Source organism: Hypomesus nipponensis, chromosome 13, assembly GCF_054491055.1.
Source record: "Hypomesus nipponensis isolate SF chromosome 13, ASM5449105v1, whole genome shotgun sequence".
NCBI classification, from domain to species: domain Eukaryota; kingdom Metazoa; phylum Chordata; class Actinopteri; order Osmeriformes; family Osmeridae; genus Hypomesus; species Hypomesus nipponensis.
This window is the reverse complement of record NC_140373.1, coordinates 3202334-3324229: the sequence shown is the minus strand read 5'-3', so window position 1 is coordinate 3324229 and position 121896 is coordinate 3202334. Positions and strand designations below refer to the sequence as shown.

The window sequence follows — 121896 nt, the reverse complement described above, 5'->3', positions numbered from 1 at the left end:
GAGGAGTGGAGGGGGGGGAGGAGGGTTTCCTGCCATAGCTCTCTGGCTCTGGAGTTGGGTTTCCTCTGAGGTAAGGTGTGTGTGTGTGTCTGTGTGTCCTGGGGGGTGCTGCCCCAGTGTTTATTTGCAGAGCTCCAACTCCTGCTTCGCTCTGGGCGAGGGAATACACGCGCCCACCCCCCATCTCCACCCCCCAGTCTAGGCTATGTCTGTGGTTGGAGTAAAAACACCCCTATCCAGAGGCTCATGGTCTGTGTAGCGCTCACTCACAGTGAAACACACCCCATGCAAACACACACACACACACACACACACACACACACACACACACACACAATGCAGACACACGCCATGTTGCCCATCCACCACTCTTACTGAGTGTGGGCACAGCACCAGACACAAGGCGCCCGGTCACCGGTCATCATCAGAAATGGTTCGGTAAGATACAGACCAGACACTGCAGTCATTAACTAATAATTTATTTTTCATTTACGATTAAAAAGTCAGTGGTCATTGCATCAGAGGAACATTTACAAGGAAGACTCGATCGTAACAGGAGAGGTTGACAGGATGACATGGTGTCCGTGGCAACGGCATCGTCCACTGGGTTGCAGAGCAGTGTCGCATCTCATTGGCCAGTGGGTCATAGTGTCGTCGGAAACAGAACTAGGTTTGATTAAAAGGAGAACTTAATGCAAGTACTTTATTTCAGTCATGTTCTGATCAATGTCGTGTTTCCACTTGTTAGCCAAGCTTTACTTTAGATACACATTGGTAGAAGGAGTACCGGATGTTACCACAGTAGTAGGTTCAATAGTAGCTCACCGCATCTGGGCAGGCCAGGCAGCAACACAGCTGAAAGAATGAACAACACAAGCAAAGAGGGAGAGGTCACTCTGCCAAAAGAACCGCCTGAGGTGGTAACTGTATCATCTGTTTGTTTTTTTCATTCTTCTTAAGTAGATGCACAAATGGCACATAAATGGAGTGAATTATCTTTCTACATCCACTTTGAATGTGGACTCCAGTGCTTTCCATTCTCTCATAGGGTCACCTGCATCGTATCAGGCTTTTATTTAGCTACTTTAATGAGACACGTACATGACGAGACAAAAACACACACTGACACACCTACACACACACACTCACACACCTACACACGCACACAAACACACACCTACACGCACACAAACACACATACACCTGTGAGCGTTATAAATACAGAGGAGAGGAACAAAGACTGGGTGTTAGAACCTCAGTTCCTTTGCCAAGCTGCTGGGCTTGTTGACGTCACTTTGAGGTAACTCCAGGGGAGACACTCCCTATGAAGATTACTAAACAGCTTTCATTCCCTTCAGTCCCTAAACAACATCTGCTGAATGGGTAGGCACTCCAGGAAGCACATAACAGAGAGGTGGAAAGAAACAGGCAAAGAGAGTCAGAGAGAGAGAATGAGAAGAAGACAGAAAGGAGGAAGACAAAACTGAAACGAGGGGTGAAGAGCAGTCGTTCCTCAGATGCAACTTCCTGTTTGTGCAGAAGGGGAACAGGCTGTGTCAACTGTACAGTAGCCTTTCATGAGGAAGCTGGTGACATGGTTGAGTTCGACAGAGGCCTGTTGGACACGTCATGTTCCTATCTATCACATGAGCCCACGCTAGCCACATACCAGACCAGGAAGCGGGTGCTACTGGACCACCTGTTTGACAGACTGTCATGGCAGCCGTACATCAATATTAGACCGTTTGGTTCTGCATTTTTGAGAAGTTCCATAAGTGGGAATTCCTCCGAGGGAATGTTCTGTCCTCTGCAATGTTAGCGCTTACAGATGTCTGCATACGGGTGGGAAATATTACACCGATATTTATGGCTGGATTATCTTATCTCCCTTTGGTAAATGGATTGGTTTTGGATTGGTTCAGAGGACAATGCTCTGCTAAATGTGATGGGATGTTGATTCTACAGAGACAGCCATGCCTGTTCTTACAACAGGCTACATCCTACCCCTATTCAAACACTTCATTGCAAAGAAAGTAAAACTCCATGACAAGTTTTAAATGACAGCGGTCAGATCACATTCTTATTTCAACAACATAATCTCATAGAAAGTACTGTCATACCACACAGTATGTCTGCGTGCATGCGTGTTCTTACATTTAGTCATTTAAAATATACATTCAGTCAGAAAATTAAAACGTAACCTACAGCACTGAAAAATATTTTGGGCTGCATTTTCAGCATCTGTCACGTACTGTTGTTGCAGACAAACAGGGGACTGGCACGGAGGACAAAACAGGATCCTCTGGGAAGCATGGACACAGGACAAACCAAACATACCACTGCAGCCAATGTGGCAAAACCGCTAGCATGGGGAGCTAGCATCAGATGATTGCCTGTTAGCATGCTAATGGCCAGCCAGCTAGTTGACACACGCTAGCGTTCATATTGAATTAATTTGAATGCGTTTCCAAAAGGATATAAGGATAACGACAAACACAAACCAGGGAGAGCAAACGGGCAATCTTGTGGGTTGTGTCAATCGTGATTTAACATTTTCATGATTTAATTAAAAAACTGGCATTTCTTCTTTTTTTTCTTTTTTTTTTGGCAGAGGATGAGAAGGACACAATGGGCCAGTTTGTGGTGGAGGATGACTGGAGCTTTTTGTCTGGATTGTGATGTTAACATTGGCTAATCTTAATTCACTGGGAAGTCTGCTTTTCTCAGGACGGACCGGCAAAACCACAAACATGCAAACAAGAAAAAAAAAAAAAAGAGAGAAAACATGAAGGTTGAAATATATTCTTGCGTTGTAATACAATCACGGAGCACATGTACGATATAAGTTTTCATCCTCATTCATTTTGTCAACCTAAACTGCAGTGGAAAAGTATAGCATGTATCCAAGATATCTTTTAACATGAATAGGAAGCCACATTCATAATCTCTAATTTTGGCAAGCGATTACTTGCCATCAAAAGTAGCAATTAAGAACAAAAACCTAAGAAAAGACACAAAAATAAAAGAGTACTTGACAAACTCTGGTCACATAGGAATACACATGTATGGACATTTTTATAACCTTTCAACAGAAGGCTGTCTTATAACTTTACAATGGAAGGCTGTCTGCAGTTCACAAAAAACGTGGGTACTGCTTTGCTTGAGTCTTGCTTGAAGGAAAAAAAAACAAAGGAAAAACAATGAGTCTTAACTGTGATGCATGACTACATTTGCCATCATGAGAGCTATTGAGGTTTGAGCCTTCACTTACATATGAAAGTGGGGTCTACGCAGCCTGAGTGGGAATGTCTTAATTCTGGGGAACAGCGGTGCGAGGTGGTGTGCAGATAGCAAGGGCTACTAAGAAGCTAACCCAATGGAACTGCAATCAGAGGCATTTGACTCGGGGGGTCAAACACATCTGCAGTCTTCTATGCAGAAGGCTGTTTAGTGGCTGTGGTGGTCAGATTGAGGTTTGCGGTGGAAAATACCCCTGTTGGGAGTAGCCCTTGGAACATCAAGAGGTTGCAGTGGTGAGGTTGTGATAATGTGCTAAGAGGTGAATGACGCAATGTTTGCTTACTCATGTGGTCTACAGTTCCCATAGCCGAGGCAGAACTGCCAGTGTTTCAGCCCAGGCTGTGCTGATGAAGTTTGGGTTTAGCCTGTGGAACAGACAGGTGGAGGCAGGCAAGCTGAGTTTGTGCGGTGTGTCTTGTCATTGGTTTGGAGTGGCAAGTCGATGCTTTAGTTCAGTCAATCTCTCTGATTATCCCGGCTCCATCGATACTCCTCGGCAACGGGTGGGGACGTGAACGTTGCTAGGGTTACAAAGCGACGGTGTCAGGAGAGGAGGGGGGAGAGCGTGGCGGGGGAGGGAGGGCCTGGTATGGGGGAGGAGAGTGGACATTTTTGCTGTCTTTGTCGAGAGAAGGGAATGGCATCCGCTTTTGTCTACACTTCGAACCCTTTTTAACGGTCCCTTTTCAAGGCAGACCAATTGAAAACAGACAGTCACACTCCGACAATGAAACTGAAGAAATAATTATACAATATACACAAGAGTGGTCCTTAAAACAGGCAAGATACATGCAGTCTTTTTACTGTGCATTGTCCCCACGCTACGGGGAAAAGAGGGAGGAGGCGGGGCCGATACAAAGTCGTATTCTATCCAGCAGTAACTAGCTGAGAGCCAGGAAGAGGGTGGTGGCATACGGATTGGAGGAACAGTAGGGCCAGGCTGAGGCGAGGGGTTGTGGAGGAGGGTCCAATGGGAAATGGATGGGCACTGTTGTCCCATCATGCTTTGCTGCACTTCCCCTTCTTCTCTTTGCGCTGGAACTTCCGGAGGCGCCGTGTCCAAACGTCCCTCCATTGGATCACCAGGCTGTTCTTGTCGGCCAGGAGACTACCAGGCGCCGCCACCGCTCCGGCTCCGCCCCCTGCCGGCACCCCGGGCCCCGCCCCCGGCCCGCCCTCGCTGGTGCCCATGACCAGGAATCTCTTGCTCATTTGGATCTTGGGGCATTTGCAGGCCAGGTCCTTCATGTGGATCCACAGGATGTTGTCACCGCGCTTCAGTGGCTCTCCGCGGCTCTTGTAGACGGACACCACGTTGACGGAGAACTTGGCCCAGTCGCCCATCGTCTCCATGTCCAGCACGTTGACTTGCACCGCTGCAATACAGACAGAAAGAATAGTTCACTTAAACACAAATCTGTATTTATTCCTTGAACAAGATACACAAGAATACCCTATATCCTGCTGATCATAAATTCTTCCTCAATCACTCGTTTTCAAATTTGCTTTTTATATTTAATGAATATCTTGTCAGATCGTAGTCTTGACTTGACGACGGTAGTCTTACCATAGTCTTTTTTGCAGTACTTCTTCATATTGATCTTGAGATTCCCTTTCACAGGCTTGCAGTAGGATTCACAGTCTGTAAACAGAGAGAAGGCTAGGATACTTAAAACATTGCAACATTGGCGGAGCTCCTTGCTGTGGACAGTGACCCCTTCAGACACTCCCGATTTGAAGGTAGTTACATGGTCACATTTAGACTATTACAAGACCATTTTACACGCACCCTAACACCATTTTACAGCAGTCTGCAACACATAGCAGGCAGTATTTCACAGTGTTATACCACACACACACAAACATTTATTCACACCAGCAAACAGCAAAACACATGCTCAGCACATGGGCCTGAGACAAATGGAATTGGATGGAAGAAATGTTGGGTTTGTTCTGTCTTTTTGGCATAAAATACAACCTACAAATTGCACATAAGCTCCCGCAATAACCGGTGGTGGAGCTAGTGAAATAAACCAGAGAAAGGGGAGGTGGGGGAGAGCGTTCAGGTTGACAAGTCCTGACTTTTTGTTGGGGCTTGAAGAAAGACAGAGCGTGGTGGAAGTGGCCGAGGCAGGGACAGTCATGAACACGCTCCGGCGGGTCCAGGGAGCTGCCAGTGTGACGAGAGAGACCACACACCGGAGTGTTGACCCCGGCCGACCGCTGCAGCACCGCAGGTGGGACTTCCACAGTGCGGTTATTGTGGCCTCCCTGTTAGAGGAAATTGGTGCAAAACCAATAGAAAGACCAAGATGTTGGGCATGTCTTTCGGCTTCCCTCGTTGACCCAAAATACCTCTTCAATCGCTGGTCATCAACAACGTTTCTGGTGCGTTCTAGTGGTTCCCAACCATGGTTCTGTTTCAATTCAAATATGCTAATGCTTACGAAGCCAAAACTGTGTCATCCGGGACAAAGGACAATAGGTCAACAGCCATCATTAAACTAGCACTACTGTACTTGTTTGGATAACACTGGGGTTGTGAAATTTGGATGGGAAGTTCGGGCATTCTGTGTCATTGGTGAAAGGTTATGCGGGTACAGTGAGATTTGTTGACTATAACTTTAAGTCAACAGAACTACAGTTCAGATTCCGGTTAGATGTTAGGCTGGAGATTCTGGAGGAGACGAATGTAAATGACAGTGAAACCTGGTGTGTTTGCCCAGCGTGAAATCAGAAAAGCTGGGCTTATTTTGCTGTGGTCTGCCCCCGTGCTGCCTTCATTCAGAAGCTGCACACGGAGGAACGGTCTCGCTCTCCAAACCAACTGACATAAAACTGATTGCTAACAGGAATGGGCCCAATTAGAAAAGAGAGGGGAAGAACAAGGGAGACATGACCGATTTCTCGGTTGCACGAGAATGAGGGAGTGATGCTGGCCGTCTTAGGGAAGGAGAGTTTTTTGGGGGGGAGAGGGATGGAGCGGGGGGTGAGGAAGTGTAGGAAGAGGGAGCCGAGTAGCCTGTAAAAATGTCAAGGAGGTTTGGCCGTATATCAGAGCGCAGGAACTTTTATTAGCTACAACCAGAGAAAGAGAGAGAGTGAAAGAGAGAGATGGAGAGAGGGGAAAGGAGAAGAAGGAAAACAGATTCAGGGAAGAAGACAGATAAAAAGAGAGTGGAGCGAAGGAAAGAAATTGAAAAAGTTTGATGGATAGAGAGTACATGAGAGATGATTAAAAAAAGATGGTCCAAGTGTTGGAAGAGCGTAAACATTTTGAAAGTATACAGCATTTGGACGTCTTATTTTATTCATCCGCGTGTGTATGCTATCCGCGTATGTGTGTGTGTATCCATCTTACTGCTGGAATTGTGGCCAGGCCAGAGGTATGAGTGTAGAGGAGTTGGCTGGAGGCCAGTGTGTGTTTTCCCATGAAGAGTCACTCACAGATGGGCATTCACCTGGAAAAGACCCCGGTGAATCGCCCATTGACCCAGAAGAGCAGTCTGCTGAAAACACACACAATCGCCTTGGTGGCTCCGGTTACCCTTGTTCACGCTAGCCTCTTTCACAGCGCGGTGACAAGGACAAATTGCGTCCACCGCCCCTCGCACAAAACAGGCCGAGATTTTCAGGTTTTTGGTTTCCGAGGGCCTTGACGGAGGTAGAGAGGTTCTATGGGGAAGTTAGAGAGGACAGAACCAGAGAGAGATTTGGGGGTCGGAGGGTTCTCTTGTATGTTCTGTTTGTGCAGAGATGAATTGACAATAAACAACTCTCGTGTTCTTCACAGTTGAAAAGACTTTCCCAGGCTGGCAGACAGAGAGTAGTGTCTGGGGTTTCAAAGACTCTACTGCTGCAGTGAAGAGAGGACTGGCTCCTTACATCCTGGGCCATTTAACTGGCCCACTCAGCTGGTTAGCGTTAGCGTTAGCATTGGTGGGTATTGAACTTTTTGTTTCTATTTCGTTTACCACGAACTGCATCACTGACCCAATCATAACCATTTAGCCGAGAAAATGAGTCCGTCTTGGCTCCCCCTTGAAGGGCGGGTACACTCACAAACTACCCCTCTGTGACCTTTTGACCTTTTCTGCACGCAACTCCCATAAGAGGGCCCAGGCAACACCTATTTTTGGCTGTGATTTCCTGAGTCCTGGCTGAACACCCTGTGCGCTTTGCAGTGAGGTGTTGGCGTGGTGGGAGGTAGGGTCCGGTGTTGAGTTCTACTGTGAAACCAATAATGAATCACTGTTTCCAAATCAACGCCACTGTTTTGGTGAAACACGAACCAGTTGAAAAACGAGAGAAGGGTAATTGAGCAAAGCTTAAATCGAGAGAGAGAGAGAGAGAGGGAGAAAGCTGCGGAAAAAAAACTTTCCCTCAAAATCGGTTGCCAACACTATTTTCACGCCTCAAAAACCTCCCTCCTTCCATGTTTCGGAGCTAAACTGCAACTGCTTACCACTGCTGCTTTTCCATTGGTGTAGTGTTGAGGTGGAGCTGGGCTCAAAGCAAAGCTAACCTGCTAAGGCTAATGGCTAACTGCCAGTGCCAAGAACTCAAGTTTAAGACAATGGAAAAACAGGCTCCATTCCAGAATGCTCGTTCTCCTAGCTCAGACATCAAAAACCAAGACCCCACCCTCCATTAATATTTATTCCCTAGCTCACCAGCTGAGCCCAGAAATATCAAAAAATATAAAAATAAATAATCTTCTCGTAAACGGGTGGCAGTTAAGGCCAGGGAAGTACTAACCTGCTGGTTCTTCTGTGCTGCTAACCATGGTGGTTGGGTTGACCACTGGGACTTCTGAAACACACAGAGAATGTAGAAGAAAAGCCATTGGAAGTAGTTTTATATACATTTTATGCAGACATGGTGTAAGTCAGTTGGCTGAATGCCTGCTGTGGGCATGTGTGGTCAAACAAATGAAGCACGTTGCCGCTGAGTGAAAATAATTGAAGGCATCGAGAGCGAGAGAGAGTTGGAACAGGTCAAAAACATATTACAGAACCTTACTTTATCCAATAAACTAGTCATGAACTATTCCAACACATAAAAACACACTAGTCTTGAACACAAGGTATTGAAAGACAGACGCACAAATGCACAGCCGCCAAGGCAACTATAAACACTTTCAATTCGAATGTCTCACAGTTTTAAGTTAAGGGAACAATTCACCCCAAATACATCATATGCTAGAGTAGTAGAGGTGGTAAATGTGTCCCAAGGAAAGGTGGCAGAGGAGGTTGACTGTTGCCCCATCCAGGGGCAGATGCAGAGGACACCAGTGAGCCTGCCTAGAAGATGCCCCACGCCTCTGAGAATTCCCTGAGGATTTCTTTATTGTATGCTCGTTCTCAAAGCAAAACCGCTGAAGATAACAACACGCTGAGATAAACAGGCTGACTGGGACGGCGGCTTAGCGTCCGCAAGCCCAAATGGACTCGCTTTTGATTGGGGGGCGAGGGGCGGAGACGCGATTGAATCCGAGGAGAGAACAGAGGGGAGGGGGATTTGGATTTTTTTTTTTTTTTTGAGGAGGCACAAGTGGCAGTTGGCCTCCTCCAAAATTATGTACACCCCCTCCAGGACAAAAACAAACAGGGTATTGAGCTCCCAAGAGGAAGGGAGCAGCTGGTCGCAGTCTCTCCAAGCTGAGGGCTTCCCCTCCAAAGATAGAGGGTGATAAAGGAGCATTCAGATGAGGGTCAGTGGTATCATGGTAATTGAGTGTTGAGCAGGCAGTTGGCTCTGTCAGGGCCAGAAGTCTTTGACCGCAGGGGGAATGACACCGACGACAAGGGGACGTCCAGGCCCACAATAGAGGGCACTGCGAATAATGAACACACACCCTCATAGACACGCATGCATTCAAGGCAGAAATACACACCCTCACAAATACACACAGACGTACACACACTCACTCTCACAGAAATACATACACACATTCACATACACGTACATGCGCGCGGAAATACACGCACTTACACTGTACAGACTCACACACACACACACACACACAAATGTATCCTCACACACGCACGCACACAAAAATACACGTTCTCACATACACACACACACACAGTTACGCTGGAATGTGTGGTTCTGTCGACCTTGGCCACAGTGGTTGTGTCCTTACTGCCTCCTTGTTCTCCATCTGCTCGACAGTGTTCAGGCTGACCTACAGCATGGCACCATGAGGGTCCGCTCAGCCTGGCTCAGCCTGGCACAGCCTGGCACAGCGCCATATGGTTCAGTTTGGTACAGGCCAGGTTACTCTAGGCTGTTGTGTATGTGTGTGTGTGTTTGTGGTGAGTCCAGTTTGCCAAACCACATGGCTCAGTGTGATGGCAAGCTGCCCTTCATTCCTCAGCCTTCATGCAATTCAGTGAGCTAGTGGTCTGTTTCACAAGCATAAGCACACGCAAGCCCTCTCACACACACACGCACACACACACACACACACACGCACACACACACACACCACAAACACACACATTCATCCTGTACTGCCCCTCCGGGTAGACGTGGGACTGAGCTGAAGTCTGAGCAACAGTCTGCTCTACCTGTCTCAGGGACAAGGTGGTACAGGGTGGTGCAGGGTGGTGCAGGGTGGTGCAGGGTAGTACTGCCTAACCCAGAATAGACCAGGGCAGAGCTGTGAAAGCCAGTCTCCTCTCAGGTAGCGCAGGAAACATCCTTTATCAGATGACATTGTTATACCTAGCTAGCCAGTGTGATGACCGTGGTACACCTAGCTAGCCAGTGTGATGACCGTGGTACACCTAGCTAGCCAGTGTGATGACCGTGGTACACCTAGCTAGCCAGTGTGATGACCGTGGTACACCTAGCTAGCCAGTGTGATGACCGTGGTACACCTAGCTAGCCAGTGTGATGACCGTGGTACGATCACCTGCAGCATCAACGTGTCACAGCATGGGATGGGCTCACTTCAGCAGGGATCCACTCCTGTTAATACTATATAATACCATATAAGACTATATAATAGAACAATCATACTGGGCCATGGGATCTGAATGTGTGTGTATGTGACAGACAGTGATGTCAGTGTGTGTGTGTGTGTGTGTGTGTGTGTGTGCGTGACCATGTCGGCATGCTATCCCTGTGTGGTCAGGCTGGGTCAGGTGATGTGGTGGAGGAGCGCTTCAACCGTCTGGGAAGAGTGATGTGGGCACTAACTCTTAAACCCTGATGGAGGGGTAGCCCTGGCAACAGAGATACAAACACTAGACGGGTGATCAGGGCAGGCTGTGTGTGTGTGTGTGTGCCACCACTTGGGCACGAAGGGGGCCTTGCCTTTGTCACGCGCGGATGAACAACACACGACTGTGTTGGTGCTTGAGTCGCTCGCTCAGACCGCAGAGGGTATTCGTGTGTGGGTTTCTGAATGTGTATTTTATACGTTTCATGTGTGTGTGGATTCCCACAGATAGACACACAGACATTTTTCCAGCACAAGTTGGGCAACATTCAGTGTGTGTGTGAGCTGTGTGAAAGTCAAGACGCAGTGTGTGTGTGTGTGTTGTGTACTCACTGATGCATGGTGCCACTGGCGAGCGGCTCTGCTGGTAGCCCTTGGCACAGCGGTTACAGGTGATGCCCGTCACCCCGTCCTTGCAGGGACACTGGCCGGTCGTCTGGTTACACGTCTTCCCTGCCGCGCCCACCGGGTGGCAGTCACAAGCTGCAGGGGGGAGGGAGGAGGGAGAAGGTGAGGGAGAGATGGGGAAAGAGGGAAGGAGCGAGTAGGCAGAGATATAGGGTAAGAGAGAGAGGAAGGCAGGAGGAAGTGGGACAGAGAGACACAGGGAGAGAGGAAGTTGTCACATGTTATCTGGACATTGATAACCGTGATGGAGAGACTGGAGGACTCTCTGGCACCTTCTGGGCTGGGGGACCAGGTAGGTCCTGGGAGCAGATGGGTTGCCAAGCCAGTGATTGTGTGTGTGCTACACGTATGTGCGTGTGTTTGACTGTGTACACTCATGTAGGTGTGTCAAGTGCAAGCGGATGCCAAGCGAATGTATTCCTGTGTGTGTGTGTGTTTGGTCATTAGTGTGTGTCCGTGACTGTGTGTGTGGACAAAGTAGGAAGGCATAAAACGACTGCTCTGCTCCTCGCTCCTGCTCTGGTCCGGTCTCCTAAGTGCTGCTCTGGTGCCCGTGACACGCACACGCACACGCACACACACACACAGTTTCATGGCTTCCCGAAAACCTATCGGGCGTGCCAGCTGCCAAGAGCAACACACGGGCCAGGTGGGAGAGAGAGGGAGAGAGGATGAGGGAGAGGGGGAGAGGGGGAGAGGGGGAGAAGGGAGAGAGGGAGAAGGGGAGAGGGAGAGAGGGGGAGAGAGGGGGAGAGAGGGGGAGAGGGAGAGGGGGAGAGGGAGAGGGGGAGAGGGAGACAGGGGGAGAGAAAGAGGCCCAGAGAGACAGCGATGTGAGAGAGACACAGTCCAAATGTTGTTGCTGGTGTGCTCATCAGTATAAACACTCCTAAATCTTCCTAACCTTGGCTCACCCCACCAATACACAGCAAACAGACGTGGTCCTTGAGCAAAGACACAACTGTTTATTACTGAAAATATACTGGATCTCTTGATAGAAGGAACTGATACAGCAGATAAATATCACGCGTTGTATTAATAAGTTCTGACAGACCTTGTTTTGAACGCAAGACATGAAAGCCGAACACCGACTCTTCCAACATCCAGGTTTGAAGGATGCTTTAGAACGATCTGACTTGGCTTCAACCAGACATTCTTGTTCCAAAGTAAACTCGAAATAATGCTTTTGAATCCTGTGCTCTCTCAATCTACTAATGAAAACATCCCATGTTATCTCGTTGATCGACTCTGGCAACGACAATCGCCTGTGGGCAAAAGAACTGCCGGCCAAAAAAACAGGAAAGACCGTTCGTCTGTCCCTTGTTGGAGCTTAATTAGCTAAAAAACAAGCAGCCCTATTGCAAAATTGCTAAAGCAAACTGCATTGCTTGGCAGTAATGCGATAGCTGTAATTGTCCCTCAAATAAAGCAACAAGAGAGGGTCCAGAGGGGTACTTCGGGGAATGCCCTGGCAACATGACGACCCCGGCAACATGGCGACCCCGGCAACACGACGACCCCGGCAACACGGCGACCCCGGCAACATGGCGACCCCGGCAACATGGCGACCCCAGCAACACGACGACCCCGACAACATGACGACCCCGGCAACAAGACGACCCCGGCATAACGACGACCCCGGCAACGTGATGACCCCGGCAACTCGACGACACAGAAGGCTGCTGGCATGATGGAGCCTCTGAAGGCCTTCCAGCTGTTGGCAGTTGGCCCTCTTTCCTCAGCTCAAACCTGCATGGTTGGAGTCTGTCCCCTCAGAGAAGGGCACCAGACTTTGTGATTGATTTTTTTATTGATTTTTTCGTTGGCAGGTGGGTGGGGGTGGGTGAGGGTAGAGGGGCTCTGATCTTAGTTTGTAGCTCTGATCTTTTGACGCACATGTGCCTTTCCAGACCGGCCCAGAGTGCTGGGTGTCAAAGTGCCTCGGGTCGTTTGAAGCTTCGCTGCGTAAATCTAGGGCCTTAGCGCCCATGCCAAATCCTTACCACCTGACCCACTGGGACTTTCTGGGAAAGACTGTGATTGGCCGGATGCTGCTGGGTAAAGAGTTAGGGATGTGCCTGAGGGATGTCAAGGACAGTTGGCCAGGAGGTCGGAGGTCGTAGTTCAAGTCAACACAACATGAACGTCTGACTCCAGTCTTCTGGAGTTAGTTACTCTCTCTTCCTCCCCTCCCCCCCTCTCTCTCTCTCTCTCTCTCTCTCTCTCTCTCTCTCTCTCTCTCTCTCTCTCTCTCTCTCTCTCTCTCTGTCTCGCTCTATGTATTTCTCTGTGTCTCTCTTTGATTCACGTTTGGCTGGTGTTGAGCAATAATCAAGACCAAAACTCCTTCTTATTTACAACACAGGAGGAAGCACCAAATGATGTCCGTGTTTTCAGGGATGTTTGGCGCCACATGTCTGTATGTTCATGTTGACTGATGGTCTCCATGATAAACCCATCGAAATCATCTTTAGGAGAGCAATAGAGTCATGGAAAGTTACATTTTTGAAGCGCTTTCTCCATGTGTCTCTCTCTCTCCCACTCTCCGTCCCCTCTCTCTCTCTCTCTCTCTCTCCGTCCCTTTCTTCCTCTCTCTCTCTCTCTCTCTCTCTCTCTCCCCCCCATCTCTCTCTCTCTCTCTCTCTCTCTCTCTCTCTCTCTCTCTCTCTCTCCCCCCCCTCCCCTCTCCCCTCTCTCTCTCTCTCTTTCTCTCTCTCTCTCCTTGCTGCAAGAGCCTAGGCCTGTTCTTGTGCCCAGGTGATACAGAGCCGCAGACCGTTTGGGAGCGGCCTGCATGCTAGGGCTTCTTGTCCTTGTTGGCGTGCTAATGCATCACAGCTGATGGGGGTGTGGAACGTGTGGCCGTCACAGGTGGAAGCACAGACAAGCAGACTAAAGAAAACCAACACTGTTCAAACAAACATCAGAGAGCAACACCCGCATGAAGACACGTTTCTGCGTTAAAAGAACGCAATGGATCCCTCTCTCGTATTTTAAAACAATCACGGTCTTTGATCTCTCTTCCAGTGAGACAGTAAATGGGTTTACTCTTCCAGTGAGACAGTAAATGGGTTTACTCTTCCAGTAACACAGTAAATGGGTTTACTCTTCCAGTGACACAGTAAATGGGTTTACTCTTCCAGTGACACAGTAAATGGGTTTACTCTTCCAGTGACACAGTAAATGGGTTTACTCTTCCAGTGACACAGTAAATGGGTTTACGGTCAGACAGACCTTGGTTCCCTGTCAGAGACAATCTCGACATCTGTGTAAACCTGCCGTCACTGGATCTCTCTCTGGCAGTGCCAGTCTGGGTGGCATATGCCAAGGCATGTAGAGAAAGAACATTCCTTTGTTTGGTTCCCAGACTAATCCATTGTTTAACTGACTGTCTGGCAACAAAAGGACAACTAGCAATCAGCCAAGTCAAGAGCTCCGGAGTTATATTCAGGTGTTTTTAACTAGTTCACCGCTGTGGAGACGCACTGAAGTCAGGGTAATGCCATAACTAACCATAGCTAACCCTAACCCGACTGTGCAGAACTCCCACAAACAGTGGTGACTGTTAATCGTACGAGGTAGTTGTAGTTGTCAGGAAAAGGATGTCTGGCTTTTGAAGACGCTTACTGAGAACAACAGAAAAGAGCTGGTCCAGACGGGTGAGTGTGCCCTACACCCCCCCCCCCTCCACCCCCCCCCCCCCCGCCTCCACCCCCCCCCCCCCCCCCCCTCCACCCCTGCTCTCTGAGCACCGTCTTTCTGAAGTTTTATGTGCTGGGGCTTGGGCCAGTTAAGAAGCTGTAAAAATGTCCTCAGATGTTGATGTCTTTTCAAGCCTGTTTGACTGAAGGCGTGACAGGCACCGCCTTGGGATTTGTAGTCCTTGGACAGGCGTTTGTTCGCTCTAAACTGATTAACAGTGCTCTTTGTGTGTGGGTGTTGCATGGCAAATGCGTGTGTGTGTGTGTGTGTGTGCGCTAGAGATTGCAGATGACCAAGCATAATTGTCTACCCTTCAAGTAATGTACATTCTCAGTACATGTTGCTGTAGGACCCCATCACCAATAAGATCAAATGAACACATATTCATTGGGTAGGATTGCGTCATCGGCTTGAGCTTTCCTCGCTAAGAATGTCCACGACCTGCTACAAAAATCAAGGAAATTCTAAGCAAATGTGGCTTGTGTTGGCAAGGTCTGCTTGGGGTGTCCTGTGGCCTCAATTAAAATTCTTTTCATTGAAGTTCATTGTGGTCGAAGGATGCCAAGACTACGACGAACACTTGGAGTGAAATAAAACTGTGTGCATGGAGGACCTCGTATACCGCGGGGCAGGATGGTTACAGCCTGGCCTGTGATGGTCCCCACCTTTCTTTCATTTGCCGGCTGTTTTTATACTCCCAGCGCCGTAAAGTGTTGGTAGAGAGTGGCAGGGGCTGCTGCCCCGGCACACGATGCCCACAGAGAGCACACTGAAACGGGGCAGGAGCCTGGGGGGGACTGGGGGTGAGAGGCTGGAGGAGGGCTGTCATACTTTGTGTGTGTGTGTGTGTGTGCAGCTGTGATAGTGTGTCAGCGCCCTGGTGTAACTGCGAGCAGATGGGATGAGGTGCTGCCACTTGACCCATCCATCAAAGCCCAGCCTGTCTATAAACTGGCAGTGCTTTAAGTGGACGTGTCTCTGTGTGCGCGCGTGTCACACTCCTTCACAGGGTTGCAATGGACACCCGTCTGAGGAGTTTGTCTAATTAGAAGCAGACATTTTTCCCTTAACCCAAAAACCCCTCCCTGTACCCCCCCCCCCCCCCCCAACCCACCCGACTACCCCTCCTTGTACCCCCCACCCCTTACTCTGGAAACACCTGTATTTTATTGCTATTTCTCAGTTTCTCAGCTATGCTCTGAACTCTGACCCCATCTCAGCACTGTCACCATCAGAGTGATATACATATCTATATCACACAGGTGTGTGTGTGACATCTACTGGATATCAGAGAGGAAAGACAGAACAATCATCAACGAGAAGAAGGATGGTGGAGGAGAGGAGAGTTGGCGGAGCGGAGGAGAGGAAATGAGGGAGGATGTGAGAAAGAGATGGGGAGCTTAAAGGGCAAGCGAGCGCTCTGATCCAAACTGAGAACACACAGGCCCTGTCTGCTGAGAGAGAGAGAGACAGAGAGAGAGAGACAGAGAGAGAGAGACAGAGAGAGAGAGACAGAGAGAGAGAGACAGAGAGAGAGAGACAGAGAGAGAGAGAGAGACAGAGAGAGAGAGAGAGACAGAGAGAGAGAGACAGAGAGAGAGAGACAGAGAGAGAGAGACAGAGAGAGAGACAGAGAGAGAGACAGAGAGAGAGACAGAGAGAGAGACAGAGAGAGAGACAGAGAGAGAGACAGAGAGAGAGACAGAGAGAGAGACAGAGAGAGAGACAGAGAGAGAGACAGAGAGAGAGACAGAGAGAGAGACAGAGAGAGAGACATAGAGAGACAGAGAGAGACAGAGAGATTAGGAGGCAGGGTGAGTGAGTGAGTGAGTGAGAGAGAGCGAGCGGGGCGAACGAAAAAGGCTGTCCGCGGAGGAGGACGAGGGAATGAGCGAGGGCCAGACAAAGAGAAAGAGACAGGTCCTAAAAGGCCTCTGGATTGCTCTGATCAATCATGTTGCCAGCCTCCCAGGTTGAAGGGCCGTTTCCACGGAAACTTTCATTTCCTTCACATCTGGGCAACACAGTCAACACAGGCAGTCCGGCCGATTGGTGGGCTTTGATAAAACCGGATCGCACACAGCCTGGGGGTGCCTGTGGGATCGGCACTCCCAGACGTCCAAGAGATGAGAGGGGGAATGTTTTATCATCTAGTCGTATATTCTAGTACCAGAGACACACATTTGCAGCAGCTGTGGCGTTCCTATGGTAGACTTACATGTCCCATAGCCACACTCTCAACATCAATAAATGGTTTGTCGACAACCCAGACGTGACCCACTGCCTATCGACTCATTCTTGCTGTATGAGTAATGACCGCTCACTCTAATTCTGTAAATGTACCTCCACCATGGACGTGTGTGGGGTACAGTGACGCCTCAGGGATCTGCCCGGGGTACAGTAACGCCTCAGGGATCTGCCCCGGGTACAGTAATGCCTCAGGGATCTGCCCTGGGGTACAGTAACGCCTCAGGGACCTGCCCAGGGTACAGTAATGCCTCAGGGATCTGCCCTGGGTACAGTAATGCCTCAGGGATCTGCCCTGGGTACAGTAACGCCTCAGGGATCTGCCCCGGGTACAGTTGCAGCCCCCATGACTTTACCTGGCAGTGCGGGGAACTCTGGTTCAAAACTAAAGGGACGTTCTCACCCTAAAATCTCCACTAAAACAAACTTATCAGGGCTTCGAGTGTTGGCAGTTCTCACCAGCTGTACTGTTGGGAGGTCTTGGTAAGTGATCCTTGACTCTCACTGGAATCCATAGAAGAAACCCCCACCAATACCCTCTCTGCAGCTGATTTGCATGTTTCCCCCGGCAACAAGGGCAGGAAACTAATGTTGTTACAATGAGTAGAGCAAGACTATGAAATAAAACTGTGGTATATCAGCCGGAAAAATATTCACAGCAAAATTGAAATATTACGCAACTCAAACCCTTTTTCAACTGCTGATTTAAAGTGACTTTAATGTGGTTGTGGGCAAATATTTGGGAGGTTTGAGAGAACGGCTTCTGTGACAGTTTCTCATTTTCTGGCGTGTGTGGTTGTGGTTTATTTTTGCCCACTAAAATGGCAGTTGATTTTTCAAGTTTCTAGACTCGAGAGGTTGAAATTTGATCTCTACTTGATATTTATTGTACTCTACAATAAATTACACTGTATTTCTGTGGGGTTTTACCACTTCAAATAAACCCCATAATATATAACTACACCGTATCAGCTACCTGTGGCACACTTTTGACTCTAAACTTCAGTACTACTCATCCCATCACGGCCACAAACCACCAGAACATGTCCCAGCAGTTCTACTCTGAGTCAACCAGACCACTTCAAGGTTACAGACAAGCTGCATCCTTCACCCCGCCCTCCACCGTGTCTCGTCTGCTTCAGCAGCGTACCTTTGCAGGCCCGGCGGTGGGTGATGGGCCGGGCCATGTCGCGGTAGAATCCCTCCTTGCAGTAGTGGCAGTGACGACCCGCCGTGTTGTGGCGGCAGTTCATGCAGACCCCTCCGCTCTTCCGCCCTGACAGCTTGTACAGCTCCATGTTGAAGCGACAGCGGCGGGCGTGCAGGTTGCAGTTACAGGCTACAGGAAGAGAAGGAGATCGACGTTAGGCTGTGTGCGGGGAAGAGAACAAGACAGAGGAATACTGCGGCGCAGCGTTTGTGAGTTGGATGCTAAAACGTTGGGTATGATTCTGTGTATGGGGCACATACAGTACTTGTATGTACACTATGTGCGGATATCTATTCCGCAGTCCACTTAGTTGACATGCGCTGCTGAAGGCAGTTCCTCTGCAGTCCTGATGACTTGGGGTTTATAATTCATGCTGCCAGTGTGTGTCCCAACTGCTATTACCCAAGTCATCAATCATATGTGATATTTGCAGAACTCATTTTTCTCAGTTTCATAATTAATGAGTTCAGCCTCGCTCTGCTCATTAGTTATTAACTGCTGGAAAAGAGAGCTCCTCGTTCCATGAATCTCTGATGAGCTGAACTACCTTCATCTATCAGAAACGCGCCGATTCAGATCGCAGACCTGTGTGGACCTCACAGTCTGGCTCCTGCAACCATCCACACAGGAGAGAGCGATGGTGATTACAAATTTGACATGGCATGTATAGAGAAACATCGTAGAAGCTTCTGTCATGTCACACATGTTCCTCAGAAAAAATACTAACCACAGCTGCGGCACAGACACTGCCACAAATGCCCCGCTATACGAACACATTCTGAAACAATTCACTATAAAGGACAGAGTTTGTCTCTTGGAGCGAATGTTTTTTTTTAAGATCGTTAGTTAGATTTCTGATCCAGACCCATCCCAGGTGAAATATAAATCAGATGCCAGACTTAACCAACATTTGGGCAAATGTTCAAAGAACGTTTCTGAGGAGATCGGTTCCAGTTAAAATTAAAATCCACGAAATGTCTTGGATTCTTTTGTTCTAATTTTCTGGAACAAAGTCTATTGATCAAAGAAAAGCCAAACATGGTTACTGAGGTATCAAAAGTGACGAAATTGCCTTAATCAAATGTAAGTGTATTAAAGTCATAACAGATTTATGTATCAATGACTGTTTAGAAAAGAACAGAGCCCAATAATACGTGATGATTAAAGACTGGAGTGTGTGCGTGTGAGTGTGTGTAAGTATGACACACTTGTGAGCACGTACTGTAGCAAATAGCCTCACAGATCATGAGTCTGTTGAGAGGCCCAAATCTCAAGGGCAAACCAATAGAAACAGGAATCTGAAACCAGTGCAGCTCTAATAGATGCCTGATATCTTAGATTCTCTTGGCAAACGGGGCGCCTGGGAGGGGTGAGGGGGTCCGAGGGGGGAGAGAGAGAGGGAGGGGGAGGGAGAAAGGGGGAGAGGGTGAGGGGGGGAGGGGGGGGAGGGGGGGGAGTGAGGAAGGGGGGAGGGGGGAGAGAGGGGGGAGGAAGAGAGGGTGAGAGGGAGAGAGGGAAGGAGTGGGGGAGGGAGGGAGGCCTGATTTTCCAGGGTCGCAGGCCCCGGGATAAAAGCACACATTCCCAGACTGTTTCCCCATTCCATCTGCCCGTTATTACACAGCCAATTTGTATGGCATGCTGCACTTAATTCAAAACTGTTTGGGTTCGAATCCCCGTCGGATTGGTCCAGTTTCTCCAGCTCTGTGGTGGACACCCTGGTGTGGTGCTTATGGTCGGAGGCCCTGAGTCAAGGCCTGACCTTTGACCCCAGGGCCGTTCTACAGGAAGGCTGTGGACACGTCTATGTGAGGTAGAACTGGGTGGGGGGGCCAGAGGAGAGAGCTGGAACACTCAGGTTCCCAAGCGTCTTTAAGACAGTATTACATTTTTGGAATAATGCAATCCAAACAGTATCCTACCAGACACTGTGACTGGCCTACGGAATGAAACACAGCTGGGAGAGAAAGGAATAATGCTGTGGATGCCTACTGGGGGGGGCTGAATGACGGGAGAGCAGCCTGTCTCACTTCTCCAAGAGGTTCATGACAAAGAACACACCAGTCTGTTGGAGGTGGTGTGTGTGTGTGTGGGAGGGGGGAGGGTGGATGTGATCAAACGTCTGAAACACACACAGCTGAGAGCACTTGTGTCCATTAACACCTTGTAGTGGGACATGAAAGCTAGCAGCCGGCTGGGTGTTAGTGTCCAGGCCCATGCAGGCCTCCTCAGCCCACAGCACCCGCAGACAGGCCTCCTCAGCCCACAGCACCCACAGACAGGCCTCCTCAGCCCACAGCACCCACAGACAGGCCCATGCAGGCCTCCTCAGTCCACAGCACCCACAGACAGGCCCATGGAGGCCTCCTCAGTCCACAGCACCCACAGACAGGCCCATGGAGGCCTCCTCAGTCCACAGCACCCACAGACAGGCCCATGGGGGCCTCCTCAGCCCACAGCACCCACAGACAGGCCCATGCAGGCCTCCTCAGCCCACAGCACCCACCGACAGGCCCATGCAGGGGGTTGAGATTGGAGGGGAGGATGAAGGAAATGGAGAGGAACAGAATGAAACAGGAGGGAGAGAAAGAGGGTTAAGGATGGAGAAAGTGAGAGTGTGAGAGTGTGGGAGAGAGGAGGAGTGTGAGAGAGACAGAGAGAGACAGAGAGAGAGAGAGGGGTAGGGGTAGGGGGAGAGGGAGAGGGAGAGAGAGTTGCCACTGCTGTAGCATGAGGATCTGTTGTGCTGCATTAGGAATGTTTATGGGTTTGTTTTGAAGTGCTGTATACATGGACACACACACACAATTAGGCTCAGCAGGGATAACTGAACACCAGCGAGGGCCATTTTTCAATTCATTAACACATCAAAGTTGCACTGCAGTTCTGTGAAAACACTCAACATCTGTGGGAAGAAGGAGCAGGAAAGGAAGACACCCTAGAGCCTTGGGAGGGGGCGTGGCCAGGGCTCTGGGAGGGGGCGTGGCCAGGGCCCTGGGAGGGGGTGTGGCCACAGCCCTGGGAGGAGGTGTGGCCTGGACCCAAACCAGTGGATTTAGATGCCCGATTCGTAGTGTTTGAGAGAAACAGATTCTGGCTGTGTGGTTTGAATGTCTCTAACAGATCAGAGACAAGGGCTTAACAAACAGGAGGCTGCAGTATGCTGTGTGCGACTGTGTGAGTGTGCATTTGGGAAGGAGAAGAGGAGAGAGAGGGGCAGAAGAGGTGAGGAGAGAGAGGGGCAGAAGAGGTGAGGAGAGAGAGGGGCAGAAGAGGTGAGGAGAGAGAGGGGCAGAAGAGGTGAGGAGAGAGAGGGGCAGAAGAGGTGAGGAGAGAGAGGGGCAGAAGAGGTGAGGAGAGAGGGGCAGAAGAGGTGAGGAGAGAGAGGGGCAGAAGAGGTGTGGAGGAGAGAGGGGCAGAAGAGGTGAGGAGAGAGAGAGAGGGGCAGAAGAGGTGAGGAGAGAGAGAGAGGGGCAGAAGAGGTGTGGAGGAGAGAGAGGGGCAGAAGAGGTGAGGAGGAGAGAGAGGGGCAGAAGAGGTGTGGAGAGAGAGGGGCAGAAGAGGTGAGGAGAGAGGGGCAGAAGAGGTGAGGAGGAGAGAGAGGGGCATAAGAGGTGAGGAGGAGAGAGAGGGGCAGAAGAGGTGTGGAGAGAGAGGGGCAGAAGAGGTGAGGAGAGAGAGGGGCAGAAGAGGTTTGGAGAGAGAGGGGCAGAAGAGGTGTGGAGAGAGGGGCAGAAGAGGTGAGGAGGAGAGAGAGGGGCAGAAGAGGTGTGGAGAGAGAGGGGCAGAAGAGGTGTGGAGAGAGAGGGGCAGAAGAGGTGAGGAGAGAGAGGGGCAGAAGAGGTGAGGAGAGAGAGGGGCAGAAGAGGTGAGGAGAGAGGGGCAGAAGAGGTGTGGAGAGAGAGGGGCAGAAGAGGTGTGGAGAGAGAGGGGCAGAAGAGGTGTGGAGAGAGAGAGAGGGGCAGAAGAGGTGTGGAGGAGAGAGAGGGGCAGAAGAGGTGTGGAGAGAGAGGGGCAGAAGAGGTGTGGAGAGAGAGAGAGGGGCAGAAGAGGTGAGGAGGAGAGAGAGGGGCAGAAGAGGTGAGGAGGAAAGAGAGGTGTTAAGAAAGCATCAAGATAATCTGATAGGCTGAATGTATTTGGATGCCCACGTGTTCAGCTTGACCCAGCAGGTGTCCGGAACAGACAAGTCTGTGCACACGTTTGTCTGACAAATGACCTCATAAAACGGCAATGCAATGCAAATAAAACGCACTAGTTAGTGCGCTCACTGAGCGCGCAAGGTCTCCAACCCCCTTCTCCATATGTGTGGCATAAATCTAACCTCATTTTCCTTTACCTCGGCCCAAGCCAAGCCAACACTGCCAATTGATTTTGGATGTGTGTCGAAAAGCCAAATCCCATGGCTAAAACTGGTCCTTGAAACTGGAGGCTGTTCTCCTGCTCTCCACCACCTTCCCCTCCAGGCCTCCCTCCAGGCCCAGGGCTCCCGGCCAAACCTGGGCCCCCCTGGGGTCCCCTTGGCCTGGCTACCACGGTCTGCTATGTGGGCCCCTGCCATCCCTTTGTGTGTGTGTGTGTGTGTGTTAAATCTGCACACTGGCTTGGCTCTAATGAGGAGATAATTAACCTGGTGCTTCCTGGTGCCCTGAGCAGGTGGCTGGACTGACCAGGCGTAACAGCCCTCTCACACACATACACACACGCACACACACACACATGCACACTCACACAGTCGCACACAGCATACTGCACCATACCAAAGAGGCAAAACATTTGACACCAAGGTATGGTTTATACTACTGAGCACGCTTGTATTGTCCTAATAAATCACACAAAACACATCCCTGAGTAACTGTCTCTCTCACACACACGCAGAAACACACACACGCAGAAACACACACACGCAGAAACACACACACACAGAAGGCTGGGTTTTGGCCCGCATCCCTCCCTCCTTGCCCCCCCCCCTCCCCTCTATTTGCGGTTAGCCACACGCCATCGTCTTAAGAGCCAGCTCTCAGGAGCCCTTTGAACTGAGAGTCCCCTAATCCCCCCCTCCCCGACCCCCGCCCATAACCCTATCTCCCTCCATCTCCCCTTTCTCTCATCTTGTCTTTCAATGACTCTATGCTCTCCCCTCTTTTATTCCCCTCCCACTTTCTCTCATCCTTTCTCTCTTCCTCCCCTTTTCGTCCTTTCTCTTTCTCCCTCTCTCCGTCTCTGTGGACGGCAGCAACAGGGGTGGTGTTTATTATGAGGTTACGCCCGGAGGTTACGCCCGGAGGTTACGCCCGGGAGTCAGACAGCTGAGTGGTGAGGGAGTCGGGCTAGTAATCAGAAGTTTGCTGGATCGATTCCCCGCCATGCAAAAAAAAAAAAAAAAAATGACGATGTGTCCTTGGGCAAGGCACTTCACCCTACTTGCCTCGGGGGGAATGTCCCTGTACTTACTGTAAGTCGCTCTGGATAAGAGCGTCTGCTAAATGACTAAATGTAAATGTAAATGCCAGGTTTGGGAGGACACGGTGGCTTGTGCTTGTGTCTGCCTAAGCTCTGGTCTCTCTGGTCGACTCTCTCTTATCACGTCCAAACACTCATATCTCTGGCCCTCCATGTTTCCCAGTCTCTGTGTATGTCTGCGTGTCTCCTAACTGGAAACAGGCACTGGCCCTGAGGCAGAAATCAACCCAAGCTGACCTGACAAACTGGCTTCGCTTTGAAAAAGGATGCATGAAAACTGATCTCAACGACCCGCTCGCACACTCCCCGCACACGCCTGCGCGCACACACAGGGACACACACCGGTCACACACACACACACACCTACAGTTCTACCACAGTGACCAGCCAGATGGCACAGCAGGAAGAGAGGTAAGGGGGAAATGGAAGAGAGAGGGAAACACTGTAGCTCGTTCATGTAACTGTTCAGAGAAACATATCTGATATAAAGCCAGCCATTTGATTCATGCATAAACAAGACCTGACATACAGTGGGAGTTACGCCGCTGATATCGATTTGTGAATGAGCAACTCATGTATTGGTAGGAAACTAGTGGTGTGATCATGATGGGTCATTCAAGACCCCAGTGAGAATTGTGTTGTGTGTCTGAGCATGCTCAGTGCAGAGGGCCGGAGGCTGGACAGGGTGTCACTCAAACAGCAGCAAGCTGGGAGTGGGACAGCTTAATGCCTTTAATTACACTGGATGATGACTCAAATGTGTGAGATAGAGCCTAGGGCCGTGATGTCACAAGTGTGTGTGTGTGTGGCTGGGACAGTGGGGTGTTAGATAGAAACTGGCTGTGTAATGTTTTGAGTCTTAAATGGACCTTTTAGGCAGCTATTATCCAGGCTGTGGAGACTTGTGTAGAGAAACTAGCAGAAGTGGGTTGGTTTGCCCCCGCGGGGCTGTTCCATAACCAGGCAGGAGGACGGAAAGGATCCTGCAGCCTGGAAAAGCCAAATCCCATACATTCTCACCAGGCTGCACGTGTAGAACTAGTCTGCATAAAACCTCACCGGGCTCCACGTGTAGAACTAGTCTGCATAGAACCTCACCGGGCTCCACGTGTAGAACTAGTCTGCATAGAACCTCACCGGGCTCCACGTGTAGAACTAGTCTGCATAGAACCTCACCGGGCTCCACGTGTAGAACTAGTCTGCATAAAACCTCACCAGGCTGCACGTGAAGAACTAGTCTGCATAGAACCTCACCGGGCTCCACGTGTAGAACTAGTCTGCATAGAACCTCACCAGGCTGCACGTGAAGAACTAGTCTGCATAGAACCTCACCGGGCTCCACGTGTAGAACTAGTCTGCATAGAACCTCACCGGGCTCCACGTGTAGAACTAGTCTGCATAGAACCTCACCGGGCTCCACGTGTAGAACTAGTCTGCATAGAACCTCACCGGGCTCCACGTGTAGAACTAGTCTGCATAGAACCTCCATGCTCTACATCTACAGCTAGTATGCTGTCAAAGAAGACCGGAAAGAAACCTAGTCTCAAGGGGTCTGGGCAGATGGTTCAGCACTGAAGGGAGACAGAGACTGGAGCAGACTTCTCTTCATGCCATGATGAACTACAGTGTGGCCCGCAGCCCAAAACCACATATTTTCACAGGCACGTTTTAAAAGGCCTACATTGCAGAGAGCTCTAATAGAAGATGGCAAACTGTTACAAAAACATAGTTGGCTTTATAACATTACAGAGAACAAAAACACACACACTTCAAAAAAAAAAAAAATATATATATATATATTACGCAAGAAAAGTTCTCTTCCCAGCAAGTAAATCTGCACAAGGGGGGGTAAGCGACTTTGACAAGATTCAATTAGTGTACGTGGAGAACCCCCACCCCCTTCCCCTCCCCGCCCCCCCACACTGCCGGTGGGCACCTCTGTTCTGCTGGTGATTGCTACCATCTGTGGGACGGAGGGGATGGGGGCACGGAGGAGCGGCAGGGCGGGTGGGCGGGGCGGCACGCTACGGCCCAGGCTGCTTGCATTGGCACAGGAATGAAAAGCAGCATCTCAGATCTCACTTCTAGATTACACGGTGTGCGCTCTCTCTGTCTCTCTCTCTCTTTCTCTCTCTCTCTCTCTCTGTCTCTCTCTCTCTCTCTCTCTGTCACTCTCTCTCTTTCTCTGTCACTCTCTCTCTTTCTCTCTCTGTCTTTCTCTCTCTCTCACACACACAGATACACCCTCACACACACACACATGCCTTGGGCTTTGGGATGCTGTTCCCAGAGATCCAACATTAACCTTGTGACACTGCTCTTGATATTTGACAGTCTGCTATCCTGAAAGTCCTGTCTATGCTGTTAAATGCTGGTTCACTGCACAGAACAAGAAACATACAGCCAACTTCTACCAAGAAACCCAATACCTCAGTAGATCATGTTGGCAAATCTACGACAATGAGCCCCTAAGCTGTCTGTCTGTCTGTCTGTCTGTCTGTCTGTCTGTCTGTCTGTCTGTCTGTCTGTCTCTGCCTGCCTGCCTGCCTGCCTGCCTGCCTGCCTGCCTGCCTGCCTGTCTGTCTGTATCTGTCTGTCTGTCTGTCTGTCTGTCTGTCTGTATCTGTCTGTCTGTCTGTCTGTCTGTGTATCTGTCTGTCTGTCTGTGTATCTGTCTGTCTGTCTGTCTGTCTGTGTATCTGTCTGTCTCTCTCCAGCTCAGGACACATTCTTCCACATCACATACTTACAGGACAGCACACACACCTACACACACACACCTACACACACACACCTACACACACACACCTACACACACACACACCTACACACACACACACACACACACACACACCTACACACACACACACCTACACACACACACACACACACACACACACCTACACACACACACACCTACACACACACACCTACACACACACACCTACACACACACACCTACACACACACACCTACACACACACACACACCTACACACACACACCTACACACACACACCTACACACACCTACACACACACACACACACACCTACACACACACACCTGCACACACACTTCCTTAGCCCCCGTGTCTCAGGCTAACTACCCCAAAGGCACCATTTCATAGGGCTGCTGATTTTAGAACAACATTCCTGGCCTGTGTAATTATTCGAAAGCACAGAATAACCCCCCCCCCCCCCCCCGTACACCCCTTGCTCATTTGGGTGTCACGCTGGAAGTAATTGAAGTGTCGGGGCACCTAGCTAGCCCCTGGGGCGGCAGCCCTGGGTGGGGTTAAGTCATCAGAGATGGCGGGAACATGGCACATACATGTAACAACAACATGGTGACGGAGACAAGTCTGTGTTTGTCTGAGCGCTGCCACGTCACGCTGCCCTCTAGAGGTGGAGGCCGGTACTGCCCTGCCTGACAGCATGGAGCTTGGCTGGTCGAGGCAGGTCCAACCAAGCAAGGTTATCCCATCCCAACCACACACTGAACTCGTTTATTATCCAGTCAGGGGGAGATGTGCTACTACCAAGTTCACTCTGCACATTATTCCACGGTGCTTAAATCCAAATGATAGTGTGACCATACGACATGTCTATATATGTGTGTGCGCGAGAAAGAGAAAGGGAGGGGAGGGAGAAAGTCATTTCTCAGTCCTGTTCCCAAAACGTGGCTTGATGGATATGTGGTGGTGCTGGAGTAGGAGAAGGGAGCTGACCTCCCTCTGCCCTTGCAGGGAGGGGAAACGCTGTGAAAAGATGGAGCGCTGCTTTGAAATTATAATCAGCAGCCATCTGCCCCATGTCAGAGAAAAGGAGAGGGGGGGTGGGGGGGTGGGAGGGGGAGAGAGCGAGCAAGAGACATAGCGGGTGAGGAGAGGGAGGCAGCGAGAGAGGGAGGCAGAAAGAGATGAAGAAAGAGAAGGAGTGAGAGGTGGAGTGTGTGCTGGGGCTCCTGTGTGTGAGGGGGTGTGCAGATCTCAACACCTCCCCACGTTCCCCCTCCTCTCTCCCTGAGGATGTGAGTCTGGCTGGGGCGGACCCCCAAACACACTCACACACATTCTGCACACACAGATCTGGGGCTCACACCGCAACCCACCACACACTCTAACACACACACACACACACACTCTAACACACACACACACACACACACACACACACAAGGACACACGCAGACACACACACCAACACACACGCATGCAAACATTACTCCTGGACCGCCCTGCCATCCCATCTGTCAAAGTCCCCCTAATTCCAGCTAATAGTTTCCAAAAAACAAGGGTTGGCCCTCCTAAAACACCGGCCTCCACCACAAAGACTGAGCTGGCTGGCGACCGAGTTCGAAGCCTCCTGTCTCGACTCTTGTTTCCCTCATTCTGGTCGCTTACATTCACCTTCAACTATGCACTCTCAGAACGGTAGACATGATCTAACACCACCTGTTACATCAGGGGTCAATAACTTCAAGAGGTATTAAAGGAACTCCCAAGCTTGTTTCCATACATGGCTAGTTGGATGCTTCGTTTGTTCTGAGCTGGTGTGTACTTGATATTGGTGATGCACTTTCTCCATTCGCGAATTTTGATGAGGGTCGTAAAAGACGACCCAACAGCCAGGTTCCAAATACAGGAACATGTACAGCCCGAGTTCTCCTGGTACTGAGCTGGAATAGACCCACCCCACACTCACTCCAGCAAGATGGAACACATGGATCACCTCAATATGGTAAATATGGTCATATCAAAGCATGGGCTCCACACTAATCCTTCCAGGTTCTCATTATGGAACCAGCAGAGCCCAGTGGAGGCCTGGTTCTGGGAGCAGCCAGGCCCTCATGCTCCATTACAGATGGATGGGCTCTGGGCCCCAGCCTCATGGGCCCAGCCTCATGGGCCCAGCCTCATGGCCCCAGCTTCGTGGCCCCAGAGGCCAGCTCCAGGCTTCCAGCAGACCTGGCCCAACACTACCCAGGACCAGGCCTGGCCTGGCATCCCTCTGCTAATGAGGGGGGGGGGGGTGCAGGCTGGCAGGCAGTGGAGCCCCTCAGAGAGGGAGGCTCTGGGGCCAAGGGCCCCCCCCTCCCCACTATATGGAGGTCTCAGTGGCACAAGCCTCATCATGGGTGGAGAACGATTCCAAGGCCCTCGTAATGAGCCAGTGAGTTCATCACTTTCTAAGTGTGAGCCAATCGAATCTGTCTTGGACCATGACCTTTGACCCCTCTAACGTCTCTGCTCTGTTACCGTGTCAGTTCCTCAGGTCCCTAGCAACGCAGGAAAACTTCCGTCACTACCAGTAACCTTCCTAACGTTTCTAATTGTCTGTTGTTGCCACATTCTTCTGGCTCAAACAAAGTTGATGTGCGGTAAATTATAGCTTCTTTTTTTTTTTCTTTTTTGTCTTCCTCAACAAAAACAGACCTGTTCCTTTACGGGGTTCTTTTTCAAAATCTTCAAGCTGGGATTTGTAAACCCGAGTCTGTGGGCAGGATTCATGGCTGCGTTCAGGGCAGCATGTGTGTGCTGGTTTGTGTCTGCAGTCGGATCCTGGGCTGCCAAAAGCCTAGACAGTAATCTCAGCGAGGCGCACGTCAAACATTAGCAGAGACCAGTGAACAATCACACAGTCCCCAAGGAGACAGCACTCCTGGCTCGCAGAACCACACAAAGGCTCAACTGACATCAGGAGAGACAAAAGAGCCCTTTAAGCCATCTGGTTTAATGCCGAGGTTAGAGTCGAGGATTGAGAAACACGTGAAGGGGCTGCGGATTCCAATGTCACTTTTTGCCTGCGTGGAGATTATTTTTCGCCCCGTGTTTATTTAAAATGGTCCGATTCGTTTCGTAAGAATGTGATGCTATATTGGGAGTGCGGTCTCTGTCAGAATAGACGGCAGAAGGGGGTAGGATTGGTGATATGGTCCACTAGGTTTTCACCAACTCTCCACATCCCCGTTCCCCCCTCCTGCTCCCCCCGCCCCTCCCCCCCAGGGGTATATACCCGTCAGTTTAACCTTGTCATCACCCCTCACAGGATCATGACCTCAGCCAGCCCCCCTAACCCCGCCGGCCCTTTGCCAGCCGCCCAGTGGCTCAGAGGGGGGGGCTCAGAGGGGGGCACGGCGGGGGCACTGAGGGGGGGCTACGGTGACACCTGAGGGACCTTCACTCTGACTCGTCGTGCTGGTCTCACACCCCTTGCCCTGTCTAAACACACACACACCTCAGCTGTACCTCAGACTGAGCCTGATGCTGCGATCGCTGCAGGCCTCACTGCCCAGGCCGCGCCCTCCCCTCAACTGAACCAGGAACAGAGAGCGAGAGCGAGAGGCTGGGGGGACTGGGGGGAACCCGACAAAGGGAGGCGGCATTTGTGTGAGCTTCAGTGTTCCTGAGGGATGCTTTTCACCGGTCCTCCAGCTCACTGTGAGGAGGCGTGAGGGACTGAGCCGTAAAGCTCCGTCCTAGAAGAAGAAACCAGGAAGGGACACGGAGCCCTGCGCCTGGCCTGTTCGGGGTCTGTGATCAGGTAGTAGCGTGCAACGCGGACTGGCTTTATACCGCCTTGTATCAGCCTTGCGATGAGGTCATCGGTGTTGGCCGGCGCAGGCCTGCTGGTCAGGACTGACGGACAGAAGGGACCTGGCAGGGCCACCGAGGACCGAGCTACGGGAAGTGGGCCGAAGGTTTCCCGAACTGCAGGAGGACGCAGGACGCAGGACAGAGGGAGGGGAGGAGGGGAGGAGAGATAAAGAGGGGGAGAGAAAGAGACCCACATTGGGGTAGAGGTAAAGAGACCAGAGAAGATGTGAGGGGGTAGTGGGACCACGAGGCTAACAACCTGAGGGGGCGACGGTGAGGCAGGGCTGAATATAGGGGATCGAATCACAAACAAGATGAGGAGTTCAGAGACCCAGGGTCTGAGAAGGAGAGGGGTTAGTGTGTGTGTGTGTACTGTACAGTGTGTGTGTGTCAGGATGTGTGTGTGTGTGTCAGGATGTGTGTGTGTGTGTGTGTGTGTGTGCAAGGTGGGATCAGGGGACCCAGTAGAAGCACAGGAACCGAGCGGCTCGTTGGGCAGAGCTGCAGCTGCCCCGCTGTGGATCGCAGGCCCTGTCACTCTCCCTCCTCAGTAAGTAGGCCTGGCACTGCTCAATGCTAAACATGGTTTGAGGCCAGCACGCTGGCAATTACAACATGTTAGAAAAATATACGCTGTTTTTCAATGTCCTGCTCCATGTTTCTTTTCCCCCTTATTCGCTTGTAATTTTATTTCGTTACAGGGAAAGGTGAAAAGGGGGACAGGGGCTTCCAGTTCGGTGTTATTTTCCTATGGCAACACATTTTTATGACAGGCAAAATGACCTGAATTTGGTTCCGCCTATTCCAGTTATTTCCAAAAAGAACCTTTTGACTAAGTGTACCACCGGCAAAACTGGCACAGCACTGTACTGTAGGAGTAAAAAATAAATGCCGGTATATTTATTGGGAATTAACATTCCTTTAAAACCTTATAAAGCCCCCATGAAAGAAATGTACCGGTTCAATATCATATATCAAAACAATGTTCACTTTATCACACTAGACTAATAATCCATTCCAAAGATAATCCTTTAACATCAACAAGAAGTCACTAAAATTGCTGTAATTTTAAGTTGGCACGTTGTCAGTGTGTGGATGTTTTTTTTTTTTTACTTGTTCTGTAGTACACATCTTGAGGTAAAGGCAATCACTGCCAAACGACATTCTTGGATGACTTTGCCTCAGCGGTGTGCCAACGACTGCAACATTTGTCTTCCGCTGTTTAGACTTGTCTGTGAGGGGGTGGTTAGGTTTGTCTTCGCCAGGCTCGGCCCAGAAAACATCTCTTTAAATGAGTGAAGAGAGAGTCCTGTTGATTACGTTGTAATGAAGACGAATTCTCAAATCCCTCCGTTAGATTTCAGGGTCAAGTCTTTGGGGATGTCTGTGGTTTGGTTTGTTGTTAGCTACCATCATACTTAATCTATATAGCCCAACCAACAACCATGTTAGAATCTAAGATACTATTGTTGTGTTGCATTGGAGTCATGGCAACGTGCATACCCGGCCTTCTAACCTCCGTACAAAGTTCACTAATGTCTCACTCTTACTTTTTTCTGTCAATGAATATCAAAGCAATGCTAGGACACAGAAGGAGCATTCCATGTATCCAGTAGGAAGCAGAAAGCATGTCTTTGTGTGATAAGGACACATAAAAACATCTGTAGAAGTAAAGATGCACTGATACCATTTTTTAGGAACTGACTACGAGTACCAATATATATATATTTTTTGTTGGTATTCGCCCATACCGATACCTGTACATATATATATATATATATATATATATTTTTTTTTTTTTTTTTTTTGGGTGATTTGGCAGTTTTCCGAGCACAACACAGTGTGACTAATGAATGTAGGACATCTTTTTTATTATTACTCGGAAAAAAAAAGTATTGCTATGTGCTTATCACAAACCAAAAGCACACATTTCAGTGTCCAATAACCTTCAAAGGGCATAATTACCATTAAGAAAGGCTGGTGGGATCAGCCAATAGGAGACCGACTACGCTTGTCAACAGTCTTTTAGCAGCTAGAGTTATTAGAAATGACGGTTGGTCTCCTGCAGTAGGCTAATACCTTTTATGCTCATCTTTAATTTAGTGAAATGGTGCGTTCATGATAAAAGTAAGTTGTTTGGTTGTTGTTCTTAGTCTTCTGTTTAAACTTATTTAATTCTGTAAAGTTTATAAAAAGTCTATGCAGCAGTCGGACCAGCGCTGTGGAACGTATAGTTTCGTTTTCGACAGTGGTCGGATTTTATTAATATAATGTTAGTAGACCGTATAATATTTGTTTAATTATGATGGCGTTGGTAACATATTATTTGTTGTATATTCTATAATATGCTGTGTTGGGAGCGTGCTGTTCTGTGTTGTTTCAGCACCACCACACCCGTTCATGTAGGTTAAGAAACGGAAAACTCGGCTCATTTCCAATTTTCACAAAGCGGCCACCTGAATCTAGACGGATCTTCCCATTGTTCGGAGGTTATTGGGAGCAGCTGAGGCGGAGTAGAAAGCCTGTCTGAGCCAGGAGGAGAGAGACAGGTGGAGAGAGAGACAGGAGGAGAGAGAGACAGGAGGAAAGAGAGACAGAACGAGAGAGAGACAGGAGGAGAGAGAGACAGGAGGAGAGAGAGACAGGAGGAGAGAGAGACAGGAGAGAGACAGGAGAGAGACAGGAGGAGAGAGACAGGAGGAGAGAGACAGGAGGAGAGAGACAGGAGGAGAGACAGGAGGAGAGAGAGACAGGAGGAGAGAGACAGGAGGAGAGAGACAGGAGGAGAGACAGGAGGAGAGACAGGAGGAGAGACAGACAGGAGGAGAGACAGACAGGAGGAGAGACAGGAGGAGAGACAGGAGGAGAGACAGGAGGAGAGACAGACAGGAGGAGAGACAGACAGGAGGAGAGACAGGAGGAGAGACAGGAGGAGAGACAGGAGGAGAGACAGGAGGAGAGACAGGAAGAGAGACAGGAGGAGAGACAGAGGGTGTTGGTCTCGCCTCACAGGCCCGTATGACTGCTGCGCTGCGAGGCTCCATCCCTCTTCCTCTCACATTCCCTCATTAGGGATTCTGAGACGCATTGAGGAGCTTGTCACTCTGCCATAGAATATCTCCTTCATTCATGAGGAGAGCAGGAGGAGGGGTGAGGGGGAGAGGGAGAGAGGGAGAGAGGGAGGGAGGGACCAAGAGAGGGTGGCCCAGACACACAGATCGACCAGAATAAACCTCTCTGCTCTCAGTCACAGGGAATTAGCATGGTCTTTTCATGGTGGCCATTGAACTAAGGAACAGACCAGACTGTGGAATGATACTTCTATGATAAGACGGTTGTTATTATTCATCCCGATAATCCTCAATGTTCTACACAGCTGCTCCGAGACCTGAAACTGATGAAAAAACGTTTCAACAGAAATGAGTTAAGTCTAACCGTTAAAGTAATACGGTCCACCTTCACAAAAAGGCCCTTCTGTCTTGATTGCTGTATCGCTGCGTTAGCAGGACAAGCTGGTACAGTCTAAACTGCAGTGGGATAGAATGGACCCTCAGTCAAAGCCAATTGAGGGTGGTGGGTTAGTGTGTGTGTGTGTGTGTGTGTGTGTGTGTGTGTGTAGGGGGGGGGTGAGACTTACGCAGACACTCGTTGGCCTCGCGAGCGCTGGCGCGTTGCCAGGGCCGGTCGTAGTGGAAAGGCTTGCAGCGGTCGCACTCCGGGCCCTCTGTGTTGTGTTTACAGTCACACACCAGCTTCCCCTCCTTGTCCTTCAGACAGCGGGAGGCGTGGCCGTTACACTTGCAGCGCCCGCCCACCTGGAAGTCGCCCACCGCATAGAAATACGCCGGCAGCGCCGCCGACACCGACAGGGGGTCCTCGTCCCGGCCTGCCCCCGCCCCTCCTCCCGCCCCCAGGCCCAGCTCTCTGGGCAGCTGCGGGCGGCTGAACACCACCCGGATGTCTGTGACCGTGACCCAGTCCTGCAGGACAGGGCTGTTGTCAAAGTCCTTCCCGGAGGGTCGTCCGTCCAGGGTGCTGAAGGCGATGAGCCCCCCGGAGAGGGGGTAGAGGTCAGTGTGGCCGTCGGTGCAAAGAGCCTCCTGCTCGTTCTGCTTGGTGATGGCCGCCTTGTTGGGCCGGCTGTACACGCGCCGGCACTGGGAGGAGTAGAACTGGTACGGCGTCCAGCTCTTGCCGTAGTCCATGCTCTTGTAGATGGCGAGCGACTCGGGCCGCGGCGAGCAGAACTGCAGGCTGACGTAGGTGATCTCGAACTTCTTGCCCAGCGAGAGGGTGAGGGTGACGTTGTGCGGCGAGGCCTGCAGGTTCTCCGACTGCCAGCAGGTGAGGTTGTGGGCGGAGTTGAGGTCGGTCAGGTAGGAGGCCGGGTGGTGGCGGCGGGGGTCGGCCGCGTCGCACACGTGGCAGGTGCGGACGGAGGGGCGCTCGTCGCTGCGCTCCACCACGCTGCAGGAGCGCGAGGGCGGGCGCCCGCACACGCTGGACACGCCCACCTCCTTGGCGAAGGCGGCGTTGATGAACTCGGGGATACAGCGGCGGGCCGCGCCCGCGTCGTCGTAGCAGGGGTCCGGGGGGGGCTGCTGCCCCACGAAGGGGTTGGCCCCGCCGTGAGGGGAGGCGGAGCTTGTCAGGAGGCACAGCCCCAGCAGCCACCTCCAGGCTTCCCTCATCCTGACGTGTGTGTGTGTGAGTGTGAGTGTGGTGGTGGTGTGTACGTGTGTGTGGGTGTGGTGTGTGTGTGTGTGTGCCCACAAATGGAAGTAGAGAGCCCAAGCACACAAAGCTTTCCTTCAGAATGGCCTCTCCTGTGTGGGTGAGAGAGAGGGATAGGGGAGAGAAAGAAATAGACAAATATGAATATCACAGTGCAACAGATCTTGCAATAAAACGAGCAATGTCATTATCTGATCTAGGAAGCCATTATAATTTCATATCCTGAAATATTTATTTCCCTTCAGGACCATGGATGGATTTTTTTATAATGAAGTGTTTTCATGAACTAAAACATGCAAAGGAGATTGTAGGCTGGAGAGGCACTGCAAAAGAGAGAAACCACATATAGAGGGACTTTAGCATGTGTAAACGACTGCATCCTGAATGAAAACATCCCCTTCTTTCACCCCTGGCAGGTCTGGCCGATGTGAGGACAGAGACGAGGGCCAAGGGGTCATCTGCACACGCTCTCAGCCCAACCACCACTCTGACAGCAATAAGGTTTCCCTCGTGGACCTTTCGAACTGCCACAGATGTGCTAGCTACTTGCCGTGGTTTGGCTGGAGGGGCAAGCGAAGGGAGGTGGATTGAGTTACACATTTGACTACACTGGAAAATTGTGTTCCATGTAGAAAATCATATCCATGAGTCTACGAAGAAAGGATCCCACAGGTACAGACCAGCACGCTCAAAACGCTCCGAGAGAGAGAGAGAGACATGACACATGGAGAAAGGAGAGAGAGAGATAGAGAGAGAGAGAAAGAGAGAGAGAGAGAGAGAGACATGACACATGGAGAAAGGAAGATGTGGGAGAGAAATAAAGATGAGAGAAAGAGCGAGAGACAAAGGAAGGAAGCAAGGGAAAAGAAATGTGACCGCCCTGCGGCTTGTCCTTCCCTAATCCCTCTTCTCTGTCGTGGGTGTCAAGCAGAGAGGGACCCTGTCTGAACCAAGGTCAGGATGACGCCTCAACCCGATTCGCCAAGAAATGTATTAAGCTACGATGAATCGCACCTCTCCTCCTCCCTCCTCTGCCTTTGCTCTCCCCTGCTCCGCCAGTTCTCCTGCTCTTTAGGAGAACAAAAGCCTGTCTCTACTGAGTCCTCTCTGGTCGGGAAGGGAGGCACAGGGGCAGAGTTAAAACGAGTCTGAAAAGTTTTGTTCTTATCCTTCAAGAGGGTCCAAAGCCAGCGACTTTCGGAATTCAGGAGAAAGAACAGTGAGATGTGATAAATAGAGCCCCTCTTCTCAAGAGCATAAGCCCCGGGCATTCGGTCACAAAGACGGGTGTGGGTGTTAAAGGAGAGGGAGAATGATGGAGAAGGAGACAGAGAAAGACATAGAGAGACAGGGTCAGGGACAAGAGAGTATTATTAATATAACATGAAATAAGGGGAAAGGGAGTGAACCCTCTGCCAGAATAGATCAGACACTGATCAATGACAAGTGTCGGAGTAGAAAAAGGAGGGGGAGTAGGAATGAGTGTGGGAGTAAGGGAGTGAGAAAGAGAGGAAGGGAGTAATTGAAGGAGTTCATCAGTGCGGGCACTCCATCAAAGCTTGGCTCTGCTGCAGTAGGTCCAGATGCCCACAGAAGGAGGAGCCTGCTGGTGGAATTAGCAACTAATTAGCATCCAGACCCAGTCTATGTAAGCACTGTGCCACTTAGAAGGGAAGGGGGGGGGGGGTGACAAGGATGGAAAATAATGCAGGAGACGATGGGGGGAGGAGTAAAGACGTGCAGCAAATAGAAGGAATGGAAAAGCAGGTCGAGGTCAGGGGAAGTAAGAGGGGAGTTTTGTGGAAGCTAAGAGAGATGGAGGAGAAATAAAACATTGGACAGGAGTCAAGTCCCCAAAATAAAAGGTAGAGAAGGGAGGGATGCTGGCACGCCAGATGGAGATTGAAAAAGAGAGGGGGATGACAGTGATGAAGCAAAAGGGAGAGCGAGAGAGGACAGAGATGGAGCGAACCAGAGCCGGGGAGAGCGGCAAAGTGACAGAGATGGAAGGAGGGGGGAGCTGGGGAGGGAGGGAAGACGTGGGAGAAAAACTAAGGTGGAGGACGAAGGCAGCGGTCTGTGGCGGGCGCTGAATGACTAAATATGGTGCGGTCCGTGCAGCTTGGACTGCAGGGAGATTTGTCTGGAGCTGTCAAGTGTGCTGGCAGAGACAGAACAGTGACACGCTGTTTTTATTCTACCACTACTATCCCCCCCACCCCCTCCCTCCCCCCCCCCCCCCTCCCTCCCCCCCCCCCCCCCCCACACGGCACACGGCAACTTAGCAGAAGCAAGATACCGATAATGGCAGAAGCTAGCGACATGCTAAGCTAATCATACAACCAGTTTGGCTCTGCGCTGTGTGGAAACTTAAGGGACTGACACTGCACATTTAAAGATAAATATGAGCCAGTTCCACATCATTCTCTGCCAAGTTGTCAGCTGAGAAATGTAGCTCCCTGACCTCTGTTCTCCTCTGCACGTTTAGAGTTTCACACAGAGATGTCTTTTGCCCTCAGCATCACAGACAGCGTTTTTAACAAGCCGCAAGTTCCCCTCAACGGAGGCAGACACTGTCTCTCATTAACTGTGGTTGAAGTAGCAACAGCTGTGTGAATGTCTGGCTGTCTGTGAAGATTACCACACTGAAATGCTAAGCTAGCTAGCTAGCTAGCTAGCACTGAGCACTGGGCTACTGAAGAGAGGGGGCCAAGGCCTGGTTGACATCCAAACTTAAAGATAACAATCGTTTGGGTCAAGAGTTGAAACTAAATACTACAACACATTTTTAAAAGTCCTAATGAGCCAAACCACTGGCCCTGTAATTATAAATGCAGCCATAGTTGTTTTAGTCATTAGAACTGCAGCAACCAATACTTACAGCATTGTACTTAAATTAATCAATTCTTTCTCTTTAGCATTCCTGCGTGATTTAATGACCAGGGGAATGTTCTTCTGCTGACAACATGGTCCACTAGCAGCAAACCCTTGTTGGCGAGACTAGAGCAGTTTCTGAGTTGATGTATGGATATGGGGCATGGTATATGGGAAGAAATTACGAGCCACACGTGGTAAGCAACTTGCATGGAAGGATCTGCAGTGCCTGAAGGGTGTAAGCTATTAATGTGATTGGAACTGATCCAGAGGGGGCTATGAACGATTGACGGGCTAATTAGCGAAGGTGGGAAATAGAGTGAGGAGACGGGCAGGAGGGGTGAGAGAGAGAGAGGGAGAGAGGGAGAGAGGGAGGGAGGGAGGGAGGGGGAGAGGGAGGGGGAGAGGGAGGGGGAGAGGGGGAGAGAAAGAAAAGGCATTTGAGAGATTATTGATGAACCGTAAGATGGAGAGAGCGGAAGACAGACAAAATGACAGCTATTGCGACAAGAAGAAGAGGTAGTGAGCAAGAAAGACAGGGAGAGAGAGAGAGACGGGGGGGGGGGGGGGGGGGGGGGGGGGGGGCAGCAAAGAAGGGTGGTCCTGACCAAGACATTCCGGGGATCGTTTTTTCAGCTTCTCCCTGTCAACAGGAGATCATCCCATGTTGAGTTGTGTCTCTTTCAAGCGTCGGCTCCTCTGTCAGAGTCCACAGATTAGGAAAACAGGAGGTGCTGAGAGGCTTTATTTCGCTTGGGCGTGGGCACCCAGGGGAGGGGGACGACCAAGGGGACAGCCGAGCTAGCTCGGACCCCAGTCGGAGGCTCCAATGCTGGGGCAGAGGGCTGGGGAGTCGGCCCCCCCCCCCCCAACACCCAGGATCTGAGCGCAGCTCCCTGGGGCTACCTCCGTCAGATGACCCCCATCGGGGGGCAGGGCCCTGGCTCCCTCTGGCCCCCGGGGTCAGCTGTATAGTTATCCCCGGGGGGGGTGATTAGCCACTGGGACTGAAAGCGTGAAAGACTTTTGAATCGGTTAACAAGAGGGTGAATTCTCTCCTAATTACACGAGTGAATCGGAGCCCTGTAGGGAAAGTGAGAGTGGACTCATAAATATCACCCTGGTCCCCCCCGAACACTGCCCTACTGTAGAAACACACACACTCACATACACACACAGTCGTACATTCATACATACGCACACACACACATACATGCACACACTCACATGATGGATAAATAAACAGGATCAATCGACATGACCGACAGTCCTCAAGTAAAAGCGTCATGACGATGGCTTTGTTGGGGTGAGGGTGGGATGGGGTCTCGGAGCACCCCTCTGGTGTTCATTATAGCGGAGGGATGAGGGGAGGGGAGGGGAGATGAGGGGAGGGGGAGGGGGAGGGGGAGGGGGAGGGGGAGGGATGAGGGCAGGAAAGGGTCAACTCTCACAGCTGAGGGTGTCATTAGCAAGGGGATCACTGACAAATTCATAAAGCCTGTTCAAGGCTGCTTTGAGTTATGTCTCAAAGCAGCTATTTCACTGTGTGTTTGTGTGTTCCTGTGTGTGTATGAGTGGGGAAAAGACAGAGAATTGGAAGAAAAATATATTTGTTCAAAAACTGAAACCTCTACAAGACAAATCCCATGAGCTTCAAGCACATCTACTAGTATTTAGTGCCTGTATCACTAAGTGCCTAGGTTACAAGCTCAACTGACCACAGTCTCAACTGTAGACTGGCACCACCATTATCACAACACACCTCTAGCGTCTCAGAGTAAGAAGGGCTGGTTTGGGAACAGCTGTAGCTATTCAATTACATCATATTGATGCTGGGATCTGATTCCAGATCTGCACTTCAACTTCGAGCCAAGGTCCAGGCCAGTGTCAATGAGGGCCTGGAGTGAGGGGAGAGGTGGGGGTGTGTGTGGGGGCTAAGGGGGCGCTAAGGGGATGGACATCTTCCTCTCCTTATTGTCCTTCTGATGGAGATGAAGAGAGAGACAGAAAGGAACAGGAACAACCTTAAGGACAGAGAGACGGGGGGAGAAAGACAGAGAGAGAGAGAGAGAGAGAGAGAGAGAGACAGGGAGAGAGACAGGGAGAGAGACAGGGAGAGAGACAGGGAGAGAGACGGGGAGAGAACGCCCCGTGGAGGAATGTAACTGCTGCAGCCCTGATCGCTCAGCTAAAGCCTTGAGCCCGGCGGTTATTAAAACAACAGAACCTAATCCAGAACCGAGCAGAGACGAGAACCAAACCGGGTAGAACCGCGGGTCATAGCGGTTCTCATAGACACAGGAAGCTGGCCTAAGCCAGAGTTCTCTGGTCTGTGTAGACACACCCAACTTCAAAGGCTCGCCAGGCTGCTGACGGAACACGTTCTTGGGGTATTTTCTAGTAATGAGGTGTTTTTGGAAGTTCCCAGTGTTTGGTCTGCAGGCAGGAGGTTTGGAAGGAGAGAAGGCTTGGTGAATTGAGGCTGAGCAATGCTTTTGCTTTGTGAAACAGCCACAACGTCACAAGGCAGGGTCACGGTTAGGTTACGTGGGTTGATGAAGACTGACAGGACAGGCAGATGGGCGGGTGGATAGGTGCAGGGGCTGCATAGAAACCTCCAGCATGAAGTAAGTTCACGATCAACAATATCTCGCCTAATCCTCGGATGTCATCAGTTGGATCCCTAGGTAGCACACACGTAGTGTGTCGAGATCCCTGGAGAACTATCAGGCATTACAAAGCATCCTGGTCGCCATTTTGGATCCAATTCATATTGGGTCTCAAACGGGTGGATGGTTTTCTGGTTGACTGAGGTGTAGCTGAGCCCAGGAGAGGCCATTTTGTGGTGTGGAGTTTCCATCCAACCACAGTGTGGCTGGTTCAGTACCATGGAGAGATCCCAGAGGCCTGACCTCCTCCATGACTGACTTACCCGGCACACACCCTGCCCACCAGCCAGGCCGGAGCCTTCTGTCACTCTCTGAAGCACGCTCCATGCAGAGAAAACCAGGAGGGGGAAACATGCATGTGGGGCACAGAAGACAAGCACAGAGGAAGAATCTCAGTGAATGTACGTTTCCGATTTAGCTTTAGTCCCTTTTCCTTGGATGGAGATTTGACCCTTCTTCGATGGGTCAAAATCTGAGATATCTTTCATTCACCATGAGAGGTTTAGAATGAAAGTATGTCGGACTATAGTTCTGCGACCCGCATACCTTTCAAATGAAAAAGTTTCTGCGCGTGCGTCATTGGAACCTAATGAGAAGAACCAAGCCCGTTCCTCGGAACCGCCCTTACGGGCTTTGGCGGAGAACATTTACAGCTTCCTGTGCGTCAAGCTGCGATCCGCTTTGATAGAAAACAAATATTTCCGCCACACATGTGCTCTCAAGATGGGTGGAGGATGACACCCACAGCCAGGAGGGCCAAAGCAGACCTTCTGGAGACGTCCTCTGAGATCAGGACGGGTGCTGAGCACGGCCCAGCAGGAACGCAGAGCTGGCAGCCTCGCTCCCCTGATGCTGCCATGACAACCCACCATCCCCTGCTGCACCTGTGGACCCTCTGACCGACGGGACCTGAGCGTGTGAGTACGGTAGGCGTGTTTCTGCGTGTGTAGTTTATGGGGTTTTATGAAGACGTGGGAATGTGCGAGCGTCTGGACCTCCCACGAGGGAGGGGAGAGAAGATGAGTGAGACCACAGTTGAGGACCGCGAGGTCGGGGGAGCCAGGCCTGCTGGGGTGCTCTGGGCTGGGAGGAAGTGGCTGTTGCATGAGGAGAGGGGGGAGGAGAGGGGGGTGGAGAGGAGGGAGGAGAGGCGGCAGCAGAGGGGGGCAGGAGAGGGGGGCAGGAGAGGGGGGAAGCAGAGGGGGGCAGGAGAGGAGAGGGGAGAGGAGAGGGGGCAGGAGAGAAGAGGGGGGCAGCAGAGGGGGCAGGAGAGGGGAAGGGGTTAGAGGTGTACACTTCTTCAAAGCCTTTTGAAGGCTGGCTGTGGTAGGCAGAGTGGTGGTTTTCCCAAAAAGCCCTTCTGACAGGAAAGCAGAGGGTTTTTTTTTCCATTGCACAAGAAGACTACTTCCCCCCCACAGTCAGAACGGCCCACTTTGATCTCAGGGGGAGAAACCGCAAATTATTTTATTAAGTGTTCAAAATACTCAAGTGCATAAGCTCACCACACCCACACAAACAGGAGAAGCACATGCGCTTTCCCTCACACTTGCTCGTTTACAAAAACAGACCAGAACATGCACTCACACACGTGGAGACACATCCAGTATTAGGGGTGCCAGGTCTAGTGAATCATCAGACACCACCCTTTGCCTTGTCCCTCTCTTTTCCCCCTCTTTCTCTCATTCTATCACTCACCCTCCCTTCCCTCACAGGACTGGCTGATGTCCATTTTCCAGACTGGAGCGCTGCTTGGTAATGGTACACTGCACTTGGTGAGTTATGGTCCGAGAGAGGTGGAGGGAGTGAGAGATAGAGTGGGAGAGAGGCACAACAGATAAAGAGACTAATAGGCAGTGAGAGAACAGACAGAGACACTAATAGGCATTGAGAGAGTGAGAAAAAGAGGCAGATTGTGTTTGCCTCTTCACCCACTGGGGTAAAGGATCTCAGCTCTCCCTGTATCATCCATTTTACAGTAGCAAGCTAGCCCCCACCAAGGATAGTAAATATCTTTCTTGTTGTTCTGTCACCTTCTATTAAGCTGTCCCCCCTCCACTGCCCTCTGTGGCTCCATGCTGACTGGCTGTCCGGGAGAGCCATGTGGGTGATCTCTGGGGACTCGTTAAAGAAGGGAAGGAGGATCACAAGGAAAACTTCTCGCTTCAACTGTAGGTTTATTGGCAGTGGGCAGATATTGTTGGGACAACGGTCAGGCTTTCACAAAGTTAGCGGCGGCGGCTTAGACAAAAAACAAAACAAAACAAAAAAACAATAAAGCCCGAAAGCGAATTCCACAAGAGCGGAAGTGACAGCAAGGCAGATGTCCAGGCAGTGACAGCAAAGCAGATGTCCAGGCAGTGACAGCTCCAGCAGGCAGCGAGGCTGGAGGCTGGTCCACATGGCGGAGCTGTCTCTGGGAGGCCCACGCAGACAGACAGACAGGCAGGCAGGCAGACAGACAGGCCCTGTCCACCAGCAGCCAATAAACAACCAGCCACAGGGGGACGGAGTCGTAAAGCGATTCAGCTGAGACACCTGAACACACACGTGGTTCAAAGACCACTTTGTAACTTTGGTTGATAAGAAAGCCTCTGAAGAAGAGCGAGTGAGTGTGTGTGTGTGTGTGTGTGTGTGTGTGTGTGTGTTGTGAGAGAGAGACCTCACACACATTGCCCTGCATCTGGAGGGAATGTGTGGAGCCTTGGCAGGGTACAGGGAGCTTATGTGAAGCCCCAGATCAGCCACAAGAGAGAGAGAGAGAGTCGCCTGAGGGGTCATGTGACAACCTGACCTAAACCCAGGCGTCCAATCAGTATGCACGGATTCTCCCTCTGTCTGTTTTGTGAGTTCACAGAGGAGAGTGTTGGCTCATCACACCACTCCATCACATCAGTGTAGAAATGTTGTGAGTGCGTCTGTGAGTGACTGTGTGTGTGTGTGTGTGCGCCAGTGTGCGTCTGTGAGTGACTGTGTGTGTGTGTGTGTGCGCCAGTGTGCGTCTGTGAGTGACTGTGTGTGTGTGTGTGTGCGCCAGTGTGCGTCTGTGAGTGACTGTGTGTGTGTGTGTGCGCCAGTGTGCGTCTGTGAGTGACTGTGTGTGTGTGTGTGTGCCAGTGTGCGTCTGTGAGTGACTGTGTGTGTGTGTGTGTGTGTGTGTGTGTGCGCCAGTGTGCGTCTGTGAGTGACTGTGTGTGTGTGTGTGTGCCAGTGTGCGTCTGTGAGTGACTGTGTGTGTGTGTGTGCCAGTGTGCGTCTGTGTGTGTGTATATGTGTGTGTGTGTGTGCGTGCCAGTGTGCGTCCGTGACTGACTTTGTTTGTGTGTGTGTGTGTGTGTGCCAGTGTGCGTCTGTGTGCGTCCGTGACTGACTGTGTGTGTGTGTGTGTGCCAGTGAGTGACTGTGTGTGTGTGTGTGTGTGTGCGCGTGCCAGTGTGCGTCCGTGAGTGACTGTGTGTGTGTGTGTGTCAGTTGGAGAAAGTGAGAAAGAAGACCCATTCAAACACCATTAAACATGTCAAGAGAAACATAAGCCTGTAAATGATCATTCAGTGGTTCCAAGTCACCCACTTAAGTAGACAGTGAGGAACACCTAGGAATTCTGGGAAGTGTAGTCAGTAATTATTTGACAGTTGTCTGAATTCATTTGAAACAAATGGCAAATGCTGACTAGGACTGGCTAACTGCTCCCCCAATAAGCCTCAACACTGAGAGGTCAAAAGACCCCAATCAGCCCATGTCATTTGTTAAGAATGACAAATGTTTATCTCCGCTAACGACAGCTGCTAGAGTCCACTGAAAACCGAAAAAACAAGAGGGGGGAAAAAAGAGGCAGCATTCCTCTCCTCTTGTCAAGCTGTTCAAACCAGAGAAGAAAAATATATTGGATGTGTTGACTTTACTCCTTCAGGTGAACGGAGCCAAGAGTCCAGAGGAATCCTGCCGTTCCGTTCAAAGCAGAGAAAACGATCTGCTTACGTTACGGCAACACACATGCACACTCCCTCCCTCACATGTGCCCACACGCATATACACAATCATAGGAATATGCGCACATGTGTACACACACACACACTCACGGGCAAGGAGTTTATAAAAGCAGCTGGAAGTTCCTCTGCATCGGCCTCCCCGCCATGTGGCTCACCTCTACCTGATGCAGCATCATTGATTAAATCAATCATAGTCATTCACTAAAACAAGGAATAAAGCCTGACGTATTTAGGAATTTTACAAAGCCCTTCACAAGCCATCGGAAATCTATTGGCAAATATTGTCACACCGCAGCTGGAATTGTAGCCTAGAATTACAATAATAAAAACATTTCGATACCTATACCCTCCCCCCTTCCCAAGTTACAACCTCTTCGTGGAGGGTTTCCAACAATTTGCCAAAAGAATAAAGATAAGTGGGTGAAGTAGCTAAAGCTCTTTCATCTGTAATACTCGCATGTTTTAAATCAGCTGAAGTGTTTCAGATAAGGAATCTATGTGCGGTGAAACTTCGTTTTAGCGTGTCGGGTTGTTGCTGCTCGAGTCTGGGCTAGGTGATGAGCTTAGGGTGGAGCTGTCAGACGAACCGTCTCATTTCACACGTTGGCCTATACACTGTCAAATTAAACTAATCAGTGGCTTAATTGTTGTTAAACGAAAGCAAGATCTCACACTCTGCGTCTGTGAACACTTATGGTCGTCTTGACCAGAATTAGGATACATAAGTATGAAAGGAGACAAACATAGCATATCCTAATCTCTCTTATACAAGATTTTTTCATAGAATCAAAGTCAAGGGAAAATATTAAAATTGACAAACGCATTGGGAGACTTGGCATCTACCCCGCCGTTGAATACGGGAACCAAGAAGTGTGTTGCTTAGTTTGGCATCGGCACTTGGCCTAGATGGCGGTGCTATTAAAACACATACAGGCTATAGCCTTCCTCTAGTAACCTATATTAAATCCACCACTTAGCCTGATTTCTCGCTCTTTTCTTCCGACCCACGGGGCAGTTGTAAACTGAGAAGAGTTCACACCGCGCTAGATCTCGCACCATGCGCGCTTTGATCGCCCACCTATCCGCTGTGCCCGTCTCCGTTTCATTGCGCCCTGGCGTTTCAGTGAAGGAGCTGGGACAATGCAGACTCTGGCTAAAGTACTGGAGCACATCATTATATGGGTAATGGTAGTAATTATCTTGATGTGAACAAATGGTTACGTGGATATAGTCATTTTCTTTCCACGTTACCCTTCTTAATAATAGACCGGCTAATCTGTGCGTAATGGACGCAATTTCGACTCAATTGATCATATCCGTAGTTCCCAAAGACAGCCTTGAATACAGTGTATCTTAAATGTAATTACCAAAAAAAAAACACAAATTGTAGCTAATTCAGGAAGGGAGGAGAGATAACAGACAAACGCACGTGGAAGTGACAGTACACATCGTTACAGACAGTAGACTTTAAATGGCGCATGTCAGGCCTTTGAGAACTTACCCAAATACCTTCTATTCGCGAATGCAACTCTTTATAAACAAGAAGTCCAATGAGCGAAATCCAAAGTAAGAAATGTATGCATCTGTCAAAAGGTAAACAGTTTCCAAAATACAACGGACACGTCCCTTCAGTAAAGACGGTTACGCGTTCGAAACATTTAAAGCCTGTCCTATCTAGAGAGAAAAATAGGCTACTCAAAAAAGCGACAGCGCGAGGGGACAAAGCACCGAGGTGAGACGCTGCACTCTCTCGCGCCGTTCAGACCAAGTGAAAATTGTCCAATACATCCATTGGTTGAAGAGCGAGCGCAGGAAAGGCTACTCCCCATTAAAATCAATTCCAGATTTTCTCAACCTTCACACAAGAGTGTCTTGGACCACAGTTGCGACCACAGACAGAGCGGTAGAGAGAGTGAGAGAGAGATTTTTAACAACCAATTTGTTTTAGTCAATCATTATTCCTTGATTGTGTCGAGCAAATGACATGCGAAGCAAAACAAACAGTTTGCTTATCTATTACTGGTGATGCCAAACGGAAATCTAAACAATGGAAAAACTACGTTTCTCATTTTACAACTAATACCTCAGTTGCTTTAGTGACTGTTACTGTGTGAGCGTATTTAAATGAATGCCTGATGGTTGGTGTTTTCACGGGCAGCCATATGGCGGTCGTAATGAGAACACACAACATTGAACTTGTTGAAACCGAGTTGAAGGGGCTCGAGGGCTAGGAGAAACTAGAGGCAGATGCGATTGTTATAATGTATTAATTATAATAGCCCAACCTCATCTTGGACATATTAGCCGACGCCAAAGCACAAAACAACCGAATAAGACGAGAGCATATTTTGACAGACAAAAAGGATTGTAGTTCTAGGTTTGCTTGATGCCTTCAAGCAACTGTTTACTTCAAGATCACAGTATTGTAATACTATTATACAGTATATTAAAGACGGTGCCTTTTCAATTCCATATAAATTCGTTTTCATCCCGTTTATTGAGTTAACCCGATTAACTCACTAATCTTTAAAACATATCAATGAATTACAAAACCCTTACTCCATCCATTTGCTGTCATTTGTTTGTTAATGGTCTATTTTTGTTGTCTCCATAAATTGTGTGCGTAAAAGAGAATACGGTTGGTTAACGACTAATATTTCTGCATTAATTTTACTACCCTCAACTTGCCTGTCATGTTGGGTTGGCTACCCTCTCAAACCTTTATTTATAGTGGACGCATATTTAGAAGTGTTTTTGCAGGTGTAGCCATCGGCACCCGTGCGGTTTGTTCAAATCCTTAGCGCCTCCTGCCTCCATATTAAGCTGATCAACATTCCTATTGTATTTACTGTACCTTCCACTGGGGGTAACAGCTCCACAACAACTGATTCATTTGTTCCTTATTTATTGGAGGGAAAAAAAAACTATCTACATATTCAGGGAAATAATTCATACTCCCCTAGAACCCTTAAGAACACACACTGTGTGCGTGCGTGTTGTGCGCGCACTGGGGTTAAATCATAGAATGGAATGCATGAAGCCTAGACCAGAGGACACCTGTCACTCTCTAATATATGGATTCCTTGTCCACTTAGGTCTGCACAGTTTCTCAACTCTTAGCGGCATTCATACACAAGCTAACAGTGTCAGGCCAAGTTAGGAGAGAGTTTGAAAAATAACCATTAGGCCCTATTGACCTACGTAGGGTCGTGAGGAATTCCTCTGATCAGACATGACAAAAATATGATAAATTGGCATGTCTTGTCCCTTCGGAATACAAAAACAAATAACTTCTGCAGCCTTGCTTCTTCCCCATCTAATACGTTTTCCTTCCCTCTATATTTAACATTAACCATGTTAAAATGGTGGTATTCATTGATTTACAGCTAAACCGTATTACATAGGCCTATAGACATCTTTGGTACATAAGTAGACAATTTCTGTTGTCTATTGTAACAATTTGGTTGAATCTTTTCGCGCCTATTCATGTCCATCGCTTTCCATTCTTCTATATTACTATTTTTCCCCCGTCATCCTACTTCCTCTCCTTATCTTTAAATCTCGTTTCTCAACCGTCTTTCCTTATCACACACCCAATTACCGTTAAGGACATGCCAACTAAATTAAAACATGTCAGTCATACGTCTCTTTCCCGAGCTGCCTCATATGTATTTGAACACCTAGAATGAACATGAGTTTAGGATCACGAAGAGGTCACTTCCCTTATACATTTTACCTTAACTTAGATTTCCTTAAAGTGCAACCTTTCCACTTCGTAAGCAGGCTAAAGTAGCCTATGCCTTTAAAATAAGGACGTCATTGGATGAAAGATCTATGTGATAGCCTAGTAGAATAGGTATTCAAGTTATTAAATTTAATATAGCCTGGATTACATATATTTCAGTATTTTGATGTAGGCTAGTAATAGGCCTATGTGATCCATTTCTGTCTGGTCACCTGTCAAAAGTGGTACTTTTTAAAATAATACATTGTATTTTGATTAAATACTATAGCCTAGGCCTATTGCATTGAAACAAGTACTGTGTCTAACCTTTATCTCAGTACACAAAACCTAGAGCGTTTATACTATCTGGATAATGGACCCACACCGGGTAGCCACTAATCTAGCTAGATTATCACTCTCATTACAAGTGGGGACAGATTAGGCTGCATTAAAGAAAGGATGAAAGACAGTAAAAGTAAGAACGGGCAGCGCACTCACTCACTTGCTGTCACAGGGAATTCAAGCGGAGAGCGCTATGTCCTCCTTTGTGTTGCGGCACTTGGATTACTGAATTTGTCTCCAAAACAAGCTCCAGGGATTTTTCCAAAGCCCTGTTCTCTCAGCGTCGGGTTCCCTGCGGCGGACACCTTTAAGAAAATGTCAGCCTCCGGCTGCTTTTGCCTCGCTTCATTTTGGCATCACTGCAAGGCAGCGCAAGAGGCAATGCTTAGCCTACCTTCCTCAGATGGGAAATTCCCAACGTTACATTTTAAATAGGCAACGGGCGCCATCTTCTGACCATATTCCGTCCTTGCATTATACAAAATCGATATGGTTATTTCCGAGTAGGCAACGATACGGTGACGGAGTCTCTCTTTTTCTATTGTAGGCTTTAGTACCGAACCTCATTATATTTGACCTATTGTTCTTGACTACTGAGCTTACATTTGAGCAAACATGAGTTGCCTACATATGGAGCAAATGTTTCTGAATTCAAGTTGACTGAGCATTGCAGTTTAGTGTGACTAACACCCATCAAAGAAACATATCAATTCCGCAGGAACCAAGGAGCCTGCTACTATCTGGCAATAATTAGGTCGGATTATAAACCCCATTCATCAGCAACAGGAAGAGTGATCCCATTTTAATAGTGTTGCTCTTGTTTGTTTGGCAGCGAGAGCAGACGCATCACCGGATCCACAGTTTATCCCTTCACAGTCCGTTCCCAATGTTGGAGTTCGGATCGGTGGAGGCCGTGGGACGGGTTTGCCCTGCGGCGTGTAGGATGAAGAAATGTGGAAACGCTTCTCATGACCCCCTCTTTGTAACTTCAGTTCGGTGTAATTATGTGAAGCCTAAAATGAATGGCTTTCTTCCCTTTCTCTCACTTAAATTCAACACAGACAGTCTTGAAGTGGCAATTGGCAGATATTTCAATTTAATAAACATAGATGGGGTCGAATAGCTTTAAAAAGTTATCTAAAGTAAAACAAAAACAAGAAAAACACTTCACATGAACTAGTTGCCACACTCTATAAGTGAAAATCCTACTGTATATCTATAGATTCATATGCCTTTTACATCTGCCATCAAAGGGGAAAGGAGGGTGAAGCAGAGAAGACCAGTAAACTTCAACAGAGTGATAATTAGACCCTCTTGGCAAACATAACACGTCTCGCGCACAGAGGGGAGAGACCCTTCTCTGGCACTTCAAACGTCACTGAGCTCCATTGTAAAATAAACTGGCTCACAGTTCCTCTCAACACATCCACTGTTTATACCCAAGCCTCTCTGGAACGAGTCCTGTTTACTTTCCTTCGGCTGACTCATCTTAAGTTAAGACAGCATGTTGGCGTTATTGTACACATCCTCTCACACACTCACTCGCTCACGGGCAAACGAGGGGCTGAGTTCAAAGGGATGCTGGTAAGTGAGAATGGAAAAGATATTAGTGGTGATAAGATGACACATTTACACACACACATACACACACACACACACACACACACACAAATACACTAACGCAAACTAACAGGCGCACCACACACACACACACACACACAAAGGTTCTCTTAGTCAACATAGACTGAGGAAAGAACAATTAGATTCCCACACAAGCCCATCTATCAATTCTTCTGCTGTATGGGAATTCTATAACCTGATTAGCGCCAGCTACGCCATGACGTCTGCTCTACCCAGACCCAGGTCCTGAAGAAGATGGTTCGGGACATGAAAGTTAATTAGTTAATTAGATGAACATTAACAGCTAGTGTCTGACCACCGCCATGGCTGCAATGTGTGTGTGTTTGTGTGTGTGTGTGTGTGTGTGTGTGTGTGTGGGGGGGGGGTGTGTGTGTGAGAACAGGGGGCACCAGCATGCTCAGGTACCTCCCTGGTGGTATTTCACCCCTTCATTTGTGAGGAATCCAGCGTCATTATTCTAAAGTGTTGCCATCTGGAAGTGCTTGGGGAGCTCCCATTTGAACTCAATGTGAGTTCTGAAGGCAGAAGGAGAGTTGCGAGAACTCTTAACGAACGCTCACGTTCTGGTTCTCATTGGCCTTTGATATTCATGAGCTCCGAATTTTGGCACAATCGTGTGATTCGTTAGTCTGATGTACGGCAAGAAGAATGCCACCCAAATAGCAGGCGAACCGGCCCAGAATGCTTTGGGGCGCGGTGAGACTGAGGAGTGGCAAGGGGGTGGGAGTAGGGGGGGGGGGGGGGGGGGGAGGATGGGGTGGGGTGATGGAATTCATGCGTTGTATGTTTGTTTCTGGTTAGCTTGGATACAATCCTTTTCAGCCCGTGTGTCATGGTGCCTAGCTGCAGTCTAAACACACGAGGCTTTGAAGAGCGGGGGCTCAGGCCCCCCTGGAGACCCCGCACACGCAGGGACACCCATCAGGCCTGATCATGGCCTGAACAGCCTTGTCAGGATCCTGGAGGCCTCGTCCCCACAAGAGGCTCATCGGAGCTGGGATCTGAAGGTGTGGAAGGGGCCTGGAATGTATGGAGGATCCTGGTGGGACTCACTAAGAAGAGGAAAGTACTTGACGGACTCCCAGGAGTGTTCACGCTGTGTGGAGCTGATAGGAGCTCAAAACACGACTGACCTTCTGACTGCAGCCTTTCCCACGCAGTCCACGCAACGTGATCTCACGGCAACATGTCCGCGTAGCGACATGTCTGACATAGAAAAGATGCACATGGGAGACGATGGCAAACAAAGACACGGCAAGCTGTGAATGTGTTTAGAAAACACCCTGATCGACAGCTGTACATCCTATATGCCCCGTGAGAGTGTTGCTAAGTGACAGGTGTGATCGGCTTTCAGGAACTGTTCTAAACATCTCGTCCTGCAGTGCAAGGTGTCGTCATCAAGTGTAGGTGTTCGTCTGGACAGCAGGGGGCAGCGTTGCTCCAGACTCTGCATGCCTTGTAGCTGTTCTGCTCTCAGTCCTTGAGAATACCTCCTCAGCCCTCAGGCCCTGTTGGTGGATCAGCTGATATTCCCCAAAGTGCTCTCTAAAAATAAACGTAAGCTCTGCAGAACCCTGTGGAACCTAACTACAGAAGAACTCACTGAAAAACTACAAACTTTGTTCGGTGGAACCCTTTTCAGGTCTGTGAGGTTCTGCACATGGAACTCTTGAGTGTTATTGCTTAAATTTGCCAGATCAGCTTTCTCCTTAACTTGCACTCCAAGAATAAGAGTTTACCTTTAATGTATCATTATAGGAAGCGAAGAGCATGGAGTGTGTTATTACTGCTGTCAACTAGCAACACAGCCTTTCTCTGAATATAAAAGACTGGTTCTTGCTTTCAGCTGAAGGGTAAAACTTCGTAGCACAATGGATGTTATGACTTTTCTCTGAAAGCCTGTGCTCAGTTCAGGCGAATAGTTATGCTCGCATGGTTTCCATTATCATTCTGAAGAGGACTTCAAATCACCATTAAAAGGGTGTTTAACACTCTACTGGCATTCATTAATGATTCATTCCAGCTTTAAAAGCCACATTTATCATTGCTATGGCCTTTCATTATTAAAGTAACATTAACTGACCACAAATGAGCCCTTGGGGCCACCATACCAGGCAGGGTCACAGCCAAGTTCCCACAGGGTCAAACCTGACCTGCACTCTGAGCTGAAAAGCATCTCTCTGGGTCTCCCTTAACATATCCTCTCTATTCAGACTCGCGCGCGCACACACACACGTACGCACAATACACACACACACACACACCTCCCCCTTCCTCCAACTCACCCTTATGGCCCTATGTGTCTACTCCCTAATTGGTGCTTTCTTCACTGTGTGTGTGTATGTGTATGTGTGTGTGTGTGTGTGTGTGGAGTCTCCCTCCCAGTGCAAGGCGTCTTACAGCAGGCCCCCCTCTCGTGTCGGAGGAGGAGGGTGGAGGGGCGCCTGCTCCTCTGTGTGGCCTGTTGACACCAATAAACCTCATGCAGCTCCTCTGTGTCGTGCTGTGGTTATGTCAGCTCCTCTGTGTCGTGCTGTGGTTATGTCAGCTCTGTGGCGTTCTGTGGTTATGTCAGCTCCTCTGTGTCGTGCTGTGGTTATGTCAGCTCCTCTGTGTCGTGCTGTGGTTATGTCAGCTCCTCTGTGTCGCGGTGTGGTTATGTCAGCTCCTCTGTGTCGTGCTGTGGTTATGTCAGCTCCTCTGTGTCGTGCTGTGGTTATGTCAGCTCCTCTGTGTCGTGCTGTGGTTATGTCAGCTCCTCTGTGTCCTGCTGTGGTTATGTCAGCTCCTCTGTGTCGTGCTGTGGTTATGTCAGCTCCTCTGTGTCGTGCTGTGGTTATGTCAGCTCCTCTGTGTCGTGCTGTGGTTATGTCAGCTCCTCTGTGTCCTGCTGTAGTTATGTCAGCTCCTCTGTGTCGTGCTGTGGTTATGTCAGCTCCTCTGTGTCGTGGTGTGGTTATGTCAGCTCCTCTGTGTCGTGCTGTGGTTATGTCAGCTCCTCTGTGTCGTGCTGTGGTTATGTCAGCTCCTCTGTGTCGTGCTGTGGTTATGTCAGCTCTGTGGCGTTCTGTGGTTATGTCAGCTCCTCTGTGTCGTGCTGTGGTTATGTCAGCTCCTCTGTGTCGTGCTGTGGTTATGTCAGCTCCTCTGTGTCGTGCTGTGGTTATGTCAGCTCCTCTGTGTCGTGCTGTGGTTATGTCAGCTCTGTGGCGTGCTGTGGTTATGTCAGCTCCTCTGTGTCGTGGTGTGGTTATGTCAGCTCCTCTGTGTCGTGCTGTGGTTATGTCAGCTCCTCTGTGTCGTGGTGTGGTTATGTCAGCTCCTCTGTGTCGTGCTGTGGTTATGTCAGCTCCTCTGTGTCGTGCTGTGGTTATGTCAGCTCCTCTGTGTCGTGCTGTGGTTATGTCAGCTCTGTGGCGTTCTGTGGTTATGTCAGCTCCTCTGTGTCGTGCTGTAGTTATGTCAGCTCCTCTGTGTCCTGCTGTGGTTATGTCAGCTCCTCTGTGTCGTGGTGTGGTTATGTCAGCTCCTCTGTGTCCTGCTGTGGTTATGTCAGCTCCTCTGTGTCGTGCTGTGGTTATGTCAGCTCCTCTGTGTCGTGCTGTGGTTATGTCAGCTCCTATGTGTCGTGCTGTGGTTATGTCAGCTCCTCTGTGTCGTGCTGTGGTTATGTCAGCTCCTCTGTGTCGTGCTGTGGTTATGTCAGCTCCTCTGTGTCGTGCTGTGGTTATGTCAGCTCCTCTGTGTCGTGCTGTGGTTATGTCAGCTCCTCTGTGTCGTGCTGTGGTTATGTCAGCTCCTCTGTGTCGTGCTGTGGTTATGTCAGCTCCTCTGTGTCGTGCTGTGGTTATGTCAGCTCCTCTGTGTCGTGCTGTGGTTATGTCAGCTCCTCTGTGTCGTGCTGTGGTTATGTCAGCTCCTCTGTGTCGTGCTGTGGTTATGTCAGCTCCTCTGTGTCGTGGTGTGGTTATGTCAGCTCCTCTGTGTCCTGCTGTGGTTATGTCAGCTCCTCTGTGTCGTGCTGTGGTTATGTCAGCTCCTCTGTGTCCTGCTGTGGTTATGTCAGCTCCTCTGTGTCGTGCTGTGGTTATGTCAGCTCCTCTGTGTCGTGCTGTGGTTATGTCAGCTCCTCTGTGGCGTGCTGTGGTTATGTCAGCTCCTCTGTGTCGTGCTGTGGTTATGTCAGCTCCTCTGTGTCGTGCTGTGGTTATGTCAGCTCCTCTGTGTCGTGCTGTGGTTATGTCAGCTCCTCTGTGGCGTGCTGTGGTTATGTCAGGAATGTCCCGGGACTATTGTCGCCCCACCACCCTGCTTTTGGTAACCCGTCACCACGCATTCTCCAGCAGTCTCCAGTGCTCACACACGCACACACACACTCTCGCAATCACTCTCGCTGAAACCTAGCGAGCCTACCCCTTCCACACACGCTGGGGCATTCACACATTGTGTATGCACACACACACACACACACACACACACTCACGCCCCCAAAACAACACACTCACAAACACACACACACTTTCAGCCTTGTATTCTCCTCGTCTCCTCGCACACACACACGCGCGCGCGCGCACACACACACACACCCCCTCCCGGCTGTGTGTCCCCTCGTCCCTTGCTTTGAATAGACCACCTCAGTTGAATGGGACAGACAGGCAGGCGTCAGAACATCAGGTTCATGCTGTGGGATAATAGAGCTGGTTATGTTCACCTGTTTGGTTCCCTCTTTGTCCACGGGAGAAAATAAAACAATGGACTGAGTGTTTTCCCCCGGCGCTACTATGCTTTCTGAGTCCTTGGGGACTTCTCCCTGCCCCCTTTAGAGATGTATGTAAGAGTGGACACACACACACACACACGGGCAAACCTGCTAAATAGACTTAATCCATGCATCGGCAAAGACTTCATGCAGACATTCAGGCCTTCCTCAAAGATCATCAGATGCAGGGAAGATGTTTCTTGCAGCATGTTGTTTACCGTTCGGCCGGTATTATTTTCCCCTCATGATCCCAGTCCCTCATGCCACAGGGGTGCACACATACCTGGTTTCAGAACTCCTCGAGCCAGAGGTTTGATTGGTCGTTTGATGGGGTTGGGGGGGCTGTACACATGTTAGGGAGAGAGGCGCCATCTCGGCCTAGAAAACTATTAGGCTCTGTAAATACACACTGTGGAGAAAGTAAACATTCCCAGCATGCCATCCTGGCTTACTGAGGGGCGCTGGAGACAGCCGAGGGACGTGGTGCAGGGAGGACTCTGTGTGTGTGTGTGTGTGTGCATTTCAATGTGTGTTTGTGAGTGTGTGTGTGTGTGTGTGTGAGAGCATTGTGTGTGTGTGGGTGCATGCATTTAAATGTGTGTTTGTGAGCGCGTGTGGTGTGTCGGGGACAGAGTCTTTCCTTCCAAGCAATCAGGACGCGCAGTGATGTATAAGGAAAATATAGAATCTAATTGGGGAAAACTCAAGTGTGTGTATATATCAACCAGGCGCAATCATGATCAACTGGAGTAGTCAAGTAAACAACTTGAGACGTTTACGAATTACCTGTGTGTGTCGTTATCATTATGAGGCAATTATGCTGGAACACCTTGTGTGTTTGTGTGGACTGGTGATGAGTGTTAGCTGAGGATGGTTGACATAAGTGTGTGTGTATTTGTGTCACAGTGTGCATGAGTATATGTGTGTGACATTGTACATGTGTGTCTTACAAATACACATATATGTGTGCATGTGTACCTTGTGCGTGAGTCTAAGGAAGCACACACCTTGTGGACCACGTCAGTTCAAAATGTTGAGAAAGTTCGCTGGAGGTGGCATGTCAGTTTTGAAACAGGGTCAATTTGTGGCTCATTTGATGGGCATTCAATGGTTCCTTTTGAGTGTATAAGGAGGTGGATGTCAATAGTGGTCAACTGCATATTTCAGTCTTTAGATTCATTTTTAGACATAAGGCTACAACACTTACACAATCGCCCGTCTGTCAGAGGGGTAATATTCAAACCCTACACATGAACCTACTTTCAGGTCCATAAACTTTAACGCTGTTTTGAATCCTGATTGGTGAGAACTTGATAAAGCCTGAATGTGGATCTTTCTAGAACCACGGAAGGCGGAAAATAAACTAGACGCTAGAGGGGTATTTATGAACACAAAAAACTCAAAGTATGGCGAGGGGGAGCGAGAGAAAAAAAAGTCAGTAACCATGGAAACAGAGGTTGGCGTGTGGTGTATTTTCAGCCTGCGTGTCTTCATGTGGCCCCTAGACCTCTAAATATAGCCCGACACTATCTGTTACATCTAACAAGAGTTAAATAGAGAAGTTACCTAGCGTGACTTGGGAAATTTGATTCTGGCTCTTAAGTATCTGATTAAAATGTTACCACATATATAAGATCCCAGCGTGTGAAGAAGCTTCAAGGGACGTTTAGAAGCCGGTTCGAACTGTACCTCTAGTACAGGCTGGCTTGGCAGGGAGCGGGGCGGGGCGGGGGGCATGTCTAAAGGGGGGGGGGGGGGTCCATTTCAAGGGCAAGGCAAAAATCTGGAAATGAAGAAGGTGTGTGACATGGATTCAACCCTGAAACGATGCTGCTGCTTCGGGCCGCGCGTTGGACACAGAGCGGACGCTGCTACTGTGTCGCCGAGCGCTGATCTGACGACAGTTTGACATGTTCTCCTGATTACGACGTTTGAAAGCAGTGACAGGGGAGCGGAGGTGGACTGCAGATACTGCATCCAGAGCGGCGTCCAGGGAGAGGGTCACCATTTCTGGCGTTTAGAGTTAGAGGAAGAAGAACTCCCTGTGAAGGACTGGGAGAGACCAACGGCTTTTACTTCACCACCAAGAGTTAAACCATGTTTATTTTGGATCCCTGGCCTAGATTTACAAGTACATTCAATGTGTGTACATTCCTTTAATGCATGTCAGCCATCTATCCTGCTCATACCATCATTAGACGGTTGGAGTTTCTAATGAACGTCTTCTGGTGGTTGAGAAAGTGACCTGATTCTGAGCATCATCTAGAGACCACCCGGAAGTCTGTAACAGATCTGTAAACCCACACCCAGACATCCACACACACACACACACATACACACACTGCCACCGGCCACACATGCACACTGTCAGAAGCCACACACACATCCACTGTCAGCGGCCACACACACGAACACACACACACCCACTGTCAGAAGCCACACACCCACCCACAACATACATAAACGTCTGCATACACTGTCATATACCTCCACATAGACCAACACACTGTCACAGCACACACACATACATACACACATACATACATACACACATACATACATACATACATACATACATACATACATACATACATACATACATACATACATACATACATACATACATACATACATATGTTCACATACAATACCTACGCACATTTCTATCAGACATAAACTCCTGCTATTGGGCACACCTCGACACACACACACACACACAATGTTCCAGACACTGTGGTTCTCAAGATGTGGTTCAGGCTTTATACCTCTCTGACTGACTGCAGTGCATTTGGTATCAGCTCTGGTGACACATCTCTCCCCCTCCTCCCCCTCCTCCTGTTTAATACCCTGTCATCATCAATAACCTCAGTCCTGCTGACTCACGCTTTTACAAGCAGCCCCTGTCTCTGTCTGCATCTGTCTCCGGCAACCATGCTCCCCACCACGGCTCTGTCTGTGGGTCTGTGTGTGTGTGTTTGCCTGTGGATGTACAGTCATTATGTGCATTCACACACACACACACACACACACACACACACACACACACACACACACACACACACACACACACACAGAGAATCATACTCGCATGAATCCCTGCATGTGTAAATGTCTGTGCGTGCTTGTATGTCTCTGTTTGTGTGTGCGTGTGTGTGTGTGTGTGTGTGACTCCATCGCTCACGAGTGTCCTGTAATTCATCATGGTAACTGACTCCATAAGAAGACTAACCCCACTATACTCCATCTCACTCAGTCTTCTGTCAGCTCCATCCGTCCCTCTCCTCAGGGCCAGATCCCTCCGCAGGGCCGGATCCCTCCGCAGGGCCGGATCCCTCCGCAGGGCCGGATCCCTCCGCAGGGCCGGATCCCTCCTCAGGGCCGGATCCCTCCTCAGGGCCGGATCCCTCCGCAGGGCCAGATCCCTCCTCAGGGCCGGATCCCTCCGCAGCCCCGAGGAGAACTACTTCCAGGCGTTCTCCTGAGTTACGACACTCAAAAGGACCGGTGTGAATTGCTATGTTCGGCCTCAGACGTAGCCATAACCTTGCTTCCAATGACGCCTGGAAGACACGACTCTAATCCACAGTGGAACCAAACCAACATGGTTCCCACTGAACGCCCATCTCCATGTTGTTCTTGTGACGCTACCTATAGGTCTAGCCTTAACACGGTTGGAGTCTACCATCACATATTGAGGGCTCAGAATCCATGATCTGCGTGCGTACTGTGTAAATAAACACCCTGACTTTACATACCAGTACTGAGGCATGGTAGTCATGGAGACCTATGACTGTATTTATCACAGCTGACTTGCACAGTGACGCCCCAGGTTCCCCCCAGGTTAAAGAGGTGGGGACGTTCCATGTACAGTTGGGTGGTATGAGAATGTCCTGGTAGGCTATCGATAGTATAGGAGATGTGAGCTCATACAGTAGGTAGTGGCACCCAAAGCACAGATATTTAATCAATGAAACATTAAGAGGATACCGTGGACCACTTACTTGCAACAGCACAGAATTAAAATGAAATCGAATGGTCTTTGCTAAACACCATAACATATAAACTTTTTGTGAATTGTGTCACAAACGGTTGGGAGATTGAGAAATTCAAGTAACGAAACATTCAATCCAATTTTTTATTTGTTCGTCTTTCCGTCGCCCATATTTTGCATTTGTGGTCGAGCTTGGTAAGGGATATTTCGAGAGGCAGATCAGCTAGCTTTAATTTGCATGGAAAAATACATATGCATGTCACACAGAGATACAAAATAACAACGCCTGAATCATGCGACTGCCTGACGGGGCTGTTTCTAAAGGTGCGCACCTAGCTGGCTGGAGCACTGCGGCGTATTGCCTTTCACACGCTTCTAAAATACTCTCCGGGCAGAGCCTGAAAGGGTTACTGTTTCCCAAAGTGCTTCATTCTGCTCAGTCGAGAGGGGGCGGCTCAGTGGCGCCGCCGAGTCAGAGGCGCAGTTTCTAAAACCCCGAGACATCATCAAGAAAGAAGCTGACAGTAAGGAAAGCAGCCCCCCTCCTCCACTGGCTGCCTGCCGCTCTCCTCTCCTTACAAAATCCCTACAGTATATCTGTCACAATAACCGGACGGCAAGTGTCAAATCCAACTCAGCCCGCAGAGTCACAAATCACTTGAACGCGCTCAAGATGGGTCGAGTGGAAACACGGGTCTGGTTTTAGGACGTTGGGAAAAAGCTCGAAACGTGTGGTAGTGGAAGCTCTGTTTAAGTCGTTGATTGTATTTAAAGAATAATATAAACACCATAAAATCCCTACTAAGAGTGAATGAGCCGTTGCTTTGATTTCATGGGGCTTAATTCCATGTGTGTCTCGGGCGCTTTAATTGGCCATATCTCTTTAACTTGCAGACAGCTTACCCGCTGTCCAATTAATAGTCTGGTAACGTCAAAAACAGTTCACCATTGTTTTATGGTCTTTGTTTTTTTCGGAGGCTGTCATGAGCTTGAATAGGCGCCGGTCTGCTTTGCCTCAATACAAACAAGCTTCAGTGGAACTTGTGCAGAGCCTTAAGGGAACGGCATGGACTGGGACATTTCTGGCTCGCGTGCCTCGCTATTTCATCAACTGACCGTGTTTGAAATGTCTGAATCATATTTTACCGTTATGTTAACACCTAAGATCCGATAAATGAGCGGTTTGCGTAGGAGGATGGATTCAAACAGCCTCTTTCCTACTCTGGCGCTAACAATGAGAGCCAGTTCTGTGAAGGCACTTGAGGTATGTGTTGCACATTACCCAACATACTAAATCACCCGTTTCTAAAATCACACTGACAGCGTGGAGCGTCAGTAACGTCGCCTTCGATTCATCTCACTCTGGACTTGCTGTGCATTTAGCAAGTTTGCTCCGCTCCAGGGCAGTGTACGCCCCCTTGGGCAGGGACAAAAACTTCGTAAAGCAACTTGCTCGACACTAATACATGTTGAAAAGATAGACTTTATTGCTAAAACGTGTAACCATAACATTTACACTGATATGTTTACTTTTTATTTTATTTTTTAGAAATATTCAAGTAGACATCTCCCATAATTTCTGGTATACTCTGCTATTTTCTTTCCTTATGTTCTATACTCACAATCGTTAAAATAATAAATAAAACATACAGATTTGTTTATTTCTACAATACTATGTATTCCAAAAGCTGAGTTCACGCCTTTATATATATCTTTTTATCCTCAACTTTCAATTTAATTATTATTGATATTAATATCATACAAAAACTCTAGGCAGCATTGCAGTGAAGTTACAGTCAGCATCAATGTTCAGTTGAAAAAAAGTTAACTTCTTGGAGAAGTGTATGCATTCCATCTTCAATTTTTCATAAAAAATAAAAGCTCTTCTTTCTGAAGTGCTCGTGTTCCCCTAAAAACACGTTTCAGGGCTGAAATAAAATATGGTCCTGTTCATTTACAAAAAAATAGCTGCATTTTTTCTTAAATATGTACAATGTTGGTATTTCAATTAAAATGCTATATAAAAAAATAGAATCGCTATGGTGCCCACCTCAGATGAGAGTTTACAGTGCAATAGAAAGCGCGTGTCCAGTCCACTCCCCCGATCCTACACTCCCAGAGAGAGACTCAGCACGAGCACTTGCACTCTGAGATGATTGGGTATTGCACCGGTATCCACGTACAATATTTCTGTCTTAAAAACCCTTGACAATACCACCGGAGGAAAGTCTTGGTGATCGACTTGACAGGTTTGCAAAACATCCCCTCGGGGAAGGAACACGAGCGCTCATTGAAACAGTTGCCCTCCTTGATCCAGCGTGGCCAGAACCTCACGCCCAGGTCCTTCCAGCTGTATACCACCGGACAGTGCGTATACGTCCATAACCACTGCAGGAATTTCCTGCGTGCTTTCTTGCCCACTTTTACCCTCTTCCCATAGGGAGTCTCCGTGAGGTCAAGCTTTTTAATATCGTTGGGCATAGGTCCTTGCAGCTTCATCTGTGTGTCATGCACGGAGAGGTTTACCAGCACGGGCGAGATGATGGACATGAAGTTAGGGTCGAAGTTGCTGCCCAGTTTTTTCCGCAGAGTCCTCTCGGACAAGTCCTGCTCGCGCGGGTCGTATTCCGGGTCAGGGTCCTCCTTTAGGTCTGGCACGGGGAGGTTATCGCTGGGCGAGGGACGAAGGCGAAGATAATGCTGGGAAACTCCAAGGTGAATGGACACCAGCACATAAATGAGTAGCGTTTGAGAGAAGCCCATATTTCACTAGTTTACGCACAGGCTCTTCTTGTGTATTGGATTCAGTTCTTTCACCGCTACTGTGCACTATGAAATGAGTTGCCTGGGGGCTTCATAAATAGTCGAAGTAGAGGCACGAGCAAGACGATACTTTTAATAGACCACGTCGGGTTTGAATGACATGGACTGGAGCGCTTTCTTTTTAGGGATCCTTAAACTTATCAAATTGCCTGCTGATGCAATCTTGTAGCGCAAAGGATGCCTCTGTTTTGTACAACAAACAAAAAAATACTCAAAGAATGACGTTTAAACAGAAACAGCACTAAACAAAATGGGAAAACTCTATTCACTCTCTCTCCCGTTTCAGTCTTTCCTCAAATTCACTTTGGGTTTCTTGTGGTTGTCATGGTTACGCCAGGGACTCAAAGCCACGACAAATTGTCTAGACTGGATGACAGTGGCTGAGGCGAGAGTTGCATGGAATGAAGTGTTTCTAAAGATCCTCGGTCCCCTCTGAGACAAAATAGATCCAGAACGCCCCGAGAGAGAACGGCGCACAAAAGAGTACTTCACCAAGTTTTAAATGTCACGGGCTGGCAATGAGGGCTGTCTTAGCCAATGTTATTTTTACGCACGGCTTTTATAAACGTGGCTTCTTTCAACGTGGCCTGACGCTCTCAGGTTTGACAAGGTCCAAGCGCAAGCGCGCAATCCATGGACTGCGAAAAGTTCTTTTCTGCCCCAGTGCGGTATTCCAACGTTCTAATCAGTGAGAAAGTCCACAATATTTAGGCTGTTTAACCTGAAAGACGACGCACCACTGATTCTAAATTCAAAAGTTATGAACACATAATCATGTGTTCAATAGGTCGTTGAGAACCCCCCAAAAATGCCTTTCCTCACAGAACTCTGTATAACATTCCTCGAGGTTTCTCTGCGAATAAAAAGTTTCTATTTGGCATACAGTTTCACAAGGTATTATGAGCTGACACGCAGAAAATGCATAGCAAATGCAAACAGTGTCATGCCAGTCAAAGTTCAGCCCAGACTACTGTCCCTTCACCGAGTTGACATTTCGTTGAAAAAAAAAAATCTAGAAGTCCCACCGCCACTGCATGACTATTCAGTCCGAGTTCGGGAGCCTTTTGCCCGGTCAAAATGTGCGGCAATCCCTGGGGGAGAATCTACTCCTTTGAAAGCTGGTACAGTAGCTCCTACTTAGTCGCTCCTACTTTAGGAGGTCTGAGACTTGGCGCAGAGCTCTTTCTTTGCTTAGGCACACTGTGTGTGAGTGTGTCTGTTGCGAGCGGTGCTCAGTCCCAAGTTAAATATCCCCTCCGACGGTAAGAAGTGTCAGCGGGTCCTGCCCACCGCTGCCACTTTCGCTATGATTGACAGCGCCCCCGGCCCCCTCCCATCCCAACGTGGAAAATATCTGCCACAATCGAAGGGATCAGCATGGTCCTAGAGATATCGGGTTTGACTCCGCTGATATTCCACACGATAGAATGTCAGGCTGTATTCTGTTAAATCCTACAGCATATTTTCCATCAATAAAGTGGAATGAAGGCAACCTTTTCTTGAAATGGCATCCCATGTCGTCATATTTAACCCAGTCCTTGCTCAAGAGTCCCGCGCGCAACACACGCGAGTTAATAGGTTCAATACGCTGTCAATATTAATTGAAGCACTTACCCGTTTCCTATTCTGCATTCCCAGGAGTTGGGTGGGAAACGTTTAGTTGGGTGTCTGAGAGGGTCTGCGGAAGACTTTGTTCACGAGGTCCACACACAGGAATTTGGTGTTTGAACTCTGGGGTCACCAAATAAGCGTCCAATTAAAGCTATTAATGGTCATGGATAACTAAACGGTACCTTTCCCATGCTAACTAACCGTGGGGTCATGAAAGCATGTTTGAGGGTTTGTAGTTTTGTTGAACTAATCTGTTTAATGATGGCATTACGAAGTAGCAGAGGGCAGAATAGAGTGGTCAAAAGGTAAGGGAACGTCTATCTGGTGAAAGAAAACACCAATTGATCCAAGGACACTACAGAGTGACTAGCTCACCAAACACTTAACATTAGCTGCCACGATGTGAGGTTCTCATCTGTTGTTTTTAATTGTGTTGTAATCGTTTGAAAAGTGGGATATTTCGTCTTTTGGTCGGGTCCCATCAATGTGATCTGAGCCCTATCCATCATCAGGGTACGTTAAGTTTTTAACAGGCACACGTGCTCTGTACTTACAACGAAACAACTTCAAAGAGGAGACTGCTTCTCGATTTGATATTGTGGTTGATTTTTCTTGCGCCACTAGAGGGCATAGATCCTGCGCGCAGAGACCCCTACGAAAAAAATCTGTCTTTCTATGACAGTTGCTCTCTTATATGAATTCATAAACATATAGGCTACGTTTATATAACATAATTGTGTTTCAAATGTGATACAGCATTTTCTTTTATTTGAAGGGATGGCGTAATTTGTAGTACATGAGGTTTATTTTTACCTTCATCGAAATATATCTTTCCAAGGGAGTCAAAATTTGGATGATCTTATTCAGACACAAAGCCAAGCTAGATACATGGAGTGGCTTTGTGTAAACAAAAGAAACACATCCATAAAAGAAAACACGACTAGCAATAAGACCTTTGAGCCAAATGCTTGTTGGTGTTGGTGATGAACAGTTGACAAGTGTCTCAGGAGCTCACAACACAGTAGGAAAATCCTCTCCAACCGTCCCAGCTAATCTCAGTTAACTAGCTAATGATTGGGGAGAACCCAGAGGGCAGTGGGCTGCTATGGGGGCTGTGATGGGGGGCTGTGATGCTGAGCTGTCTACAGTAGACCTGCTGCTATCCTTTGTCCCCTCCCCCTCCCAGAGAGAGAGCGAGAGGGGGGGAGAGAGAGAGAGCGAGGGGGTCTTGGAGAGAGAGAGCGAGAGGGGGTGGAGAGAGAGAGCGGGGGGTGGGGGGAGAGAGAGAGCAGTGGGGGGGGGGGGAGAGAGAGCGGGGGGTGGGGGGAGAGAGAGAGCGGTGGGGGGGGGGGGGAGAGAGCAGTGTGTGTGGGGGGGTGTTCTTCACATCATTCTCCTTTATGCTGGCCAGCCCAAGCACCAGCAGGCACAGGAGACAAGACGGGACCGGGAAAATGAAAGGGCAAGACGGGGAGAGAGACATAGAGAGGGAGAGAGAGAGAGGGAAGGAGAGAGAGAAAGAGGGAAGGAGAGAGAGAAAGAGGGAAGGAGAGAGAGAAAGAGGGAAGGAGAGAGAGAGAGAGAGAGAGAGAGGGGGAGAGGAGAGAGAGAGGGGGGAGAGTGAGAGGGGGAGAGAGAGAGAGGGGGAGAGAGAGAGAAAAGTGATAGATAGATAGAGATGGAGAGATATAAGCAAGGGAGAAAGAGTGAGGATGGAAAGAGAGACAGGGATGGAGGGGGATGACTCCAGTGGGGTTTAGGACTGGAGTGGGTGATGGTACAGGATGACAGTTTGCTGTGGAATGGCTAATTAAATAAGGCAATAAAGGACTCCCCTGCTCGCTTTAACGAAGCCCACCGAGCCTTGACGAGGTGTGTGTAGAGAATGGAAGGGAGGTAAAGGGGGACAGGGGGGACGCGGCTGAGGAGGGGGGCCAACACACAAAGCAGGGGGGGTTGGTTGGTGCCGAAAATTGGCCTTGTATAACAAGGGGACTTAACTCTTTGGTTTTGCAGCGATTTTTCACGCTTCCTTAGGTCTCAATAGGACGCATGGCGAGGGTGCATCAGGGGCCCGGCCCCCAGGCACAGATAGGCACCTCCCTCCCTCCCCCTCCGCTCCCAAGCGCTCCATACAGCCGGCTGCTTCCCAAGGACCCCCTCACCGAGGGCTTAGTCCGCGCAGGCACCTCCAGGGACAGCCGTGGCCAGACTGGCTGGGTCCACCGGGGATGGCTGGAATGGTGCGGCGGACGGACGGAGACGGAGGGGTGGGAGAAACGACAGGAAAGAAAGGAGAGGGGGAGAGAAAACTAGAACGCTGGAGAAAAGGGGGAGGCATGGCTACTCTGCTAACACAAAAAGAATCCCCAGGAGGGCTGGCGTTAACAAAGTTGTTGTTTTTCAGACTTCCTATCTTCTTGTTGCCCTCAGGGAGGAGGGGGGGGGTAGTTAAGATTAGGAGGGAAGAGGAGGAATTTGGCTCGTCTCTGCTGTTTGGAAATATGTTCCACAATACCCAACAGAATACTCCCTTACAATCTTCCGTCATCTCCCCTCAAGTCAACAGATAGGCCTCCGGCACTGGATCCTAATTAGTTTAAAATTGTGACAAAAAACGACAACCTGACATACGTTTCTTTGGCACTTTAAGCCTCTGATTAAGATGGTTCAGCTGAATATGGGACCAGACACCAGCCCTCAGCATCTTGTCTTTCTTCATGTCCAGGGATGTTGCCCCAGCCGTCTTGTGTGAGCCTTCGCAGGACGAACGAGTCGAGTTGCCACCTTCCCCCTACACCACCACCCCTTTGCCAAACGGACAGAGGTCTTTTACAATGCACAAATCTCCACATCTCCCTACTGTCCCCTGTCAATATTGCAACCCCCACCTCTCTTCCCTCTTTCTCTCTCTCTCTTTCTCTCTCTCTCTCTCTCTATCTCTCTCGCTCTCTCGCTCTCTCGCTCTGTTTCCCCCTCTTCTGTCTCCCCAGACCCTAACCCAAAGCAGATGGCTCATGGAAACATGACAAAAATCTGTGTCCCGTTAACCAGAACTTTTGAAGCCGTTTTTCTTCTTTTTTTTTTCTTCTTTATTCTTCATAAAGTTTTTATTTTTTTATTTTTTTGCAAAATAGCCAGTAAACATCATCAAAGTGACATTTTTTCCCCTCTCTTTCTCCCCAACGACGACAAAAAAAGAAAAAAACTTAAATTGTTCCCTGAGTTTACGACCCAACTGTCGTTATTCAGATAGAACCCACCCCTTCTTCGGGAATCTGAAGTCAATCTGAGTCCCGGCCCGGTTCCCTGGTTCTGGGATGACATTCCAGTGAGGAAGGGAAGACACAGCGATGGATCACAGACTGTGATTAATGATGATCGTATCGTGAATGACTCTGTGCTTTGTGATGTGCCGTCTGGGGTGACTTTGAACCAGGCCTCTGAGAGACTCTGGGACTGGTGCACTCATGCGACAGAGAAGTGAAAACATCCATGTCGATATACACTTACACACACACACACACACACACACACACACACGTGCGAGTGTTTTAGATGTTCATACACACACTTATTCACGTCAGGGTCACATTGTAGGAGCCATGAGAATTCCTACACCCACACAGAATCCGGTGCCGTTGTAGAAACACACACACACACGTCCATGGTCAGAGTGGAGGGCAGGGCTGAACGTCCTGGAGAAACACCAGCAGATTCTTCCTGGGCTCACTGGGAGTGATGACTAGACCTCTGTCTGACAGTTAGACAATGTTTTCTGAGGGGCAAAGAAATCTAAAGGCTTACGTGTGTGTGTTTGTGTGGGTTCTAAACAGACTCTCCTATACTCTGGGTCGTGAATGACTGTTCAGGAGTGCTGGGGGAGGGAGAGGGTGGCGTTTGGGGGGGTTGCAGTTTCCGTAGACCTTTCCCTTTTTTATATATATATTTTTTGTTGTTGCTCTGAATCCCTGCCATTCTTCTGTAATCGTCCCCAGCAACTTTTAATTGGGGAGGTGGTATGACCTCATAACATTCCAGCCTGATTACCCTTATTCATGCCTTACAAAATTAAAGTGAAAAAGAAAGAATCTCAACTGCCTTGGCCCAGCCCCTGGTCTTGTAGCTGTTTTCTCTCTTCGTTTTGTGCGTGCCACAGCCCGTTCACTGACGAGCTAAAGCACCCCACCGTCCTTCTATTCTCACCTCTCTCTCCCTCCTCTCTCTCTTTCCTTCCCCCCCCCCCCCCCCCCCCCCCCCCCATCTCAGCCTTCCCCTCTCCTCGTCGGAGCGAGAGGGAGTGATGAGGGTGGAATTAAAACTGATCTCTGCCTTCCGGAAAACAACAGGAAAAAACAGCACATTCCGAACCCCAGGAGCGCGTTCCCCTGGTCTTCCCCGTGGCAGGATGACATCATTGGCCCGGTTCCCAATTCCCACCGCACACAATAGGGTCGCTGTTACCCTCTCCACGCTGCCACCACCAGCCAAGACACAGGACCAACCTGCCAGCTCAGTTCACAACTGCAGCCTCCCCTTCTCACCACAGCCAGGACTCTGAAGTCTCCTCCCTCCTGTAACCACTCCTCCTTCAGTTACAGGTCCTCCTTGCCCCTGTAACTCCTCCTCCTCCCTTCCCTATACACTCTGCTCCTCCTCTATACACTCTGCTCCTCCTCCCTCCTCTATACACTCTGCTCCTCCTCCCTCCTCTCTGCTCCTCCTCCCTCCTCTCTGCTCCTCCTCCCTCCTCTATACACTCTGCTCCTCCTCTATACACTCTGCTCCTCCTCCCTCCTCTATACACTCTGCTCCTCCTCCCTCCCCTATACACTCTGCTCCTCCTCCCTCCTCTCTGCTCCTCCTCCCTCCCCTATACACTCTGCTCCTCCTCCCTCCTCTCTGCTCCTCCTCCCTCCTCTATACACTCTGCTCCTCCTCCCTCCTCTATACACTCTGCTCCTCCTCCCTCCTCTCTGCTCCTCCTCCCTCCTCTATACACTCTGCTCCTCCTCCCTCTTCTATACACTCTGCTCCTCCTCCCTCCCCTATACACTCTGCTCCTCCTCCCTCCTCTATACACTCTGCTCCTCCTCCCTCCTCTATACACTCTGCTCCTCCTCTATACACTCTGCTCCTCCTCCCTCCCCTATACACTCTGCTCCTCCTCCCTCCCCTATACACTCTGAAGGTATCCAGGAGTTCCTCTTCATGATGGAACCCCTAATGATGACCCCAAAGAAAAGAGCAAAGGACAGTAAGCAGAGCGTTACAGCTGACCACTTATTGAGTCACTCTTCCTCCAAACAGCAATCCCCAGTCAGTGACCCGCTGTCCCTAAAAGGAAGAAAACACAATCCAATCTGTGTTCATCGTAGGTGGACCATGACCACAATCGCTTGTTACTGGGTTGCTCCCTTAACCACTAAGCCATTGTGTTGCCACGGCCCGAACCCCTTGGCCCACGGCCGCGCTGATGGAGAACTGCAGCAGATGTTCTCTGGTTTCTCACTCCTCTCAGCATGACATGGTAGTCTGCTGAAGTCCCAGCGGTGATGTCATCCCCTGTAAAGTCCTTGCGGACTGAATGTATACACAGTACCTGGTGTGTGGATATGGATATGTGCATGTAGTATACACACGCAGAGCACCGGACGATAGATGTGTGGAAAAACACTCCCCTCGAGGCGAGGGACAACATTTCAACACAGACATATACTCCTCACCATGTACTGGGCTCAGTGGACAAGGAGGAGTATGGAGGACACGGAGCAACTGGAACCCCCCCACACCCACCCACCATGCGGACAAGCCGCCACCACTGGCCCTCAGTGCCTTGTGCCCCACCGTATGCTTGGAGAACATGCGGGAGGGGAGGAAGGTGGGGGGGGGAGGTGACAGGGCACCGGCCCTCCGGGATGCCAGGCGGGCTGGGACGGCTTTGGGAAATGTCTCGCAATGGCGTGAGGGCACACCGTAGCCTGCGGCGGGGGGGGCTGTCTGCTTCGGAACGGAGCAAGGGGAAGGCTGCCGTGTGTGTGTGTGCGTGTGTGTGCACGTCTTTGTGTATGTTTGAGGGGAATAGTTTGTCCAAGGGATGTACCAGCTGTTGACTCACACTGGTTTACTAATGGAGAGAGAGAGAGCCTCAAGCCCCCGGAGCCATGAGCAAACAGGAACGTCTGCCTCGCTCTGTCACCAGAGAGACAGGAAGAAGGAAAAGACAGAGAGAGAGAGAGTAAAGAGAGAGAGAACCAGATAGCGAGAGAGCATGAGGGAGAGTGTGTGTGTGTGTGTGTGTGTGTGTGTGTGTGTGTGTGTGTGTGTGTGTGAGAGAGAGACAGACAGAGAGAGTGTGTGTGTGTGTGTGAGAGTGAGACAGAGAGAGACAGAGAGAGACAGAGAGACTGACAGAGAGAGAGACAGACAGACACAGACAGAGAGACAGACAGAGACAGACAGATGAGAGAAGAGAAAGAGAGAGCTTGAACACTCCTCGACAATTCCGCCGGTGGAATTGAAAGCTCTGAATCTTGGGAACCCAAACATTTACCGTTCGCCCAAAGAGGAGTTCCCCCAAGGTTAGTTGGGCCTTTCATTTAGCAGACATGGCTACTCATCCCACAAGTCACACAGGGCATTTGGGGCTCCTCGATCACAGCAGGTCCCTCTGATCCGGACACTGATGTTTTCCTCCACTGTTTCACTGTTTATCCAGACCGTTTTTCAGTGTTGGGGGAGTTACTCCAAAAAAGTAATGGATTACACATTACAACTACGCCAGAGAAAAGCTAGCTCTTCTTTGACGCGGGTGGCCTCTTACTAACCTGAGTAATGAGTTTCACGGTTCTCACTCCGTTACAATTAGTAGTTACTTTTTTTTAAATTTAATGCTTTACTTTACTAGATTTCTCACTGCTGAAAGTAACTAGTTACACTACTAGTTACATTACTTTTGGATTACTCTGTTACATCACCTGAGATGCACTTGCTAAATAACAATATATGTATCATATATATGCCCAAATCAACTCAAATTCTTATTATAATGAGGACAGATCTCTCTTTTATGCTTTTTAATACCACAAAACTGACAAAAAAGTTGTGAACATCAACCTAAAAGTTGTCAAGCATAACAAGGCTACAGTACTGGCAGTAAGCAAAATGTCTCAAAATAAAATAATGCTTAAAACTTTAAATGGCAACATTTCCTCCACTATGTATGCTGCTACAAGCCTGTTAATCTCTGCTTTGGTAACCTGCTGTTGAAAGTCAAGTTGTGGCTGCTTGGCTGGTGTCGGCAACATTGGCAACGGCAACCTTTTATTGGCGTCAGTGTCGCTCAGCGTCCGGGGATCTTTAGCTACTAGTCTTGAGTTAGCATGTTGCCGTTGAAGATGCTTTGACAGATTAGAGGTTGTGTTCGCGGCGGTGGAGAGGTGTTTTTGGCGTGGGCACAATGTACATTGTACAGTTAAGTTTTTGTCCTTTCGCGCAACTAATACGAAGTAATGTGCATAGTACTACCATCCCTCAAAAGACGTCCGAAGCGGCTCTGCCATTCTTCTTTCACTTCCTGAACTCTGGGGCTAAGTCAAGTGACGTGTTACGCAAACACACGTAGGCCTACTGTAAAGGTCAGTTTGATTTGTTCTTTTTTCTCCCCCCATATGTTGATCGCGTTATGCAAGTAATGCAAGAAATGTTTGTATTAGTAACTGTAATGAGATTACTGAAGTTATCAACAGTAATGCGTTACATTACTGCGTTACAGACAAATGTAACCTGATTACAGTAACGTGTTACTTTGTAGTTTGTACTTTGTAACGCGTTACCCCCAACACTGCCGTTTTTACACACATATACAACGATGTACATTGTTGTTCACTGATGCGCAAAATGCCTTTGCCATCGGTTGTGATATGGCAGGACCAGAGAGACCGACAGACACTGATTGAGCAGCTAGCTGAGGGAGCAGGGAGGAGCATGCAGAGACTATTAAATGCATTCGCACTCCAATAAGGGCAGAGAGAGAGGATGTCAGAGTAACACACACACACACACTCACTCACACACACACACACACATACACACACACACACCCACACACTCTGCCACAGTCACCCAGACACAGACATACACACACACACCACACTTTAATAGTCACCCAGACACACACACACACACACACACACCCAGACACACACACCCAGACACACACACAGACTGACTCAACAGATCAACAAGAGGCTATTGACGAGAGATCTCGCTGGTGTTAGCTTGAGAACAGAATCACAATTGTGGTTTGTGCCAGTAACCTTGTTAACCTTGTTTAACCTTGGATTTGGCCAGAGCCAGGTTCCCGCACCTAGTCCTCATTCAGAGGAGGGGAACAGAGCTTTGTGTTTGGAGGGCTGAATCACTCCATGAGGACTCTGGGAGGGTGGGGGGTGGAGTGGGGGTGGGGGTGGGGGTTTGGGAGGCGGTCTGAGCCCCCTTTGCAACAACACAATTAATTTTCCATGGGTTTTCTACAATATGGTTTAAATGTCTATTGATTGATTCAGTATATTTCAGTGGCCGTGACTCACTGAAAAATGCAATATATTTTCATGGACCTGATTACAGTAATGGATAAAAGAAACTGAGCACCAATGTGATATGCGGCTATACAAAAATCTACGTGCCAAGGTCATCTAAACTTTAGATGTAATGAGATCTTTGCCTTCAAGTTGTTGCTGTTCATTTGAACATGTTCAATACAGTAGGAGATTGTCAGGACACCCTGCTCTAAGACAGAGACGGAGAGGGAACAGAGAACCCGTCAAGACAGGCGAGAGAGAGAGATAGGGAGAGAGAGAGAGAGGGAGAAAGGGAGAGAGAGAGAGATGGAGAGAGAGGGAGAGAGAGAGAGAGAGGGAGAAAGGGAGAGAGAGAGAGATGGAGAGAGAGGGAGAGAGGGAGAGAGAGAAGGAGAGGGAGAGAGAGCGAGGGAGAGAGAGGGAGAGGGAGAAGGAGGGAGAAAGAGCGAGAGGGAGAGGGAGAGGGGGAGAGAGCGAGGGAGAGAGAGAGATGGAGAGAGAGAGAGCGAGGGAGAAGGAGAGAGAGAGGGAGAGAGAGCGAGGGAGAGAGAGAGGGAGAGGGGGAGGGGGCAGGAGCCAGGTAGCTTTTCTCATACTGTCTGGGTCTTAGTGTGTGTGTGTGTGGGGGGGGGGGGGTCTGTGCGTGTGCGTCTGGTCTGTGCGTGTGTGTGTGTGTAATTACACCCAGTTCACAGGCGAGCAGCCCAGTTTAAGTATCGTCACTCTGTCTCTGGCATGTGGTGCCCTTCCCTGTGCTCTCTCCTCCTGGTGTCTCCATGTCTCTCTGTAGAGACACCAGGCCTACCCAGCCCCCTCGCACACAGGTGCTACCAGGACAGCTGGCTGCTGCCTCTGTCTGTGTGTGTGTGTGTGTGTGTGTAGGAGTCAGATGGCTGAGTGGTTAGGGAATCGGGTTAGTAATCAGAAGGTCGCTGGTTTGATTCCCGGCTGTGCCAAATGACGTTGTGTTCTTGGGCAAGGCACTTCACCCTACTTGCCTCGGGGGGAATGTCCCTGTACTTACTGTAAGTCACTCTGGATAAGAGCGTCTGCTAAATGACTAAAAGTAAATGTGTGTAAGAGGGTGATCATGATGAAGAAACAGAGATTATTTATGTCTCAATAATTCATGTTTTTGTCAAAAGGTAACCCAACGCTTTACAAGGAAGATCAAATATTGTGGCGTGTGTGTGTTTCTTTGTGCATGCGTACGTGTGCATGTGTGTGTGTACATATGCGTGCGTGTGAGTAACTGTGTGTATGTGTGTGTGTTTAACCCTTAGAGGAGCATTAGGAGATGTGAGGATGTCTTAGTGCCCCTGTCTCACTGTGGCCCCTAGAGCCTGAATCACAGCTCGCCTAGCTTCGCTCGCCCGCCTGGCTGTCTCCGCTCTCCCCTCTGTCTCCACGCTGGGGGCCCCCCTGGGCCCCTGCACACACACACACACACACACTCACGACCCTAAGCACTAGAGTCTAGGGCTAATCCTGAGCTGATGTGCTCCAGAGAGTGTGCAAGCACGTGTGTGTGTGTGTTTGGAGTGTGCGTTTTGGCGTGTTGCTTGTTTTTTTTTGGCGACCGTGTGTATTTGTGTCACCAGCAGTGTGCGTGTGATCATCCAGTCTGGAATGTCTCAAGACATTGTGAATATTTACGCTCAACATTGTGATCCCATGTTACCTGTGCTTGTCCCAGAGGAGCAGTCGGTCCCAGCCAGCCTGGGAGTAAGATGCTAGGTCACACTTAATCCTGAGCAAATATTTGGAGTGGCTGAACAAGGCAGGCCTGTGGGAGAGGGCTTGCCTGCCTGCACACTCAGCCGTTCTTCCAGGGAGCTGACTGATGAGTGACAAAACATTGCTTCTGTCGGTGATTGTTTCTACAGACGTCCCCCCCCCCCCCCCCCTGCATTTACTTCAGGTATTGTTCAGAGAAGCGTTTCTCCAGAAACAAGTAAAAGTTACATTTCATGGATTGAATTACAAAGTGGAGCAGACTGAGAGGTCTGGGCCGTGGCTGAGAGCGTGGTGAGATCCAGCGAGGAGGCTGAGAGCGTGGTGAGATCCAGCGAGGAGGCTGAGAGCATGGTGAGATCCAGCGAGGAGGTTGAGAGGGTGGTGAGGTCCAGCGAGAAGGCTGAGAGGGTGGTGAGGTCCAGCGAGAAGGCTGAGAGGGTGGTGAGGTCCAGCGAGAAGGCTGAGAGGGTGGTGAGGTCCAGCGAGAAGGCTAAGAGCGTGGTGAGGTCCAGCGAGAAGGCTGAGAGGGTGGTGAGGTCCAGCGAGGAGGCTGAGAGGGTGGTGAGGTCCAGCGAGAAGGCTGAGAGCGTGGTGAGGTCCAGCGAGAAGGCTGAGAGGGTGGTGAAGTCCAGCGAGGAGGCTGAGAGGGTGGTGAGGTCCAGCGAGGAGGCTGAGAGCATGGTGAGATCCATCGAGGAGGCTGAGAACGTGGTGAGGTCCAGCGAGGAGGCCGAGAGCGTGGTGAGGTCCAGCGAGGAGGCTGAGAGCGTGGTGAGGTCCAGCGAGGAGAGAGAGAGAAAGGCTCTCCTTAGGAAACATCTTGAAAGATGTTTGAAAGGAAAGGATTTGGGAGTTCAGGTAATCAGTAGATGTGTGTGTGTTTTTGAACAGTAGTCAAAAGTGTATCGGCTCCGATGGGAGTCAGAGGGTGTGTGTGTGTGTGTGTGGGTGTGTGGGTGTGTGTGTGTGTCTGCGTTGAGGGATTTATTTGACCTCTTATTGCCAGTGTGAGCCGATTGCGGAGATGAAAGCATGCCTGCCCAGTGTGGTGTGGTTTCTATAGATATAGACACAGCATCCTGCTGGCCCGCAACAATGGAGCTGCCGTCTCATCATGCCAGCTCCTCTCTGATCATCCCCCAGCACTCACAGCAATCATATTTACCAAACAATAACAGGGTCTGGGGGGGACGATTGAAGTGTGTGTGTGTGTGTGTGTATGTGTGTGTGTTGGCTTAAAGAAGAGGGTTGGAGAGTGGATCTGTCGGTATGCGTCTGTGTGCTGGTGTGTGTGTAAGAGCGCTCATTCTTTTGTGCGTGTGTATGCATGTGTCTCCTGTTATTTTTAGGCGTGTGTTTGTTTTAGGTGAACAGCGAACATATTCTTTTGAGCCCGTGCGTGTGCGTGTGTGTGCGTGTGTGTGTGAGCCAAGGCTTTGATGGCATGGCGGGAGCATGCCTAATGTGTCTGCTGCTGTAGGGGTGCTCTCTGCTGCTCCGGCTCTGCCCCGTCTCCTCTGCTGCTCCGGCTCTGCCCTGTCTCCTCTGCTGCCCTGGCTCTGCCCCGTCTCCTCTGCTGCCCTGGCTCTGCCCTGTCTCCTCTGCTGCCCCGGCTCTGCCCCGTCTCCTCTGCTGCCCTGGCTCTGCCCCGTCTCCTCTGCTGCCCTGGCTCTGCCCCGTCTCCTCTGCTGCTCCGGCTCTGCCCCGTCTCCTCTGCTGCCCTGGCTCTGCCCCGTCTCCTCTGCTGCCCTGGCTCTGCCCCGTCTCCTCTGCTGCTCCGGCTCTGCCCCGTCTCCTCTGCTGCTCCGGCTCTGCCCCGTCTCCTCTGCTGCTCCGGCTCTGCCCCGTCTCCTCTGCTGCTCCGGCTCTGTCCTGCAGACTTGAAAGGGACCTGAGGAATCCCCCCTAGATCCCCCCCCCATGTTCATCGGAGGGGATGACATCATCCTCCCAACAAAAGGGGGCTGTGGTGGTGTGTGTGTGTGTGTGTGTGTGTGTGTGTGTGTGTGTGTGTGTGTGTGTGTGTGTGTGTGTGTGTGTGTGTGTGTGTGTGTGTGTGTGTGTGTGTGTGTGTGTGCTTGGTAAACCCCTCTGATCAGTCACACACCAGTAGGCTGTAGAGCAGCACACACAGGCACTCATATACACACACACACTCATACACACACACATATATCACTCTATCTTTCTCTCTCTCTCCTCAACCTCAGATATAGTGCTGTCCTCCAGCCATACACAAGCACAGTCACCTATACCGATTTACACATCTAATCTCTCTTCCTCCTCCTCCTCCTCCTCTTCCTTCCCTTCTGCCTCCCTGACTGTTCTTCACATCTTATTAGTTGTTGGTTCGTGGTGCTCGTGGTGTTTCTCTTCTAACAAGTCGCCAGGCGTCCTGGCCTTTCAACAGAGAAACGTCGGGAGCAAAGCTGTTGTTTCCCCTCTCTCACAACGATGGGGGATTTTCACCCTGAGAGCCGAGGCCGGGCTACGTTTCCTCAACATCTTGCAAACGATTAGGAACAGTTCGCAACACTGCAGACCATCCCAAACTGCTGACGCCTTCCTTCATCCTCAGAATCCATTGAGAAGATGTTCCGCTCCAACCGCCAACATGCTAGCTGATCAGTCATCCCAAGGACCAGTTGTGTTCACAACTTTTATAGGAGCAACTGTCACACTGACCATGTGACAGGAAGGAGTTGAGGGTTGTGGAGGGTTTGTGGGGATACGTGTGTGTCGTTGGGGAGAGCATGCGGTCAGGGTGGCTGTCCAGGGCCGAGCCCCGGTCAGGGGAAGGTAATGTCACGGCCACCCAGGCGTGACTGTTCCTGCCCTGTTTATGAGCAGAGTGAGGAGCTGTTGGGTTTGGACCTCCGTCTATCCCCCTCCTCATCCCTTTCTCTCCATGTATGTCTCCCCACCTCCCTCCCAATCTGTCTATACTTTTCCCTCCCTCCCTCCCTCCCTCCCTCCCTCCCTCCCTCCCTCCCTCCCTCCCTCCCTCCCTCCCTCCCTCCCTCCCTCCCTCCCTCCCTCCCTCCCTCCCTCCCTCCCTCCCTCCCTCCCTCCCTCCCTCCCTCCCTCCTTCCCTCCCTCCCTCCCTCCCTCCCTGGGGTTTGGAGGTGAGCTCCTGGCCTGTGTAGGAGCCTGTTTAACGGGTCTCCAACTGTTCCTTTGAGGGGCAGAAGAGACGGCAAAGGGCTTCGTGAGGGGAGGCCGGTGCCGCTAGATCAGGCACATGGGGGGTCCGGGGTGGGGGTGGGGAGGGGGCTGCATCCACCCTGCTTCATGTGAACTACAGAGCTCCACTTCAAAAACAAGCATGCAGACACTGGCCCCAGAGTCTGCACACAAACACACACAGACACACACACACACACACTTAGCAGGCTAAATCATAAGCTTACGCACATGCCAAATGAACATGTGTGCCCAAACATGAGAACAGACACACGCATTCCTATATTATTTCGAGACGCTGCTTCTATTAAGGCAACTTCTCACTGCTGATCCTCACCAGCTCCCAAACAAAGACAAAAAACACGGTTCTCTCTCTCACACACAAACACACACACAAACGCACACGTACACACACACACACACACACACACACGCTTCACTTGGGGGAGGCACCCTCTCTAACTCCTCACTGGGACTCCCACACCCCTCCCTCCCTCCTCTCCCACACCCCTCCCTCCCTCCTCTTCCACACCCCTCCCTCCTCTTCCACACTCCTCCCTCCCTCCTCTGAATTCACTGGCACTTGCAGAAATCTCTGCGGCGCCAGTGGAGCAGGGCTCATCTCTGGGGAACAATAAAGCAGATCTTCATAAAAACTTCAAAAAGCCCTTGCCAAGTGTTTTATAGGTGCTCTAAAGGTTTATTAGCCCTGGGGAGAGAGAGCTGAGTGATGCAGTAATCTCACCACCGCTACACCACCCTGCACCCCCCCCCTCCCCGCCCCCCTCTCCCCCCACCACACTGCTGCCTACCCGTGTGTGGTGTGTGCATGGGGCAGAGAGGAGGGAGAAACAGGTGATAAGTTTGCCAAAGAAAGAAAGGAATGACAGGAACAAAGTGTTCTGTCATTCGCCCCCGGCGGCTCTGGAAACAAACGTCCAAGATGAACGTCCCACAACTCTGGTCTTTTCTACTCGACCCCCCAAAAATACCAAACCTACAAAGGAAAATACTATTAAAGCAACATGTTGAGATATTAAGGATTGTTTTAGCATGTTAGGTGGGAGTCAGGTGGCTGAGCGGTTAGGGAGCGATTCCTGGGCCACACCAAATGACGTTGTGTCCTTGGGCATGGCACTTCACCCTACTTGCCTCGTGGGAATGTCCCTGTACTTACTGTAAGTCGCTCTGGATAAGAGCGTCTGCTAAATGACTACATGTAAATGTAATGTAAATGTGTATGGACAGCTGTTTTTTTGTGTGTGTTTGTAGAGGTAGGTTGATGTGATGTGATATACAGGGCAGGACTGTAAATGTACATGAACATACATGAGGCATCCATCTTGGAAAGCTGCATGCATCTTTGAGGTTGTGTGGTGGGTCGGCTCAAAGGCAAGGTCTCAACCGTGACCTCAGAAGGGGTCAAGTCTAAGACTGGGGGGACTGAGAACATAACAGTGTGTGTGTGTGTGTGTGAGTGAGTGAGAAGGGGGGGGCGGGGTTCATCGAAGCAAAAGCTTTCAAACACACACACACACACTTACTGCAAGACTTTACATCTGAATCACTGTGGCCTTTGGAAGTGCTCACGAATACGCAGATTCAATTATTCTTCCAGTTTGTTCCCCAACACCTCAGCCCTTTACTACTGCATGAAATCTCACCTGTCACCAAATGAGTCACAGCCTCGGCCTCTATCCACTCCTAAGAAGGCTGAATTACCACTATTCATGGGCTTTTCAGAATGTTTTCTTTCAAGTATTTCAATATTCCAGGGTCTAAAAATAGCATGGGTGTTCCCGGAGTGTTCACGTTTAGAATGAAAAGGTGTCATGCTTCCGGGACAATTCTTAAGTTAGGGTTAGATAAACGGTAAAGGCCTGCTCTTAGTGGTGAAGCCTGCACACCACTGTGTGTTGTGACGCGTTGTCTAGTTCCTGCATGTAGTGGTTGTGTGTTTGTGTTTATGGATATTCAATGTACCGCAGCAGGAATACGAGAACTGTATGCGTGAGGGAGTTTGTGTGTGCGTGTGGTGTGTGTGTTCGAAAGGGGCGTGTCCTTCTGCGTGTTAGTGTGTGTAGTATCTGTTGACAGGAAAACATGCAGTTTTTTATTTGCTCAGTGGATGTGAAAACACATGGTGGCATGGAGGGGGGAGGAGGGGTAACCAGTGACCAGGCTGTGAGACCGGCTCAACTCTGCACACAACTCACAATTCACAAGCCAGGCGTTTGAGAGACATTACTCAAATTCAAAACATTCCATGCATCGTTCTCAGAGATTGGAAATAGCAAAGTACAAGTCCTTTGTTACTGTACTTGAATAGATTTCTCAGGTTTCCTTACTTATTTGCAAATATTTTCTGACAACCTATACAAGTAGTAGTAATGACTAATGGTTACTTATGTCACAAGTCCATATTTCTTTAACTTGAGTGAAAAAGTGCAGTCCGTCTTTTTAAACATGATTATCTGTACTTGTAGTTGAGTTGAGGGATGTTTCCTGCCAGATCAAGACAGACAACATTCTGTATCAAACTCTTTTTGGATGTTTCCTGCCAGATCAAGACAGACAACATTCTGTATCAAACTCTTTTTGGATGTTTCCTGCCAGATCAAGACAGACAACATTCTGTATCAAACTCTTTTTGTCTTCTATCAATATCAAACTATCGATACAAAATAACTTTTATTTGGCACATTCCAAGTGTCTGCATCTTTCTTCACGTGCACAAGCATGCTAATAAACAGCATCACATGAACATGTCTGGTCTTAAAGTGACCATCGCTGCCTGACAGATTAGAACTGGCTCTCCAGTGCAGCTGCCTTCTGAATCTCCTTCATCGAGCGACCAGCTAACACCGATGACATCATCAACAGTCAGCTCTGCCTATCACTCATCTTCCTGCTTCACGCGGAGCCATTTAATTTGATGTGATCTTAATCGGAGAATGTTATTCTGGCAAACTGTGCAAACGGTTGCTGTTGAATGGGCTCTGCTGACCTAATGGGCTGGTTACATTCTGAAAAGTCTCTGCATAGTTCATCTCTGAAAGAGGAAGTGTTACAAGAGTCGACATCCAGTAAAAGCCTGAACTCTGTGACTTCCTACTATTGTGCAACAAAATAAAAGAGAACTCCCTCAGAAAACAGCCAGGGTTTTATTTTATAATATTCATTTATTGTTCAATAAAAATAGATTACAAAAAAAATGACGTGATGTCTCCTTCATGGCTGCCCCCAGAAGATGTGCCAGGGAGTCCTGGTGAGGATGAGGCCTTCCTGTTTCCTGTTTCCTGTTTCCTGTTCCGCCTGGAGAGGGAGTTCCTATTCACCCCTCTGACACAGACTAACAGCCGTTACCGTTGACCTTCAGACCGGGAGACAAACCCAGACCTCATGACGTTTACAGTACTTACATTCAACCTTTAATATACACACACACACACACACACACACGTGTTCGGTTGTAGTGGTTGATGTTTTTGCAGTTTGCCCTTGTAAATTCAGTCTTTAAAGAAGTGTGAATAAAGAACACGACTAAGCGATAACACGAGAGTTCAAACAGCAGAATCAAGACGTTTCAATTACAACGTATCATGAGTTGCTCTTCTTGGTCTTTTACACCGTTCAGCACCAGGTTTCATGGGAGGGGGCGGGATCAAATTTGTAAACACTCCATGTCAGGCAGGGAGAAGCCCACATGACCAAGAGAACGTTCTAGAACGGGTGGAGAACCTTTTTTCTGCAAAGGGCCATTTGGATATTTATTAAATCATTCGGGGGCCGTACAGAATTATAAACTTTAAAATGTGCCTGCTATATTTGGTCAAACATTTAATTAACTCACCCCTAATGTGATGGCTGGAACTGCTTCTCTTTGGTGAGGTTTGTGATGTTAGCTGGCACGGATGCAGCCTGCTTTGACTGGGGGTGCAGTGAACATTTCTGGGGGGGTATCATGATTATGGAAAGGGATCGTATTATTTTTTATATTGCTACCATTTTTGAGACTGCTTATCAATCCGAGTGTTAATCAGGCACGGTGCCAGACGTTGAAATCGAAAATGTAAGCGAAAGGTTTTGGTACATTGGTACGCAATGCTGCAAGCCTCCTCAGTCCTCTTCCACATATCAAAATAGTGCTGCTGCCAACCAATAATGCACCTAATAATATGGTTCCTGCAGTGCCATGGTGGGCCGGACCAAATGATGTCGCGGGCCGTATGCGGCCGGACGTTCCCCACCCCTGTTCTAGAACATGATTCTAAACTTTATTGGGCCTAGAATGGTGACTTCAAGTCAGAAACCAAGATATGATGTCAAACATGTTCAGGGTACAACATTACATCAGGGATGTGGACAGTGCATTGCTGTTTTTCAGGAAAAGTGTCAGTTGCAGGCCTTCCTGATTAAGATGTCAAAGTTATAGAGACCATAATCAAATTGAACTGGGGAGTGATTTGGCATTTTACTGACCACGTGCTACAGTTTTGATAAGCTACTAACATAATTGGGATCAACAGAAATCTGGAGCTATTGTGTCTCCATCCTACTTAGAACAGCACTGCACAGCCAGCGAGCCTCAACAAAAGAAGCTGACAACACACCTGCAGCAGGTGTGCCTGGGATACAAGTGGCTTTAGAAACACACTGGTTTTAGTCTAACAGTAAGCACAGCAACACAAAAGTACTTTGGACTTCCCTTCCAGAACCTCCCATATCTACAACACGAGCGTGTCCAGTCTCTAAGAGAACTCAAGCCAAGGAAGGGAACCACTCGGAGGTGAATGTATTGCCTGTCTTTCCTGGTTCTGTTCCGTCTGTCTGGGTTTCGTTTGGATCCAGAGCGCGGATGTTGTTTCTGCTTTCTGCTCTGTATGAGGATGACGCTGGTCTGCTGTGTGGCCAGAAACTCCAATAAACTAAGTATTCGTTCCTCTCAGGACAGATGGGAAACAGAAGAATGTAAGTGCCAGGATCCCACGAAAACTTCCTTCCTTTCTCCCTCCCTCCTTCTTGCTCTGTCTCTGTCTCTGTCTCTGTCTCTGTCTCTGTCTCTGTCTCTGTCTCTGTCTCTGTCTCTGTCTCTGTCTCTGTCTCTCTGTCTCTGTCTCTCTCTGTCTCTCTCTCTCTCTCTCTCTCTCTCTCTCTCTCTCTCTCTCTCTCTCTCTCTCTCTCTCTCTCTCTCTCTCTCTCTCTCTCTCTCTCTCTCTCTCTCTCTCTCTCTCTCTCTCTCTCTCTCTCTCTCTCTCTCTCTCTCTCTCTCTCTTTCTCTCTCTTTTTGTCTCTGTCTCTCTGTCTCTCTCTCTCTGTCTCTATTTGTTCCTGGCCCCTGAGTTACCAGGGAGAATAGAGCAGCCACCCAGCGCAGGGTGAGCGGGGGGCAGAAAGGTCAAAACGTCGAGCAGCTTCAGTGTCTTCCCAGCGTCGACGCCAGCCCTCCTTCCTGTTTCCCGCCTCGTGGGAGCGCTCCAGGGCCCGCGTCCTGGGAACGTCGGCACGTCCGGCTCCTGAGCCAACAGCTTTTGGAAGGGCTCGCTGGACGCGCTCGTAGGAAAAGCCATGTCTGCGTGCCCGTGTCATTCTGGCAGCCGTTCCCCTCTGCTCAATGTGCTGGCAGCCGGGAGAGGCGGCGGGGCGGCGTGACATCCATCTTCCTCACAGTCACGTCCCCTCGCGCTGTCGAGCGTCTGACGGGCGAAGAGGCTCTTTCCACTCTTCTGTCGGTCATTTGGTGTCCAGATGACCGTGTGTAGAGTTGCAGAGAAAGACAAGGGAACTATGGGAGGAAATCCGAGTGTCGGTGAAGAGTCTTTGTAGGAAAACAAGAATCTCAAAGCAGCATTTATGAAAAACAACAGAACAACGTAAAAACCATCTAGGCTCTGTAGCTACAGTAGTGAACAGTAGAACAACGACCAGGGGAACTACGGCAACGGGGGTTAAGGTTGAGGGGAGACAGATAGAAGGTCCAGCTCCTGTTCATTTCAAGCTGCCCCCCCAACCACCCCTCCCCTTTTGGCTTGCATGAAAAGTCTTACCAAAGTCAACACAGTAGTCTATACTGCACTCCCCAGGGTCCAGCCTTTGGCCAGGCCTCCCCACCCCTCCCCCCGGCCTTCACACGGTGGTCGCCCGGCTGTGCTTGAGCGCCAGCGGCGAGTACTCTTTGATGCGGACGCACAGCTTGCCCCTCAGCCAGGGGTTCTGGAGCTCTAGGGGGCAGAAGTCATCCTGCAGCCACTTCTCCCTGTCCTCCACCACCAGCACCAGGCCAAAGTGCTGCAGCTGCTCCTGGCTGTACACACCCTGGTCCTGGCCCCCCAGGAGACGCCGGGACACCCCACTCATCTCCTGCACCACCAGCTGCACCATCTCCCGCGCCGACGTGTCCGGGGTGACCCGCAGCTGGGGGGGAGGGGGGGGGCAGACGGACAGAGGTTAGAAGAGGAGGTAAGGAGAGACACAGAGAGAGAGAGAGGGATTGAAGGGGAAAAGGGGGTGAGGCAGTCAGGAATTGAAAAGGGCGGGGTTAGAATGGGTCTCGCATGGCGTGAAACCGCTCGGTAAGCACCTTGACGCTGGTCTCCTTGGGCAGGCCCGTGCGGTACTGGGGGTAGACTCTCAGTGTGGCATGCCAGCCTCTCCTGTGGGGGCCTGGCGAGGGCGACGACAGCCTCTGGGTGCCGCTGTCCTCCGACAGGGTGCGGGCGGGCGGAGGGTGAGGCTGGCACCGCTCGGTGGGGCAGCAGCGATCTACGGAGGAGGGGCGCGGCCAGCGGCGTCGGGGGGAGGACGAGGGCGAGGGGGAGACGGCGTGGGAGGAAGGCTGGGAGGAGGAGGAGGCGGGGTGGGGGGCGGAGGGGAACTCCAGGCTGCTGGTCCGGACGCAGAAGGCCTGCCGCTTCTCCGTGATGCGCAGCAGCTCAATCTGCCGGCTCGGGAGGATGAAGTCACTGTCAAAGAGCTCCAGGGGTCCGCCCCCCCTGCCCCGCCGCCTCTCCCCTCCACCGCCCCGCGCCCCCGGGCCCGGCTGGGGGTCCGAGGCCTGGAGGACGTCGGGGGTGGTGTCGCTCAGGGCTCCTCCCCCACCTCCTCCTCCGTCGCTACGCAGGTAACCGGGGGTCTCGGGCGGGGCGGAGGAGGACGAGGAGAGGGGCGAGGAGGGGAGGAGGTCCAGCTCGCGGGGACTCTGGGCGCGGCTGGAGTCGTAGTCGCTGTCGGTGGTGAGGAAGACCTCGGACGAGCCCTCTTCGTCGGAGAGGCCGTGGTAGTCTGAGGGTTACAGACACGTTACACAGTCCATGGTGAGAACAGATTGGCACTGAGCTGAAAGGTACCAAAAAAGTAAGACTTTTACCTGTCTTATATTCTGTCTTTTTCTATCATTCTTTTCTCCCTCTCTCTGTCTCCCTCTCTCGCTCTGTCTCACCTGTCTCACCTGAGTGTTTGCGGCAGGGCTCTGGCGAGGGCATGGGGGAGGGCAGGTAGTCTGGCTGTGAGGAGGTGGACTGAGGCTTGTCGGGCACCACGTCCTTGGAGAAGTCGATGATCCAGGCCAGCGAGAGGCCTCCCGTGGGCTGCTTGTAGCGGGCGTACTGCAGGGCGTCCATGATCCAGCGAGCCTCGCGCCAGATCTCCTCCATGTGCTGGGAGAGGACGTGAGGGAGGGTTACGGCAGCATGAAGGGTAGACAAGGTATGACCACATACTCACTCACACACACACTCTCCACTCTGATTATTTCTCTCTCCGTCTCTCTCTCTCTCTCCGTCTCTCTCTTTCTCTCCGTCTCTCTCCCCCACTCTCTCTCCGTCTCTCTCTCTCTCTCTCCGTCTCTCTCTTTCTCTCCGTCTCTCTCTCTCTCTCCGTCTCTCTCTCTCTCCGTCTCTCTCTCTCTCTCTCTCCGTCTCTCTCTCTCTCTCTCTCTGTCTCTCTCTCTCTCTGTCTCTCTCTCTCTCTCTCTCTCTCTCTCTCTCCGTCTCTCTCTCTCTCCTCTCACTGTGTCTCTCTCTCTCACCTGTATCTGCTCCTGGACCTTCTGGTGTTTCTGCTTGGCGGCGTTGAGTTCGGCCTCAGAGAAGGCTTCTCTCAGGGTCTGCTGAGCCATAAGGGACTCCAGCTCCAGCAGGGCCGACACCCTGCAGTACTGGCCCATGAAGCTGGGGCTGTAGGCGTCAAAGTGGACTGGGGAGGGGAGACGCACACTTACAGGTTAACATTCAGCGACAGCAAGAGCCTTCACCTCGACGGTAGCTTCCATCCATAACCACGTCCACATTGAATATTATCGCTAAAACAGAAACCAACCACTAAACCGTCAGTTCAACAATCAACGGCCTGTTCCGGACTTCCGGTTGTGTTTTTGGCGGTCCGGTTTGGCCGCAGGGTGTGTGTGTGGGAGGGGTTGTGGTGGTACTGACCCAGCTCAAAGATCTGCAGGGGCAGGGTGAGGAAGCCGGAGCGAGGGGTGTAGGGGTTGTTCTGCCCCGGGGCCGTGCACACGTCATCTGAGGGGGGTAGGAGCAGGAGGAAAGACACCTTCTCCCCAAACTCCAACACCTCCTGGCTGTAAACCCGGAAGTCCTGAGCCTGTGGAGCACATGGGGGCACCGTCACATACACAGCAGGCACAGAACAGGATAGAACACACTAGAATAAACATGTATAACCTTGCATATCTCATTCAGATGGCTGAGCGGTGAGGGAGTCGGGCTAGTAATCAGAAGGTTGCCGGATCGATTCCCCGCTGTGCCAAATGACGTTGTGTCCTTGGGCAAGGCACTTCACCCTACTTGCCTCGGGGCTGTGAGTCGCTCTGGATAAGAGCGTCTGCTAAATGACTAAATATAAATCCCAGTACGTACTAGAATGTAATAAACTGAACGTGACATGATAGAATCTGGTGTTTCTTGAATGGACTGGTTTCAGCAGTTCTGCTGTTTGGCAGTCATGGCAACCGGCATCACGGAGATGAACCCTGGAGAGTGTTGTGGTGGGCCAGGCTGAGGGCGGCCAGACTGTGGTGGTCTAGTGTGGGTGATCAGAGGCTCCCTGGAGGGCGTTGGCTGCCTGACCTGGCTGACGGGGATGTTCATGTGGGCCATGAGGTCCTTGGCAGCGCTGCGGAGGTCCTGTAGGAGGTGGTGTGGAGCACTCTGCACATCCTGGTCCATCTCCAGAGACTCGTCTAGCGAGGACAGGGCCTGCAGCCACTGCCACTCCTCCCTGAGACACACACATCAAAACACACACTATCAATTAGTGTCAATCAATTATCAAAACTATCCCAATTAGTGATATTAACCAAGCATGGGCCCCAAGGGGGGGTCAGGTGGCTGAGAGGTTAGGGAATCGGGCTAGTAATCTGAAGGTCGCCAGTTCGATTACCGGCCGTGCCAATTGACGTTGTGTCCTGTGTGCCAAGGCACTTCACCCTACTTGACCTCAGGGGGAATGTCCCTGTACTTACTGTGAGTCGCTCTGGATAAGAGCGTCTGCTAAATGACTAAATGTAAATCCCAAACACAGCATCTACTGGCCTGGAGACGTTGCAGTTGTCTCGTATCTTGGTGTGACACAGAACGTTGGGCAGCTTCTGGGGGACAAGCGCTCGGAGTTGGTCCACTGAGCTCCAGAGCTTCAGGTAGCCCAGGTACAGGCCTGGAGACAGCAGCTTCCTGCTCCGTCTGTGGAAGGCCAGCTTCTCCTGGAAACAGCACAGCACAGGGGAATGAGTGCTGAAGCAGATAGAATCGTCTTGGTTCTTGCTGTTGCTAACCACACTGAACCCATTCAATGGTCCCATTCCTTGACGTATTGTTGACTTGTATTGTTTGTTTTGATGGTGCTGCTACTTTGAAAATTGAGTCTGTGGGATTTCAACTGACAACATTTATATTACAAAACGACCACATCATCATGTTTTTACCAAACATATCTGGCCGAGGAATATGATTTTATGATGTATAGTATCAGTATTGTTGTTGCGGTTCCACATACTGAGATGCAAACCATTGTTTGAGACTGACAAACCCAAACCACGACACAGCACAAACAAACTAAGTCTCTGACTATGGATATCAGGTTTGTACTGTGGCACAGAAAATACAAATTGTCCTTCCTTTTTTTGTATTTTGCAAGGGCAGAAAAACACAAGCAAACATCGTTGGAGATGCAGGAAACAATAGCTTGGTCTGTTGAATTGTACAATTATTCTCATCTGGAAGAGTGAAAATGGCACTTGAGGGATTTTTAGGTGAGAGGTTTGAGATAGTGTAGCTGGCTGGATAACATGGTACTTATCTGCCATTTAAATGCCTTCTATGACTTGGCTAGGTGGAAGAAAGTGACAGTTGGGAACAAGCTGTAAGCTGATTAACACGTGTGAGAGTTGAAAGAACCACAGTGTTGTCTTTGGAAACGTATTTCAGTTTGACTTCCTACAGTTTCTGGGCTGAGTGTAGAAAAGGATTTGGGATATGTAAATATTTACTGAAATGGACCGCAGATCAGATTTAGATCTGTGTCAAGAAGTGTACTTTGATCTTTACTTGGCTATCCACAAAGCTGCTTTGAATTCTTTAGTTTTCACTACGCAGACAATGGAAGGTTAACCCTGAAGGAACATGGGCTATTATCCTTACTGAGTTCTACAATCAGACAAACAACATATACACTGTAAAACACTGTTGTACACTGACATTCTACAATTCCGTAGCACGAAGTAGCTCTGGATAGTGTCCAAGTGTGGCTAACGATACAGAGCTAAACTAAGCTAAGCTAAGGGTCAGCTAAGATAAACTAAGGTAAACTGAGAGGTAAACTGAGCTAAGGTAAACTAAGCGAAGGGTAAGTTAATTTAAGGTAAACTGAGCTAAGCTAAGGTAAGCTAAAGGGTAAGGTAAACTGAGCTAAACTAAGCTAAGGGTAAGGTAAACTGAGCTAAACTAAGCTAAGGGTAAGTTAAACTAAGCTAAACTGTGCCAAGCTAAGATAAGCTAAGCTAACTCACGTGGAGGGTGATGAGCAGCATGTCCAGAGCAGTGGGCTCTTCCGGGGATGATATGGACTTGCGTTGGAGCTGGAGCTTGCACAGCTGCGTCCAACGCACCCCCTCCAGAGGTGGACAGACGCTCATGTCTCGTATCAACACCAGGAGGGCGTTGCCGTGTTTGTCTTTGATTGGCTCAAAATACACCTGTCCCAAGTCCTGGGTTCCCAGCATGCCCTTCAAGAGACCCAAGAATGACACTTAATTGGATACCATTAACCAATGTTCATAGGTCAAGAACTGACATTTAAAAACCGCAATGGGTTGGTTGTAAATATGTTTTAATGCCACGGTTCCGTTAGTTACACACTAGGCTAGGTCAGTGCAGGTGTAGGTGGGCGTGGCCGTACCTGCAGGTGCGACACGGCCTGCAACATCTTGAGGCGTGTCTGCAGGGTGCAGGAGCAGGATAACTGGGAGGGGCTGAGGCACTGCTGCAGCCAGGGAATCTCCTCCCACAGGTAGGACACCTGGAGGACCACAAGGTACATGTAGTCCTTTAGCAGACGCTCTTATCCAGAGCGACTTACAGGAAGTACAGGGACATTCCCTCCAAGTAGGGTGAAGTGCCTTGCCTCAGGACACAACGTCATTTGACACGGCCGAAGGTACACACACACACACACACACACATTCAACACTTATCTGACAAGGCAAACCAAAAATCCATGACTTCTCACAGTTCCATCAATGCCAGAGGTAGAGGGGCAGCAGAGCGTTGTCAGTGTTGAGGTACAGAGAGAGGCTGACCTTAGTAAACCACAGGAAGTCCTGCATGAGAGAGCTGGAGTAGGAGTCGTCTATCTCCACCACTGGGATCTGCTCCTCGGGGGTCACCAGGATGTTGTCGTCTTTGTAGAGGATGGTGGTCAGATACAGGCCCCTGTGGATCCACAACCAGACAGTTATATACTGACCCAGGACCAGAACATACAGTTATATACTGATCCAGGACCAGAACATACAGTTATATACTGATCCAGACCAGACAGTTATATACTGACCCAGGACCAGAACATACACAATTATATAATCATCTCAATCTTAAGGTAATACATTGAAATGAACTTGTCAGGATTGTCACAATCTTACCTTTTCAAGCTTTTGACAAACTTGCTGGTGGGTTGGAAGAGATGGCGAAGGCTTTTGGATACAGAGTGTTTTCTGACATGTGGCGGGGCTTTGCATTGCTCTGCTGAGACAAGGAAACAGGCTCCATCACGCTTTGATCCACTGCTAATAGAACAGAACACCGCTACAACGTCTAACCTCTGACGGCAATTTGTCTTTGGTTACCCCCTCACTTTACTTGGCACTAATAGCTCAACACCGTCAAAACACTGTCACGTTGGGGGGAACGTCCTTGCTATGGCAACTTGTTAAATTAACGACAACAAAGTTGACACTTCTCACAACACAGCCGCAGTGGAATGTTTTCAGTCACTTGGTGCACTCTGGTGGAGTTCTGACAGTTGACGGCCATGCTGCCAGTAGACTATAAGTCCATAGAGAGACTGGGGGGGGGGGGGGGGTGGCTGGACTGGACTGCAGTTTGTGTGTGTGTGTTTACCTGTACAGAGTAGAGGTGTCAGAGCATGCTATGTTTTCCTGACTTGCAGAGCAAAAAAAAAAAAAAAAAGAGAAAATCCTTATACCAAGCTAGGAGGAGGCCAAGGAGTTGAAGTGTGTGTGTGTGTGTGTGCGTGTGTTAACCCTTAGGCTCTCACTGACAGGGAGGTCAGGTCTCTTGGTGGGGACATGTTTATTTTCAGTGGGCCTGGGGGGGTTGGCTTGGTTAGTTGGGGGGTGGGGGGAGCGGTTGAGGAATAAGTGAGATAATGTGCTTTGCAATTCATTAGAAACCAGGAGTCTCCCCCTACACACCTTAACTCTCCCTTCCACCCCAAGAAACCCCCAAGGCAATCTCTCTCAAGCTCAGACCACTTAAATCAATAAATCCCCTATTCAGGGCCCGAAATGAACGCATTTTCTTTTCATGAGACGAGTCAAGGTGGAATAACAAGAATACCAGCTTACTTCGCCCTCTCTACGCCCCCCCCCCCTCCCATACGCCCTCCTAGACTTCTCTCTCTCCAGCCACCATAGTCCTCCTGCCCGCCCGCCCGCCCGCCCGCTCGCCCGCCTGACACTGAGTGAGACAGACAGGTATAGCCGTCCACTGAGGTGCCTGTGTTAGTGAAGGCCCCTTTCACAGTTTAATTAATAGTGTTTAGAGAAGGAGGGGGGTTGGGGGGGGCAGCAGACAGGGGGTTCAGGAGGCCTGTAGGGGAGAGGGGGCCTGGGGTTCGGGGAGTCTGCAGTCAGTGTTAATTTATACCCCTTGGCCACGCACGGACAGGCCCCAGCTCTACAGGAACAACAAACATGACCCCGGGACAAATGACCCGGGCTACCGTGCGTGAACTTGCTCGTGGTCGGCGGCGACGGCTGGAAAATGCGGGGCAGGGTCGGGGGGCACGGCGGCTGCATGCTGAATGCTGACTATTATATTGTGTATCATACATCACGTCTATACCACCAAACCCCCCTACAGCCGCCCCCCCAGCTCAACCCCAGCCCTGCACAATACTGACTGAACAGCTCTGGTGAAAACGAATCCACAGCTGGTGTGAAACGGTCAACGTGAACAAGCGTTGACATTTACAGGGTTGCCTCATGAGTAGGTGTGTTTGGGCTCCAGACCTGGGAGACTGTTCTGGAACCGAGAAGCCGACCCCTAGACAACGTGGGGATGCATGGATCATATCTCAGCCGCCTCTGTCGTGGGTTTAGGACCAGTCTAGCAACAAGCCAAGTTGCCATGTGTATGTTATTAACAGCAGATATTGGTTCTGTGTACCTTCTGCTGTCGCATTCCCTAAGCAGTCATAAAGAGCGTAAGAGGAGAGAGTCCTATAACCCCTCCACCATACCCCCTGGTCTCACCCTGGTCTCACCCTGGTCTCTCCCTGGTCAATCCCTGGTCTCACCCTGGTCTCTCCCTGGCCTCTCCCTGGTCTCTCCCTGGTCTCTCCCTGGTCTCACCCTGGTCTCTCCCTGGTCTCACCCTGGTCTCACCCTGGTCTCTCCCTGGTCTCACCCTGGTCTTTCCCTGGTCTCTCCCTGGTCTCTGGGGTCAGTGTGAACCAAAGCATCCCCCCTCTTGAAGACTCTCCAGGGTGGGTCTCTAGCACCAGCCAGGGTGGGTGTGGGAGGATAGATGGGAGGTTATACCGTGGCACAAACAGTGGCGATGCTCCTCTTTGATCTGTCCCAGCAGCCGGTCCAGCGCCTCCTTCTGGCCTCGCTGGCGCGGCGCACGCCCGTCAATCTCCCTCCAACCTGCAGGGACACACACAGAGCATCAGGAACTCAGAGCCAAGAACAGCAACATTGAAACAACTGGACTAGAACTGGAAGCCAATGTGTGATCACAGCAGAACACAACGTGGCTGTGTTAGATTGATGGATCCCAGCTCTAACCCATGGCACTGTTCCACTCACAGTGATTGCACTGGGATGAATACATCTCAAAGTATTTGACTGTATGAACACCATTCGTACATCCATAGAGATTTTATTGTTGCACCAAACATGACATTTTCTGTCATGACATGTTACTATAAGATAGACAGACATTTGAGAAGAGTTGGTTTAAAATATATATATATAAAAAAAAATATATATATATATATATATATATAAAAGAAAAACATTTTTACACCTCACGCGACACAACGGCAGTTTGCCTTTATGGGCAGCTCATGGGAGCAGGGATCAGTGAGCGCAGCCCCCCGAGGCGAGCGGAGCAGCCAGGAGCCGGGAGAGAAGAGGGGTCTGTGTGGAGGCTGAAACACCCCCGTGAGAGAAAGCTGTGGTTGGCTGAGAGACGACTCCAGCAGCACACGCTGCTACTGGCTGGGAACAGGAGGACTGAGAGAGGCTCAGTATGTTTCGACCTGTCCCTTTCCTCCTCCCTCCCTCCCCCCATTCCTTCTCGCACGCACACACACAATAAGACACACTTACACACAGACATACACACAGACGTCCCCTCACTCTCACAGTAAACAGGGAGGTAAACAGGGCCAGAGAGAGAGACTGTGAGAGAAATAAAGAAACAGACAAAAAAGTGAGAGAAGGATAGAGTGAGAAAGGAGAAGACAGAAACAGGGATAGGAAAGAGAGAGAAGAGAGAGAGAAATAGGATAGGAAAGAGAGAGAGAGTGCCTGGCCCTGGAAGTAGCCATCTTTGTTACGATGCAGAGAGAGAAGCTGCAGGATGATGATGTGAAACGATGTGCGGGTGATAAGGTATCCCCCAGAGCTGGGCCCCTGGGGGGGGCCTAGGGGGGGGCCGGGGAGGCTGGGAGGGGGGCCTAAAACACGGTGAGCTCTATTCCCGGAAAGGTTCCTGTCCTGGACAGCACAACCAGGCTCTTTAATGGCCAGGGCAGGCCTGATATAAGGCGGCCAGTGTTGGGGCCCTGCGCCGAGCCTTCGCACAGACATGCTAATATGTCCAGCGGTCGGGAAAACCCAAACACCGAGGGAGGAGAGAGGAGTCCAGTTCTCTCTTTAACACACACTCTTGTGTACCTGTGTACTACAAACACACACACACACGTCAATAATTAATACTTGAACAGTCACTCATAGGCCGGGTGTCTGCTCTGCTGGAAATGCTAGTGAAGATAGGACACGTTTTACATTGAACTTTATGTCCTTATCTACAATGTATACAAGGCCAAACATATAAACAATAATTTAAAAGATTACGCTATGAAAAAGGCACGATAAAGAATTGTTTACACCCATCACACGAGACGGCCTCCCTTCCTCAGAACATCTACAAGTGTCAGGTACTAAGAGAACAAGGAAAGTCAACATGAGTTGAGGCACTTTGAGGATGTTCCACAGCTCCAGACAGTCATCCCACACGCTGTGGAGGCGAGAGGATCCCTCTCTGTGGAGGCGAGACGATCCCTCTCTGTGGAGGCGAGAACGCCTGCTGACCACCAGTCTGTCTCACCAGTCTGTCTCACCAGTCTGTCTCACCAGTCTGTCTCAACAGTCTGTCTCAACAGTCTGTCTCAACAGTCTGTCTCACCAGTCTGTCTCACCAGTCTGTCTCACCAGTCTGTCTCAACAGTCTGTCTCACCAGTCTGTCTCAACAGTCTGTCTCACCAGTCTGTCTCACCAGTCTACGCTGGTGCTTTTACCCCCTCTCCTTCCTTGTACCCTCCCCAGAAACAGGAAAACTGAGGATCTGAAGCACGTGTTTCACGGATGAACAGCAAAGTGTGGCTGAGGTGAGCTGAGGTGACAGGAAGAGACTCCCCAGGCAGATGAAATGCACCCAGAAACAGAGTGAATGAGAGAAAGAGCGTGAGAGAGAGACAGAGAGAGAGACAGAGAGAGAGAGAGAGAGATACTGATGGAGAGACTGAGAGAGAGACTGAGAGAGAGACTGAGAGAGAGACTAGGAAACAGGAAGCTGGAGGGATTTAGAAAGAAATTATGAAAGAAAGAGAAGAGAAAATGGAGAGATAGACAGATAAGCAGAGAGAAAGACTGAATTATATAAAAAAAGGAGAGCATGGGAGAGAGAGATAGATAGATCGAGATAGAGACAGTGTGAAAGAGAGAGAGAGAGGGTGCCCGAGAGCGCCACGGAGCAGGAGGAATGTGGAGAGACAGAGAGAGGAAAGAGATGGAGCGAGAGAGAGGAAGACAGATCCGTCCTGGCCTCCCAGCGCCTCAGCTGTTGGGCAGGATGACCTCACAGCGTCTGCGGAGACGGGAGAGACCAGCTTCCTAACGAGCGAGCTACGGTTACACGCGCTGACGTCTGGAGCAAGGCCCCTGCTGGCCCGAGGGGCCTCCAGCTGTCACCCCCGCACCATCACAACATCTCGGAGCTGACGCTGGAACCACGTCACGCCCTGTCGGAAAACCTGCTTCACGCCCAATGAGGTTAGATCTGCGAAGCAGTGACCTGTGGCGTGACATCGCGGAGGAAAGTAAAGGTCATACACACACACACACGCGCGAGTGTGAAGAGACAAACACTTGTAGACACATGTGTACACAAATGTCAGACAAACGGACAGACAGCCACACGCACACACACATCTGAAAGTTTACAGCAACTCCCTGTTGATTTGCAGTATGTTGAGTTAATTTGAAAGGAGGAGAAGATAGCGAAAGAGAAGAACTTACTGGAAGGTGTGCCGCAGGAAGGGGTGGAGATCTTGGGGGGGCCCCAGCCCTTCATGTTGTATGCAGACACATGGATGTAGTAGTAAGTCCCCTTTAACACACAAACACACACACACCTTAGCAGTCCAACTTTGGATACACATTCATATTTAAACAGTTGCCTGGATGTATGTCGGAGGGATGTATGCGTTGTGTTCGGTGTGTTTGTGTGTGCACATCGTGTTTTAGCTGTCTCTTCTTTATTAACGCCTCTGTCAGTGTCAATCCAAGTGTGTGTGTGTGTGTGTGTGTCTCTCCTTGTAGCTAACACCAGTAACACATGGCTTTGCTGTGGAACCATCCAGCTCTCTCCTTTCTCAGCCAGATCAATCAGGGAGCCGCCAGCTTCCTGACCTCTTCCTGACCCCTGTCATGTGACTGGGGTGGCCCCAGGCTGACAAAGCTACAGGGTCCGACAGCACCAATCACAGACCAGCGGTCACGGCCAGAGGAGAAGTCCGGCTGTCTCTGTTCCCGTTTAAAAATGTCAAACATAAATCGGGTGCTTTCTCGAGGGGAGGCTAGCTAACAAGCTGCTCGTCTGAGTATTATGGTCTGGCCCACAACTGTGCAGCACTGGGTTCTCTGTTATGAAAGACACGGATGGGAGACTTGGAGCACAATAAAGTATGTTTCCACGGAGCCAAAACTGCTAGGAGTCCCCCTGTTGTGGGATCAGCCTGATGAATAGTGAGCTAGCGAACCCGGTCTCACCAGCCCGTGTTCGTGCACACGTGATGCTAGTCAGAGACTTTGGTGCGGAGCAGCGGCCGGCCGGCCGGCCCTGTTTTATCAGCCGGCGTTACCAGCTGATGCGTAGCTAGACGCCGTGTCTTTGTGAGGGCTTTCTCAGTCGTAAACAGAGGTTTAAAAGATGGACTGCCTCCTCTATCTTCGGCCCTGGTTTGAGGTGAGTCAGGAGGAAATTGAGTTTGCAGGAATCTAGGTCACAGCCGTGCTCTGACAGAATGTCGGATGCCCTTTTCTCAAAAAACCAACACGTAGTTAGATCTGGGGATGGCTTCCACTTGTCTGGGCGTGCGACTGGAGGGTAAATACTTTAAATACTCGACGGTGTGCAATAGTCTGACCTTTAATTGATAGCTCAAGAGTGGAATAGACCCTTGTGAATTGAGAGAGAGTAGTTTGTGTAGCTGGGAGGCATGGAGACCTGGAGAAACTGCTGCCTCATCCACCTCAGTGGGTGTGTGTGAGAGTGTGTTTGTGTGTGAGTGTCTGTGTGTGTGTGTGTGTGTGTGTGTGCTTGTATAGAAGAGGAAGGGATGCTCACCGGAGTGAGGCCTGTGATGTTGCACTGTAACACACTGGTGTCCTCCAACAGCAGCTCTCCCAGGAGAGGATTGAAGGATGGAGAAACGCTCCAGACCACTGGGACACAGGCACAACAAACGTCAAATAAACACATATTTGGTGGACAAGAAGTATGCACACTGCCCCCAGTGAAAGGAAGCCAGCCAGAGACACAGACAGACAGATTCAGACAGACGGACAGAGACACAGACAGACAGGCAGACAGACAAACGGACACAGACACAGACACAGACACAGACACAGACACAGACACAGACACAGACAGACAGACAGACAGACAGACAGACAGACAGAGACAGACAGACAGACAGACAGACAGACAGGCAGGCAGACAGACGGACACAGACACAGACACAGACACAGACACAGACACAGACACAGACAGACAGACAGAGACAGACAGACACAGACAGACAGCTCACCCTTGTACTTGGTGACCACAGCTGAGTTGACGCTAAGGGGCTCCAGGTAGTCCACCCTGAGGCTGGTGCTGCTGCTGACAGACAGACGGACACTGCTAGGAGCCTCCGGAGGACCTGGGACAGAAACACAGACAGGCAGGCAGACAGACAGACAGACAGGCAGACGGTCAGACAGACAGACAGGCAGGCAGACGGTCAGACAGACAGACAGGCAGACGGTCAGACAGACAGGCAGACGGTCAAACAGACAGACAGGCAGACGGTCAGACAGACAGACAGGCAGACAGACAGACAGACAGGCAGAAGGTCAGACAGACAGACAGACAGTTCATATTGTGTGAGTGTAAAGAGGCAGATATTATAAACACATATTCTGTCTGTTCATTGCACTAACGGTGTTCTCCGGCTCAGCGGTGTATAGGAGACAACAGCAGCAGTGCTGTATTCTCAAACAAACAGGCTGTGCTGTGTCTTAGGTCTGGACCCCTATCTGAATCACACTACTGTAGAACAGAGCCTGGGAAAAACCTACAAAACAGCCCACTCATAAAAGTGTGTGTGTGAGTGTGTGTGTGTGTGTGTGTGTGTGGGTGAGTGAGTGAGTGAGTGTGTGTGTGAGTGTGTGTGTGTGTGTGTGTGTGTGTGTGTGTGTGAGTGTGTGTGTGTGTGAGTGTGTGTGTGTGTGTGTGGGTGAGTGAGTGAGTGTGTGTGTAAGTGTATGTGTGTGTGTGTGTGAGTGTGTGTGTGTGTGTGTAAATGTGTGTGTGTGTAATAAAGAGGGAAAAGTCCTCTGTGCATCAAAGTCCAGATTGATTCTGGTGTAAGGGGGCGTCAGTCTACCCTTCCACCACGCGTGGCATGAGACGCCTGTAAAAAGTTAAAGAGGGAACACAGACGCGCTTCACACACACGCACACACACACACATATGCATACCCCAGGCACTCGCTTGGACACGCGCAGGATACACATGCACTCAAGCGCACACACACGCACACAAAAGCGCACACACACACACAAGTGCATAAACACATGCCCCTGTCCCAGCCATCATAACATGGAAGCCATTAACAGCTCAGACAGAATGACACCAACAAAAAAAAAGTGAAATCAAGGCGACTCTGGAAAGATCTGGAAAGATCTGGGCAACAACTGTACTATGAGAAGAGGAATGACACACAGATATACTGTACATGCCTGCATGCGTGGCAGATTTGAGCGCTAAACGAATGGCACATTGCCTCTATGTGTATGAGTGTGTGCGTGTGTGTGTGTGTGTGTATGAGTTCCAGCGGTCACCGCACCTGACCCTGTTCCAGAACCCCCCACACGCACACACACACGCACACGCACACACGCACACACACTCACACACACACGCACACACAACGGAGACAGAAGCCTTACCGGCGTGCTGGAAGCCCGTCTGCATGCGTCTGAACAGCCGGTGTCTCCACTCCCAGGCCTTCAGCTGCCTCTCCCGGTCGGAGCCTTCCCGCTCCCCCGGCCCCTCGCTCCGCACCTGGGCCTGCAGGGCCTCCACGCGCTGCTCCGCCTCCAGGACCAGCGTGGCCAGGTGGACCGCTCGGCCCTCCAGGCTCATGACTGGAGACGCACACCAGAGAGACCGTGTCACAGACTGACCACCGGGGCCACACACACACACCACCACCACACACACACACACACACGGCTGTGGATGCGCTGCACACACATTCTTGACACAGACGTGGTGTACTGCACATGCACACACTAACACACACACACACACGCATTTGCTCTAATACAGACACGCACAATACACACCCTCTCCCTCTCTCTCTCCTCTCCCTCTCTCTCTCCCTCTCTCTCTCTCTCTCTCCCTCTCCCTCTATTCACATATTCCAGTGTTTTTACAGTCCAATCTCTTTATGTGTTTGTTTGTCAGGCCGGCTGGAGCCTAATTCTCCACTTAAGGAGTGTTTTATACTGGGCAGCCGTTCTTTAAGGACAGTGACATCACCCCTAGCTGACATGACACAGAGAGATAGAGAGAACGAGAGAGAGAGAGGGAACAGAGCTACACGTGGTGTTTGGGACAGGAGGAGGCCAGGATAGGCAGAGAGACAGAGGAAGGTACAGGGAGTGACAGAGTGAGAGGCTGAAGCTGGGGAGGGAGACAGAGTGAGAGGCTGAGGGCTGGGGAGGGAGACAGAGTGACAGAGTGAGAGGCTGAGGGCTGGAGAGGGAGACAGAGTGACAGAATGAGAGGCTGAGGGCTGGAGAGGGAGACTCAGTCTCAGTTAACTTCCTCATCTAAGTGCTTTATCCCAGCTGTGGCCCTGTCTGTGTTTGCCAGTCTTGCCTCCTGTCTCTCTCTGTTTCTGTCTACCTCGCTGTGTCTCAGTGGATTTCCAGGGGAGAGAAGGAGGAGGAGGCCAGGAGGAGGCCAGGGGGAGGAGGAGGCCAGGGGGAGGAGGAGGCCAGGGGGAAGAGGAGGCCAGGGGGAAGAGGAGGAAGAGGCCAGGGGGAGGAGGAGGAGGAGGCCAGGGGGAAGAGGAGGCCAGGGGGAGGAGGAGGCCAGGGGGAGGAGGAGGCCAGGGGGAAGAGGAGGCCAGGGGGAAGAGGAGGTCAGGGGGAAGAGGAGGTCAGGGGGAAGAGGAGGCCAGGGGGAAGAGGAGGCTAGGGGGAGGAGGAGGCCAGGGGGAGGAGGAGGCCAGGGGGAGGCTAGGGGGAGGAGGAGGCCAGGGGGAAGAGGAGGCCAGGGGGAGGAGGAGGCCAGGGGGAGGAGGAGGCCAGGGGGAGGAGGAGGCCAGGGGGAGGCTAGGGGGAGGAGGAGGCCAGGGGGAGGAGGAGGCCAGGGGGAGGCTAGGGGGAGGAGGAGGCCAGGGGGAGGAGGAGGCCAGGGGGAGGCTAGGGGGAGGAGGAGGCCAGGGGGAGGAGGAGGCCAGGGGGAGGCTAGGGGGAAGAGGAGGCCAGGGGGAGGCTAGGGGGAGGAGGAGGCCAGGGGGAGGAGGAGGCCAGGGGGAGGAGGAGGCCAGGGGGAGGCTAGGGGGAGGAGGAGGCTAGGGGGAGGAGGAGGCCAGGGGGAGGAGGAGGCCAGGGGGAGGAGGAGGCCAGGGGGAGGCTAGGGGGAAGAGGAGCCAAAGAGAAAACTGGTTCTATGATCTCACTCCTCTGATGGAGTTTGATTAGAACGTTCTCATAAAAAAATATACATCTCCAGACTTGAGCTGATGGGGAATACCCTTCAACCCTCCCTCTCTCTCCTGCTTTCTCTCCGTCTCCGCCCCCCTGCCGGCCCATGTGTTGTTTGGGCAGCAATCACAGGAGCAGTCACAGTAAACAGCACTTTCTCTTCAAGTGTTTTCATTAAGTAATACCTTTATAGAACAGTCTGGATGTCTGTGTCTGGGGGTGTGTGTCTGGGTGTGTGTGTGTGTGTGTGGGGGAGTGTGTGTGTGTGTGTGTGTGTCTGGGGGTGTGTGTGTGTGGGGCTGTGTGTGTGTGTGTGTGTCTGGGAGGCTTCACCACATCTAATGATTAGCAGAGCGTAGAGTCCCACTGCCTGCTGGATCTCAGAGAGCAGAAGTGGTGATGAAGACGAGTGATACGCTATCATTACCAGGGCCTCTTCATCACCATCAGTCTTCACACTTTCCCAACAATTCTTTTCTCTTTCAGCCAGGGAAAGAACAGGAGGCGTTTTTTTTCTCTCTTTCTTTTCTCTCTTTTTTTACTTCCAAAGTGTGGGAACGTGTTATTGTTGTGAGATGAGGGGTCGTTTGTTTGTTTGTAGTTGTTGCTGTGGCAACAGCTCCTGTCGCCCTGCAGGCGGGCGAGGTTGCCGGGACAGCGGCACAACGTCTTCAATGGTTACCGCGGAGATCTTGTCGGTGGACATTGGTCATTTTGATGACCTGCCCCCACCACATCCCCCCCCCCCACACTCCCCTCCCACATGTCTGAAATCTTTACGACCTTCTAAATTAAAATGTATGTGAATAAAACCGAATGTCCCCATAACCCATATGTGCGGGCATTCCCACACACACACACACACACACACTCACAGTGGGGGCTCTCCTTGGCCCCAGCGCGCAGGAGCAGCTTGGCCATGGGGACGTTGTTGGTCATGATGGCTATGTCCAGGGGCAGGAGGCCCTCACTGTTGGGGGTGTTCAGGTCCAGTTCCTCCAGGCTGTACTGAGACAACAGGAGCTGCACCAGGTCCATCTCCTGGTGCTCCACCGCCTCAAACAGAGCCTCGTTACTCTGAAACTAGGCCGTGGACACACACACACACACATATGAGAAGGACACGCACCGAATGAAAAAAAAAAAAAAAAAAAGCAATGATCAAATAAAAACTTGATATGATATTTACATTTATAAGTGATATAGTCTGGGTAAGTGTTGGTTGTGTATGTTTGCATCTGTCGTGTGTGTGTGGTGTGTGTGTGTGGTGTGTGTGTGTGGTGTGTGTGCTGTGTGTGTGGTGTGTGTGTGCTGTGTGTGTGCTGTGGGTGTGCTGTGTGCGTGCTGTGGGTATCGTCTCACCATGGTGGACTTGCGTAGGCGTTCCTTGTCGCCGCGGCCGGAGACCACGCTGTCTTCCAGCCCCGGGCCGGCCGCGCCCACGCGGAACTTCCCCGACAGGTTCCTGTAGAGGCGGCGTGCGGCGCTGGGAGAGGACAAACTGGCCGCCTTCCTGGTTGGGGGGGGGTGAGGCTCTCGCATCTGCTGGGTCATCTTCGCTGACTCCGCCCTGGGGGAGGAGGAACGTCAGAGGTGAGAGAGAGTGTGTGTGTGTGTGACTTCAATGTGTGCTTCAGGTCTTCATGACCTGCAGAGTGGAGGTAGCCTCAGTCCTTCCTCACGCCCAGGGTCTGCTGAGACCCCTGGCATTAGTGCGGTGGAGATCATCTAGGGGGGTCAGACGGCTGAGCGTTTAGGGAATCGGGCTACCAATCAGAAGGTTGCTGTTTCGATTCCCGGCCCGACATTGTGTCCCTGGGCATGGCACTTCACCCTACTTGTTTTGTGGGGAATGTCCCTGTACTTACTGTAAGTCACTCTGGATAAGAGCGTCTGCTAAATGTAGTTAAGGGCACCATGTTGCAATCAGGTTGGCACAGCCCCCCCCGGCCTTTACGACCATGTTTACCTGAGGAGACAGTATGGTGGTGTCTTGCTGTCTCCTATCTGGGTATGTGGGGTATGCCAGCCATGCTGCCCTTCTCCGAGCTGCCATGGATATGCAGCTATGCAGACAAGAGTGTGTTTCCGGGCCGGGGGGCGGGGGGGGGGGCAGGGGGGCGGGGGGTCTGCGCAGTGCTGGCGCACACACTCAGCCGCAGACGTGGATGTCAGCGAGACTCTCTGAGGCGACGTTGACACAGTCTGTTAGCCCGTCTCACATAGGACAGAGAGACAGGGAGGGGAGACAGGGAGGGGGAGACAGGGAGGGGAAGACAGGGAGAGGGAGACAGGGAGGGGGAGACAGGGAGGGGAAGACAGGGAGAGGGAGACAGGGAGGGGGAGACAGGGAGGGGAAGACAGGGAGAGGGAGACAGGGAGGGGGAGACAGGTAGAGGGAGACAGGGAGGGGGAGACAGGGAGAGGGAGACAGGGAGAGGGAGATAGGGAGGGGGAGACAGGGAGGGGAAGACAGGGAGAGGGAGACAGGGAGGGGAGACAGGGAGGGGGGGACAGGGAGAGGGAGACAGGGAGAGAAAGAAAGATAGAAAGAAAGAAAGAAAGAAAGAAAGAAAAAGAAGTGACACTGTCACACTCTCCCTCCCTCTCCCTCTCTTTCTGTGTCTCTCCTTTCTCAATTAAATTAAATGACATTCAAACCAAGCCAGCTTTACAGACAGTATGTCACACATTCAGACTTTCCCTGGTAGATACGGAAAGTGGACGTTAATCAACATTTGCTTGATTTGCCCATTTGGCTTAAATTGAATTGTGAAAAAGGGCAATAGAGACGAGAGACTCCAAGATGAATCCGTAGGGAAGTGTTTTTAACAACACACAGACACACTCACAAACACACTCACAAACACACACTCACTAGACAGCTGCCAACATCAACATCCTCCAAACATAAAAGACTGCCACGCCGACAGTCGTCTAGCCCCCACAACGAGCACTTTCACTGGGGGCAACCCACGACCTCCCCCCCAATCCCTGGCTCTGTCCCCTGGTCTCCCAGCAGCTGACCCTGGAGCAGTTGGAGCTGTATTAAAGCTTGAATATCAGCATGGATTACAGGGCCCAGACTGATCCCAGATCAGTGACTGGCAGTCTGACAGCAGCATTCCATGTCTCTGTCTCTTTCCAAGTCACTGGCCCTGTCCTGGTCCCTGTTCCGGCCGCTCCCGTTATAGAGGCCTGTTTTTAGCCTGCTCGCGCTCCCTGGGCTAACCTATTCCAGGACAGATAAATGCTGCAGGTATTTCAAATCAGTTTTCCATGGGACGGGGAGATGAAACAGAGATATTTATAATGCTCTCTCTCTCTTTCTCGCTCTCTCTCTTTCTCTCTCTCTGTCTCTGTCTCTCTCTCTCTGTCTCTCTCTCTGTCTCTCTCTGTCTCTCTATCTCTGTCTCTCTCTGTCTCTATCTCTGTCTCTCTATCTCTGTCTCTCTGTCTGTCTCTATCTCTCTCTCTGTCTGTCTCTATCTCTCTGTCTGTCTCTATCTTTCTCTCTGTCTCTCTCTCTCTGTCTATCTCTGTCTCTCTGTCTCTATCTCTGTCTCTCTGTCTGTCTCTATCTGTCTCTCTGTCTCTCTCTCTGTCTCTCTATCTCTGTCTCTCTGTCTCTATCTCTGTCTCTCTGTCTGTCTCTATCTCTCTCTCTGTCTCTCTCTCTGTCTCTCTATCTCTGTCTCTATCTCTGTCTCTCTGTCTGTCTCTATCTCTTTCTCTCACTCTCTGTCTGTCTCTCTCTCTCCCCATATCTATTTCAAAGGGAGGAATTTTCGGAGGAATCTTATTGTTAGTTGTCCGAGATTGAACAGACGTGGACCGCCACTCTCTGACAACATTTGCTTCATCAGAAGTGTGTGTAGGTGTGTGTGTGCGGCATGTGTGTGTGTGTGTGCGCTTTGAAGGACAGGAACAGGCACTGCTTTCAAACAATGGATGTGTACATGACCCTCCCACTGCTAAGACAGGCGGTGACAGGAGCGAGGGGTTTCATCTGAGAGGAATCACCCAGAGAAGAGGGTCCCACAGGAGGGCCATGTCTGGTCCACTCCTCTACACACCAGGCATCCACACCTCTAACACCTGTCAGGAGGAACATCACAGTAGCTCTCCCACACACACGCACACACACACACACACACACACACACAGGGTTCTTGCCTTTTAACATGGTCGGTGCAGGAAACAGTCCTACTGTGAAGTAAAGCCTTCCCTAACCCAGGGGTCATGTTCAACCCCTTACCAAGCCCACATCAAACAAGTCAGCTCATACAGATATAGATATGGACACACGCACACACACACATATATCCTCAAACACACACATACACACAATGTAAACACACATAACCTCAATCACACACACACACACACAATGTAAAGACGCACTCATCCACACACACATACATGCATACCCCCCCCCCCCCACGCAGACACACAGACACAGTATTTGGGACAGCCAGAGAGCTGAAAGGTCAGCCAGGATGTGACACAAGTTAAGGATCCCCCCTCCTGTGACCTGTCTCCCCCTCTCCCTGTCTCCCTCTCCCTGTCTCCTCCTCCTGTAACCTGCCTCCCCCTCTCCCTGTCTCCCCCTCCCTGTCTCCCTCTCCCTGTCTCCCTCTCCCTGTCTCCCCCTCCCTGTCTCCTCCTCCTGTAACCTGCCTCCCCCTCTCCCTGTCTCCCCCTCCCTGTCTCCTCCTCCTGTAACCTGCCTCCCCCTCTCCCTGTCTCCCCCTCCCTGTCTCCTCCTCCTGTAACCTGCCTCCCCCTCTCCCTGTCTCCCCCTCCCTGTCTCCTCCTCCTGTAACCTGCCTCCCCCTCTCCCTGTCTCCCCCTCCCTGTCTCCTCCTCCTGTAACCTGCCTCCCCCTCTCCCTGTCTCCCCCTCCCTGTCTCCTCCTCCTGTAACCTGCCTCCCCCTCTCCCTGTCTCCCCCTCCCTGTCTCCTCCTCCTGTAACCTGCCTCCCCCTCTCCCTGTCTCCCCCTCCCTGTCTCCTCCTCCTGTAACCTGTCTCCCCCTCTCCCAGTCTCCCCCTCCCTGTCTCCTCCTCCTGTAACCTGTCTCCCCCTCTCCCTGTCTCCCCCTCCCTGTCTCCTCCTCCTGTAACCTGCCTCCCCCTCTCCCTGTCTCCCCCTCCCTGTCTCCTCCTCCTGTAACCTGTCTCCCCCTCTCCCTGTCTCCCCCTCCCTGTCTCCCCCTCCCTGTCTCCTCCTCCTGTAACCTGTCTCCCCCTCTCCCTGTCTCCCTCTCCCTGTCTCCCCCTCCCTGTCTCCCTCTCCCTGTCTCCCTCTCCCTGTCTCCCTGTCCCCCTCTCCCTGTCTCCCTGTCTCCCCCTCTCCCTGTCTCCCCCTCCCTATCCCCCCCTCCCTCCCACTCACATCTTCCACCCCCCCCCCCCGCTCCAGGTCTCCCAGACCAGCTATGTGCTGACAGGATGGCCCCTCCAAACCAGACCAGCTATGTGCTGACAGGATGGCCCCTCCACACCAGACCAGCTATGTGACAGGATGGCCCCTCCAAACCAGACCAGCTATGTGCTGACAGGATGGCCCCTCCACACCAGACCAGCTATGTGACAGGATGGCCCCTCCAAACCAAGCCAGGCTGCTGCCACAGGCCTCCATAACTCTCTGCTGGCCACTCTACAGGACGGGGAGGGGGGGGATGAAGCTCACGTGTGTGTCTGTGTGTGTGTGTCTGTGTGTGTGTGTGTGTGTGTATGTGTCTGAATTGAGAGGGTCAGTATGAAATGCAATGTCAGATGCAGAGTCAATCGTTGTCAATGATTACCAGACAGAGGAAGAGAGAGGTGGGGGGAGAGAGAGACGGGGGGGAGACAGAAAGGACAGGAGAGGGTTGAAGGGGAGATCAGAAAGGCAGACAGGGGGAAGGATAGAGGGGGTGGGGAGAGAAAGCTAGACACAGAGAGAGAGAGAGAGAGAGAGAGAGAGAGAGAGAGAGAGAGAGAGAGAGAGAGAGAGAGAGAGAGAGAGAGAGAGAGAGAGAGAGAGAGAGAGAGAGAGAGAGAGAGAGAGAGAGAGAGAGAGAGAGAGAGAGAGAGAGAGAGAGAGAGAGAGAGATGGGGGGCCAGAGAGATGTGGACTCTGTTGGCTGCTCTAAATGTGTCTGGTAGAAGGAAATTCTGAAATCTGATTCTTGGCACCAGACAGGCTGGAGGCAGGCTGGACTGGCTCGCGATTGCAGGAAGGGAGGGTATGGGTGAGAGTTACGGAAGATGGAGAGAGAAAGGTGGAGAGAGAAAGGTGGAGAGGGAAAGAGAGGGGGGAGAAAAGAGGAGAGATGTAGAGTGAGAGGAGAACAGGACAGATGGAAAGAGAGACTGAGTGTGTGTGTGTGTGTGTGTGAGGGCGAGAGAGATGGAGAGAGAGACAGAGAGTGTGTTTGTGTGTGTGTGAGGGCGAGAGAGATGGATAGGAGAGAGAGAGAGAGAGAGAGAGAGAGAGAAAGAGAGACAGAAAGAGAGAGAGGAAGAAAGAGAGAAAGAGAGGAGGGGGGCAGTGTTACTAGGGCCCACATAGTTTCCCCCTGCTGGTTCTTATCTGCTATTAGGCAACCTGGAGCCACGCTAACCCTCTGACCCACAGCCGTCGGCATGGCAACACAACAAAACGCAGACAGCGAGCATGCGCGCTTACTTACACCCACACGTGCATCAGTGCGCTTACGAAAACACACACACACGCACAAGAATCCAGCCTTCATGGGGTAGCATGTGTAGAATGCCTGGCAGACCCTCCACTGGTGCAGAGCCTATCTGTGTGGAGGCCTGCCTGCTGTGCTGGGGCAGCGGGGAACGCTACTGACAGACTGCCTGCCAGTCACTGACCTCAGATCAGTCTGGGCCATGGAATGGCCATGCTGATGTTCAAGCTTTAATACAGCTCCAACTGCTCCAGGATCAGCCTCTGGGAGACCAGGGGACAGGAGGGTACCGTAGCAGCAGTAGAGTGCAGCTAGGTCTGATGACTCACACTCACACACACTCACGCTCACACACCTGAGATTATGTTTGAGTGGATGGGGCATCAACACGCGAGGGGAGTTTATGTGTGTGTATGTTCGGCATTGCCCCAAAGGCTGCAGTGTTACCCAGGCACTGTGGTGGAGACTTGGAGCGTGGCCTGCTCTGGGCCTTCCACCATGAAGAGAATCTCACCTCTGTCCTCCGTCTTAAAGTTCCTCTGACTTTTGCTGTCTCTCAACCACGCTCTCTCTCTGCTTCCTTTTCCTATCTCCCTCCCCCCCTCTCTATATCTCTTTCACCCCTCCCTCCAAACCCTCACTGACTCTGCCCCCCCCCCCCCCAGGGAGAAGACAAGAAGAAAGAGCTTTGAGCTGCTCTGTCTGTTTAATCTTTGAAGTGGGCTTGCAGGGCCTGCCACCTGTTGGCTGTGTGTGTGTGTGTGTGTGCGTGTGGAGAGAGAGAGGGGTAGGGTTGGTTTAGGTAAATCTCCCTAATTTTGATGAGCAGAGACAACAGTGAGTAGCCATGAGGCAGGGGGGGATGGGTGGGGGAGGGGGCTAGAGAAACGTTCTCAGGAGGGGGGGCTTCAAGGTGGGCGCTTCACACACACACACAGACACACACACTCCTCCCTCCCACTCTGGAGCTTGGTGACACACTGTCTCCCGCGGCGACAGTGGGCCCAGCCTGGGTGTCTCCAGGACTTGTGTGTGTGTGCGTGTGCATGCGTGTGTGTGCGCGCCACACACCAAAGGGGTCTGGGCCCTGGATCTCCCCAGTCCGCCATATGCCACCCACCCAGGGGGGGTGGCGACCCCGGCCCATTGACTCGGGTGGAGAGCCACCAGTTGGTGTATTCTCTCACGGACGCCGGGCGCCATGACGCCATGTTTAAGTCCCACGGCCGTAGATCTGGGAGACAGGAGAGGAGGGAGGGAGGCTGGGAGAGAGAGACAGGAGAGAGGGAGGCAGAGAGAGAGACAGGAGAGAGGGAGGCTGGGAGAGAGAGACAGGAGAGAGGGAGGCAGGGAGAGAGAGACAGGAGAGGAGGGAGGGAGGCTGGGAGAGAGAGACAGGAGAGAGGGAGGCAGAGAGAGAGACAGGAGAGAGGGAGGCAGGGAGAGAGAGACAGGAGAGAGGGAGGCAGGGAGAGAGAGACAGGAGAGGAGGGAGGGAGGCTGGGAGAGAGAGACAGGAGAGAGGGAGGCAGGGAGAGAGAGACAGGAGAGGAGGGAGGGAGGCTGGGAGAGAGAGACAGGAGAGAGGGAGGCAGGGAGAGAGAGACAGGAGAGGAGGGAGGGAGGCTGGGAGAGAGAGACAGGAGAGAGGGAGGCAGGGAGAGAGAGACAGGAGAGAGGGAGGCAGGGAGAGAGACAGGAGAGAGGGAGGCAGGGAGAGAGAGACAGGAGAGGAGGGAGGGAGGCTGGGAGAGAGAGACAGGAGAGAGGGAGGCAGGGAGAGAGAGACAGGAGAGAGGGAGGCAGGGAGAGAGAGACAGGAGAGAGGGAGGCAGGGAGAGAGAGACAGGAACAGAGAGACGCTGCAGCGTGTGCGTGCGTGCGTGTGTCTCGGGCCTGGTGAGCGAGCGTCTTCACGTCTCCTGTCTCCTCCCAGCGTCCAGGCTGCCGTCCCGCAGAGACACATCAACACAGAAGAGGTGGGCTGTTGTTGGAGCCGTGCCCCGGGGGGGGAAACGAGAGACGGGCTGGCGAGGTGCTGGGGGGCCCTGGGCCTCCCTGTGGGGGTTGGGGTTAGGGCCTGGGTGAACACACAGCTCACACACACAGCTCACACACGCAGCTCACACACACAGCTCACACACACAGCTCACACACACAGCTCACACACGCAAAGATAAACACAGGCACATGAACAGTTACAGGCACTCACTCACACACACACAACTACAAATGCAAATGATTGTCCATGCGCGCACACACACACAGACACACATGCATACACACATTTTGCTCCTACACAAGCACCATGCACACACACCCTGGTAAAATCATTCATGACCCTATTAAGGGCTGCTAGCTGGGGCAGGGATGCTGACTGGGGCAGGGATGCTAGCTGGGGCAGGGATGCTAGCTGGGGCAGGGATGCTGACTGGGGCAGGGATGCTGGCTGGGGCAGGGATGCTGACTGGGGCAGGGATGCTGACTGGGGCAGGGATGCTGACTGGGGCAGGGCTGCTAGCTGGGGCAGGGCTGCTAGCTGGGGCAGGGATGCTAGCTGGGGCAGGGATGCTGACTGGGCAGGGATGCTAGCTGGGGCAGGGCTGCTAGCTGGGGCAGGGCTGCTAGCTGGGCCAGGCAGGACAGCAGCAGAGCTGGATATGTTGCACTACCTGAGTCTTTACATGTTCAAGTATTAAACTGTTTCCCAGACAACTTGCAAACCGCAAGTTTCTCTTGGGCCTCACATTCACTTTTTGACTTTGGGCCTTCCGGTTTCTATCTTAGTTCTCACCATCTCTTTCTCAACCTCTCTCTCTCTCTCCCTTTCCCTCCCTCCCTCCCTCCCTCGCCCCCTCCCCCCCCCTGCCCCCCCTCCGCTGAATGGAGGTCTTTGGTGGAAACCTGAGTTCGTCTGGGACCCAGGACATAAATCACCTGACTGCCATCACAGCATCCACACTGCAGCTCGTCTCGGGGTGTGTGTGTACGTGTGTGTGTGTGTGTCTGTACATGTGTGTGTGTCTGTACATGTGTGTGTGTGTGAAAGACAGGGCTCCCCCCTGTGGCCTGGTGCTAACTCCAGCAGGGCCCGCAGGCCCCCGGCCCGGTGAGACAGAACCCTGCCCCACACAGCCAGCACACTGCAGCCAGACCCGCACCAGCACCCCCCTGCCAACCCCCTCCAACACCACCAGGACAGACACATCCACTCCCTGCTCAGACCCGCACCAGCACCCCCCTGCCAACCCCCTCCAACACCACCAGGACAGACACATCCACTCCCTGCTCAGACCCGCTCCCCCTCAGCGGTGTCTTACAGCTGCTCACCCAGGCCCGGGGGCACAGACCCCTAGACCTGGCTGGAGGGTACTTCTAATGGATCCTCTCCCTCACACAGTACTCCAGGAGAGGCCCCCTTGCCCCAGCGTCTAGGAGACAGGCCCTCTCCCCAGCCTTCATCACAAACAGTGCTCCTAGGCCTCAGCTAGCAGAGAGCAGAGTGTGTAGGATGACGAGGGAGCCCAGAGCTCCAGTGAACTTCCTCGCCGGCCCTTCATGTCTGAACTGACACCCCCTCCGAAACAGAAGAAAGAAAAAGAAAGGAATATTCAAACAAATTAGAACCAAATGAGTGAAGCAGCGCTCTGTCCAGAAGTGCTTTACACCCCGTCCCCTCGAGCCTTGGGCTGCTTTTTCCACCCAGACTTTTCCTTGAGCCTCTTGCTTTTTTTCCCCCCCTTTTGTGCAAAATTCATGTGGATTAGCGCTTGACATTAGCATCTCCTCAACTAAATGCTAACCATAACAAATATGTTGTGATGGTGTGCGTGTATTTGTGCATGTGCATTTGTGTGTGGTGGACTTAGTGTGTGAGTGTTTATGAGGAATTAGTGGGAACGATTTTTTGTACGTGCGAGGGGGAGTCAGTTAATGTTTGTGTGTGTGTAAATATATAGTGAAAGAGGGGGGGGCGGGGTCTGTTTCACTTCTGACATTCAAGTAAGACGTCATCTGAGTTAGCTGTCAACACAGGGGCATCACACAGGACTGAGAGGCACCAAGCGAGGCCCAGAGAAGAAAGGCTTTGAACCAGGCAGTAACGCATGGCACACACACACACACACCCACACACACACACCCACACACACACACCCACACACACACACACACACACACACACATCCACACACACACACCCACACACACACACATCCACACACACACACCCACACACACACACCCACACACACACACACCCACACACACACACCCACACACACACACCCACACACACACACACCCACACACACACACCCACACACACACACCCACACACACACACACACACACACACATCCACACACACACACCCACACACACACCCACACACACACACATCCACACACACACCCACACACACACCCACACACACACACATCCACACACACACACCCACACACACACACACACACACACACATCCACACACACACCCACACACACACACATCCACACACACACATCCACACACACACCCACACACACACACCCACACACACTGATTTGATTTGGCGCCACACTCCTCAGATCTAAACCTTGAAAATCTCTTTTCAATTTCAAGGATCCATTTGCAATAAGATTTGGTTTAGAAATCTGAATTGTAATGTACATTTCGGTGTTGAAGTACTTATATAGCCTATACTCTGGGGGCATATTGCAGGGGAATGTTATGGGAAATGGAGATTGTTGGACAGGACTCATGGCGGCAGCTTCCATTGTACTCCTGGGCATGGCTGAGGGCTGAAGCAGGGAGGAGAGAGAGGGATCAGTTCTCATTAGCTCTCGTCCAGCCCAAATCCACAGCCCAGCTCCACACCTCCCTTCCCCGAGTCCAGCCAGCAGTAGGACCATGCGGGGGGAGGGCTTCCTGGCATCATGTCATGTTCAGAAGAGCACCAGGAACTGTGGACGTGCTCTACAGATGTCCCTTGTGAACAAGCACAGGCCTATCTAAAACAGAATGGAGATGTGAAGCCCAGAGAATTGGGCTGAAACACCCATGGGAGACATTTTCTTTCCGCAGTACACAGTAGGCTGTGTCGCTGGAATAATGTTGCGACGGGGTTGTGAGGTATGGTAACTGGTGCTCCCCTCTGAAACGTTTGTGGGACAGGCTCCATGTAGAACTAGCCTGAGGACATGAGAGCTTCTCTCAGACCTGATTAACAGTGATGGTTTCCTGACAAAGCAATTCAATATGCTCCACGCTACTAGACATCTCAAGTGGGGGTGCAGAGAGAAAAGAAAAGAGAAAGGAGCGAGACGGAGAGGCGGGAGAGTGGGAGAGAGAGGGGAGAAGTGAGGGGGAGAGAGAGAGAGAGAGAGAGAGAGAGAGAGAGAGAGAGAGAGAGAGAGAGAGAGAGAGAGAGAGAGAGAGAGAGAGAGAGAGAGAGAGAGAAAAGGAGAAGAAAATGAAACAATTAAAACAAGAGAGAAACAATTAGAGCTAGAGGAGAAAAAGAGAGACATAGAAATGAGAGAGTCAGCCTCCACGCACCACTGATCCCCCTCCCCCTCCCCGGACGTCCCTCCAGAGCCCATTTACTATGATTACCAATAACAATAACTGAAAACATTATCTTTTATGATCTCGTTCTCCCAGGACCTACCCAGGCCCCTGGAGACTTTGATAAAGCTACAAAACAGCTATTTTTTCAACCGTGAGCCTGATTCCCCCAGTTCTGGCTGCCTGCAATAGCTGTCTGTTGTTCCCCTACCTGGCATAAGTCCACTGCAAATGGCCCTCTAAATGGAATGGTAATTCTTGGAATGGTCCAAACATTCCAGCATAATTAAAAAAGGTTGTCCAAAGATTCTTGGTTCATAGTGTCAAAGGATGGTTGGTTTATTTTGGAATGATTGGCGAGCTTGAAAGACACAGATTGTACAGTGATCAAATTAACATTTAAGTCTCTTTAAAGGCAACACTTTCAGATAAATAACTATTATTTAGCGTTACTTTATTTGCTATCTAAACAACGATCCAACAAGATTCTTATCTGTCTTGATGTATTGTATTTTGGGTTAAAAGTCTTTTCTTTCGCAAAATAGATGGAAAAAAAAAACAACAACAAAAACAAGCTAAGAATGTGAACAATCCAAATAACAATCCAAACATGTGAATAATGGAGGGATGGTTTGATCCTGCTGGTGCGCGTGTATTCTTGTGTGTTTGGGGGCTGACTGTACACTCCAGACAGACCAGGCTTCATCCCAGGAGCCTGTCTGGCCCGACTCACCCCCTCCAGTGCCCTGACTCAGACCTAACCCCCGAGTCTCGACGCTCGTGCCCGGTTTGTGATGTCACTAAAGGGCCGGTCGGTCGGGTTTTAACAACCGTCGCTCCCCCAGAACTGATCTGAATCCAACTGGAGCGCCGCGCCCACTCGTCAACAGGAACGTCCAATCTCCCCACTGTGCTTTCATTAAACCCAGGCCACATCAGTCAAGCGCTGAACTTTACAGACCAGGTCCCTGCCGTAGGAGCAGAGCAAACCAGGAGAAGAACAGGACCTCACACCGCAGTGGTGCTCACACATTTAACAACGCACCTCGGAAACGCTGGACCACACATCGCAGGGCTGGTCATGGTCGACCACACACTAGACCTTGAAAGACCCACTGAAGACCTGCAGGAAACTCACATCAGGCCACACGCTGGAGCAGACCTCAGAGAACCTCACATCAGGCCACACGCTGGAGCAGACCTCAGAGAACCTCACATCAGGCCACACTGTGAAGCAGACCTCAGAGAACCTCACATCAGGCCACACGCTAAAGCAGACCTCAGAGAACCTCACATCAGGCCACACTGTGAAGCAGACCTCAGAGAACCTCACATCAGGCCACACTGAAGCAGACCTCAGAGAACCTCACATCAGGACACACTGAAGCAGACCTCAGAGAACCTCACATCAGGACACACTGTGAAGCAGACCTCAGAGAACCTCACATCAGGACACACTGTGAAGCAGACCTCAGAGAACCTCACATCAGGCCACACGCTGGAGCAGACCTCAGAGAACCTCACATCAGGCCACACTCTGAAGCAGACCTCAGAGAACCTCACATCAGGCCACACGCTAAAGCAGACCTCAGAGAACCTCACATCAGGCCACACTGTGAAGCAGACCTCAGAGAACCTCACATCAGGCCACACTGAAGCAGACCTCAGAGAACCTCACATCAGGCCACACTGTGAAGCAGACCTCAGAGAACCTCACATCAGGCCACACTGAAGCAGACCTCAGAGAACCTCACATCAGGACACACTGAAGCAGACCTCAGAGAACCTCACATCAGGACACACTGTGAAGCAGACCTCAGAGAACCTCACATCAGGACACACTGTGAAGCAGACCTCAGAGAACCTCACATCAGGCCACACGCTGGAGCAGACCTCAGAGAACCTCACATCAGGCCACACTCTGAAGCAGACCTCAGAGAACCTCACATCAGGCCACACGCTAAAGCAGACCTCAGAGAACCTCACATCAGGCCACACTGTGAAGCAGACCTCAGAGAACCTCACATCAGGCCACACTGTGAAGCAGACCTCAGAGAACCTCACATCAGGACACACTGTGAAGCAGACCTCAGAGAACCTCACATCAGGACACACTGTGAAGCAGACCTCAGAGAACCTCACATCAGGCCACACGCTGGAGCAGACCTCAGAGAACCTCACATCAGGCCACACTCTGAAGCAGACCTCAGAGAACCTCACATCAGGCCACACGCTAAAGCAGACCTCAGAGAACCTCACATCAGGCCACACTGTGAAGCAGACCTCAGAGAACCTCACATCAGGCCACACGCTAAAGCAGACCTCAGAGAACCTCACACCTGAAGCCCAGAAACCAGATCCTGCTGCTTCCCCTCAGACAGCTAGAGAACCTGGAATGTGAACAGTTGGACCTTGTTGCAGTTGGCGAAATGAAGTGTGAGATACTTTTCAGCCCTTGATATTTCCCAGTGGTGAAAAGTGTTGGAGCCAGGTGGACAGACAGAAGGATGTGTGGGTACTCTAACGAGTGGATGTTATGAGTTTAAGTGCAGAAGAGATATGGATGGAGCGAGAGAGAGAAAGATAGATGATTGAGAAGGACTAACATGAGTGGGGCAGAAGAGCAGACTGGCAATGGAAGAGACTTCATTGAGAGTTCTCTTACCTAATTCTCAAAAGGCCTTATCAAACTCGCCCACACACACATCCCCCCCGCCCCCCCAATCAGGCTTTGCCGGAGCAGATTGCAGAGGTCTTACCAGTCCAGACTGAGGGAACGGCGTCTGTAGGACTGGGGTCTGTCCAGGGTAGTCTTCTCTGGTTTGGCCTGCCGGTCCTTCAGGGATAAGCGATGCGTGAACTTGGAGATGCCGGACTCGGGTCTGCAGGAAGGTAACACACGAAGGGAGAAACACCAGGGTTAGTACTGTGCTGTGTTCTATGCTGAGTCTGGATATGCATATTAAATATAATATTATACTGTCAATGTTTCCTGGGAAAACAAATCCAGCACATTTCATGGAAAGCCGAACATCACTTCCTGTTGACTGCCGGCATAAGTCATCAAATAGGAATATATCAAATATTTAAAATCTTGTGTCTTGGAGCACCGATGTCCCTGCCAGTGCTGTCTGTTTATATTGAAATCTGAAAGTAATTTGGCAACAATATTTCTCCTTTTGCAGCCAACGTTGAGTTGATGAGTTTTTGCTCAGTGGTGCTGGTGTGGAGGCATCTTGGAAAGCAGGCCAGACTCTGGTTTATATCAAAGAGAAAACCCCTTCACACGCCACACTGACCCGTGCTGCCCCATGGGACATCACTATGTCATGTGCCTGCTCTCAGGTAAGCCTTTTGTCAACACAATATAACATTTTAACTAGTGAGCTGGGGACACAATAGTTTCATCCTCAGTTCAGGTGTTCTATTAAGCCTACAAAGAAGGCACACTTTCAAATCCCGTATTTGAGAAACCAAAAGTCACTAAGCCATTAAGATTTTGTGTCTCACACACACACACACACACACACATACACACACACTTGTTTCCATTGTATTATAAAATCATCATCGTCTGTGAGGGTGACTCTCTCGCAGCCCTCTGCACGGACACACACACACGCAAGCAAGCAAGCACACACGCACAAACCTCCTTTAACCTACTGCCAAAAAGTGTTTTAGTCTACATGGCAAGCTCTGTTTGACAGAAACTGCATGGGTGAATGGATGTGAAGTAGCACACTCTACAGCAAGGCATGCAATATTACTCAGACAGACAGACAGATAGGTTAACTTCCATTTCAGCATGTTCAGCCTTTAGATTTAGTACACATAAGCCCTTCCAGAGAAGAGATGTCCATCTGAGGGTTAGGGTTAAATCATGACATGATTCTGAAACTTTTAATTAGATTGTTTGTTAGTTCCCTGTCAGGCTTCGTTAATCAACTCTATTTGAACAGCGAATCATGTCAAGCGAAAAGTGTTTTATTCCAGATTGGCTGTTGTGTTTTTTATGGTTTCACCAGTTGAGCCTCGTTGCGTCTGCGTGTCCCCTGACATCATGCCAGTCTTCCTCTGGACAGGCCTCGCTCCAGTCCCCCACCTCCTTCTCCTCCACATCTTCCCTCCTTCCACCACTGGTTCCCAACTTCCCATCGCCAAGTCCAAACCCCACAGTGGACCCCGGAAACAAAAGGCATACTTTCCAGTATGAATCATCTCTGAAAGCTGTGGGATTCTGGTCGGATGGCAGGCTAATTGATGGGAGATTTGGCCTGGCCTGGGCTCTCCCCATCAGTGGTTAATCTGATTAGTGACACCACCGGCCGCTGTCAGCTCCCGCGATAGCAGTCATCTATCTGCTGACTGGGAGAGGGGAGGGGGGGGACGGGGGCGTCGAACACGGCGACGGACAGAAAGACGGATATGCGTTCATTCATTGAGCAAACCCCTCGTGCTTTGTTACAGTACGCGTTTGTGCTGAGCGATGATGATGAATGGCGTCGATGTTGACACATCACCGGGCAAGAAAAGGCCCTGGAGTTAGTTCCAGGCTCTGCCAGGGAAGCTGCCTCCGAGTCTGATCCCGCTTCGTTCACAGCCGTTAAGGGTCTATGACTCAGGTGGCATGGGTGGAAGGTCCTGGGAAAACAGTGAATGAACCAGGAGTTTCCTTGGGAGGTGATAACGGGCAGATGAGGCGGGGGGGGGGGGTATCAACAGAGGGGGCAGAAGTACATAGTGGACAGTATCTGGTTCCTCCAGCTTCCTCCTCTTCTGGCTGCTAGTCCTGCAGCTGTTCCAAATGACATCACTAGGACATGCACCCTGTGATGATGTAATGCCCTGTGATGACCTTGGAGCTGGCCTCAAAGTGTGAGTGTGTGTGTGTGTGCGTGGGTGTTGTGTGTGTGTGTGTGTGTGTTGTGTGTGTGTGTGTGTGTATGGGGGGGGGATGAGAAAAGCAGCTTGTCTGATCTCAGTGACTTACAAGTAATTGCTTTTTTAATGACTTTGATTTGAATAGTTTCTTTGACTAAATGGCTCAAAATGTACCTGTGGAAAATGAACAGATGAACAGTAAAGAGTGTTGTATTTCTAACCAGCCAATTAAGGGACAGTACTTGAGGGATGCACTACTGCTCACAGTGATCATGTCGAGACACCTGCCTCTCTGATTACAACAGCCATTTGGTTTGGACTCAATGGTATTACCATTCACAGATAATGTCAACATCTGCACTCCTGCACACAATTCCTGCACTTCACACGCACGTACAAGGGTTGTCATGGAATGTTCTTTTGGTGCGATGAAACTAATGTAGCGTATCCTTTCTGTTTCCATGGCAGCGTCTCAGGGTATCCGTGTGCAGAACTGACTCACCCAATGTTCTTTGAACACAATGATGTGGTGTCAACACACACCGTGAGCTTTCTTAGAGATTTCCTTTTCTTTACTTGGTTAAGAAAGTCAACTTGACTTTCAACACTCGTGGTGTCTATCTTTAAACAATGGCTGGAAATGTTACTGTTAAGTTTAATAGTTCCCTTGTTTTAAAGAAATGACAAGGCCAATGTATGAAATATTATAAATCACTGCATTCCATCATGGTGTTCCCAAACTCTGGATATCTTCAGGGAAACCGTAACTAGACACTGAATGCTTCACACACACACACACACACAGGAACACACACACACACACACACACACACACACACACAGGCACACACACAGAGACGCAAATACAGACACACACACACATATACACATGCACAGATTATTTTTACAAACCCCTCTGTTTTAGTTCGATCCAGGAACATACCCTTAAAGTGTTTTATTAGCCAAACAAAAAGTCTTTCAATGCCCCAATCATAAAGAGTCAGGCCAAGCTATGAACGTTGCTAATTAAATCTCCTCAAAGAAACGTTTGTTTTCCATCTCCACCTCCGTCCAAACCAACGTCTGTCTGTGCATTTCTCAACATGGCGGAGAACTCTTTTACTTCACTTGGACTTGAGCTCGCCGATAAAACAGATTATTTTTTTGAGCTAACAAGCGGTGTGTTCTCCTTCGTTGATGACTGAATCATAACATATTGTCTGAACGTTGATTGGACTGTGGGATGTGGGATTTGTGGGAAAGAGGTCATGACATTTTACAGTAATGGCCATTGTAATGCTTGTAGACACATTACAGGGAATAATTGGACACAGTTATACTGACACTGTCCTGCATCAATGTGATATTTTACTATCAAAGTGACGGATGGATATTTTGTCATGTCAATGCGAATACAATGCTGTCCTTGCTTAGGTGAGGTGACTAATATGACAGGCATATCTGCTACATCGGAACAACGTAATCGTTAAGTGTGTGGCTCCGTAACTGACCAGAACTGACCAATGAGAATGTTAGTAAGGGTTCGTCATACAGTTAGTGATATGGTATGGTTGTCATATATGGTAACAATCACATATTGTTATAGGGTGTTGTGAATGGAGGGGTGACTATTTTTATCTAAAGACACCTACAAGGGAAGCGAAATCCTCGCCCATTAGGGTGCAGCTCCATCCAGACTTCTTCTGCTCCATCCTTTCATTTACTCATCTCTGAGTCACACTGCTCTTTCTCATCTCTCGTTCCATACGGCCGGAAAATGAGCTCTCTTTATTTGTATCCTTTCATACCTCGGCCGTATCTCGTCTCCCATAGCAGCAGTATAGAATTCATGGGAGCAGTAAATGACAAGTTTGCCGCCTTTCTCTGCGCTCGCTCTGCTTCCCGCCATGCTCTCTCTGACACTGGTCCTCCTCTGATACGGGGCTGACAGCCTCGCTCAGCCTCGCTCAGCCTCGCTCAGCCTCGCTCAGCCTCGCTCAGAGGACAGAGATAAATGACAGATCTGACAGTCAGAGAAAGGTCGAATTGAGCTGACAGGATTTAAAACGCAGACCCAATGCCGGCAGCTTATTAGAAGTCTTCACTAGCAAGCTAACAAAAGGGGAAAATGCAGCGCATCACTTCTCTGTCTCTCCGCTTCTCAGCCCTCCCCTTTTTCTCTCTCACCATCTCTTTTATTGACCTTCCCTTTACCCTCTCTCTTTATATCTCTCTGTCTCTACCTCCCTTCTCTCTCCTTCACTGCCTCTATGTCTCTCTCTCCATCTCTCCTTCTCCACCTCTCTCTTTCTCTCTTTGGTACAGTATGTGAGATAATGATGTGAATGTGATTTGGAGGAAGCTGCTCTGAGGCAATTTAATACCTATCACATTCAATGTTGGAGGCAAGGCAACGGAAAGCTATGTAAACACACAAGCGTACAGACATACACACAAACAGACACACACACACACACACTAATAATGCTGGACAGTGCCCATAGCATCTAATCCTGCTAATCCCTTACATCTGAGCGTTCTTAAATAAGGTTCTCCTGCAGCTCCTCTACAGGCAGCCCAAACCCTGCTTCTCTTCAAGTCTTTTCATGAATCGTTTCTACATAGTATATATAAAACATCAATATCAGCAATAAACCTGAAACCATGACTTTTATTCTGAAATGTCCCCTTAAAGATGTTGACAGTGGGTGGGTGTCAGGAAAAAGGCCAGACCACCTTATAGGAGTCTAGCACCCAGGCCCTGTGAGAAGCAGCCAGCCTCTGGCCTTCCAGCGCTCCAGCAGCTGTGTGGATGGAGAGGAGAGATCACTCACTCCTCCAGGGGCCTCCCTGGAGCTCAAACGGCTCTGCTTCCAAGCCTCCCCAGCCTCTAAGCCTCCTGGCTTCCCAGCCTCTAAGCCTCCCAGCCTTTAAGTAACTAAACCTGCCACTCTCTCAGCCTCACAGTCCCCAGCCTCTGAGCCCCCGGCCTCTCAGCCTCAAAGCATCTGAGCCTGTCAGCCTCTCTGCCTCTTGGCCTGCCTAGCTGGCTTGCAGAGGGAACAGAGAGGTGGTATGGGGCTGTGTGTGTAAGGGTGGCCTCAGTCTGGGGCCAAGCCAACTGAAGGAAAGGGTGAAGGGATGAAAGGGAGATGGAGAGAGGGAAATGAGAGGCGGAGGTGGAGAGAGGAGGGGAGCGAGAGTGGGCTGCTACTTTCTACTTTGGCTGACTACTGCCTGGCTGCTGTATGTGAAGATATATATATATATATAAATGTATATTCAGTATATTTATATGTAGTGTGTATGTGTGAGAGTATGGGTGGGCCACAGCATGGTGCAGAAACACTTTGGTACACAGTTAACGGACCAAAGATATACAGGCGGGCAGACAGACAGACGGGCAGACAGACAGACGGGCAGACAGACAGACAGGCAGACAGGCAGACAGGCGGACGGACAGGCAGGCAGGCAGGCAGGCAGGCAGGCAGGCAGGCAGGCAGGCAGGCAGACAGGCAGACAGGCAGACAGGCAGGCAGGCAGGCACACAGCCCCACTTCTCCCAAGGCCACAATTGAGAGCGGCGTCAAGATTCCAATCATGGTTGGGTCTGCAGACTGTGGAGATTATTTATGCTGGAAGACTACAGAGAGAGGACGAGAGAGAGGGGACTAGAGAGAGAGAGGACGAGAGAGAGGGGACTAGAGAGAGAGAGGACGAGAGAGAGAGGGGACTAGAGAGAGAGAGGACTAGAGAGAGAGGGGACTAGAGAGAGAGAGGACTACAGAGAGAGAGGACTAGAGAGAGAGGGGACTAGAGAGAGAGAGGACTAGAGAGAGAGAGGACTAGAGAGAGGGGACTAGAGAGAGAGAGGACTAGAGAGAGAGAGGACTAGAGAGAGAGGGGACTAGAGAGAGAGGGGACTAGAGAGAGAGAGGACTAGAGAGAGAGGGGACTAGAGAGAGAGAGGACTAGAGAGAGAGGGGACTAGAGAGAGAGGACTAGAGAGAGAGAGGACTAGAGAGAGAGAGGACTAGAGAGAGGGGACTAGAGAGAGAGGGGACTAGAGAGAGAGGGGACTAGAGAGAGAGAGGACTAGAGAGAGAGGGGACTAGAGAGAGAGGGGACTAGAGAGAGGGGACTAGAGAGAGAGGGGACTAGAGAGAGAGAGGACTAGAGAGAGAGAGGACTAGAGAGAGAGGGGACTAGAGAGAGAGAGGACTAGAGAGAGAGGGGACTAGAGAGAGAGGGGACTAGAGAGAGGGGACTAGAGAGAGAGGACTAGAGAGAGAGAGGACTAGAGAGAGAGGGGACTAGAGAGAGAGGGGACTAGAGAGAGGGGACTAGAGAGAGAGGACTAGAGAGAGAGGGGACTAGAGAGAGAGGGGACTAGAGAGAGAGGACTAGAGAGAGAGGGGACTAGAGAGAGAGGGGACTAGAGAGAGAGGACTAGAGAGAGAGGGGACTAGAGAGAGAGGATGTGGGCAAAGAGTGGGAGAGAAGTATAGCAAGTGAGAGAGAGAAAGTGAGAGGGAAAGAAGGAAGGAGAGAGAGAGGGATTGGAGTATGTCACACACACAACTAGGAGTGAGGCATTAACACCTTGACTATAAACACACAATGTTCTGTTCTAACCCTCTGAGAACAGTTTCTTTTTCCTTCCTTCCTCCTCCTCTACTCCCCACCTTTTCAGTCTTGTTGTTTTGCCCCCTCTCTCCTCCTCTCCTTATCTCCTCTCCTCTCCCCCTCTTCCTCTCCTCCCTGTTCCATGTTCCTCCTCCAGCAGCAGTGTTGGTTTGGGCTCCAGGCGCATTCACACATCAGCCACTTGAAAGGCAGCCATGTTGTTTTTCCCCTCATCCATAAAGGTCCAGATAGCAGTTTCTAGAAGGTCGAGGGTGGTGTTTACTGTTAGAAAGCTACTGTATGATGTTGCCGCTGCAACGCTTCAGGGTTCGAACGTTCTGTTTTATCGTATGCATTTGTTGTTTGTGGCCGTTTTGATGCTCGGTTTCATGGTAATGGTACGTACACACGGTCCAATATAATAAAAGGAAGTTGCAAGGTGTACGATGTACAACGCAATTTATAAAAAGGACACATTGTTTGTGATTGTGTGTGTGAGCGTTCATATGGCTTGAATGGAAAAGGCCATGCTTCACATAACCCCCCTGGTAAACCACACTAAACTAAACACACACACACACACGCACACACAGAGCTGTGGTGCCTTTCCAAAACAATGGCTGTCTCTCCCTGCGAAGCTCTCTGGCGAGCTGCTGGTTTGTAGAGAAGTTCTGAGCCTTCAGGCCCGGCTGCAGCCAAACCCACATCAGAGAGGCCCCAAAGCTCAGCGCCGCACAACAAGCCTGTCTGCACACACACACACACGTACATATACATGTACACACGCACACAGCTATGCCGCATACACAGACACAGAAATATATTGCTCACACACACACACACACACACACTCACACACACACACACACACTACTCCCCATGCCCAGGAATCCAAGGAGCCAGCAGTCTCCCCTGGCCCTTCTCCCTCCCTCCTTCCCATCCTCCCTCCCTCTCCCCCCCCCTCCCTCCCATCCTCCCTCTCTCTCCTTCCAATCCTCCCTCCCTCCCTCGGTGGTAAATACTCCAACACAGATTTCCTCAGCGTTCCCAGCCACCAGGAGAACAGGGAGAGAAC

The 121896-nt window shown here is 50.5% G+C and overlaps 3 protein-coding genes and 1 long non-coding RNA gene across 5 annotated transcripts in view; 1 reads left to right on the top strand and 3 right to left on the bottom strand.

The window, feature by feature from the left end:
* Window positions 1-458: 458 nt before the first annotated feature.
* ntn2 (netrin 2) lies at window positions 459-50100 on the bottom strand. Of its 2 annotated transcripts, none has more exons than XM_084670569.1 (7): window positions 48647-50100; window positions 33792-34980; window positions 18036-18224; window positions 10862-11011; window positions 8059-8112; window positions 4868-4942; window positions 459-4676 (listed from the first exon to the last, which is right to left on the bottom strand). In XM_084670569.1, exons 2-7 carry the CDS (start codon window positions 34843-34845, stop codon window positions 4300-4302), a joined length of 1899 nt encoding a protein of 632 aa, XP_084526695.1. In that variant the 5' UTR covers window positions 34846-34980; window positions 48647-50100; the 3' UTR covers window positions 459-4299. The 2 variants fall into 2 exon arrangements, with proteins under 2 accessions (XP_084526695.1, XP_084526694.1); XM_084670568.1 differs by lacking the exon at window positions 48647-50100 and adding an exon at window positions 45922-46547.
* LOC146259495 (uncharacterized) lies at window positions 39723-43708 on the top strand. Its single transcript, XR_014729566.1, has 3 exons — window positions 39723-41348; window positions 42147-42206; window positions 42476-43708. It is a non-coding gene; the product is annotated as an uncharacterized LOC146259495 (long non-coding RNA).
* A 10268-nt stretch (window positions 50101-60368) lies between the features above and the next one.
* On the bottom strand, window positions 60369-62906 carry nog2 (noggin 2). The gene has a single exon (XM_084670166.1). The coding sequence runs from the start codon at window positions 61638-61640 to the stop codon at window positions 61005-61007; it is 636 nt and encodes a 211-aa protein (XP_084526292.1). The 5' UTR covers window positions 61641-62906; the 3' UTR covers window positions 60369-61004.
* A 19244-nt stretch (window positions 62907-82150) lies between these two features.
* ankfn1b (ankyrin repeat and fibronectin type III domain containing 1b) overlaps window positions 82151-121896 on the bottom strand; it is a 101448-nt gene continuing 61702 nt past the window's right edge. Inside the window, exons 5-23 of the mRNA XM_084670410.1 lie at window positions 114074-114196; window positions 100427-100634; window positions 99940-100147; window positions 97295-97492; window positions 95889-96002; window positions 95426-95523; window positions 94096-94186; window positions 91107-91214; window positions 88965-89064; window positions 88623-88755; window positions 88223-88342; window positions 87834-88049; window positions 86362-86528; window positions 85897-86047; window positions 85243-85411; window positions 84840-85006; window positions 84261-84468; window positions 83394-84094; window positions 82151-83227 (exon numbers count right to left, since the gene is read on the bottom strand). Of these exons, the coding sequence (XP_084526536.1) occupies window positions 82940-83227; window positions 83394-84094; window positions 84261-84468; window positions 84840-85006; window positions 85243-85411; window positions 85897-86047; window positions 86362-86528; window positions 87834-88049; window positions 88223-88342; window positions 88623-88755; window positions 88965-89064; window positions 91107-91214; window positions 94096-94186; window positions 95426-95523; window positions 95889-96002; window positions 97295-97492; window positions 99940-100147; window positions 100427-100634; window positions 114074-114196 (3568 nt within the window). The 3' untranslated portion in view covers window positions 82151-82939. The remainder of the gene's footprint in view (window positions 83228-83393; window positions 84095-84260; window positions 84469-84839; window positions 85007-85242; window positions 85412-85896; window positions 86048-86361; window positions 86529-87833; window positions 88050-88222; window positions 88343-88622; window positions 88756-88964; window positions 89065-91106; window positions 91215-94095; window positions 94187-95425; window positions 95524-95888; window positions 96003-97294; window positions 97493-99939; window positions 100148-100426; window positions 100635-114073; window positions 114197-121896) is intronic.

Excerpts from the sequence above, each read along its gene's own strand:
- nog2 (XM_084670166.1), bottom strand. The coding sequence starts at position 61,640 with ATGGGCTTCTCTCAAACGCTACTCATTTATGTGCTGGTGTCCATTCAC.
- ntn2 (XM_084670569.1), bottom strand. The coding sequence starts at position 34,845 with ATGAGGGAAGCCTGGAGGTGGCTGCTGGGGCTGTGCCTCCTGACAAGC. Across the intron at positions 18,225-33,791 it reads CGAGGCCAACGAGTGTCTGC|CCTGTAACTGCAACCTGCAC; the intron begins GTAAGTCTCACC and ends CTCTTCCTGTAG. Across the intron at positions 4,677-4,867 it reads GTACTGCAAAAAAGACTATG|CGGTGCAAGTCAACGTGCTG; the intron begins GTAAGACTACCG and ends TCTGTATTGCAG.